Source organism: Pelodiscus sinensis, chromosome 3 (genome assembly GCF_049634645.1).
Source record: "Pelodiscus sinensis isolate JC-2024 chromosome 3, ASM4963464v1, whole genome shotgun sequence".
NCBI lineage: Eukaryota > Metazoa > Chordata > Testudines > Trionychidae > Pelodiscus > Pelodiscus sinensis.
The window spans coordinates 56,899,767-57,021,662 of record NC_134713.1 but is presented as its reverse complement, the minus strand read 5'-3'; the positions used below and the strand labels follow the sequence as shown (position 1 = coordinate 57,021,662).

The 121,896-nt window shown below is 41.9% G+C and overlaps 1 protein-coding gene across 1 annotated transcript; it reads left to right on the top strand.

The window, feature by feature from the left end:
* The first annotated feature begins 640 nt into the window (after positions 1–640).
* MEI4 (meiotic double-stranded break formation protein 4) lies at positions 641–112,033 on the top strand. Its single transcript, XM_075923791.1, has 5 exons — positions 641–1,390; positions 15,717–15,965; positions 28,323–28,885; positions 47,818–47,949; positions 109,374–112,033. Exons 1-5 carry the CDS (start codon positions 1,348–1,350, stop codon positions 109,620–109,622), a joined length of 1,236 nt encoding a protein of 411 aa, XP_075779906.1. The 5' UTR covers positions 641–1,347; the 3' UTR covers positions 109,623–112,033.
* Positions 112,034–121,896: the final 9,863 nt, after the last annotated feature.

Sequence of the window (121,896 nt, the reverse complement as noted above, 5' to 3'; positions counted from 1 at the left end):
AGCACGACGGCAGCAGCTACATTGACGCTCAGAGCCTCAGATGAAAGTTAGTGGCAACACAATGCGGTTGCGTCCTAGGTGACGCTATGGATGAAGCGCTGCGTGCTTGTGAACACGGCATAAAACAGCCTAACTGTGGTGCCTGCTCACGCTGTGTGACTTTGGACAATGTTCCTGTGGACCAATGGATGAGAACGACAGCGCTAGGCAGAACAAAATGATTCCAAAGAGCTTTCAATCTAAACATAAGATAAGGGACAATAGCTGGATAAGGTCAGTAGACACAGCATGGCTACGTCTAGATTGCATCCCTTTTTCGTAAAAGGGATGCAAATTAGACATATCGCAATTGCTAATGAAGCGGGGATTTAAATCTTCCCGCTTCATTAGCATAAAAATGGCTGCCGCTTTTTTCCGGCACTGAGCTTTGCCAGAAAAAAGCACCAGTCTAGACGCGGATCTTTCAGAAAATAAAGCCTTTTCCGAAAGATTCCTTATTTTAAGAGGGATAAGGGATCTTTTGGAAAAGGCTTTATTTTCCTAAAGATCCGCGTCTAGACTGGTGCTTTTTTCCGGCAAAACTCTGTGCCGGAAAAAAGCGGCAGCCATTTTTATGCTAATGAAGCAGGGGAGATTTAAATCCCCGCTTCATTAGCAATTGTGATAAGTCTAATTTGCATCCCTTTTACGAAAAAGGGATGCAATCTAGACGTAGCCCTTAAATTTAAGTGCCTCCTCTCCAAGAGAAGAAAGGTACTGTGGTAATATATTTGTGTCAACACCAAAATATCATGAGCAGGGACATTTCAGGTGATAGATACCGGAGTCTAGCAAGATAAACAAAATGAGGGGAAATTGGGTAGCTGTTTCTCTGCCCACACAGGGCGGTGGAGTTTAGCCTGTATGGAATTTTAAGAAGGGCTGGTGGGCAGTGCATCAGGGCCTGGAAAAGAGAGAGACCCAGGCCATCTAGTGTAATGAGTGGAGCAGCAGTAGACCACTAACAGAGCAGACTCATAAACTAGGGGAGTAGGTGGGGGGTGCAGGAGGTTAGCTGGTTGAGGTTTTACTGATACTGGGCGCGGCTGCCGATTCCCCAGGAATTAAGGGAGGCTTCACCTGTGCAGAGCAGAGCAGGGCCATGCTCCCCCCTCAGTGGGGTGACAGGGACACGTTACCCCCCATTAGCTCTCCCGCCTGAGCGGCCCGCGTAGGGAGCGGACACCACGGGCAGCCACGGCCGGTCCCGCCTGCCCCCTGCCGCGTGGGGGCTGCTCGCGCCAGCACGGGGCGCGGGGCCGAGTGAGGCGGGGAACGCGAGGGCGGCTCCGAGCCCGGAGGCCTTCGATGGAGCCGGCCGGCAGCGCGGGCGGGCCGGGCTCTTCCGCAGGTGGGTGGCTGCCTGCCGGGGCGCAAGCGCCATGCGGCCGCGACGCCCGGCGAGGCTCCGATCGGCGGCCCGAGCGGCGCTGCCCCGACGGGGCCGAGGATGAGGCCGGGCGGGCCCCGAGCGCCGCCGCGTTGGCCCTGCAGATCAGCCGCAGGCCCGGGCGCGCCCTCGGCACGGCTGGCAGCCCCGCGGGCGGGCCGGCTCTCTCGGGGGGGGGGCTGCGCGCAAGGCCGGGGTGGGCCTTGCTCAGAAGGGAGGCCCAGCGGCTGCAGGAGGTGCCACCGGCGCGCCAGATCTGAACCCCTCCACCCCTAGGCGCTAGCACAGGGATCTGGGAGGCTGCCCCTCTTGCCGGAGGGGGCGCGGCCCCGGCTATTTGGGCATTATCGGTAAAGATCACAGGAATTATTTATTTTTTTCATAAGATTAGGCGCCCGCCGTCCTGTGCAAATCCCAGGTCTTCTGCTTGTAGAAATTTTCGGTGCCCTTTCAATTGGTAGATCCCCGTAAATCTCCTGATATTTGTTTACGTCCGCACACCATTTTTATGGCTAGAGGATTGGCCAGAGGTACAGACCTTAGATCCTTCCATGTTTCTATCAGTTGGATACAGTTTTCATGCTATATGCACTGATCTCCTGCTATGAGTTGTCAGCTGATTCTGATCCCAGTAATTGCTCTGAGGTAGGTGACGAATACTACATTCAACCCTCACTGGGCGTCTCTTGGAATTGGGCTCTGACTCCCCCCATAGTCTCTAGGAGACATCTGGGAGACTTTGAATCCCTTAAAGTTCAGCAGTGCAGAGGAGGCTAAGGCAGGAAGGCTTCCCACCTGCTCTGACCCTGTGGCACTCCTGGAAGCAGCTGGTACAGCTCTGTGGGAGCAGGGTATCTCTGCACATTGCCCCACCCCAAGCACTGATTTTACAGCTTCTATTGGAAGGGAAATGTGGCCAGTAGGTATAGCAGCCATGGGGGTGGCAACTACAGGCAGGAGCATCAGGTAGAATCGTTTGCTCCCTCCCCTCCTCCCACACACCCCATTAGGCCCCCCACAGGGATGTGCCAGTAGCTTCCAGGAGCTAGGGCAGGCAAACAGTCTGCCATAACAGTGCTGAAAGGGAGCCACCCAAGTTAAATGCCACTTGAATGGAGCATGCACCACCTCACTCCCCTTCTGTATCCCAGACTTAAACACCCTCTTTCAGCTAACCCCCCCCCCCCCCCCGGAGCGTGCACTCCACCTACACCCCAGCACTTGTTTCCGGGCTCTTCCCAAAGCTCCCTGCCACATCCTAAACCACTTGGCTCCAGCCCAGAGCCCGCACCCCGACCCTTTGCTCCATCCTGGTGACAGTGGAGGAGAGCAAACAGAGGGGAGAGTGGAGATGGAGGGAGAAGGGGCAGAAAGGAGCATGGCTCCTGGGAAAGAGGCTGGGTAGCAGTCAGGGCAAGAGTGTTTGGATTTGTGTGATTAGATGGTTGAAAAAACCCTGTCTGCAGCCAACATCTCACTCTACATCCTCTTATATCAGTTTTAAACCAGAGGAATCTGCATTTATTTCTACATCAATATTCCATCTGCCAAAACATGCACATTTAAAAAAATCTCCAGTACCTCTTCCAGTTATGCTTGTTTTGCCATTGCCACATGACATTTTCAGGACTGAATCTAGCTACTGTACATTAGTCAATTATTACAGTTCCTTATCTCATTTCTAACTTCTTCTACAGCCAGTCTCTCATCTCCAATCAATCCTATGTTACAGTTCTGTAGAGTTAAAATGACAAAAAAATGAGTAAAACAGAGTAGAGAATCTTGGCCTTAAAAATTCTGGCAAACTTATCTCTAATAAGAGGAAACTCATTAACTAACAGGCATAAATATGGTAAATTTGTAATTGGTCAAGATCTCAAAAGATTCTTGTTAAAATTTAAACTTTTATAAGCTTTTCGGTGTTCACTTGGATAATTATGTCTACAGCTACTAATATAGTGATGCATAAATAATGACGGTGTCCACCAGCTTATTTAAAGTTTAAAATGGGAGTTAATGCAACAAAGTTCTGTTCCCTGTAACTTTATTAAAACACTTCTTTTTCTGCACTGAAAATTGGTATGTGTGTTCTATATACAGGCAGTCCCCGACTTACGCGGATCCGACTTATGTCGGATCCGCACTTACGAACGGGGCTTTCTCGCCCCGGAGGTCGAGGTGGCGGATTGCTACCTGCGAGCTCCGGGGCGAGAAAGCCCCGTTCGTAAGCTGCTCCGGTGCCCCTGGTCTGCTGGAGACCATGTCCAGCAGACCAGGGGCACCGGGCGGGTTCCCGCGCTTCTGAGGCTTTGCCAGAGCAAAGCCTCAGAAGCGTGGGGAACCGCCGCTGCTGCCGCTTCAGTCCCGGTGCCTGTGGTCTGCTGGGGACCGTCCCCAGCAGACCACAGGCACCGGGACTGAAGCGGCAGCCGCGGCGGGTCCCGCGCCTCTGAGACTTTGCCAGAGCAAAGCCTCAGAGGCGCGGCACCCCGCTGCCGCTGCGGCTCTGCTCCCCGTGTCCCTGGTCTGCTGGGGGGCGGGGGCGCAGCTAGTGTGCCCCCCCCCCCAGCAGACCAGGCTTTTGTTTTGGACCCTGGGGCAGAGCAGCTGGGGCGCTGCCGATTGGTCCTGCAGCGCCGCTCTGGGCACTACTGGACCAACCCGGCAGCACCCCAGCTGCTCTGCCCCAGGTCCTGATTCAGCCGCTGCTGGTCAGTTTCAGCAGCGGCTGAATCAGGACGCCTGGGGCAGAGCAGATGGGGTGCTGCTGGGTTGGTCCAGTAGCACCGAGGAGCGGCGCTACTGGAGCAACCCAGCAGCACCCCAGCTGCTCTGCCCCAGGCGTCCCCAAGTCAGCTTCTGCTGAAACTGATCAGCGCTGACTACAGGAAGCCCGAGGCAGAGTTGCTCTGCCCTGGGCTTCCTGGAATCAGCTGCTGATCAGTTTCAGCAGCAGCTGACTTGGGGACGCCTGGGGTTCTTAAGTTGATTCTGTATGTAAGTCAGAACTGGCGGTCAGTTTCAGCAGCCGCTGAATCTGGACGCCAGTTCCGACTTACATACAGATTCAACTTAAGAACAAACCTACAGTCCCTATCTTGTACGTAACCCGGGGACTGCCTGTATAGGACTTATATCTTCCATTTCCCGTGGAAAAAATAAATTATAACAGTTTGTTATAAATTAGATTAAAAAAAGCAAAAGTTTGAGATGGAATTTATTTGCATTTTTAGAGTTAAAGTGCAGAAGTTTGTTTAGAAATGAGACACTCTTTGACAGTAATGTGAGTAACACAGAATTTAGTCTATTTAGTCTATTTTTAATGAAGTCAAGTAATGTGTCACATCACAAATCTGGTAACATATTTTAAAGATAAGTCAATATATCTACATTCAATAGACTTGACTCTTTCAGTGCTATAGGGAGGGCTTGTGAGGGGAGAAACACTAACCATTTCTTAAGATTAAGATAAAGATCAAGGCACCTGAAAAATTATTTATTGAGAGGGTAAATGGAAAGTGAAGGAACTTTTTTTTTTTAAATATTGAAATGGGGATTGATTGTACTTCAGGAAATAAATCTGGCATCCTTTTGACACCTTTGCTCTTAAGATAAAAGAACAAACTAATATTTGCTGTATTTTACTGTTTATTTCCATTGCTGTTGTGTTCACAGTGTGCTAGGCATTGTCCAGCTGTACAGTGAGACACATCAAGTCCCAAAGAGCTCACAACCTAAGAAAACAAGCGAAGAGATGGGTTGGGTGAAAAGAGAAAACATACCATCAAGATACGTCTACACTGGCATGATTTTCCGGAAATGCTTTTAACGGAAAAGTTTTCCGTTAAAAGCATTTTCGGAAAAGCGCGTCTAGATTGGCAGGACGCTTTTCCGCAAAAGCACTTTTTGCGGAAAAGCGTCCATGGCCAATCTAGACGCACTTTTCCGCAAAAAAGCCCCGATCGCCATTTTCGCGATCGGGGCTTTTTTGTGGAAAACAAATCTCTACACTGGCCCTTTCGCACAAAAGTTTTTAAGAAAAAGACTTTTGCCCGAATGGGAGCAGCATAGTATTTCTGCAAAAGCACTGCCAATCTTACATGAGATCGTCAGTGCTTTTGCGGAAATTCAAGCGGCCAGTGTAGACAGCTGGCAAGTTTTTCCGGAAAAGCGGCTGATTTTCCGGAAAAACTGGCCAGTCTAGACACAGCCTCAATGTTTTCATTATTAGTTATCCCCATTTGCTGGACTGGTTGATTTCTTATAGGTGTCATGTTAAAAATGAACCTAGTAGGGAAGGGTTGAAGGAGAAGAGATTAGGGGCCTGCTTTGCAGCCAGTTCAGGATAGGGCATTCATTGTGGAACTGTGGCTTCATAGAAGACGAAGGATCAAGGCTGCCATAATGGGTGGGGCAATGAGAAAAGAGAGAGTCAGGTAAGAAAGGAAAAACAGACTGTCAAAAGTTTGAAGATGAAGATGATAAACTTAAACATTATTTGCTTGGAGGAGGGATTCAAACAGGGAGGTAACACTGAGAGAATGACATAAGGAAGAGGTTAATGAGGTTTTCGTCAGTGTATTGATTTGCTATTGGAGATGGAGAAATTCAGAGTGTCTCTCAGTTACAGGATTGTATCCTTTATTTGTGAGAGTAATCCTCAAATTCATCAAAATAAAGAGAAAGATTAAGTAGGAATCATAAAGATCTTCTGTAAGTAGAGTATTTCCTTGAGTATGCGGAGTGTGCTGTATTCTACCATGTTCTAATATGGCACTGTTCAAACAGAAAGGAAAATGCAATTTCCAAAAGCCTCAACAGGTTTTTGTAAACACAGTCCTTTTTCTTCATTTAAGTTCCAAAGAGACACTTTCTGTTGGTAGTCTCTTCTCTTCTGTTTTACTTTTTTTTAGTACTGACTTTCTTTGTTTCTGTGTATTCTTCCCCTTTCTCTGGATCTTGACTTTTAGTCATAATGACTTCTGCTCACTTCTTATTTATCTATCAACAAAAGCCTTTTTAATATGTCAGTCCAGATTCATTTGCAAAGATAATGGTAAAATAACTAAAAAAAAGCAGGTGTGAATCAATTATGTCTATTATATAATGTTGTGTTTTCTTAGAGTGAAGTTATAGTTTATCCAAAGGGAGATTAGAAGCAGGCATGAAATTGGTAAATGATACAGGACTTGTTATAGAAACTGTTTTACAAAGCTATGAAAAGAAATGTAATTGTATGTCTCCAAAGAAGAGGTTTGGGGCCATTTCAATAAAAACTACCATCTTGCTTTTAGAAAGTGAAAATCTAGGGTAGATTAGAAGCCTGCACCATTGAGTCATTCTTTAGTTTCCAAATAGTGAACTTTATGGGACAACATCCCAGTGTGTGTGTGTGTGTGCAGTAGAAATTTGCAGTAATGGTGCATGCCATATTCTGGAGGTATCATTCTAAATGACACACCAAAGAGATCTTGTTGGGGGAGATAAAAGGAAAAAGGGCTGATAGGGAGAATATACATCATTTAAAATTGATCAGAAATCTCAAGCTACATTAGGATTTTGATATTTGGCCTATTCTAATGGGAATAAAACCAAAAAAAATCTTTTATTTCTATAAGGCTCTGGTATTGCACACACGCTCCCTTGCCTCAACACTTTTAAAGTCTGTTCAATTATTGAGGGGCTTGAACTCTTGAGTGACTACATAGTCTTATATGTAAAATTTGCTATGACATTTCTCTAGCGGGCATGTCACTAAACACAATATGTCAGAGGCATTATAGCTAGAAAACCTGTCAGCTGAATCTGATCAAAAAGCAATAGGCCAAATCTGTCCAAACTTCTGGAATTAATTGAAGATATATCATAGACTTACAGTAGCTACATTATTTTTATGGGTGATAAAGCTCTTCCTTTAAGCATGTTAAAATAGGAATAGATAAACTTTTTGAGGAGGAAAAATATAACTTTGTACTAAAATTTTCTCACATTCCTTCAGTCTAAATGAATGTCTCTTGCATGTGAGGCAAACTAAGGTGATCCATGCATCCTTAATTCTGTTTTTTGGGTAACTTTTAAATGCTTGCTTTTGTAAACTTTTTAATAGAGGTGTTCTTTTTATTACAATTTTACATATAATGTTGATGATTGCCTTATGGATTTGATTTTTTTGGTTATTCAATGTGTAAGAAAAAAGGTTCAAAGGGGTGTGATTTTTGGATCCCAAGTCTTATTTTCAAAAGGCGTAAATACTTTGATGTCTAAGCCTTGTTGAAAGTCAGTGGCCTTACTCATTTTTTAATGTAAAATTTGGATTCTTAATTCATGTATCATTTGTGTACACAGCGAGAAAAAATGTATGGCAATGACTTTCAGAGACTATGTCAACTGAGGGTTGTGCATCAGTGCAGCTATGGTGCTTCAGTGCAATCTCTGCCTATATCAACCGAGAGGGCTTCTCCCCTCAGCATAGATAATCCAACTCCTTGGGAAATGGTAACTAAATTGACAGAAGAATTCTTCCATGGACCTAGCGCTGATCTGTACCTGGGATTAGTTTGGTATAGCTGTGTCTCTTGAGTGTGGATTTTTCACACCCCTGAGAGAGATGTCTGTATTGAAATAAAGTTCTAGTGTAGCCTAGTCCTGAGTTTGACTCATGCAAAGATGCTGAAAATAAATGGGGCTTTCTAGATGTTTTTGTTCAGGCTAGAGCATGGGTTCTGACATATGGTGAAGAGTATTTTTTTTTAAATAGCTTTCAAAGTAAGGAAACCATTCTTGTTCTTGTTTAAAATAAATTATTTATTTTAAAAACCTAAAATAACTTTAGGGTTGAAGTGCTCGATGGTATAAGATCACCTTTTGATCAAGATTTGATCTAATATTTTAATCTTTATAATCTTGCAAAACTACTGAACATGCTTACCACGTAAAAAGATGAGTATGTTGGAACTTTCATTTTGGGCTCAAGTTAATAAAACTGATTTAGTTTCTCTTAACAAACATATCCAAAATGCATATCTTAATGATATTGTTTTTAAATAACAATGTATAAATACACATTTATACACAAGAAGCTGCTTAATTGGAACATAAGATGGATTTGAGTCCATCCTGATTTATGCAGCTGTTCCATTATTATTATTCATATAAATAAAACACCAGCATCATGCTAGTTGCACCAATTACACCAAGTTTATTTAAATGTTATTTTAGTGTCCTAATACAGACAACCACAAAAACAGAAAACTCAGTAATAATGAGGGATTTCAGCTATCTCCGTATTGACTGGGTACATGTCAGCACAGGATGAGATGCTGAGATAAAATTTGTAGAGACCATCAGTGACTGCTTGGAGCAGCTAGTCCTTGAATCCACAAGGAGAGAGGCAATTCTACAAACGGTGATACATAATCTATTGCTTAAATCAGCCTCTGTCATGCATGACTAAATGGTAGCTAACATAACACTAATTTTTTTAAAGAAGGCTTCAGAGTAGGGATGTGAAAGGTTAACTGGTTAACCATAAAGCACCACCCTTAACAGGTGATGTTTATTGGTTCCAGATAATCAGTGGTGGCTGGAGCAGCTCCCTGCTTGCTGTGGGTATGGGGTGCTCCAGCCCTTTGGGGTGTCTGTCACAGACATGGGCTGCTCTGGCATTCAGAGTAGGATCTGTCTGTGGTGGGTTTGGGTGCCCTGCAGGCAGGGGCTGCTCCAGCTAGGATAGAGTGGGCACCCCCTTCCACTCACCTTTAATTGGTTAACTAAGATCAAACAGGATTTTACATCCCTACTCCAGAGGTGACCTTTGTGGTTAAAGGCTGGTAAGTCTAACTTTAGTATTAGCAGAGCCGTCCCCGCCCATAGGATGGTTTGGGGCAGCTGCCCTGTTCTTTGGGGGTCCCCACAGCAGCTGCTTCAGTGTCCTATGGATGGAAGTTGCAGAGTCCAGGATGGCCTAGGGAATTAACCTGGGGGTCTTGACATGGGTCAGTAGCAGGGGTCACCACCCCCACCACAGCAGCCTGCTCTGCCCACTGCCATCTCCCAGCCCATGGTGCTTTGCTTCTCCTTGGCAGGAGGAAGCAGAATACCCTGAACCAAGGGAGCTCCACTTCCCGCTGCTGTCGTGAAGTGGAGCACAGCAGTCTGGGAGAAGATGATGGGGTGGAGCAGTGCAGACTACCAGGTCACTCTGGCCCCTGTTGCTATAGTGAGCATGGGAGGGGATTACCCCTGCTTCTGCCCTGGGCCAGACCCCCCATTAAGGGTGATGCTTACCAGTTAACCATTCATATTCCTAGTTAACACACTATGAGGGCAATTTCTCTGCTTTTGGTATTCCCATCTCCATATCACGCTGTGAGTGATACACATCCACCCCGCCTTAATTAGCTTTATTAATACTGGCCCTGACATATAACAACAAAAAGTTACTTATATTCTGGATTCTGTAATTTCCACTCTAACTCATCTGGTGAAGTGGGTTTTACCCACAAAAGCTCATGGCCATCTCTAAGGTGCCACAGGACTGCTCAGTATTTTTACAGTTATAGAGTAACATGGCTACCCCTTTCAGACTGTGAATTTACTGTGTTAGTCTGCAAAACCTTAGTTTAAAATTGGCTTTAAAATATTTCATTTGTGTGTTGCTGAAAATTATAAAGTCACATCTCTATAAAATCATCATCTTCTGCCCCCCCCCTTAAACTGCCATTGGGCATTGGGGCATCAGTTTAATAGTACTGCATAGGGCCCCATAAATCCTGAGGATGTCCCTGAACAAGGCTTCTAGGCTACGTCTACACTGCAGGCTTCTTGCGCAAGAACTGTTTTGCGCAAGAGTTCTTGCGCAAGAGCGTGTCCACACTGCTATGTGCTTTTGCGCAAGAGATGTGCTTTCGCGCACGAGCATCCATGGTGGTGTGGATTCTGTCTTGCGCAAGAAAGCTCTGATGGCCATTTTACCCGTAGTGGTTTCTTACGCAAGAAGCCCCTGTTGCCCATCCGCACTGCCTTCTTGCTCAAGAGCTCTTGTGCAAGAGGGATTATTCCTCGTGGGGAGAGGAATAACTCTTGTGCAAAAAGCCCTTTGTTCCAATGCCTTACTAGCGCAAGAAAGCATGTGCAGTGTAGACACTGTAAGATTTTGTGAAAGAACGGCCGTTCTTGCGCAAAAAGCCTGCAGTGTAGACGTAGCCTTAATCTACTCAGTGTGGTTGTAGTTGCTGGCACCTAGAACTAAAACAAAATTCATCAACAAGGTATATATAAAACCTTCTAATTTCCTAAATTGGACTTCTCAGTTTAACATTAATGTATCTTACACAATTGCAATGAGATTATCTATAAAAATGTTTATATTTTCTTTTTAACCATATCCATCTCTAACCATAACCAAAATATATTTTGAGATCATCGTGTTAGTGAATGGACATAGCCATTATTGCTGGCTCAAAAAAAGATAGAAACTAGAGGCACCAAGGTAAATATACTTTTATATCAGCAAATTTGGAATTCAAGGGCTTGTTAACATGAGATCAGGACACATAGCACATCAAGCAGAGAGCAATTTGTATTTGAAACTTTAATTACATAAAAACAAGAGACTCCAGATGCAGCAGAAGTAAATGTTTTCCAAGTTCAGTCAAGGAAACAAAACACTCAGTCAGTACAATGAAACCAGCACTAACTGCCTCCTCCACCTACTTCCCCTCTCCCTTCAAATATATAGTTTTGCTCTGCAAAATAACTTTCTAAAAATAGATTTTGTGGGATTCCATGTTATTGTCTTCGTAATTTTCATATGAAATGTATTCAGTTTAGAAGATTTTTTTTCCCTACCTGCCAGCCTTGCAAATTCAGCTTTGGATCTGTAGGTCAGTAGTTGTGCTTTCTGTGCGTGTTACCCTAGTAATAAAGATCCTTATTTTGCAAAGTGATTTTCACAGATGGACTCCTGTGTTGGTCCCCATTGACTCCTATCCTATGGAGATCCATTCAGAGCAGCTTTCAGATTTGCGGTAGAAGATTTTGCTATTTTAATTATTGTCGTTTGTTACATCTGTGCACTCTGTAGTTTCAGTGTGGTAACACAAGTGTAATTTAGATCATAAATTTGAAGGCAGTAGAGTTGTGGACACACACAGTCCTCCAGTTGGGGAAGGAAACTCCAAAAATCTTCTGTTTATGTATTAATCAGGAAAAAAATCCAGTTTGCTGTCCCAGAACTATACATAACTTTGTAGGGCTAAACAGAGTAAAGCTTAGAAACATTTTAGTTTTTTCTACTGAAGTTCTCAGATATAACTGAAAACTTGCTGAGAGCAAACTGTTAAAGCTATGCAGAAATGACGACACCTCAAAGTGAAACCATGTTTTAGGGAAATAATTCTGTGCCATGCATAGTTTTTTCTCTGAAGTATTCAGCTTCTAAAAACCAGTTATTTTACTTGTTTCTTTAGCTATGGAAAAGAGTTTTCATTGTGCATAATAGTTAAACTCCAGTACAAAACCAAAAGAAAGTAGTAGGAGAAAATGAAAATATGTACTGTACTGCACTCTCTTCTATGTCTTTTAACCGTTGTAGAGTTAAAACAAGCAAATTTGTTATATTGTTTGTTTTCATTATATTGTCAAGTCTTCCAGAAATGATTGATAAATGTATTTGAGTCCTTAGTGTGCAGTAAAATTGCCCTAAATAATTAGCTGGTAAATTGGATAACATATTTTCTCTCATAATATCATTCATCTTCTACAATGATTGAATTAATTTCAAGAGGTTAACTTATTGTGCATTTGTATGTTCCTACATTTTTTTAAATTACAATTTATCATCTCGGAATCTCTAATGCAATTTGCAAAATATATAAATGCCCAAGAAAGTACATGATCTTGGCTTTGGGTTAACCAATTATAGTAAACATAGCTATCAAAAGGAAGGAATATCAGCAAGAAAATAATGTTAGGAAATGTTAACACTTTCAATTTGTATCCTACCATCAGTGGTTTCTTATACCATAGGTCTATACAATAATTAATTTTTCTCAGGGAGTGGAAGTACAGTGGAGCAACAGAAACGTTTGGACTTCCCTGGACCTGCTTTGCTAATATTGACATGAAAGGTGGCTACTGGACAAATTTTAGCTTCACCGTGCAATGATTTAGCTTCATAGTTCCATTAATATTAAAGGAAGCTGTATAGCTTCAGTGCTCTGAAACTAAAGCTTAGTATTTGTTAATGCCAGCTCAATTTCATCTTCATCTATTTGTATTACTGGCTCTTGAAGTTTTTTTAGCCTTGAGATAATGTAAAACTCTCTTGTATGCTATGTGTTTGGCAATTGGCAAGGAAATGGATAACTGTGGGTCAGTGTTGGCAGTTCACTGACACCAGGCTGCTCCTTTTCTACGGGTAGATTTAAAGCAGGCGATCTCAACCTGTTTAACATTGTGGGATACATATGTAGCTCACTGTTACGTGGGCAGCATCCACATAATATATATCTCCTGATGTTGCAGCGTCTCCAAACCCCTAATCATGATGTTGCCCTTTTCTGAACTTTTTCCAATACCAGTGTATCTTTTTTGAGATGAGGTGAGCACGTCTGCATAGGGATGTGAATGACGAGTCAACTGTCCGATAAGCCAATGCTTTCAGGCAGTTGACACGCTATTTGACTAGTCACTTCCCCCTCTTGAGGCAGCAGTGGTGGGGGAAGGATGCTTAAACTGGCAGCGCTGTCTGGAGCCTGGGGCCAGACCCCGGCCTCCACGTGGTGCTGCTGCTTTGAAATGCCACGTGCAGCCGTGGGCTAGCTGGGAGTCCCCAGCTGGCCAAGGCTGCACATGCTGTTTCAAAGTGGCAGCGCTGCGTGGAGCCCGGGGTCTGCACCTTTGAAACGCCACATGCAGCCCAGGGTCCCCAGCTGACGCAGGCTACATGCGGTGCTGCCACTTTGAAACACTGCTTGCAGCCCGGGTCAGCTGGGGACTCCCCTGCTGACCCTGGGCTCCATGCGGCGCTGCCACTTTGAAACACTGCCTGGAGCCTGGCCCCACCCTCTCAGTGGCATTTCAAAGCGGCAGCGCTGCATGGAGTCTGGGATCAACTGGAGACGCTGAGCCGCCCCTACCTGAGCCCCCACTCGTCCCATGCTCCCTGCAGTGCTTTCGCCTTTCAGGTGTAGCAACACAGCCCTTTGAAGTTGCTTCCAAAGGCGGAGGCGCCACTATCAACTAATTGAATAGTCGAGACGAATTGCATAGACTTTTCGATTAGCCAATTAATTGAAATTTAACATGCCTAATCTGCACACAGTATTCGAGATGTGGCTATTTCATGGATTTATACAGAGGCAATAGGGGTATGTCTACACTACCCTCCTAGTTCGAACTAGGAGGGTAATGTATGCATACCGCACTTGCTAATGAAGCCCGGGATTTGAATTTCCCGGGCTTCATTAGCATAAGCGGGGAGCCGCCATTTTTAAATCCCCGCTGCTTCGAACCCCGTGTAGCGCGGCTACACGGGGCTCGAACTAGGTAGTTCGGACTAGGGTGCCTATTCCGAACTACCGGTACACCTCGTTTCACGAGGAGTAACGGTAGTTCGGAATAGGACCCTAGTCCGAACTACCTAGGTCGAGCCCCGTGTAGCCGCGCTACACGGGGTTCGAAGCAGCGGGGATTTAAAAATGGCGGCTCCCCGCTTATGCTAATGAAGCCCGGGAAATTCAAATCCCGGGCTTCATTAGCAAGTGCGGTATGCATACATTACCCCGCTAGTTCGAACTAGCGGGGTAGTGTAGACATACCCTAAGATATTTTTCTCTTATTCTCTATCACTTTTAAAATGATTCCTAACATTCTGTTTGCTTTTTTGGCTGTTGCTGCACATTGAGTGGATGTTTTCAGAGAACTATCCCCAATGACATCAAAATCTCTTTCTTGAATCGTAATAGGTAATTTAGTTCCCATCATTTTATATGTGTAGTTGGGATTATGCATTCCAATATGCATTACTTAGAATTTATCAGCATTAAAATTTATCTGTCATTTTGTGGCCCAGTCACCTAGTCTTGAGAGATCCGTTAGAAGCTCTTCACTTTGGACTTAACTCTCTGGAGAAGCAATATAGGTTGGACCTCCCTGGCCCGGCACCCTCGGGACCTGACCAGTCCTGGATCAGGTATTTTGTAGGACCAGGGGAAGTCATTTCTGGCTCCCCTGACACGAGCCCCCTCCCACCCTGGCCCAATTGCTGGCCTCCCAGCAGTCTCTCCCTGCCCTGTCAGCCCCTGCTGCAGTGCTCAACAGCCCCGCCACCTCTGCTCGCACTGCGTTCTTGCTACAGTACCCAACTCCTGCTGCCATGCCAGGCAGCCTCGCTGTCTTTGTGTGCCTGGTTCCCGCTATCCTATTGAGCAGCCCCATTATCATGTGTGGGGCTCCCGCTGCCCTGCTGGGAAGCCCCGCTATGACAAGTATGAATTCTTATCCAAAGAATGTTGTAGGTGCTGTTGCCATTTAATAGCACATAATTATTTAAATAATAGATTTGAATAATTTAAAAATTAATATTAACCATCTTTTGCGTTCACACATTTTAGCTACTTTCTTAGAGTGATTGATTCTCATTGATTGGTGCCCATTAAAATATGTTGATTTGTAGCTATTAGGACTGTTAGGGAGCATATCATCTGATAATCATGTAGCCGACAAAAATTTTGTTGGTTACATATTTAACCTCTGTGGCTCTGCATTGAAAGGAGCTTGGAGCACAGTCAAGCTGGCTCAGTCCCAGCTCATGCCAGGTCCCAGTAGCTACTCCTGCTGTGGCTATGCATTTAAAGCATTTTGGGAGCTGGGGGCAGTTGCTGAGAGCCACTGTGAGCCAAGACTGAGCCAGAGTGCCTGCCTGCTGGCTCCCAAAATAATGTATGATCCAATATCCATTCTGCAACCATGAGGTTAGAACTTAGTATTGGGATAAAATGTGCATTTAAAATTAACTAAAATATTTTTCTTCTGAAAATAAGCCATACTTGTTTACACGGTTACTTTAAAACTACCAAAGTGAATTTGATTACTCACATTGTCTGCATGCCACTTTTATGTTTCATTTCATACTGTATGTGATAAGATTTGTGGTATTGTTCACTGATTTAAGGTCACGTGAAAAATAAGATAATTAGCCTCACTGTGGATTATAGCCTATCAGTAAATGAGATACATAACTCACTGAACAAAAACTTACTGTAACTCTCTTGTTATTTGATAGGAATAAAAGACAGAGAAGAACATCAAACCTGGTACTTGAAAATATCGAAGTTGGCACTGGCTTTAGCGATTATTCACTCTAAACCTCTAGAAAAAAGCAGCAAAGAATACACAGAACATCTTGCCAAAATTATTTCTGGACAGGATTTTAATTGGAGATCAAAAGTTGAAGCATTAGAAGCTGAAGTCCTTAGGTTACGTCAGGAACTTCTTTTGAACAAGATCTGTCCAAGATTCTGCTTGGAAAACAGTAAGTCTCTGAAGTAATTTTTAAATAACATCCATATGTACTTTACTAACATTTGAAAAAAATCAGAACATTCTTGCTTAGCAATAGCATCTGGGTAAAGGAATTTTAATTGTGAGGAGTTGTTTTTTTCAAAATATTTACAGGGAGGAAAACTACTTTGTTAAAACAGGTGTGTCAAGTTTTTACATGAATTTACACAGAATTAATAAAAAGAACTTTATTCACAGTACAGATTGAACCTCTCTAGTCTGGCATCCATGGGGCCGAACCAGAGAATTTGCTAGACAATGGGAAGTCAATATTGTCTAGCAGCATTACCAACACGTGCACTGCTTACTGGGATGTTAAAAGACATTTGGGGTAAACTAGAGCTAGATAAAAGCACAGAACACTGAGAACAAAGATTGGTGGCTGTAAACAAATGGTATGGGACCATGGGAAATGATCAGTCTCAATTCTAGCAGTTTCTGGACTATTTTCTTTTTTGTACATCTCTGCTTCCCTTCTTTGTATATTCCCACCTTCCTTTCTCCATCCCATCCCATCCCATCCCATGAACATTATTCTGTTTTAAGCAGTAGAATCATAGAATACTAGAACTGGAAGGGACCTTGAGAGATCATCAAGTCCAGTCCCCTGCCCTCATGGCAGAACCAAACACAGTCTATACCATCCCTAATAGATGTCTGTCTAACCTGCTCTTAAATATCTCCAATGATAGAGATTCTACAGTCTCCCTAGGCAATTTATTCCAATGTTTAACAGTGACAGGAAGTTTTTCCTAATGTCCAACCTAAACCTCCCTTGCTGCAGTTTAAGCCCATTGGTTCTTGTCCTGTCATCAAAGGCCAAGGGAAACAATCCTCTCCTCCCCCGTGACACCTTTTTAGATACCTGAAAACTGCTATCATGTCCCTTTCAGTCTTCTCTTTTCCGTACTAAACAAGCCCAATTCCTTTAGCCTCACCTCATAGCTCATGTTTTCTAGACCTTTAATAATTTTTGTTTCTCTTTGGACTAGGGATGTTAAAATGTGGTTAATTGACTAGTTGAGTAGTCGATGGAATTTCCATTGACTACTCAACTAGTTGATAAGAACTTCCGCGTTCCTCCGTTGAAATGTACAAGAGCCCCCACTGGGGCCAGTGGGAAGTCCCGCTGACTCTGGGCTCAATGCAGTTCCTGCTTTGAAATGTACAAGAGTCTCCAGCATGGTCTCTGTCAGACGATGATCAGGGCAGTGTGTGTGTGTTATACACCCGAGTCTTCAACTGCTAGGTCATGAGGTCCTGTCGCAGCGGGCGGCCTTAGGGGAGGCCGACGGGTTCCCCAAGAAGTTTTACGTCCGTGTGTTTGACCACTAGGACTGGGGTCCCTTCGCGGTGGACAGCCAACAGGCTGAAAGACGCCCCAAAGTTTTCAGGGAGAGCTTATTACATCCGTGTCTTTAGCTGCTAGGACCGAAGTCCCGTCGCAGCAGGCAGCCTAGGGAAGGCTGACGGATGCCCCTACGGATCTGTCCCCTGGAGGCGACACGATCCAAATGCCCAGCTCTGCCTGTGTCTGCTCCCTATGACCGGCTGGAGTTCTTTTAAATCGTGCTTGGTTCTGTTACAGCAACTGAAGGAGTCAGGTTAAAGCTTAAACAGTTACAGGTTTATTAAAGAAGCTTATAAATTATATGGTTACAATGGCTATTGCTCTATTTCTTAACTACTAGCAAATATAGATTTTAAAAAATGGTTACAAAGGAAATAAAGATAGAAAATAGAAATAATGGTACCAAGTGACAGCTTAACCTTTAAAGAGCTCTAAGTCTATGTGTACACTTAAGACAAAGGACACATCCAGGTACAATTTTTACCCCCTTCTGTGCCTCTCAACTCCAGCGTATCAGGCCAGGGCCGGTCCCTCATTTCCTAGGAAAGACGAATACGAGGTGGGCGTCCCCGTGAAACCTCGGGAGGCCAATCACCTAACCTGACCAGCAGATAGATGGTAGATTGACACTCAGAGTAAGTGTGCTGCTGGACCCATCTTTATACCCATAGGGGCCCATATCCTCTTTCTTATCTAAGATGCCAAATTGTGTTGGTCCGTCATTGTGACGCCAGTTCTTACAAGGGAGTTTCAAGTTAATTTACACTTGCAAAAGAGAGAACTAAATTGTGAGTACTGGGCATTCTTTACTGGGCAGGAGATTCCTCCCCCTGCAGACGGCTGTGTGTTCGTCAAGGCAGTTCTTGCAGCCTCGAGATCAACAATTGGCGTATCTCTGTTTACAGCCTTCCAGGGTCACTGTGAGCTAGCATATCTGGGCCTCCTGTCAAGGCTTCAAAGACTATGCTGATTTTGCTGCTCTGTGTATGCCCTGTATGCTCCAGGCAAACAAGATGGATGTTACAGATGGGGGTTCCTGTCTGGCTACAGTCTCTTGTGCATTTCAAAGCCATGGAGCTCAAGATTAGTGGGGGATTCCTCAGCTGACCCTGGTTTCACACGGCATTTCAGTGGAACCCAGGATCAGGTAGGGGAGTCCCTAGCAGAACCTGGGCTCCACAGCCCTTTGGCATTTAAAGGGGCAGCGCTGCTGTGTGGCGGTGTTGGCTGCCCCTTGAAACTCTGCCTTGGGGTTTCAAAGTGGCAGCGCCACACAGCTGGACCCTGGCTCAGCTGTGCAGCGCTGTGCTTTGAAGTACCTCTTCCCCCTATTTTTGCTGCCTCTATATTATATTATATGTTGCCTCTATTATATTATAGAGGCAGCAAGGGGGTAGGGAATCAACTAGTTAACATACTATCTGATAGTCGACTAGTCTTTAACATCCCTACTGTGGAGCTTCTCCAGTTTCTCCACATCTTTCTTGAAATGTGGTGCCCAGAACTGGACACAATACTCCAATTGATGCCTAATCAGCATAGAGTAGAGCGGAAGAATGACAACATTCCTATTAATGCATCCCAGAGTTACATTTGCTTTTTTTGCAAGAGTGTCAAACAGTTGAATCATATTTAGTTTGTGGTCCACTCTGACCCCTATCTCCCTTTCTGCCGTACTCCTTCCTAGACAGTCGCTTCCCATTCTGTAGGTATGAAATGGATTGTTCCTTCCCAAGTGGAGTACTTTGCATTTGTCCTTATTAAACTTCAACCTATTTACCTCAGTATTTCAGTCAAAGGAACGTTCATGCTCTTCTTGTCACTGATGATCAATGGTTAACTTATTATTCTAAAGAGTGAAAGATATGAATACAGGAAGTTCATAATCAGGATAACATGCTCCGTTGTATTGTCTACAAAGGATATTGTACTTGGGATGTGGGGTCTTTAGAAGATGTCAAGCAACTGGAAATGAAACCAGTTCACCTGGAACTTCTGCATCTCAGGCTTTGTATTTTGCATTCTTCTCCTTGACTCTTGGGTCAGTACTGCAGAAGAGTCTTACCTTCTGAATCAACCAGTGGCTGGGAGTGAAGCTTTGCTCAGAGAGACCCTGTTAATCCTGAGGTAGGTAGAAAAGAGCTGGTATGTCCTGGGGAACGGAGTCTCTATGAACAGATACTCAATTTTTCAGTTCTAGTATAGTCACAATGAAAGTTGTTCACGTGCCTTACCTTGATGACAGTAGCCAAGTTAACCCTCATTTTGTCATTACACGGGCAACCTTATATCTGAGGGACTATACTTCTACAGCAGTCTCAGTAGACCAGACATCCAGTTCCAGACATCCAACTCTGATATCAATACACAAACAGAAATATCAAATTGCATCAACTAGTATAGAAGATTCTGGAGTCTCTCTTCAGTGTGTTGTGCAAGTGGAGGGTCCCCTTTTTGTATGCTAGCTATGAATTGTCTGATTTTGTTGAGTTTAGTCAGAAAAGGTAATTTGTCACAGTATCTAAAAAGTCAAATTCTAGCACTTACTGCTACCAGAGGATCTATGGATGGCTTCTCTGTGGGGTTTCATGCCTCATTAAAGTGTTTCTAAAAGCTATCAAACCCTGTATACATTCCATGAAATTGTTTCACTTTGGAAATTCAGTCTAATATTCAAAACACTGTACCACTGTTCAATGGCTACTATTTCTTTAGAATTGCTTTAATTCAAAGTAGCAGTTTTAGTTGTGATTACCTCAGCCAGGCAAGAAATGAGCTAGCTGCCATTGTAATTTTCCCTTCATTACCTTTTATCCTAACAGTGTTGTCCTGAGAACTGTGCCAAGCTTCATTTTGTGGAAAAATTCAGCTTTCATATTAATAGGGTTTTTTTGTCTGTCTTCTGCTCAAACTTGAAATATGATAGACAGGAATTCTGGCAATTTTCCAGGATAAAAAAGACACAAAACATTCAGGTCAGCTGAGGGTCTCTCTTTGGTTTGGAGAAGCACAAAAGATAAAATGGATACATTAAGTTATCCTCTGAGGCAGGTTCCCTTACTTCTCATTAATAAAAGCTCATCAAATCAAGGATCATGTTGCTTCTTGGCAAGAAAGTGAGTCAGTCTCTATAGAAGCGATTTGAAAAGCTCGCACCTGGTATTCGAGCTTAGGAAGGCATTGCTAATCTTGAAATGGACAGAAAATTGCAGATTGGCTCCAATCGTTCCAGCATACATCTGGTGAATGGAGTATTAGAGGATAGATGTTCTTATATTTGCTGATGCAGCTTTAGGTTAATTCATTTGAAGGACTGAAATTTAGTTAGCCAATATGTATTTTTGCAAAAGCCATCCAGGGGTAGATTTCTCTCCACCCACATCTTCTAATTTGGCTCGTCTTACCATTCAGAGTCAATTGATTTGAATTACTAGAAATATTTTCTGTAGCAAAAAGAACTTTTTCCTACTTGTGAAACTAGTTTGTTCTTTTTGTTAAGGATCAGAAATCCATTACAAGTTGTGATGATGCAGTTGGGGTTCCCCCGTTCCTGCACCCACGTAGCAGTAAGAACAGATTCCGCCAGTCGTAGAATAGAGTGGGGTTTATTATTTCTTCAGGATACAGCACAGCACATATGTGATATGGTTACAGGGCCAAGGGCTAGGATGCCTCAGACCCTAGGGTTTGGGGTCCATCGCCTCTAGGCCCCCCCAGCCTTTTCTTTCCATGTTTCCCACACAGCAACTGACCCTTCCTCCCAGCCCTGCCCCCCAGCCAGGTGCTGGTCTCCACTTTCCTTCCTTTGTCTCTCTCCCTGGAAGGCTGAGCCTAGGTGTCTGGGTTAATACACATTTGGGAGAGTCAGTGAGAATCTCACATCACAGTGCACGGGGACCCTGGGTTACAGAGCAGACAGCACCCCCACTACACCACACAAGTCTCTGGTCTGCTTTCAATTTGGGGCCAGAACCAGACCCATCAGTCATTGGCAGTGGCGCAATACCCTGCTTTCTGAACTTCTCTCTAGTTTTCTCTGCCTGCCCCGAGGTGGGTGACTCAGTCAGACCTCTGTGTTGCAACACATTTCTCAGGACAATTCCAAACATCATTTCAAAATGTTAAACAAATTCTTTTTTTCAATGATACATCCGTATGATTCCCAGCCGCATCCCAGGACTGCATTTGATTTGGGGGGAGATTTATCCCTCCAGCTCTACTTCCTATCCTGAGGCATTTGTTCCATCTGGTGTTCCGGCAGGCCTCAGGCAGAGAGCTGGAGTGAGAAAAGCTACAGGCAAAAGTACAGGTCTGTGTCTCCTGATTCCCCATCCTACTGAGCATCTTGTATGGGAGCTCGGACAGGTGTGTGGCCAGGGGGCTGTTTCCCTTCATAGCACAGGCTGGATGAGATTGCCTCTGCCCCGCTTCTCTGAGCAAGAAATGAAACAGGTAGGACTAGGGGAAAAACAGACTTTGGGACAACCAGCCCATGCTCCCCCCATTTCCGTGAGGGGAGTGAAATCAGGTGGACAGGGTTTCAGAGGGAGAGCTTTTTTGTTTTTAAGGTTTATTGCACAATTTTAGATACCCTACATCCCCTGCCTGGTTTCACTCTAGAATTATGGTGGAAGTAATATTGGCTTAAGGGAAGAAAACAACGAGTAGTCCTGTAGCACTTTAGAGACTAAACATAAATATAATCATGAACATTGGTGGGTAAAACCCACTTGATCAGATTAATTGGAGTGGAAATAACAGAAACCAAGAGAAATATGGAACAGCAGAAGGAGTACCTGTCCATTGTAGCACTCATGTTAATGAGGCTAATTAAGTGAGCTGGATGTATCCCATGCATAGATTTTGATGTGTAAATACAGGTGTTAAAGCAGGAGAAATTGGCTTTGTAGTGTGCCAACCAGTTAATGTCTTTGTTCAAGCCCATTGTAACAGTATCAAATGTGTAGATGAATTGCAGGTCTGCAGACCCTCTGTGTAATTGGTTAGTGAAATTTCTTTGTAGAGAATGGCTACTTTAAAATCCATGACTGAGTGACCAAGTAGATTAAAAAGTTCCCCTACAGGTTTATGTGTGTTACTGTTTCTGATGTCTGACTTGTGTCCATTGTGTCTGACAATGTCCGTAACAGCATTGTCAAGCTATAGAAGAATCTGTCCTTTCTCAGGGACTCTCTGTTCAGCCACCACCACAAATATGATTCAGTTCTGTGGAGATCTAGATGCCTATTTTCGCCACCTCTGTCAAAAGGAATATTTCCAACACACCAATAAACAACACACTGGAGCCTCAGGATCTCCCCTGCCAACACTACAAGAAGAAGCCCTCTAGGTGGACCCCTCCTAATGGTTGTAACGAGAGTCTAGACTTCTACATCGATTGCTTCCGCAAACATGCACGTGCTGACATTGTCAACAAATAACATGTTACATATAACCTCACCTATGCAGAATGCAATGCTATACATATCCTCAAAAACAATTCTAACATTATAATCAAAGAGGCTGACAAAGGGGGTGCTGAAGTCCACCATGAACAGAACGGATTATGAACAGGAGGCTGCCAGACAACTCACCACCACCAGATTCTACAGGTTTCTCTCCAGATCTCACTAAATACCAAAAAAACCGAACCTACCTGCCCACGTAACTCCCTACTATAACTCAGGACCAAATCTACATAAACACCCCCCCAAATCCCCGACCAGGAGTTTTCTATCTGCTACTCAAGAGCCACAAACCTGGAAATCCCTGACGTCCCATCATCTTAGGCATTGGCACACTTACAGAAGAATTATCCAGTTATATTGACTCTCTCCTATGCTATCAGCACTTCTAGCTGTCTTCGAGATACCACCAACTTCCTGAGGAAACTACAGAATGTCAGTAATCTTCCTGAAAAGACCATCCTGGCCGCCATGGATGTAGAAGCTCTTGACACCAATGTTCCACACGATGGATTACTGGCTGTCAGGAACACTATCCCTGATTATGCCACTGCACATCTGGTTACTGAGCTCTGTGACTTTGTCCTCACCCACAACTGTTGCCAGTTTGGGGACAATTTATATCTTCATGTCAGCAGCACAGCTAGGCGCACCCGCATGGCCCCACAATATGCCAACATCTTTATGGCTGACTTAAAACAACATTTCCTCAGCTCTTGTCCCTTAGTACTATCACTCTGCTAACACTACATTGTTGACATCTTTATCACAAGGCCGTTCTCCATTGGAAGGAGACCGTTGAAGAATTCCACAGGGATTTCAACAACTTCTACCCCACCTGGGCCAATCTAAACAAAAGAGCCACTTCCATGACACTACAGTACAATTAAATGATGGCCACATTTCCACCACCTTATCCCAGAAACCCACTGACCATTACATTTACCTGCATGCCTCTAGCTTCCATCACAGTGGAGCAGCACTGTCACATGTACACAGGGAATGGAGATAGGGAGTTCAAAATTCAAACCGGAGCAAAATGCCCATAATATTATCTTTTATTTAAAATAAAAACCCACCATCATTTTGTTGGGGCTAAAACTCAAGAATTTAGCTCTGAGTTTTGGTCTCTTGCGGTTGGCAGTGCTTTGAATACTGTTAGGTGCAAAGTCTTATCTCAGAAAAATGTTAACAGATGATGATGGCAATTTTGGAAAATAAGCGGTGTCACAGAAACACAAAGCCAATTCTTATTTAAGCCTATTGGGAATTCTGATCTCATATCCAGCCTTGGTTCAGAAATTCAAAATTCATATGGTGGTTCATTAATTGCAGGATACCTATCCAGTAAAATTAACTATCTCATCTATTGGGGAAGATTTAACTCCACAATTGCTTCCACAGCTGGCAAATGCATGGAATGAGATGTATGTTTGTTGCTTTGTTTGGAAAAGATGTTTGTAATTTAAGAGAGCTCTCTAACTGATCATCTGATGAAGTGGGGTTTGCCTATAAAAGCTCATGATACTATATACTTTTGTTAGTCTCTAAGGTGCCACAGGATTACTAATTGTTTTTAAAGTTACCAATTAACATGGCCACCCCTCTGAGATTTCCTAATTTAGTTCAGGGAATGGGTACCAGAAGGAGACAGCACAGGAACTGTCAGCTGAGACACAAAGATTCACTGAAATTATGATGTGTTGAATCACAGAAATTCCCTTGGGGTTGTCCCCCAGTGTGCTGATGATGCCACTGATGCCCACCTTCGTGCTCTCTGGTGTTCCCCAAAACCCTATCTTACTGGGCCAGAAGCTCTGGACTCTCCCAGCAAAGGTCTTTTGGACCCCAAAAGAGAAGTAAAAAATAGAGCCTATGCAGCTAGTTATTGCAAATTCAGTATTTAATTACCATGTTAAACCAATGACATATGAATTTGAATTTCTCTAGGAGAGCTTTATTGTGAGTACTTAAAAGTATCTGAGCAAAAAGGTCTAGTCTCTGTCATAAAATGATCTCATCGTGTTTATGGAAAGGATTTTTTCTATAAATTCCAGCATTTAAATATTTCCATAGGACGTTGATCTTACTCTAACTTTTCAAGGACAAAGAACATGGATTTAGAACCTCATTCTGCTCTTCTCATCACTACACATATTGGACCTCTGCAGGAGCCATTGTTACATTTGTTCTTCATTAGAGTAGATCTCATGATAGCTACTATCTCTGTTCAGCTGAGGCTTTGTATTTAAATTGGGAAGCTTTCTTTAATGACATGCTGTATAGTAGTTCAATTCAGGCCAATAGCTTTCACAGCTGTCATAACATTCATTCTGTAACTCAGTTAAACACATACAGGTTGAAACTCTCTTAACCAGGATTCTGTAGTCCAGCAACATCTGTGGTCCTGATGTGTGACGGGGAAGCGGGACCAGAAGGCAGGAGCCCCGCTCCCCACACTAGAGCCAGGCTGCGCCCCTGCGTTGCAAAAAGCAGGCGGCTCTGCCAAGCCTGCTCAGCAGCTGTGGGCGCGTCCTGACCCGGGTGCTCCGGGCAGGGGTGAGGGGCGCATGCGCCGACATCCGAGAGAGGGGCGGCTCGGCTGAGCTTGCTAGGGAGCTGTGGGGGGCGCAGGCGCAGTGGATACTGGCTTGGACAACCCAGGCAGGGACCAGGAGCGCATGTGCCGGCGTCCTGAAGAGAGAGCGCCAGATTTAAAAGGAGGACAAACCCCAGTGAGAGGGAGAGGAGTGGAGCTGAGCAGGAGGCAATGGGGGAGAGACTGGAGGAGGAACCTGGACCAGAATAGGGATCACAGAGAGGGAAGAAAGCAGCCCAGGACAGGGCAGGACAGAGCCCGTGGACCGGTGAGTTTTTGGGACGGACTCCCCCACCAGTCAAACAGGCACCATCCGAACCTCCTCTTAGGGTCCTGGGCTGAGACCTGGAGAGAGGGCGGGCCCAGGTCTCCCTTCCCTCTCAGAAACCCGGCCCTTCTTGGGTCCTAGCATAAAAAACCCAGATCCTGGCCGTAACCCAGACCATTAACTAATCCGCAAACTGAGGCACTATCTGTGGACCATAGAGCACTATAACATGACGTTCCAGGACCAAAGAGTCCCAGTGAAGAGCAACCACCTGGGAGCCCTGCAGGCTGACAGGGCAGCAGGAGACCGATGTGTGGCAGTGGGGCTTCCTGACCGGGCAGTGCGAGTCCCACGCATGGTAATGGGGCTGCTCAGTAGGGCAGCGGGAACCAGGTACACAGATGCAGTGAGGCTGCCCAGCATGGCAGCAGGATTTGGGTGTACTGCAGCAGAGGCTGACAGGGTGGGGCGGCCCAGTGAGAGGGGAGAGCTGGCTGGGAGGCCAGTGATTGGGCCAGGGTGGATGGGGGCTGGTGTCAGGGGACCAGAAATGACCTCCCCTGATCTTGCAAAATTTCTGATCCAGGACTGGTCAGGTCCTGAGGGTGCCAGGCTAGGGATGGCCAGCCTGTGCTACTTCTCCAGTTAATCATGAAATTACAGCCATTAGGAGCAGTGACAGTCTCTAGGAAAAGTAGTTATGCTTCTGATATGAAGATCTGTTGGAAGCCCATTAACTCACCAAATTCTGCACATTAGTTATTCAATCTTAGCCAATGTTATTTCCTTTCTTTTGGAAGAATTCTTCTTTATATCTGAATGCCTGTGGGCTCGTCTAGACTACATCCCTCTTTCAAAAGAGGGATGTATATGAGCCCGTTCAAAAGAGCAAATGAAGTAGGGATTTAAATATCCCACACTTCATTTGCATAATCACATCCCAGTGGTCTTTTAAAAAAGAGTATTCCTTTTCGGGTAACAGTCTAGATGCGGTTCTTTTGAAACCCCTTTTTCGAAAGATCCCTGTACTCCTGGGAAAATGAGGAGTACAGGATCTTTTGAAAAAGGGGTTCTGCATGCCTGATTTAGGTTCTTTTCCCTGAGTGTGTTCTAAATGGGGAATCTGTGATATTGCCATTTTTTAAAATCACAGTGCTGTGGGGTTTTTATACTATTTAAAACAGAGATGGGGAACTGTTTTTGGGTTGAGTGCCGTTGACCCATAGAAAAATCAGTTGGGGTTGGCGGGGGCTGCACACAAGCGAGAAGCACCCGACTAAGAAGGTGAAAGACACTCCCCACATTCCCCTTGCATACCAGAGCCTCGGGGGGTCTCTGGTAGTAGATTTTATGTTCCAGCCCTGCAGGGGGAACATCAACATGGGCTCCCCAGTGTTGTAGGGGGAGCTCTGAGCCTTGGGGACCAGATCCAGGCAAGGTGGGGGGGGGGGGTGCATCTGGCTCCTGGGCCTTAGGTTCCCCACCCCTGATTTAAAATATCTGAGAGATAGCTGTTAGTTTGTAACCTTAAAAACAAGAAGCAGACTGATCGTTTTTTATTTAAAACATGTTAATACATTATAGAATGATATGCTAATGTAAATTAGTAGTAATAATGATACATTTTCTAGCAATAGACAAAGCCCAAGAATTTGTTTTTTAATAGCACCCGGCATAGACCCTACTTGTGAGCTGTCTTCCATTGCATAGTGCAGAAGAGCAATCTGCATGTGTTTTCCCATTCAGGAGATATTGTCATCTGCATTTGAGTGACAAAGTAAAGAGAACTCTTTGGGTACGTCTAGACTACACACTTCTTTGTAAACCAGCTTTTTTGAAAAAATCTTTTGAAAAAGTTTGAATCTTTCGAAAAAACTTCTTTCCAAAGAGATTGTCTAGACAGTCACAACTTTTTCGAAAAAGCAATCAGAGGCAATCTGGATGCTCTCTTTCAAAAAAGCCCCGTTTGTGGTCAAGAACACCTTTTTTGAAAGGGCTCTTTTGAAAAAAGGTGTTCTTCCTCGTAAAATGAGGTTTTCCGCTGTTGAAAAACCCGCCGAGTTCTTTTGATTTAATTTAAAAAGAACACAGTGGCAGTCTAGACGCAGGTGAAGTTTTTTCGAAAAAAGGCCACTTTTAAAACAAAACAAAAAAACCCTGTAGTCTAGACGTAGCCTTTTAGGGATATTTTACCAAAAGAAAAAAACATTGAAAAGAGATGACTTAGCAGATACAATTGTGTTAATTAACTCTAAAAATTAGAAAAATACTGTCCTTTCTCTATTCTTTTTCTCAAAGGGCAGTGGGAGATGATTTACAGTTCTTTCCTTTGAAACTGATAGGAGTGCAAGTCCTTTTGGGTAACCAATTAAACTTACCACACGAAGTCCTTTGAACCAAGATTATTGAGGTGTCCAGAGATTCAGGTTGAGCTACGTATTTAAGGCAGACTCTCAATAAGCATTGTTTTCAGAGGCTTTTATTGAAAGGTGTTATAAATTGCATTAGTATTAAAATTGGAAAGCAACCTATACTCTATTATTATTTGTGCACTTAAGGTTTATGTTAAAAACATCAGATTAAATATGGTATGTTCTTTGTGAAATGTCTCAAATGTAAGTGTAACTTTCATGTTTGTATTTCAGGAAACCCAGATGCCTTTACTGAAATTTTGTTGGATCAGGAACCTATAAACTCTATAAATGACTCAAGCCAGCTAGAAGATTCTGGATGTGATGTATCTAGTGACTGTTTATTTGATACTATAGACACATCACATAACTTGGGGCACTCTGAGCATAACTGTAACACTTCATTGTCTACATTTAATTCCGAAATACTTCCCATATTGAATACTCATTGTACTAGCAAGGAAAAAACTTTGGCTTCTCACATGCAGTTCTTGCAACATCTCCTTGAACTAAGAAAACTGACAGAAGCAGGAGGTCAAACAGTCTTTACAAAGCTTGAAAGCGACTCCGGCACAATATCAAATTCTGTCTCTCGATTGCTTGATGGTCTACTTACTTTTTACAAGAATCCTAAATTTCCTGTCTCAAATTTTCTGACACAAGCAGTTTCTGTTTTGATCAATTTAATAACTGATACAGATTTATCTAATCATGTTCTGAAAAAGTGTTTTGAGAAGTTAGAAGAATTTAACAGAAACCTAGTTCAGATTATTTTAAGCAACAGCAATTTCAATAGGGTAAGTGAAATGACTTCCAACTTCACTATCTACTTCAGCATGAAATCCAACTATACAGTTTACAATAAGAAATACAATGATGCATCCATAGAACTTGCAACAAAAACTAAGAAAAAGTAAACATGTAAAAAAGAGAGTATGTTGCTGCACACATCTCTTATAGTTACTGCTTAAGAGTAAGATTTGAAATGCTGTGGAGTATTGATTGAAAATCTTTTATTTGCAAGGCAACCCAAAATTTACAGTTTATCTTCCAACTATCTGGGTGAATTTAGACCAAAGCAAATGTGTGGAAACTAGAATAAATACTGTTGTTCTTTACTGTATGAGGTGATAGAGTAGGTTGGCACAGGCTACTGAATATGTTCACTATTTTTTTTCTTTTGCTTGCATTGAAGATGTGGGATCAGATCTTTAGTGGGTGTAAATATGCATATTTGCATTGAAATCTCAGTGAAAGTCAGATATAGTCTACTGAAGCTTGAAAATAATTCCTGTGTTTTTTTATTTTTAAATATTAAGAAAGGAACATAGATATTGAATGTCTACTGTTACAAGAGTAAATAGAACTGCAAACTTTGCAAAGAATACCATACATAATTTTATATTTGTCAGGCTATTTCTGATTAGTTATCTCTGTTACTACTTGACAGTTTTGCTTTCAATCACTTTGTGTGTTCAACCATTGCCTGCTGAAAAACATTGCATACCTGCAGTTTGCTAACAAAAATAAAACAATAAAAATTACTATAAATCAACCTTAATTTAAAATGTCCCTCACATATTAATGCTAAAATAATGTAAAAAATAAAATTAAAAATATAGCATAATAAAAATTGCTCTAACAAAATCAGTTATATATTTTATTAAAATTAATTATAAAACTTAATTGCAGTTTTGCTCTAAAATCATCCAAAACAGCTTTTCTTCAAGTAAAAAGCTAACATTTAAATTTCCCATTAGTCAAAATGAAGAAAGCCCCTACGTGTGTGTGTGTACACAGAAGGGTTTAACTCTAAATAAGCAATCTGAGCTACATGAATTTGCATGGCACTTATTTTGAAATAGAGCACTCTTCCTCTGACTTCCCTTACTCCACGTAAAATGAGGGTTACAAGAGTCAGAGTAAGAAGTCCTCCAGCTTGACAGTATTTCGACATTATTTTGAAATAACTGCCTGCTGTGTAGACGCGGACCACGTTATTTCAAAGTAATGTTGCTAATAATCTAATAATCACTCAGTACATCCTAAATGATAAATAACTATATCTAAAATATACTAAACCTATTACATTAATTAAAATGAATAAATACTTAAATAAAAGCACATTTGCGTATATCAGATATCAAACAAATAAGCTATGCTTCCTATTAATTTATAGCTAACACTACCTAAAAAGAATTTAATTACACTGCTTTAAATTCTAAAAAAAAAATAAAAGTAACAGTCTCTTCCAAATTAAGTAGTTCCTGTGTCTTTCTCTGTGGAAGTTTTTCCATTACCTTCCTTGAAATTTCTATTTTCATTCTGGTCTCTTTAGTGAAAGCTGGACACAATAGGTAGAATTTATTAAGTATTTTAAGTATATGCAAAAATCCACTTAAATATAAAAGAAAGGGGAAAGGTCCAACTATTGTATAGTATGTTTTATTGAAGGGAAAAGAATTCATTAGGACTACTCATGCAGAAGACTTTCCATGAGCAGAGCCTAAAATGTCTAATTTCAAGACATTTTCATTATTAGAATTTTTCTTCTCTTCTGTTAAGCTAGTAAATAGATGGGATGCTGGTCAGTAGTTTGGAAGTGCTTGAGCATTTAATCTATTTTATACTTCTGGCATAAGGCATAGAGCAGAATAGACCTGACTACACTGCTCCTAAATCATCAGACTCCTCCTTTCTCTGCACCTGGTCTCTCCACTCTTGTTGCAGAGTGAAGTATTCAGAACATTCTTGCTCTGAGTAGAGGAGCCAACAACAAAGTTAATGAGAGTAGTTTCCATAGATGGAAGAGGAACAGACCTTGAGCAGTTTTCAGGGGTTTCTTGGGGATCAATTACATGGAGAGAACAAGTGAACTTTTACCAAAAACAAACAAACAAAAAAACTTTAATAAAAAACCCCCCCAAAAGTGATACACCAAAACATACCGGCACAAAAAACCCTCCCTCCCCCCCAAAAAACCATCAGTGGAAATTAGATGGTGTTCAATGTTCACTCTACAGGAGGTAGCATGGCCCTGTAGCTGCTTAATGAGCCCCGCCCAGATGGGCTCAGGGCTCCACTCATGGTTGGGGGAGGGTCACTTGCCTCCCTTGGAAACCTCCTTGGAAACAATGAAGTGAGCCTGTGTCTGTTGATTTGCAAGACATGCTGTAAGATTATTTATTTAATTAATTCATTGACGCGTGAAGTGTTTGACTGTGCCTGAGGTTTTTATGGAAGCAGAGTTTTGTAGGACTGTTAGAGTTGAGCTATGTAGGCTATATAGTGGAATTTTGTTTATCCTGTTTCTATAATTTGTTGAGCGCACAATCTCAGGTGCCTCCTTAAATTTCCTATAAATTCTCAGCACATGGAAAAATAATTGGTCTTTTCTCTACTTGGTCTAGAGAATGTATTGATTCATCTGGATATTCAGAAATTTTGGAGAGATGGATTGTCATGGGGGGCCTGCTGTCCTTAGGTTTTAAATTAGGGAGCCTTCTATCTTAATGGGTGATTTGGCTTGTAGGCCAAGAGTTTATCTGGAAAGAAAGTCCATAAAACCCAGCATACAATTCAGATCATTTCAGGGTTGCTGTAAATTTTGTTTTTGAATCAACATGACCTATCTTCTAGCTTGCTGCATTTTTGTTAGAGCTCTTCCTCCCTGAAAAGAAAGAATGTAAAAAGTGTTTTTCCTTTTAATACTGTTGTCCTCTCCAGTGCTTTGTTCTACATCTCTTTAAAGCTACAGCCATCTCTCTTCAAACAAAACAAAATCAGACAATGATAGTCATCTCTTTTAACCACTGTTGTTTGAAAATAATTGTTGTTTTCAGGAGTTTTACCTTTTTCTGAGAGACTCACAAATACAGACAGTTGTAAGAGAAGGTTGGACCAATATCCTTTTTATTATTTTGCTAAGTAATTGGTTTTGGGGGAAGTGGAAAACATTTGAAGTTGGGAAGAAGTTTGATTCCCAGTAGCAGAATGGTTTACCTAATGTTTGCAATTGCCTGGCTAAAATTTCAGTATGGTGTCTCAAAGAGCATTTCATGAGACAACAGCAGTTCAGTAAGAGATTCCTTTTTTATATGAGTGTGAATTATGAATCTCAGTTGTAGGCTGTGTTGCTGGTTCAGATACAAGAATTGCATCTTGTATCTGAACCAGCATGGTATTAATGTCTGTATAGGTAAGGGGCTTGACAACCGGGTAGCCTTAATATTTTGGAAAACATCATTATGTTGAAATACAGCATAATGAAAAACATAAAACAGAAATATAGATAACTCATGAACAGGCAATTAAATTATGAATTGTGTGTTTATATATAAAAATACACATAAAGTAGTTAAAAACAGTAGCTGAAAGATCCTGAATCAGTGTGCTATTCAGATATTATGTGCTTCACCAAGAATTAAGCTTTTCAGATAGAAACCCCAATCTTATATTGATAGCTTTATTATATGACAGACTAGCTAAACTAACTATAGGTGACATTAACTTGTGCTATTCAATTGTAGCCTGCTGTCTGTGTTTTCAGCAGTCACGTTGACAATGCTTAACTCATCAATATACAAGAGCCTCCCTATTTAGGGACAAATAATATTTAAAAATGCATTATGGGTTATCATGTCTCTCCAGTTCCTGTTAAGTACAGTTGAATCTCAGAGCTAAGAACTGACCAGTCAACCACAAACATCATTTGAAACAGGAAGTATGTAATCATAGACCTCAAATCAAGCAAGCAAAAAACAAAACAAAACAAAAAAGCCCCAACAATGCAGTACTTTGTTAAACGTAAACTAATAAAAAGATTTTTTTAAAACATTTAAAAAAATAATATTTTACAAGTTAAGGAAAATAATTTCTGTGCTTGTTTCATCTAAATTAAGATGGTTAAAGGCAGCATTTTTCTTCTGCATAGTAAAGTTACAAAGCTGTGTTAAATCAATATTGATTTGTAAATTTTTGAAACAACCATAATGTTTTGTTCAGAAATATGAACATTTCGTTCTTACAATATCCATTTCTAAGGTATTTGTAATTTTGGTTTTCATTGAATCCAAGTCATTAATTCAACCCGAGAACTTAACAGATTCTTTTTTCTGTGTTTTTTTTTTTACTTCATATATTTCTGAGCTTAACATATTTTATATTTTTATAGCTATAAGACGACGTGATATTTTGAACCCTTACATATATTAAGGACAAATTCATTTTGCCATTATTTCCAGGCAGAACTAAAACATGATTCATGAATAGATCACTGAGAGATGAAATTTTATTTATGTTCCCTATAGATAATTTTATTACTTAGTAGTGTTTGCATTGTTGTAGTAACCATGTTGGTTCTGATATTAGAGAGACAAAGTGAATGAGGTAGTAGTATCTTTTTCTGGACCAACTTCTGTTGGTGAAAGATTGCCTTTCTCACTGAAAGAAATTGGTCTGATAGAATATATTACTTCACGCCTCTGGTTTCTCTTACTTAGGCAATGTAAGTTTAGCTTATATGCAATTAATGATGGAGCTGGCTTGTAAATATTCAAATATCCTCCTGCACCAGCTCAGGGGGAAATTGGATTCACTGTGTTCCTATCAGCTCATGTAGACACTAGTAAATATGTAAAATGCTAAGTATTTACAGTTTGCATCATGCACTTATTTCGTAAAACTTAATGCTTTTACTATTGTCTCCAGCAGATGGAGTCAATTCTATATTAGGTAGCTAGTTTTAAATACAGTTCTAGCTTCATGATTAATCCAAGCTTGTGCAATTTTATTATAACTGACATCCTGGAATACAAATTCTATTCCTTTGAGTCTCTTTGAAAGAGGGGAAGGGATTAATTGACACATTTGTATCATCCAGTACAGCAATACAAGTTGGACCTCCCTAGTCCGGCACCCTAGGGATCTGACTAGTCTCAGATGAGGGATTTTGCCAGACCAGAGGAGGTCATTTTTGTACCCCTGACATCAGCCTCCGCCTGCCCACCTGGCCTGGCCACCGGTCTCCCAGCCAACTCCTCAGCGCCTTCTGTTGGCCCAGCTGTCCTGCTATACCTGCTGAGCAACCGTTGCTGCCATAACTCTTCTGGACAGCCCAGTGCCAGGGCTTGCTGGGTAGCTGCGCACACTGGGGCTCGGTGGGCAGCCCACAAACCTGCCGGCTTCACCTGTTGGTCCTCCACCATGACTCTCTGGTCCTGCAACATCCATGCTGGAGCATGGATGTTGCCAGACCAGAGAATCCCGGTAAAAAGGGTTTCAACCTGTATAATGATCAATCTAGTTCAATATTGTTTCTGGGGTGGATTATACTAGATGTTTGAGGATTGGAAAACAAATAAAAAAAAACCTTCCATAATGAATAGGCAGAGTGGTCTGCCTAAAAGAGGTATTTTTCCCCCAGCCACAAGTCTAAAGCAGAGCCTCAAGTATTCATAGAGACTTTATGTGGAAGTCATAGAATGGGCCATTAAAAAGCTTCCAGTACAGTAACAGTTGAGAAATGGATGATGTAGAGGACTTCATATGGGTAATGACTCTCTGTTGCCACTTTATTTAATGGAAGTGGAGCATACACCATTTGTTTCATTTTGGATTAATTTGAAATACGGTTTCTCTTTTGTTGTAAACTTAGCCTCTGAAATTTGATTCCTTCTGGTCTACATGAAGCGACATTGATCTCCACCTCATGTGATAAAAGTCCTTTTGGCTTTTGGCAAAGTTTAGCCTTATTAGATCAGCCACATCCATGTGAACTATACTAAGATCCATAGCAGTCCTGGGGATATTTAAAAATCTACAGTCAGGAAACTCTAGGGTGGGACATATGAGTCAAAATATGGAATTGAGAGAACAGGAAAGAAGACCGCTATCTCTAAGAAGCCAGTTGTGAGTCATGGACCTAAAAGGACTGCAGGATCTGATGGCTTTGCAATGTTCACTTTCCCTTTATAAGTTCTTTAGGCATACTGAGCTTAGGGTAGAGGGGAATCTCAAAGATGTTTGGATATCTGGTTATAGGAGTCCCCGGAATCAGGGAGGTCAGTCAGTCTGTCTCTCAGACTTAGCTATTATGCTGTTTCTAGTGGCTTCTTTCTGCTTGCATTCTGCACGTGAAGTTGGTGCTTACATAAGTCACAGGAATAGGGTTACCAGATGTCCAATTTTGAACCAGACAGTCCAGTATTTGAGCTTTCTGTTCGGGAAACAAAGTGAGAAAATATAAATGAGTAAATATAAATGTCTTGTATTTTCTAAATAAGATGTAATGTAGATTGTGATTTAATGTCAAGCATGTCTGGTATTTTTCTTGAAACCATCTGGCAACCCTACACAGGGACCGTGGTTGTGGGTTTTTTTCTAGCAACCACTATTTTCTCTCTCACCCTTTTTGGAATACAGAAGTTTTTACTATGTGTGGAAAATATCCTCGTATTTTCCTGATGTGGTCATAATAATTATGCAGCCCCGTCATGGTTGAATATGTGCATAAAGCTGGTGCCACTTACAACCCAGTATGAGAGGGATTTATTGCCTGCCTGCCTGACTCCACCATTTTAAATATTATACCATCATACCTTTTTTGGTGAAGTGTTGCAGACTCCTACAGGAGGAGGACAGCAATGTCTGCATTTTCTTGTCTGTTAGAGGATGGACTCTATATTGAAAAAAGACTGGAAGTGAGATAAGTCTTTGTGCTTCAGAAACAGAAGCATGGTGCTAACTGCTGGCACTCTTTCTTATTTTCTCATTTAGTTTTCTTCATGTCTTCATATAAATCTTATAAATTATTATGTTTCTTCCAAGAATTTTGTCATTGTAATGTGGAAGGGGAGTCTCAAACTTTTATTTTTTAGGAGTAACATGTGTATATATATATATACAGGCTTTTAGTCGTAGATGCTGGTTTTGTTGATGTAAGAGATGGATACTGCATAGCTTATTTCTAAGATGGAAATTACAAGTGAATTTTCATTATAGCATCACACTGTTAGCTTGGCAGCCACTCTGTCAAATTCATAATGTTGCAGTTTTGCTTTGTTCTCTGCATACTGTATTTATATAGTCAGTTTATATTTTTAAAACTTTCTATTTCAGTACTCAGCACTTTCAATTTCTTTCTGACATGCCTATTTCCTTGATTATATTTCTCTCTAATGTTATCAGTTTCAGCTACCCAGCGTTTTGTAGGGACTAAATATACCTGTATTTACCTCTGAAAAAATGCTCCAAGTTGTTTCCTATCATATGTGACAATGTTTATTTCTTAATAGATAGATGTTTATTCTCTGCTCATTTGATTGTATGTATCTGATACCCACATTTATTATTAATTCTACAGATCCATGATCCCTAAACACTGTAATATCTATGGGTCATAAAGCAGTTCTTTGCTGTACTAAATGTGACATTATGAAAAATTGTTCCTGAGAAAATAATGTGTAGAGCTGAGTGGAAAGTAAATACTTCCTTTGTTTATAGCTCTTCTAGGCTTGTGAATAGATACCACGACATCAGTGAAGATTATAATGTGAGTTTCATTGTCTTAAGACAGATGATATTTTGGTAATGTTGAAGGCCTTGATCTACCTAAAAGCAGACGGATGATTATATTTGAATTAAGGAAGTTAAGAAACGAGTAATCAGCTAATTGTGTAGTCGATTACTCACGGCCAGCTCCAAGAGCAGCAAAACACACTGGGCAAGCCCGGCAAGGGGGCAGCCCCACGGATGAGTTTCATTTTGGACACAGCTTCCCAGCACTTTTCATTTAACAACTCCTGCCTTCCTATCCAGCCTCTAGTGGCTTGGGGGAACCCTGGGAAGTGTCTGACCACTGCACACATCCTGGAGCTGAGAGAGGAAGCCAAAGGGTCGCAGCAACCCCGGGTGGGCTGGCGGTGCTCTGGGAAGGCAGCGCTGGGTTGGCAGAGGGGTGATTGACCTGCCTAGTCACACCTCCAGCTCCGTGGAGCAAGCTGAAGTAATTTCTGGGCGAGGGCTGCCTGGCACACTGGGTAGTGGCACCCAGACACTGTGTACACTGGGCAGGAGGCAGGCAGATCCCAGCCAGGAATCACGGGAAGGGGAAGAGTGGACAGTGTGAGCCCCGCTTGGTCCTCAGCTGCTTTCCCCACTCTGCCCTTTTGGGTTGCAGCACACCCAGGCCAAGCCACACAACACTCACAAAGACCCAGTGACCGGCACGCTCCAGTCCCTGCCAGTGAGCCCAGTAGTCTGCAGCCGCCAGTGTACAGCGCTCAGCCTGGGCTTGCTCCAGCCGAACAGTGAGCCCAGCCACAGCAGCCTGTGGGGTGCAGCCAGGCTCCCCAAGCGCCCAGCCAGAGGCTCTGCCCCCACTTTCGCAGCTCACAGAGAGCCCCGAGTGCCACCAGCCCAGCCCAGGGCTCTGCACATTGCCACTCGCAGCATTGGCCCAGCTCGCCACAGGAGACCCACCCGCGGAACATTGCCAGCCCAGCCATTGCGGCGAGCCTGCATCTCCCTGAGCCCAGCCTGTGAGCACCAAGCTTGCCTGGCCGCAGTGCTACATCAGCCCAGGCTTCGGTCCTCGGCTACTGGCCCAGCACCAGGCAGCCTTGTCCACTTCCCTGCCTGCCATGCATGAGAGGGGCTCTCAGGAGAGTGGTTCAAACCTGGCGCATAGGATGGGCAGGGAGCGGAGCTGCAGCTGAGTCACCCCCAGAGCAGCTGGTCCTTGCAAGGGGAATGTAAGTCGAGTGCTTTTACATCTTAAATTTGAATATGCCTTTTTGATCATGGCAGCTCATATTATATAATTAGGAACTGATGCAGTTATTAAACACAATCATCTAAATGATCCCTTCAGATGACTATTAGGGATTATCTTCAAGACTAGAGAACCCAGAGGACTGGTGAAGGGCAAGTATCTGTCTTTAAAAAGGGAACAAAGAGCCTCCAGGGAACTGTAGACCTGTTAGGCTAACTTTAAGATTTGGAGAGATACTGAAACAAATTATAAAACAATCTAAGCCCCTAGACATATCAAGGTGATAAATAGTAGCCAATATGAATTTGTTAAGAATAAATCATGCCTGACCAACCTAAATTCCTTCTTTGTCAGAGTTACTAGCTTAGTGGATGAGGAGAAACAGTACATACATCTTGATTTTATTTAGTCTTTTGACACAGTTTCACATGACAGAGTCATGAGCAAACTAGGGAAATGTGGTCCAGATAAAATTACACTCAAGTGTCAACTATGGATTTTCAACCACTTGAGTAATTATCAATGGTTTTCTATCAAAATGGGAGGATATAGCAAGTGTGGTTCTGCTGTTATTCAGTATTTCATTAATTACTTGGATAATTGTGTGGAGACTATGCTTATAAAATTGTGAATGACACCCCTCTGGGAGGTGTTGCACAGTATTATAATTCAAAATGACCTCGAATTGGGGAACTGGAGTGTTGGTTTGAAATCAGGAAGATAAAGTTTGATAACGGTAAGTATAAAGTTCTTCACTCAGAGAGGAAAAATGAAATTGACAAATACTAAATGGAGACTAACTGGCTAGGAGTAGTACTTCTGACAAGAGAGGTGGGGGTCTCCTCCCCATACACACATACACACTTTTTATCACACATTCTCCCCTTGCTCTAGACTTTAGTTGAAAAGCAGCTGTCAAGCTAGGATGCACATGGAACAATGGGATTAGGAAACTTACATCATGTGATGCTGACTGACCCATGTGACTGCAAACTCTTCCCAAAGCATCCTGTAGGCAGTTGTACAGTGGGATAGCTACCACTGCTCTCTGCGGTGTTGCAAGAGCTGCTAATGTGGATATGGTCAAAGTGGAGCAAAGTGTGGACACATAATTGTAGTTTTCCTGCAGCGTTCTGAGAGCAGTGCTGTAAGCACCAGGGCTTTACATCTGCCGTTGTAGACATAGCCTTAGAGTCCTAGCTGGGAATTCACCTCAGAGTGGGGCGTGCCCATTTCCCAGGCTTTTATCCATGTTCATCATGTAGCTGGCCAATGCCCATTAGTGACCCGCCATGAGAGTTGTTTACAGTGTTTGGAGGAGTCCCACAAAGAAAGGATAAGTGCAGGATCTGCAAAAATGTTCACCTTCGAACTCAGAAGGATAGGATATCGACCTGAATGTCCTCCTCATGGAGGCCGCATTTCATCCTACCTTGAAGTTCACTCGCTTGGATTCCTTGCTTGGCACGTCAGTACTCAACGCGCCACCAACACCAGAATCTACTCAGACTGTTCCCCTTCTACAGTGCCTTAGAAGTGGTCAAAGTCAATAGGCCTGCCTGCTCCATAGAAAAAGGAGGCTCTGGGCAAAGAACCTGTGTCAGACCACATTCTCATTCCAGTCCTGCCTAGAAGTACCACTGCTGTCAGGACCCCTAGTCTGTCCAGTGACCTGCCTTCAGCTCCTGGGAGTGCCACTAGATCCCAGCCTGTAATAGGATCATGTGTGTCTAAATTGGTGGTCAAACAGCAAGTAGGTCAAATGGCACTGCAGATGCCAAGTTAGGCTATGGACCTGGCCAATGCCCTGGCATCTGCAAGAAATCCAGTTATGGGACTGCCCCCTAACAGTGGAGCATCCCTGATCACCAGACCATAGGCCTCAGTTCCTGTCACTGTGGCCTCAGATCCCAGGACTGCAGCCTCAATCCCTGGGTAGAAGATATAGATCACTGACATCAAGGTCTCTACCTGCAAGCTTGAGGCTGATTTCCAAACCCATGATAATGTCAGGCCTCCTACCAGAGTTTGCCATGGCACAGATCACCATTGCATGGGTGTTCTCCTGGTGCGTTTAGGAAGAGTTCTTGAAAAGATGGGCAGACACACAGAGACAGAGTCTCTCAAATATATAGTAGATTATCAAACAACTTTATATGCAACTTTTCATTGTAATTTTCTGGCCACGTGTTAGTATTCTGCTCTAAACTTTGCAAGCTGTCAGTCGTTCGGGAGGTCACAGGGGCTTATCAACCATGCACTTCTTTCCTCAACCACAAGAATTTCACCAGGGACTGGGAGAAGGATGGCACAGAAAATTTCCCTAGAGTCTCTTCCCTATATTGTTATTTTGTTTTAAGTGTGTTTTGTATTGGAATACTAACATAAAGCCAACTTAATAAATCAGAGAGGATCCTTGTCAGATTTTAGTTGAAACTTCACTGTGAAAGTGGTCACTTTAGCAAGACATCTGAATATAGCATCGGCAATGACTAATTTAAAGCAAAGTGGCTGGGGATCCTGTATGAGGGCTAGAAATGAAATGCCAGTTAGTAATTGAGGTAGCTATCAACTGTTGTTGGTAAGTTTTTTTATAACATAACATTTATTTTATATTTTTCCATCCTAAGTAATATTTCCTAGGCTGATAGAATATGTTGTGTAAATATTACAGAAAGTGACTTTTTATAGCCATAAATAAATGATATTGGAAATCATGGTGATTTAGTATTCCTGACTGCCAAAGGAAAGTTAGTTCACTAACCTTTTCAAGGTTATACTATGAAAGATGTAGAATTTGAAAAATATGTAACCAGCCTTAATACATAAAAATGAGGAATGAAGTAAGTGAAAATGGCTAAAAATATGAAACATGTTTGTTTGTGGCATTTCCTACACTTCTGTGTGGCAATCTGCAATTTATATAACCTTATCTAAAACTACAGGAACTATACAAGCTGCCTAGAAGTTAGAATGAGCCACATACTGCACATGCTGCTCCAGTTATATATTATTAGTGAATACACTGGAAAATCTTTCAAAACTGTAGTTGTCTAAATTACTCCAGCAAAAAGCAACCATTGCATTGTGAATGATCTCTTGTATAAAAGCCACATTTCACTGTGTCCTGGTGTAAGGTCAGATAAAATCAATGTGCATGTGACCTTAAATTACAATTACATGGATATTTTCATTAATAGATATTTTATTAGCCTTCTGTTGTACTACCAACTTATTGGAGCGTGGAGTGCTCTTTAGCTATTCAACTATTGACGGTATTGTTTATAGTTTTGGATGTATGTGGGATGTTTTTTCAAAAATACTTTCCATGTGTATGCCCCTACATTGTGTCAGTGTCAGCCGACGGTCAGGGCAGTGTGTGTGTGCTATACACCCAAGACTTCAACTGCTGAGACCGGGGTCCCTTGCAGCGGGCAACCTGGAGGAGGTTGACGAGCGCCCCAATAAGTGTACAGGAAGAGCTTATTACACTTCAGATTTCAGCTGCTAGAATTCGTAATTCCTTCGCAGCGGACAGCCTTGGGGAAGGCTGAGAAGTGCCCCAGTGAATTCTGCCACCTGGGTGTGACACAAATCCAAACGCCCAAGCTCTCCCTATATCTGTCCCTTAAGACTGGCTGAAGTTCTTTTAAATTGTGCCTGGTTCTGTTACAGCAACTGAAGGAGTCAGGTTAAAGCTTAAACAGTTACAGGTTTATTGAGGAAGCTTATAAATCATATGGTTACAATGGCTATTGCTCTATTTCTTAACTACTAGCAAAATATAGATCTTAAAAATGGTTACAAAGAAGATAAAGATAGAAAAATAGAAATAATGGTGCCAAGTAACAGCTTACTCTTTCTATGTGTACACTTAAGACAGAGGACCACATCCAGGTACAATTTTTACCCCCTTCTGTGCCTCTCGACTCCAGCATGTCAGGCCAGGGCCGGTCCCTCAATTCCTAGGAAAGATGAAAATACGAGATGGGCGTCCCCATAGAACCTCGGGAGGTCAAACACCTAACCCGACCAGCAGGTAGAGGGTAGAATGACACTCAAAGTGAGTGTGTGCTGGACCCATCTTTTATACCCATTTTGGGTCACATATTTCTCTTTCTTATCTGTGATGCCAAATAGTGCTGGTCTGCCTTTTGTGAGACCAGTTCTTACAAGGGAGTTGTGAACTTAATTTACACTTGTAAGAGAGATAACTAAATTGGAATTACTGGGGATTCTTTTCTCAGTGGGGGATTCCTCTCCCAGGGACTGTGTGTTCGTATCAACATGGGTGCCAGCCGGGTACTTCTCGCAGCCTCAAGGCCAGCCTATTGCCTTAATCGCTCTCTCCTCATATCTATGTTTTCAGCTTCTCAGGAGCAGATGAGCTAGCATAGACTATGCTGATTTTACTGCTCCTTCTCTGCCCTGTATGCTTCAGGAACCTCAGAGAGGCAAATAAGATGGATGATATGGGGGGTTGGTCTGTCTGGCTACAGTCAGTCAAAAAAAAAAAAAGGTTACTTCCTATGTGTTTTCCCCATTTAGTATATATGTATGTTTACTAATATTGTGTGGTGGGGCATGCTAAAACAGTTGTGATACAAGATGTTATTTTATGACAAGTCTATAACTATGAACTACTTGGAATCAACTCCATACATGCTTTATAGATGACAGATATAAAGTGTTAAGATAATATTGCTGTTGGTTTTATATGGTCTATCTCTTAATATTATGATAAAAGTCTGTGTAATTTTAATTGGTAATTTTTCTAGTTTTTCCCTCAAATCATATATATAGTAGCCCAATGTCTGTGACTCTGTAATGCTGAAACACTGGCTGTTCTCTCTGGGCGGCTCTGTTGCCCTGCCGTTGCACTCGACTGTCTTCTGCACTGCTCAGCCAGGTCACCGCACGGGAGCAAGCAGCACAAGCAGCTGTTTGGAGTCTGCTCTCCCCATGAAGACACTAACCTTCCTCCCTCACCCCCACTCTGTTCTAAAATTTGATTTGTCAATTTCACATGCGTTCATTTTTTTGATTGTATCACTTTGGTATAGATGGTTGTGCCAATTTTCTTCCACATATTGATCTGAGGAAGTGGGTCTGGCCCACGAAAGCTCATCACCTAATAAACCATCTTGTTAGTCTTTAAAGTTCTACATAGTTCTGTCTAATGTTTATACTGTTCACTAGAAGCCAAACAGTGTATCAACATCATCATCACAGTCTGAAATATATAGCAAAGTCTTCTAATAGGATTAATTTCCACACTGTGATGATGATGTTGATACATTGTTTCGTTTCTAGTGACTGTAGAAATGACATTAGTGAAGGTTTCTGTGAATGGGTTTTGCATACAGTAGAACCTTAGTTACAAACACCTCAAGAGTAGAGGTTGTTTATACCGCCTGTCTCCAACTTACGAACCGGTTACGGACCAAGTAGTTGGTTGTAACTCGGTTTGTTCATAACCCCATTGAGTTACACGCAACCGCGCTGTTCGTAAGCGCGGATCGTGTTCGTAACTCGGGGTCCGCCATTTACGATACTTGGGGACCGGCAGTACCTTTAAAATGTTTGTAATTCTGGTTGTTCTTTCAGAAATTTACAACTGAAAATTTACTTAAACCTTTGAAACTTTGCTATATAGGAAAAAAAGCTGCTTTTCCCTATTTAAATAGTTTGCCTTTAATGTAGTACTGTACTGTACTTGCTTTTTCTTTTTTTGTTTGTCTGTATTGCTGCCTGATTGAATACTTCCTATTCCAGATGAGGTATGTAGTTTACTGGTCAGTTCTTAACTTGGATGTTCATAACTGTGAGATTCTACTGTACTATGACAACCAGGTTTTCTTGTATCTAGAAATATATAGGTAAGAGTATGTGTATCCCGTCTGAAAATTGCAAATATACATACAACTAATAAAAAACATCACTTGAGCATTACATATATGGCTACCCATCAACGTTCAGGCTACGTCTAGACTGGCCACAAATTCCGGAAAAGGGATGCAAATCAGGTAAGTCAGCACAGGGAAATCCGCGGGGGATTTAAATATCCCCCGCGGGATTTAAATAAACATGTCCGCCGCTTTTTTTCCGGCTTGGGGAAAAGCCGGAAAAAAAGCGTCTAGACTGGCGCGATCCTCCGGAATAAAGCCCTTTTCCGGAGGATCTCTTATTCCTACTTTCCTGAATACTAGGAATAAGATATCCTCTGGAAAAGGGCTTTATTCCGGAGGATCATGCCAGTCTAGACGCTTTTTTTCCGGCTTTTCCCCAAGCCGGAAAAAAAGCGGCAGACATGTTTATTTAAATCCCGCGGGGGATATTTAAATCCCCCGCGGATTTCCCTGTGCTGACTTACCTGATTTGCATCCCTTTTCCGGAATTTGTGGCCAGTCTAGATGTAGCCTCCTTGTTTAGGCTCACAATTGCTGTATGCTTACTTGAGGGAGCAACATGTTGAAAATGTAGTTGTGTATGTAGCTCAAAGCTAGACTTTTTCATGATGTACCTATAATCATGCGAAGTCATATATTAATGCATATACATCGTTAGTGCTATAGATTTTTGTGAATTTTCTTCAGCTCTTCTTACGTTACTAACTATTTTAGACAAGCAGGTATATGTTTACTGGTATGTAATATGCCTGAAAATGGCAAATTAGTGGATTTAGTCCTATACCAATTTTTAGAGTCCTGTTGGGAAGAACAGAATACAGGATAATGCATCTACACGTTTTGTCCAAATCATGTAGGGTAGACCAAGATAGAAAGCAGTATGATAATTTCTTCCAAATTGACTGATTGCTTCATTTCAGCTATGGGTGGGCTAGGTGGCTGGAAAGATACTTAAGTACCAACAACCTTGTAGTTATTCTTAGAACATATATGTAGGAAAGATAACCTTTTCATTAGTTAGAAATTTTCTTTTGTCCATTTCAGTTACAATAATGTATTTATTTTCAACAGATGTTTCATAAAAGATACTGAAGATAAGTCTTGAAAGACCTTGAGTAGACCCATATCATTAGACTTATATCACTGACATGTTTGTTAACTTTTTTCTTTTATGTATATACATATATTAATTTTGTCAAAGGACTTCTTCTGTCAATATACCAGGAAATAAAGAATTTGAGATGTTGCCTTTTATGTTTCATAACCAGTACATGACATCACTTTTTTGCTTGTTTATATAATTGTTACATTAGAAAGTATGAACAAATTGTCACATTTTTATTAGGAACAACTATGTATGACAGAGCAAAATTTATACATGCAGTGTACTTGTAGCCAAGTCAGACCAAGGATATAAGAGAGACTAGGTGGATGAGGTAATATCTTGTATTGAATTGATTTCTGTTGCTCAGAGACACAAGCTCTTCAGCAATTCAGCCTTGTCTGTCAAAAATTGATATAGATATTTATCTTGCATCAAATGTTCTGAAATTTCCTCTGTCTTTTAAGTTTAAAAAGAGAGATGCCTTAGGAATGGCTCAAGGAACAGCAAGAGGGAGAGACTCTGAAAATTCTGTCTATTATCTGTGAATAAATAAACCATCAGTCAAATGCCTTACTGGTACAATTCCATTATAGACAATGGAGTTAAGCCTGGGATAAATTTGGCCCCAATTTGTTTTTCATTTCAAAGACTCCCTTTCTTATACTGTCTTAATGCAGTGACAAAATATGAGTTGTATAAAGCACTAGAATAGTGTAAGGTAGTGCATGGGATTGTAGGACCCATATATCCTTCTACCTCTCTCTGCAGTTATGTGGGTTCAGGAGAGAGAAACTCCTGGCTGAAGCTAGCCATAAAGATGTCAGGCATGAGCAACAGGTCCCCTAGGGTATATCTACACTGAACCGTTATTTTGAGATTGCTAGTGTTATTTCAAAATAACAGTATGAGAGTCTACACAGCAATTCTGCTATTTCGAATTAAATTCGAAATAATGGATGGCTTATTCCAACTTCTGTAAACCTCATTCCACGAGGAATAACACCTATTCTGCAATAGCTATTTCAAAATAAGGCATGTATAGACGCTCCAGTGCTGCTATTTTGAAATAGCCCCTCACCAGGGCCATTCTAAGTTATTCTCCCCCCAGTGCCTCCTGGGGTTCCAAAATCAAGATTGCACATCTCAGACTAATTTTGAGGCATCCCTGCAGTGTAGATGTGCTATTTTGAAATAAACTATTTCGGAATAACTATTCTGGAATAAAAGTTTCAGAGGGGTAGATGAGTTAGTCTGTAACAGGAAAAACTAAGTCTTGTAGCACTTTAGAGACTAACAAAACATGTAGATGGTATCATGAGCTTTCGTGGGCACAGCCCACTTCTTCAGATGACTGGATTGTCCAGAACCAAGAATAAATTAGGGAAGGGGAGGGGAGAATAGCTTATTTCGAAATAACCGTGCAGTGTAGATGAACCCTCAGAAGCACCGATGGTTGTCATCATGCTCTATTTTCCACAATTTTAACTCTGAACACGCTTTTTCCTCTGTTGTCTGGCTGGAGCTGCTATCTATCTCCTGCTCCCTTTTTTCTCTTCACTCCATCCTTGCTTCTTTCCTTTCCTACCACTGGTGCCTACTTCCCCTCACTGTCATTTCTTTATTCCAGTGCTGTTCCCTTTAGTTAATTCCCTTCTTTAATGACCTATGACTTACAATGGGCTGAATGTTATTTAAAGAAAAATAAACAACCTTGAAAATGATATGCAAGTCAAACTATTCTGTCACCCCTATGCTGTTTGTGCACTATCACTCTGTGTAAATTTCTTTCCTTTGCTATGAGTCTGACATGTATTTAGTCTGTGAGTGCTTTTTGTTTAAGATAGGGACTGTGATGTAGTGTTTTGCACAGTGCTAGCACAATGGGACCCCGGCCTTGGTTATGTGTTCTAGATATTCATTCACTGATTTCTGTGAATCTTTTTTTATCTGTTTTATTATAAATGAATGTTCCAGTCTCTTCTATTTACATAAAATTTCTCTTCAATTAAGTAGAGGTTCATTGTTTGCTTCATGACCATCCATTTCTGAAGGTTTTATAAGAAATTATGTTCCTATATTATATTGTCTGGCATAAGGCAGTAAGATTAATGTGATATGGGCAGAGGACACACACAGCCTTTCTGGGTTTAGTGAGGATATGTCCTGCGTGACTTTGTGTTAAGGAACAAGAGGTAAGCTGTGAAGGCTGAGGTTTTTTGTTTGTTTGCTCTGCCATATTTGTTTGTAGGATTTTAAGCGCTATGCTTTTTTGTTTCCTCTTCTTTAAAATGTTAAATAGCTAACTCATAGGGAAGTCAAGGCTAATTTTGATTATGTTTATAATGCTGTTTGAAAGCCTGAGCTGGAAAGTGTGATTTGAAATACAAATTATTTTCTGCACCCAGTGAACTAATTTGTAAAACTTCTTTTTGCCATCACCTAATATTTTATACTGATTTGTCAGCAACCTGTTCTGAAAATTTTGCCATTGATTCTTGTTGGTGACAATGTGTTTGGCACTGTACAATAGACTGAAGACATGACTCTATTCCAAGTAGCTTACAGTTTCCTAACAGACAGCATAAACATCTGATGAGAGAGCCAGAGTGAGATACCAAATGTGAGAAACTTGAGTATACAGTATTGGTGTATTGCTTGGGGGCGGGGGAAGGAGGGGAAATAGCACATGAGCACACTAGCACCCACCAATTTCCAAAAAATCACCAAAGTCTTCACATTTAAAACGTTACTGTGAGAAGGCGGGAGTTGGGAAAGTATTTTAACTAGTGTAGTTTTTAGCTGTCAGAAGTAAGTTTTGACTTATTTTTTTATGTCTTCCCTTTTACATATATGTATTTTTTTTTTTTACTTAAAAGTGTGTTCGTGGTGATTAGGAGTTTGGACAGATGTTGAAAAGATAGAATTTACAATACTTTTATTCAGTTTCAGGTGCAGTATTCCATATCACACACCCTTGTTTTGCTGGGAAGGTGCAACCTGTTAAGAAAGTCTGTAATATCTCTGCTGTTATCTGAAGTAAATCAATTTGCTGATGAGTTGCAGCAAACCCACCAGGTACTGTTCTGTTGAAAACTGTATGTTATCTTGAAACAAAGTAAACCATAATGCCTATTTAAATGGTATTTTAATACTACAGCTCTGTTTCAATTTCTTAATTTAAAATAACAAAAATCCACAGTATTTGTTGACTTTCAGATTTAAGCATTTGTTTTTTACCAAGTTTCTGGATAGTTTTGAAATTTTTAATTCCACAAAAATAGTATGTGAGGTTTTTTTAAATGAAAGATCAGCAAATTGAAATAATTTCCAAACTAGGACCAGGTCTCAAAATACCTTAAGAATTTCAGATATGCACTCAGTAGACCTCTTATCTACTAAGGTCTGATACCTATGTTGGTCTCATCATGCTGTAGAAAATGTGCTGGTAGTGACTGTGGTCGATCTTTTCTTAGTAATCCAGGGGGTTCAGTGATATATTTTAAATTGATCAGCTGTCTCAACTATCTTTTGGTATTGTGGAGCACAAGATATGTATTTATCCATGACTGGATTGTTCTTGAGCAACTTTCTTTCTGGAAGATCTCAAGGGCATTTTTAAAAAAATCTGTGGCTATTGTTCTTGTATGTTACCCCACAGATTCCCATCTTTTTACCCTTTCTGTTAAATTGTACGCGTGGAGCTTATAAGAACTTACTGCAGAAAAATGGGTTGAGAAGCCTTCAGAATGTTAATGCTGAATTCTATCTCTCTTTTCTGTCACTACTGGTGCAGCAGAGCAGTTTTATAATTAGCCATGGACTGTGAGATTTACCTAGCTGTAGAGGAAATAGTTAATGCAGAACTGAGATGATAATTGTAGGGGTTCGGAAGCAACTGAAATACATGGTAAAAAATACATGAAAAACATGGTAAAAAAAGTATCCCTGGACGTTGAAGAATGCATACTTGCAACCTAGGAAATTTTAGAATACCCAGGTAGTTATGGTTCTCAGATGTGCTTCTCAAGATCTGGTACTGACAGGAATGCTACATTCTTTCCTTTCAGAGATGGCTTTTGCTTTTGGTTATCTATCTAAAACAGTGGTCCCCAACCTTTAGAGGCTCCCGGGCACCCGGGGGCGGGGCCACTCACGCGCCGGGCGCCCGGGGGGTGGGGCCACTCATGCGCCGGGCACCTGGGGGCGGGGCTGCACGTCCTGGGGCACGCCAGGGGCGGGGATGCCCTTGCACCCGGTGCCGGCACGTGCCCCAGGGCCGGGGCCGCCTAAGCACCTTGTGCTGTGGACCCGGGGCCGGCGCCGCCGCCCAAGCCGCACGCCTGGGTCCGGCACCAACGCCGCGCGCCCGCATGTGCCCCGGGGCTGGGGCTGCCCGATTGCTGCCCAGATTGCTGCCCAGGTTGTCGGCGGGTGCACACAAATGCCCCGGCCACTGATCTAAAATATTTCTACCAAGCAAATTGCCCTTATCCCTTCCCTTGTTACCTCAGGTTGAACCTTTCTAGTTTGGCACACTCTGGTCTGGCAACATCCATGCTCTGGCATGATCTTAGTTAGGCAGATGCCCACTTATTACGGGTGTGTCCAAGTTTCCCATAGTTCCATAAAGTTTGTTTATAGCCACCGGTCCTGGCTCTCAATGTTCTGTGCTATATTTTAGCTCTAGTTTACCTCAGATGTCTTCTAACATTCCAGTAAGCAGTGTATGTGTTGGTAATGCTGCCAGACAATATTAACCTCCTCTGGTTCGGCAAATTCCCTAATTCAGCACTGGTCAGGTCCCAAAGGCACCAGACTAGAGAGGTTCAATCTGCACATGATTAGATTATTGCAATTAATAAAGTTTGGAGAGTAAACTGGAATGAAAGTTGTGGCTTGTGCAGGGCTCATTTCTTAGGAGATTAATTGAAGATTTCTTGTGCTATCTCTATTTTGAAATATAATGGTTGGATACTTGGGATGTGCACAGTTTTTCAAATACAAAACATGTTTAAAAAAATTACCTCTGAGAAAAAGACATATTCTACTAATATCTGCTGAACACATTTTGTGTAATAAGCAGGGAAGTCCAGTAGATCTCAATGCATTATTGTAGTTGCATGCAGACACTTCACTGTACTACTAATGATCCCTAAACTCCTCTTCGATTACGGCTACCTCATACACTGCTCTGGAAAGTTCTATAGACAAAACACACATAACAAGAACATGATATTTGCAGAAAAGGGAAAGCCTCAGGTATTTAAAGTATCTAAATGACTCCTTAAAATCATATAGATAAATATCTGATAGAATATTATCAATTATTTCTGCTACAAAAATATAAGCACCTCCTATTCAACATTATGTTCCAAAAAACAACCTTACTTGTGGTGTTTTTTTCATTATGCTCTGTTTGAGTGATACATTTGTTGAATTACTTGCATAGTAATTGTGATGCGGACTGTCTTAAGTTTTGTCTTCTCAAAAAAGGCCAGTAATTATATCATGAATTCATGAAGAAATAGCACTTCCAAACTAAACTGCTGAAATTATTGGTAAGGATCAGCAAAAAATGAAGAAAAGGAAAAGAAGGGATGAGATTTTCCTGCATTAAAATAAAGCATTGGTGACATACAGGGTTGGGTTTCTGTAGTCTGAGCTTTCATAGTCCAGCAGCATCTGTAGTCTGGCATCCCCATGGGTGCTCCTGAGTAGGAGCACTCATGGGGAAAAGCTGTACTCCCCAGCACTCAGCAACTACTCCCCTGCCTTCCCAGAGCTTGTGGAGCACAATAGATATCCTATTTGAGGTGCTCAAAGCCAGGAAGGAAGGGGGAGAAGCTTGGGGGGAGGAGGCATGGTGGCTGCGGAGCCCTGCAGATGGGGGCCAGGAGCACAACTGAGTTGCTGGAGGAAGGAGCCTGAAGCCTCTTCCACCAAATATCCCCCTCCCCGCAGTTCCCACTTGGGCAATGCCAACCACTCTGCTGCTGCTGGAGTGGAGCCCTCAGCTGGCAGCACCAGAGGGGCTGGCATTGACCTCCCCTGGCTTGGCAGTTTCCTTCATTTAGAACCTATTCTGCCATTCTTGACAATATCTAAGAAACTGAATAAAATCTTTTCATTTTATTGTAAAATAGAAATATTTTAATTTAAAAAATTAAATAACATTAATATATTATTAATTCCACCCACATAATTTTGGAATATTATGCATTCATTATTTCAACATCTTGCTATTACAGCACATACAAGTGTTATGGTTCTGCGGGGTTATTGGGAAGACTGTGTGCTTAGTTCAAGAATTATGATGGTTCCATTTCATTCCAGAATTTTAGGGTGTTGTTCTTCTGTGTTAATGTAAGGCTTATTTTGAAAGAATCCTATATTTTATGAAATTATGACATGGGACTTTTTATAAATTGTGTATCTTGCAGATGATAAGCATAGGGCTAATTTAATATGCCATGGCTTTTAACTTTAAATATTATTTTAGTTTTATAACATAGGGATGGATTATCCAATGGCAAATACAGTTAGTGGTGTTCTGTAAAGCTGTGATGTAGTTTGAGAATATTGAACTATTGAATTCATTTGTAAATATAGGAGAGTTCATACTTTAATCTATAAACAATTTCTGCATAATAGCTAGTACAAAAATTTTTTAGAAATCCCTGTGCTTGTCTTACTTTTCATTAGAATTACCTTTTAACATCAGTCTTTTTTTTCAACTTACTGCATTTAACTAAAACTAATTTTATTTACTTTGGTATACAAGCTGCTGTTTTCAAAATTAATGTATACATTTTGTATTTTATTTTTATATATAATTGCTGATGTTAAGTGTTTACAAGAATAGCTTTAAGTATGCATAAATAGCAACAAAATGTTCAAGTACTCACTTACATATACAACAATTTATGTTTTCCAACATGCAATAAGTATCATCATTCAGAAAAAGATTAAAATAGCTAATATAAATCCTGTATGCTGTATGACATAAAGTAAAAATATAAAATCATTTTTAAATTTACAAAATTCATGATAAAGATCATCTTCTATCAACATTTAAATTACAGTTTGCAGAAAGATGATATTCTGTACTAAATGTCACTTACTGGCAAATGGACAGATCCCACTTCATTGTCAAAAATGTAATTGACTTTTGAGGACATCTTGCTTAATTGCAGAATCAGGATCCAAAAAGCATATCAGATATCCTGTTTAAATGGAACAGAATTGAGAATCTGTTTGTTTTGTAGCTAAGTTCCATCTAGGCTTATAGTGTGCGACAGGTTTTGACTTAAAATTTCACAGGAATGGAGCTGTGTCCTTTAGGGCTAAACATATGTCTCCACATCTCACATGTTTTTCAAAGCTGTAGGTTGAACTTAAATTTTACCAACCAAAAATAGATTCTGTATAGGAGAATGGATCAAATCAAATGAAACAAGAAAGCAGAAATAATTTTTATCTGAAATTCTTATACTTATCTTTTAGAAACCCCCTGAATTTAAATCCTATGGCCTTACAGGCCACAAATAAAAGAGAAATGTATGCCTAATGAAGCTTTGCCTAACATTTTTTAATACAATCTGTTCATACTCTAATATATTAAATAAAAGCAACTAAGACACTTACATAGCAATAACGAGCTTTTATATTTTTAATGACTTACATCCTCACATTGCCATCTTTTCCCCAGCCTTTGTTCAGTCATTGCTTATTGGATTATTTCTAACTAGAAGATTTTCCTGTTATTGCGAGGGTCCTTAACTCAGTATTAGTTTTTCTTCATTTAAGTCATTCCTCAGGGGTGGGAGTGGGGATAGGGATTCAGTATGCAGGCTGCCTCGGGAGAGAGTTCTACCTCAGCCCTCTCTTACCACAGCAGTGTGGGGCTAGGTGAGAAGCACCTCTCCACTACTACTGCAGCTCCAGGGGGCACAGCTAGGGGGGAGGGGTACATGCCCCCTGGCTGGGGCAGGTCCAGGTTTGTCTGCCCCCAGTGCTCTGCAAGCAGAGTGAGGAGTGCAGCAAAACTGTACACTGACCCTTTGTCAGGGAGCAAAGGGAATCAGCCAGCAATGTCCCTGTACAAATGGGAGAGGAGCTCCAGGCCCCCTGCCCTCCCTAAAGGGTGCCAGGAGGGGGAAGCTTAGACTAGGGCGAATCACCCCCAGTCAGCCCCTTTCATCTGTTTGATGATTATGTATTTTTTCTGTTTGGCTTTATAAAAAGCGATCCTGTTCCAGTCGTATCCCATTTTCCTGACACATCCAAATCCTTATGCTGCTTTAAGTTATGATACAAGGATGCTGTGTATACTGAATTTGGTGATCCTAGTTCTTACAATTTAGGGAGAGTTCTTGAAAAGACAGACAGACTCTCTCGGATATATAATAGATTAAAGGCCCAGTGCTGCAAACTCTGAAGCATACTGAATAACTTTACTCACATTGGCCCTGATTCTATAATATTCTTAATTATACACTTACAGTTAAGCACATAATTTAATGTTTTGTTGAATATGGCTTTAATAGGGCCTTTGGTGGGCTGGGAGGCCTACTGGATAGGGTCCATTCAGTTATGGGGCAGTGGTAGAAGAGCCCGGGCCCACCTGCTCCAGCAGACTCAGATACAGGGCCCTAGAAGGGTCAACAGTGTTAGATATGTTGGGGGAGGTACCCTCTGAGTTATCTTCCTAGGGCTGCTTCCTATCACTCCAGATCCCACAGAGGGAAAAGGAAACAAAATCATCACTCTCAGTCAGGCTCAGCATCAGTGTTTCATCTAATTTTTTCCATCCATGTTTGGAAGAGATTTTTTATTATATGCACCAAGGCATGTACGGATGTGCACCATCAGTAGAAACACATGCTGCCAGCTGTGGATGCTCTGTTAATCAACTGGGTGGGAACTGAATCTTACAGGGAACATGCTCAGCATACAGTCCAGTTACTACTTTGGCAAGTGCCTTCAAGGTAGGTTTGTATTTTTGAAATTAATTCGAAATAGCGGAGCACTTATTTCGAATTTGGTAAAACTGATTCCATGAGGAATAATGCCAAATTCAAAATAGCTATTTCGAAATAAGTGCTGTGTAGACACTTATATCAAAATAGGGGGCCTCCAGCCTTCCCAGGGTGCTCTGGTGGCCACTCCAGCCTCAACCAAGAACACTCCTCTCCCTCCCCGGAGCCCTGAAAGGGGTTGACTCTGGCCACAGTGCCTGTGCCAGCTCCAAGCCTGCCATCCCAGAGCTAGCAGTCACTGCCCCTGACACAGTGGCCCCAAAACATGAGCCAGCAAGCCACTGGCAGCCAGCCCTCCACCGCTTCCCAAAAGCAGTCCACCAGCTCCCAGGAGCCTGCCAGGGCCTGAGAAGGCGAGTGGGTCACAGCAATGGGTTGCCAAGACTGGTGCACACTTTCTGGGGCCTGGCACTGAAGTCCAAGCTCCACTGCCTGGGGCAGAAGCTGAAACCTGAGCGCAACAAGGCTGAGGTTATAGGCCCCCTGCCTGGGGATGAAGCCCTTTGGCTTTTGTGCTCCTACCCTCCCCTTCCATCTGCAGCAGTGAGGCTCGGGTGGACTCAGGTTTCAATCCACTTCTCCTGTAGTCATGCAGTAATTTTTTTGTCAGAAGGGGGTTGCAGTGCAATGAATTTTGAGAAGCACTGCTCTTTGTGATGGTAGTTGAATGAAACCAGACTGAATTCTCTCTATTGTACATTGATATTGTACACCCATGAAACTAGACATTCTCTTATTGCTTACTGTATATGTTATGGATCACTATAATACCCCTTTTAGCCTTTTATGTTCACTGGATATTCATGCCTCTTTACCAAAAGAAATGCCGTAGAGCAGTGATGAGCAACCTAGGCTAGTTAGTGGGCCGCATGAGTGGCTCTTCATCTCAGTGGCCCTCAAGATTGAAAGTGGGCACGTGCACTAACCCTGACCCAAGAATAAGATTAAATACATTGCACTTGATTCTCCTTTATTATGCCTTTTCCAACACTGTGATCCATTATTAGGGGCAAATTAAATTGCCAGCAAAAGTACAATGAAGTGGAGGGAGCGCACAGCTGTCACAATGTTGTGTGTACTCAGAATGCACTTCACATGTGCCCTTGCTTTAAATATGTGTCACTTCTCACTTTGCCAGAGGCTGTCCTCTCTCTGCTACAGGTCCCACTCTCAGTCCACCCCTTTCCTCAAACCCCCACCCAGCCTCTTCCCTGCCTCCTTTTCTGAGCGCGCCCTGTCTCTCCTATTCCACCGCCTCATTCCCAGAACTTGAATGCTGCAGATCAGCTGATTCAATTGTCCCATTCCTCACGGATGAAGTACTTGAATACATGGCTGCTCTATTGCCATTTTCTTTTGCATATGTCAAAACAGATAATTTAAAATTGGATGTATATGATTTGTGCTTAGGCATCCTTACAAATATTTTGTTATAAACTGAAGAGGTTTTAAAATGGTGTGGTTTGTAAGGCTTATATACCGGAATAGGGTAGTACTTATTGCTCAGCGGCCTCAGCTGCGGTTCATTACCGGTTCATTACCCGCGGCTTATGTACATCTGTGGGTAAGCTAAGAAAAACCGGGGTAATACACGAGTGTGTGTTATACATGGACGCGGGTTAGATTTGCTAATTTACGGTAGTTTCTGCTGCTGCTTGATCATGTACCTCCAGTTCCAAATGAGGTGTATGGTTGAATGGACAGATTGTAACTCTGTTGTTTGAAAGTCTGAGGTTCTACCATAGTATAAAAATAAATAAATAAAATAATGTTAATTTAAATGCAGGGAGTAGCCATACATCTGAATCTATACAAAGTGTTCCAGTCAGATCTTCCTTTTACTAACAATGGAGTTTGTCTTTCTGATACACTATGGAAAATCCAGACAAACTGGAGAAATTTAATACATACAAAGCACCGTCAAAGGCACAAATTAAACAAATTAGAGAAAAATAAAGGATATTTTTTCTAATTATTTCATATATAGTAAACATGGGTGATACTTTATAAAACAGTATGTAAATAATGCCCAGGCAACCATTTCTTTTACTTTCAAAGGAAAGTATGTTCCTGGTACATACCGTAATTTCCTGCATATAAGACGACATTTTATGCTAAAAAACATCCCCCAAAAATCGGGGGTCGTCTTATACGCCGGGTATACAGGCAGTCCCCGACTTGCAGGTATGAATGGGGCTTTTCTCGCCCCGGAGGACACGGACTGTGGGACCTCGCGGTCCCGCCGCCCGTGTACTCGGGGTCGAGAAAAGCTGCTCCGCGTCTCCCTGGTCTGCAGACCAGGAAGACGCAGAGCAAAGCCACGGAGGGGCTCCGGGAGCGGGGCAGCCCAGACGCGCTGTCCCGCTGCTGGCGTCCTCAGAGGCTTTGCTCCCGGTGTCCCTGGTCTGCTGGAGACGGTCCCCAGCAGACCAGAGGCACCGGGAGCAAAGCTGGGGAGGCGGAGGGGTCCCGCTCCTCTGAGGCTTTGCTCTGGCAAAGCCTCAGAGGCGTGGGACCCCGCCGGTGCTGCGGCTTTACTCCCGGTGCCTCTGGTCCGCTGGGGATCGTCTCCAGCAGACCAGGGACACCAGGAGCAAAGCCGCATCGGCGGCGGGGTCCCGCGCCTCTGAGGCTTTGCCAGAGCAAAGCCTCAGAAGCGCGGCACCCCGCCGCCGCTTCGGCTTTGCTCCCGGTGCCCCTGGTCTGCTGGGGACCGTCTCCAGCAGACCAGGGACACCGGGAGCAAAGCCGGGGAGGCAGAGGGGCGCTGGGGCGCTGCCGGTTGGCCTCTTAAGGGGGGGTAGTCTTATACGGCGAGTATAAGATGAAAACCTATGTTTTAACTAGAAAATTAGGGGGTCGTCTTATACGCCCAGTCGCCTTATACGCCAGAAAATACGGTACTTAAAGAGCACTGTCGGAAAATTTAATTTATGTGTGTTATAGTTTCTGACATCTGCTACTCTTTAAACTGAGCTGGTCAAAAATCCTATTATATCATGTTTTGAAATAAGATTTGTTTTGCTCAGAACAATTTTCAAAAGTAATTCCTTTAATGAAAGTTACTTTTACTTTCTTTGGGCTTTCAGGGTGTAGGGTTTTATAGCTTAAGTTCCGATTGCAAAGAACTATTCCTGATTACTGATACCCTTATTTATTTATAATTTTGAATTACAAATTACAAATGTATATAGAAATTTATCTCAAAGTAACAATAGGAGGTTAATTGCAGAACATTAGATAAAGCTATTTTAGATTTCCTAAAGTGAGTTCCAAAATTAACTAGAAATAAACCCATAGTAAATCTGTATAAATCATTAAGATCTGAGCAGAGGGAGAGCTTAAGCTCATACTGATGTATAATGTTCTAAGAAGGTAAGAAGGCTTTTGTCCTAGGTTTGGCCTTCACAATGAGCCTTGAAAGTCAAAGCATGCCAAAAAAATTATTCTAACTCCATTTGGGGGAATGAAATCCAAGATGTATATTTGCAATCAAATTTGCTGTAGGTATAAATGAAGCATGTATCAAAAATAAATTGCCCCTATGTTTATAGAATGGCTTCTGGTGTGTACAAGAGAGAACAGTACATTGAACACGGAAAATACAAAGGATTATGATTGGTTATGTTTTGGCTTTAACGTCCTCTAGTAATTCAGAAATTATTCCTGCAAGCCGGGGGAAAATGGGTATAATATAAGATAAAGTGATAGAAATGTAGCCGTATTAGTCTGGTATAGCTAAAACAAAATACAGGACTATGTAGCACTTTAAAGACTAACAAGATGGTTTATTAGATGATGAGCTTTAATGGGCCAGACCCACTTCCTCAGATCAAATAGTGGAAGAAAATAGTCACAACCATATATACCAAAGGATACGGTTAAAAAAATGAACACATATGAAAAGGACAAATCAAATTTCAGAACAGAAGGCGGATGCGGGGAGGAAGGGGGAAAGTAAATGTCTGTGATCTAATGGTATTAGAGGTGATAATTAGGGAGGCTATCTTTGTAATGGGTAAGGTAGCCAGAGTCTTTGTTGACCCTCCCCCCCCCCCCCGCGTAGAGGGTCAAATTTTAGCATGAATGACAGTTCAGAGGATTCCCTTTCAAGTGCAGATTTAAAAGGCTTCTGAAGCAGGATGCAGGCAATTAAGTCGTTGAGACAGTGTCCTTTCTGGTTGAAATGGCAAGAAACTGTTTTTTCTTTGTGATCCTGTCTAATATCTGTTTTGTGGGCATTGATCCTTTGGCAAAGTGTCTGAGACGTTTGTCCAATGTTTCATATGTGTTCATTTTTTTTAACTGTATCCTTTGGTATATATGGTTGTGACTATTTTCTTCCACTATTTGATCTGAGGAAGTGGGTCTGGCCCACTAAAGCTCATCATCTAATAAACCATCTTGTTAGTCTTTAAAGTGCTACATAGTCCTGCATTTTATATAAGATAAAGGCATTCTTTAGTGTCAGAACCCTCAGTTCAACTTGTCTGAATTAGGTACAGTAAACTTCCAATAATCCGACACCTTTAGGACCCAGGGGGTGCCAGATTATCAGAGATGCCGGACTATTGGAAGGGGGGGCTATGAGGGGTCTGGGGTGGAGTGGGGGAGATGCGCCTCTCGGCGCTGCGGGACCAACCTGGCAGCACCCCAGCTGCTCGGCCCCAGACTTCCCCAAGTCAGCCGCTGCTGAAACTGACCAGTGGCTGAATTGGGGAAGCTGGGGGCAGAGCAGCTCCAATTGTCCGGCTGCCTGGAGCGCTTCCGGGTTCCAGATAGTGCCAGACCATCAGGAGTGCCGGACCACTGGATGCTGGACCACTGGAGTTTTACTGTACCTGATTCGGTTTATAATTACTATATAATCTATTAGCCTGACCTTCACGTGCAGCCAGTATTTGGGAAGCAAAATTCACACATCATATCTGTAAGCAGCTCCTCTTGTCATTAGTCATCCAGGCCAACTGCAGCCTTTTTTAGAGTCAACACAAAAGTTATTTCTTTGCAAAATATGTAGGTGCTGGACCAGGACTGGGCAAAATACAGCCCATGGGCTGAATTTGGCCAACTAAGTTCCTGGATCTGATCTCCAGGAGCCTTAACCAGGTTCTTTGCCTGCCCTGCCTCAACTTGGCGTGCAGAAACACCATGTGCTTCTATGAATGCTGCGAGCCCAGGGAGAGGGGGAGAGGCCACGCTATCCCTGCCCTCAGCACAGTCTCGTAGCTCCCATTGACTGTTTTTTGGCTGCCTATGTGCAGGACAGGTAGCATGTGAAGTACCCCTGCTTCTGGGCATGTAGCGTTCAAGAACAACACACATGGCACCTGTAGCTGGCTGCTCTGAGAATGAAGCTTGGCTAAGGAACCTCCTGGCCTGCTGGATAGGAATCGCCCAGATAATTATTCCTAGACAGAGTCTGCCTCTGGCACCTCAACCCCTCCCTCCCCAAACCTCTTCCCCCTTCCTGCACCCTTATATCATGTAACCCAAACCCTCTGCATACCCTCTGCACCTCTACCCCTTCCCAGACCCTGCACTTCTGCTATATCTCTCCTACACAGCTTGTACCCCAAGCCCATATTCCCAGTCATAACCCAAATCCCTGCACCTCCTCCTCCAGGTTTGAATCCTCTTCTGCACCCATACTCCTTCTGGACCCTGCACCTTCTCCTATACCCCAGTCCCCTGTTACAGAGCACAATCCTTTCCTTCAACCAAACTCCCTCCCACATTCCACACCCCTGCCTGCACCCAATTCCTTGACGTAAGCTGTCTTTTGTACCCAACCTCCATCCCAGACTCTGTACCTCTTCCACTAATATATTGAAAGAGTGCAGCCCTTGGCCACTTAACCAAATTCTTTGAGTGACTCCCCATCAAAAATTATTGTCCACTCCAATGTTAGACGTTCCAGCTCATGTGGCCATCCCACCCAAGCTAACTTACACAGAGGGCTTTAAATGATATGGAGTGGTTTGAGCAGCTCTGAGTCAGTTACACCCATGCTGAACAGCCATCAGGCTTTTAATTGGTTTTGAGGTTTACTTTTCTGACTGCTAGGTGTTTGTGCCACTGAGAACTGAAACAGCGTTAGTAATTGTATACTTCTTATTGATCTAGCTATTTAGCAGAAATTTCAATGGGAATATTATAGACCCCAGCAGTGATGCAATCATACCCAGATTGTACTGGAGTTATAGAGATAAAGGTAACTACTGCCAGAATTAAGTTTCAAGACAAATGTTGCTTGTATTTTCTTTTTACTCCATGATTTCAGTTTAATGTACATTTTTAACATATTGGCCTCAAACTCCTCATTTTGGGGTGAACTCAGACATGATTACCCCTAGCAGATAATTCCTTTTCCTTCTTCAGTGATCTGCCTATGTGTTCTTCCAAGTACAAGGATATACTTTGGGAGTAGGCCAGACTCCTCCGAATGGACACGGTTCTCCTTGTCATCAAAATCCAGATCACCCTTCAGAACATGTTTAACTCAGCATTTGAATTTTCTTAGGGACAATTACGTCCTTGATACCAGCTAGAGATGTAATAGTGTAGTCAATCAACAGGAAAGCAAAAGCTATAGGTTGTAGGTTAATGCTATAGACTACACACATTCCTCCCTCCCCCAGTACATTTTTTAGCAGGCTGGCGAGCAGCCCGGCTTAGTCCTGGCTCACGCTGAGTCTGGGACCTACTCTTGCTGTAGCACTGCATTTAAAGTGTATTAGGAGCCAGGTGGGCAGGCAGCCAGCTCAGTTCCGGCTCATGCTGGGTCCACTGGACAGCAGCTGCTACCATTCTGTGCTACTGCCTCTGTATCAGAGGCAGCAGCACAGGGCGACATGCAGCCGGGCTGTGAGGGGAGCTGTTTTTTTAAACTGGCTCCCCTTACAGATCAGCTCCCGTCTGGCTCCCCCATTCTGCTGCCTCTAATACAGAGGCAGCAATATCGAGTGGCAGAGAGCTCCTCAGCATTGGGGCTGGAACACACTGGCTGCCCGCCCCACCCCTGGGTACTATAAAATAGTCGAGTAACCAATAAGAATTCACGAGGTTACTTGACTATTCAGTTAACTGATATTTAACATCTCGAATATCAGCTTTATGTAACAGCTTTCAGCTAAAGGGAGACCCAAAAGTACCCGTATATGGTGGTGAATTTTTCCTATTGTTGTAGTAAAGAGTGGTTCCAAATGTGTAGATCAAAAGGAAATGAGAGATGACAATCATTCCCAGGAGATATTGTTTTGTTGAGAATTAACCTTGCAATATAACAATTACAGCAAAAGCCATACGTGTATATTATGCTAGTATTGGTAAAACTGGCAATGATTCTTCTAGAAAGGGACAAAAGAACTAAACTTCTGGAATGGAATTTATGATAAGGAAATCTCCCCAAAGTCTTCCATGCACATAGTTCTTGATTCCATCTTTCTGAAGAAAGTTATAGTTCAAATGGTGTATGTGATGGACCACAGGAAATTCTTTATGCACCCTAACCTGCAAGAAACTGAAATGAAGTTAGATATCCCTGGAACTTCTAATAATTTTTTCCTTTCAGGCAGTCTGCCTGTGGAGTCAAGAAACTTAAATGTCTGTCAAACAGAGTAATGAGTTGTCTGAGTTAATAGGTGTGAGACAGCACTTTCATCATGCATCTAATGCATTTAACTTGCAAAGTTGATTGGAGAGTGTTCTGGCCTAGGAAGTGTTTTGAAAAACCATCATGCCCAAACCTCTGTCACTTTGCAACAGCTAGAGAGTCAGGATACCTGAACTGAAGCCAAGTAGAGCAGCAGCTGCCCACTTCTATGCTGGGAATGATTCTGACAGAGAATTAGTCTTTCAACCGTGATACTCGCTGAGATTATTCATGTAGAACATGCAAAAAAGTTAATTTATTCCACTGAATTTGCCTTCCAAAAATCTTTGAAATACATAAAGCACAAATAATAGAGTGGAAAATTGCCTTTAGGTATCGTCGTGATGTTTTTCAGTTGCTACAGTTTGTGTCTCTGTTCTGGCACCCTCGGGATCTGACTCTGGCTGAACTAGAGAATTTGCCAGACCACAGGAGGTCAGTATTTTTTAGCAGCATTACCAACACTTCCAATGCTTACTGGACTCTTAGGCTTTGTCTACACTGCAGGGTTTTTATGCAAGAAGTCTTTTGTGGAAGAGTTCTTGCACAAAAACGTCTTGCACAGAAGCATGTCCAGACCTCAAAGCGCCTCGCAAAAGCGATGTGCTTTTGTGCAAGAGAGTGTACACACTGCATGGACACTCTTGCGCAAGAAAGCTCTGATGGCCATTCACAGAATGGCCATCAGAGCACTTGTGCTTTTTCCGATAGGGGTTTCTTCCGCAAAAAACCCTCCAGAGCAGCCACACCTGCCTTTTTGTGCAAGAGCTGTAGTGCAAAAAGGAGTTATTCCTCATAGGAAGAGGAATAACTCTACTGGCAAAAGCCCTCTGTTCTGTTGATTTTCTTGCACAAAAACACGTTTGAGGTATGGACTCTCTGCCACTTTTTGTGCAAAAACCTTGTAGTGTAGACATAACCTTAGAAGATACTTTAGGGTAAATTGGAGCTAAATAACAGCACAGAATGCCGAGAGCCAGTACTGATGGCCATAAACAAATTTTTTGGGATCTCAAGAAATGTGGCCACACCCATAATAAATGGACAGCTGGCTAACTAAAATCATGTGGGACATGGATGTTGTCAGACCAGAGAGTGCCACATTAGAGAGGTTCAAACTGAACACACAAGTTCTGGGAAGACTTGAAAGATATAGAAACTCTGCTTTCTCCTACCAAAGAACGAGGGGCGATTCAAATTTTCTGAGATCATTGGCCTATGGTTCTTTATGGTATTTCCATAAGCACTTTTAGCTAATTCGGGATAGTGTGTTGCATTTGTTTCGGATAAATGCTTTATTGTGAGAGGCTGATTATGTGCTGACTGCTAAAAACAAAATAAGGTAATGGGTATGACTGATGCTTCTCCCACTTTGTTCAGCTTGCTGAAGGAAACAGATATGGCGCTGGAGCTTTGAAGCTCAGATACTGATACCTAACTATATTATTAAAGTTGTCTGACTCTTTCTCATTATGAAGCCCTATATTCAGATGTTTACAGTTTAGCAATGTTATAAACATTCTGACTGAAACTTTCCATGCCAGATTGCTCCCTGCAATAAGTAGTAAACCTCACTATTATTTTTTTCCCTAAGCTTATCTGTTTTCCATGCAGAAAATGTTAGTAAATATTCAGAACTTCTGTCAAGATATTGCTAAGGAGGAACAAAGAAACAAAATCTCGATGTTCAGTGTTATAACATCGACTTACCAAATAAAGTCTTTTTACTGTGTTATAGTATTGTCCTGTACAGGCAGTCCCCGGGTTACATGGATCCGACTTACAAACGGGGTGAGGCAACCCCGCACTAGCTGCTTCCCCCCAGCAGACCAGGGAGACGCGAAGCTAGCGTATCTTTCCCCCCCCCCCAGCAGACCAGGGAGACGCGGAGCGGCTTTTCTCAGCAGACATCTCAGCTTGAGAATAAAGGACTGAGGGAAGTGAGGTGAGGGAGAATAAAACTGAGCTCTGGAGAAATGTTTGGCTAGAGTTTCCCCTACAATATGTACCAGTTCCAACTTACATACAAATTCAACTTAAGAACAAACCTACAGTCCCTATCTTGTACGTAACCCGGGGACTGCCTGTACATACCTAGATGTTATACATGGATGACAGTTGTGTGTGTCAGCCATTAGTAGAGATGTTGGGTGAACTTTTGCTCTAAGATTTATAGACCTGGAAGGTTGGCTTAAGGTAAACAACTCTAGTTACTTATAATACATAGATGGAGTCAGCTTATCTTAAGTTGAGGTTGGCCAATGGAATTGGGATCCTCAGCGGAAGGCCGATGGGAGCAAACAATCCTATTGGCTTCCCTTACTTGCCAGAAGTACAGGTACCAGCTGGAGCTGCCCTCAACATTCGATTTATGGATCTTAATGGAACCTGCTAAAATGGATGCCAGAACGTCGAACTCCAGCATGGTGAGTGTAAATGTGCCATAAGAATCTGATCCAGAATCCACTGAATTCAACAGAAAGGCACCAGTAACCCAAATAAGGCCCCCAGTGGAGTTATGCCACTGTTACCAATTTCAGGAAAGTTTCAGGGCCGTAACTTGGGTTACAATTGGTTGGCTTTATCTCTGAAGTTAATAGCTTACCACAATACACAAATGGACACTTTTAATACTTTGAAAGTAACGATTTTAATGAGGTTAGTCATAGTAATGATTTGAATCAAGTTATAAACATAAAACATTTCCAATCCACTAGTGCTCTACCTTAGGTGGAGCCTAGAGTATTAGACTAGTAAAACCCAATTTCAGGACTTTTTTTATGATAGCATTTTTTTTTCATGGTGCTGAGCATTCTGACATAAAGCTAAAGTAAGATATTTTTATATGTCCATGACAATGGAGAAAGATGCAGCAAAAATGAACATTTTCAAATGCAAGTTACAAAAGGATTGGGAAGCCTATAAATCAGGAATTTTGAGACAAAGGCGACTCAAACTCCCTACTCAAACAATTGCCTAATTCAGCTATGAAATAGATCAGCTTGAAAGGAACATCGGAGGTGGGAGATCTTGCATCTGACATTAAATTCTGCTGCAGAGCAAACATCTCTCAGCTTGCAGGATTTCTGTGATTTGCAGTCCTGTGAATGCTGTTCTGAAGGTGCTTATCTGTGCTAATCACCTATACTTTCAGATCCCTGTTAACTTTGGCTGTCATATAATTATTAATATCAATAACTTTGAGATGTAATATAATATAATATACATACAAGAGCATTATGTATTAAATGTGATAAAATATACCCCTGAAAAACTGGCAGAAATATGAACTGAGAATTAATGGAGTACAGTAATGATATGTGGTAATGGCTGTCAATATACAAATCTTTATAAATATTAATTAATAGCAACTGAGTATAATTAAGTAGTATTTTAAGTTATATGGTGAACTTTTTGCTAATCACAAAATTTACAATTTTAAAATTCTTCTGTTTTGCTATGTATAATACACTATAAATCTTAACTTTAAATATTTTGTTTGATCATAACCATGTTCTTCTAAATATACATTAAACATAAAAGTAAATGAAGATTTACTTTCAATGTGTTCTGTCTGAAATGTTTGAAATATATTAGTGTACAACAATTTTAGAACATACGATATGCGTTTGCATAAAGTTTTAAACATATTTGAAAACAAAATAAGGTATCTAATTTATTGATTCTTTCCATTTGTTTATAATTATTTTCCTCCCAACCTAATAGCAGCTCACAATGTTTGACTTTCTAGCTCTGAAATGTATTCATTTTATTTCTTTCAATTTAGGTAATAAAAAGAAAGATTTCTATACAAATGCTCTCGGATACCCCGACAATGACTTAAATATTACAACCATGAAAGAGACCGAGAAATGTTCTTTTCAAAATGTGAACAGGGACAAAATAATTCTGCCAGCCAGTGAGTTGGTCACAAAATAGCTTCTTTTGTACTCTTGCTTCGTCTCCCAGAAATATACCATTACCCTTCTCTAACAACCCTTTCAAATTATACATCATTTGTTCTTTTGTGACAAGAATATGATTTAACATTCTGCCTATGGATCACTGACATCTTAAAGTCTTAAGTTTAGCCTATGGATTCATTACTTTGGCTGACATTATTCAGTTGAAATGTTAGAAAATATGGTTTGAAAGGGTGAAAAAAACAAAACGAATGAAGCCTATGAAACAACATATAAAGCAGCTAAAATTGTATAGAGGAATTTGATTCTATAACATTAACCCAAGCATAGGGAGCTTTTTGTTCAGAGAGAATATTTTCTTCTTAATAAACCTTTGCTTTATGAAGATTGGCTGGTCACTGTTTAAATCTGTTATTGTCCCTAAGGGTATGTCTACACTTGCTCCCTAGTCCGAACTAGGGATGCAAATGTAGCATACCGAAGTTGCTAATGAAGCGTGGGATTTAAATATCCCACACTTGATTAGCATATTGGCGTTTGGTTGCCATTTTAAAAATTCACTAGTCCGAATTAACTCTCCACGTATAGACATGGTATTCCGAAAGAAATCCCTTCCCTCGGATTAATTGTTATTCCTCATGCAATTATATTTAAATCCCGTGCTTCATTAGCAACTTCAGTATGCTACATTTGCATCCCTAGTTCAGACTAGGGAGCAAGTGTAGACATACCCTAATAGTTAGAGGTGCAGTTACATCTGTCCACAAGCTCACTCTGCTCAGTTTTATGGCACTTATTTTAGTTCCGGAAAATCAACTTTTCAGAAATACCTTACTAAGAACTTTTAAAAATGAAATACTTATATTCAGCAGGAATTGTCAAGCATTAGGTAACTATTTCTCTTGAGAATAATGTGCACTTTTCCAGCCTTTAGTGAATCTTCTGCTCTGCATTTAAATGAAAGATGTGACATTTATTAAAGGTGACAATTATTTTTGTATTTCAGAGTGCATCTAAGAACATTATTTATTTGTGCCCAGAGCTGTCTTTTCAGTTTATTTGTCAAGAGAATCTCTTTTTCTCTGTTCCACGTACATACAAATAATTATTATTGACTATATTCCTTACTGTTCTTTGTGGGTTTAAAATAAAAAAGTTTAGTGAAAACTATCAAAAAGTATTCTTATCTGGTATGGTATTGCTTCTGCTCCATCAATGATGTCATGTATTTGTTTAATCAGTTCATAGCTCCATGCTTTCTGCCATGTGTCCTCTCATGCATAGCATGTTCTCCTTGAACTAAGATGCAAGGCCTTATTCTTCTTCAACCCCTTTCTTAACATCCAGCACTGTTGTGATTCCTGCAAGGGATTGACTAGCTAATAGTCTTTGTGTTGAATGGAATGTGGGCATATTTAATGGTATTTAATTGTGTATATAAAAACAAATGATTAGTGTTTGTATAGCTAGCCCATGTAACTTTGTGATCATGTTAACATTATCCTTGTACTCTCTTCCTCCTCATCTATTGTTTGTTATACATTCTGAGCTTTGTTTTAAATTAGAACGTAAGTTCTGCAGAGTGGAGACTGTCTCTAAGACTTTTTTTTTCTTTTTTTGGCTGATCCTAACTGGATACCTTTGGGCTCTTCTGTAATACAAATAATAAAGACAGTTCAGGTTGCTGTATCAGCTTAGTCTTTGCCCTTTTTAAATGGTGCTAGGGTGGGGGAGGTTTGTTTATAGCTCTTTAGATCAAGTCCTAAATAATATGACCCACCCCAACTTAATGATAACAAGTAAGTGGTAACCTCCCTTTCTCAAACAGGTTCTCCTACCAACCTTTAAATTATTGAACTATAGTGTAGCATATAGCACTCACGATTCCTTTCATTCTACACATGGTAGGGAATGGTTTCAGTAGTCCTTCTTTAGAGGCACAGTAAATCTAATTGCTGAGTTACCTACCCCAGTAGGTCTATCAGTGGGGAACTTGACTGTTGGGAATATCAAGTCTTAATTTGCTCAGGTCTCACAACTAATGAACAGGTTATGTCTGTTTGTCTTCCCATCTTCTCTCTTTTTCCCAAGATACTGACCATGTCTACAGTATACAAGAAAGCCCTAGAATAGAGGTGAGGAACCTAAGGCCTGGGGACTCAGGCCTGGAGCACACAAAATCTATTAGCCTCGGCCCCCATATGCTCTGATGTATGAGGGAAATATGGGGAGTCTTTCTCCTTCTCAGTTTGGGACCACAGCAGTGAGGGTTTTTTGTGGGGGTGTTGCTTCTCACTTGTGTTCAGCTCCCAACTGATTTTTCAATGGGTCAGTGGCCCTCAACCCAAAAATGGTTCCCCACCCCTGCACTAGAAGGTTGGTCTAGTAAGTAATGTCAGTCCCCCTCCCCCTGTCTTGAGGTACTGTCCAGCTCAATCTGCGGAAATGCTTGTTTCAAATATTTAAATCAATATATGTCTATTTTTATTTTGGCATAAGAAGAGTATATGAAATCTGTGTCTTGGTTTTCTAAATTTTTTTGCTGTTGGTAAATAATTTAGAAGTTATTTGTTAAAGTCTTTCATGGAAGCAAAGTATAAAAGATTGCACCTTTATTGTTCTGTTCTAGTTGACTTATTTCTAATAAAACCTTCAGGCCTGCTTTCTTACTATAGTGAAATACTAACCGTTAATGTGACACCTAATAAATGCATTTCTACCAATTTAATAAATAAAACATACACTTGGATGAATACCATAGTTTTATTAGCTGCCATTTGCAACCAGAAACATGAGCAGTGAACTGTGGCACTTAAAATAAATTGGAATGTTATAAATACTATTTGAGAAATAATTACAGTACGAGCAATGATAATCCATTAATAGTATATGACTTCTTCATATCATTTTAACTTCATTAACTTTATAAGTGTAAAATAAGATTTCCATATTTAATTATGTCTGTTAGTTGGAAGATACTGCTAGGTCAAAAGAACTGCTGCCCTTAGATGCAGCCCTAACTATAAACATTCTCTTTGCATTGATCCCAGCATTTTATTTATTTATTGGTTGTTGGTTGGTTGCAAAGTGAACTTCCTATTTTCATCCTATTCCTGGTATCAATATAGGGTGGGATGTGTGCTCCATTTCCGTCATAGCAAAGTGACTCTATTAGCATACAGGCAGTCCCCGGGTTACATACAAGATAGGGACTGTAGGTTTGTTAAGTTGAATCTGTATGTAAGTCGGAACTGGCATCCAGATTCAGCCGCTGCTGAAACTGACCAGCAGGCTTCCTGGAATCAGCCTCTGATCAGTTTCAACAGGCTGAATCGGACGCCTTACATACAGATTCAACTTAAGAACCCCAGGCGTCCCCAAGTCAGCTGCTGCTGAAACTGATCAGCGGCTGATTCCAGGAAGCCCGGGGCAGAGCAACTCTGCCTCAGGCTTCCTGTAGTCAGCGCTGGTCAGTTTCAGCAGCGGCTGACTTGGGGACGCCTGGGGCAGAGCAGCTGGGGTGCTGCTGGGTTGCTCCAGTAGCACCGCTCCTCGGCGCTACTGAACCAATCCATCAGCACCCCAGTTGCTCTGCCCCAGGCGTCCTGATTCAGCCGCTGCTGAAACTGACCAGCAGCGGCTGAATCAGGACACCTGGGGCAGAGCAGCTGGGGTGCTGCCGGGTTGGTCCAGTAGCACCCAGAGCGGCGCTGCGGGACCAACCGGCAGTGCCCCAGCTGCTCTACCACGGGCATCTGGAGAAAAGCCTGGACTGCAGGGGGGGAGGGTACTAGCTGCGCCCCCCCCCACCTCAGCAGACCAGGGAGACGCGGGCGGGGGACCGAGATGCACCGCGGTCCCGCCACCCGGGTCCTCCGCGGCTTTGCTCCGCGTCTCGCTGGTCTGCTGGAGACCAGCAGACCAGGGAGACGGGGAGCAAAGCGGAGCAAAGCCGCAGAGCACGCTGGCAGTGGGACAGCTGTGGCGTGTCTGGGCTGTCCGCTGCCTGCGTGCTCTGCAGCTTTGCTCCACTTTGCTCCCCGTCTCCCTGGTCTGTTGGTCTCTAGCAGACCAGGGAGACGGGGAGCAAAGCCGCAGAGCATGCTGGCAGCGGGACAGCCGCGGCGCGTCTGGGCTGTCCGCTGCCCGCGTGCTCCCCGGCTTTGCTCCCCGTCTCCCTGGTCTGGGGAGACGTGGAGCAAAGCCGGGGAGCACGCGGGCAGCGGACAGCCCAGATGCGCCGCTGCTGTCCCACTGCCGGCGTCCTCTGAGGCTTTGCTTCCCGTCTCCCTGGTCTGCTGGTCTCCAGCAGACCAAGAAGACGGGCAGCAAACCCCGTTCGTAACTGCGGATCCGACCTAAGTCGGATCCGCGTAACTCGGGGACTGCCTGTATTAAGGAGATCAACAAAGTAGAAGGGCTTCCTTGCCTTCTAGGTGAAGGGCCTTGTCATTGCTTTAGAAGCGTATACAGAAAGAATTGGTTTCTGCAGAGTGATCTGAGAGTCAGTCCATACCTTTGTTTGACATTTTTAGAAACCGTCATGAACATACAATTCTAGGAGCATTGATCTAAGAGAAATCACATGGTCTCCATACCTCCTGTTCCCAGCATCCCTGCATACTCCTAAACCTGCCTGAGGTTCACCTGGAATTCTGTTAATCCAAGTGTAGATTCCAGGTTGGAATGCTCCTCATGGATAGAAAGATCTTAGTCCAGCCTTATATAATATTTATCTTTTGGATAAATTAGCACTCTGGAAGCTCCACCAGGGTATTAATAACTATACCCGCAGTTGATGTATTTACAGGTATGTTTCAAGGTTTTTTTTAATTTTTTGAGGTAATGTTTGAGGTTATGTAACTTTGATCAGAGGTTGGGTCAAAAAGAGGCTGCCAGGAGAAGGGGTTTTGCTGAGTGTTAAAACTTGGAAATCAGGGAATGGTGCTACCTGCAACAATATAATGAGGAACCGCTAGATTCTAGTACATCAAAAGATTGCTGTTCTCTTGTGTGACATTGCTTTTTTCAGATTGCCAGTGGTATAAAGACCCCTCAGTGAGAGCAAGAATAGTTCCTTATTGAAGTGCTAGTGATGCATCTGTGACAAGAACACTCTAGTGTTAGGGAATGGCATGCTGAACATAAACAGCTACTAAATTTTCTAAGGCTGAGACAGTGCTCTCCAAGTACATTTAAAAAAAAAGACTTATTTCAAGTACACTTTTGAATGTACCTGCTGCAAAAGAATGATCTTTTACATTAACTTTTCGGTATCTCAGTTATATTAATTTGTTTGGGAACGCAATGAAACAACTCTGTTCAGCTGTACTGCATAATATTTCCACCCCACCACCAACTGGTAGAAAATGCCAGTCAAAGTATCTTGCAGGTCACTTCACCAGTGATCTGATATCAGAGATGTGGATTCTGGGTATATTTTTATTGCAGCTTGCTGATTTTTTTTTTTATGCTATTGGAAGTCCTTGAATAAAAGTGGTGAGAAGTGGCACACAGTTTCCTGTTTCAGGAACTACAGTGAAAATATCAATGCCTGTTTTCCAGGGAGCAATTCTCCCCTGTGACTGAAGAACTTCTCTTGCCTCTTACAACAGTTCACTGCATAAGATGTATCAGAAAACTCACACCACTTCAAACAATTCTTCAGAGACCGAACAGTTATCAGTGCTAAAAAAACAACTTCATAAGTTTATATCAGCACCACTTGTGACTTCTGCTCTAATGGTGTTATATTTTCACACACAAACCTTTATCTTAGGCTTGAAGTATCCATAACCTGCTCAATAAAACCCATAGGAATGAGATCAAAAGCCAATTGCTGAATATGCTGTTAATGTTTATATTCTCGTTGCCCTTTAGAGTGCCAATACAGAGAGAGTTTCCATGTGTGAGAGGTTTACATTCTTTGCAAGATGAAGCAGATTGAATAACTATAAATGTAAGATGGCAGAGAAAGGAACACTAGTCCAGTTGCTATGGCAGTCTCTGCACCAATCTAATAATGACTGTATGTGGTAATATTAATGGGTTAGAAGTGTAAATTATAACAATTTGGCATTATTAGGTGTGTAAGCTCATGTGCCAAAGGACACAAAGGAGCCAACAGGAGGGTCATAGTCATAAACAGAGAATTTAAGGCCAGAAGGGATGACTAGATCATCTAGTATGTTGTATGCAACATCACCAAGGACCTCACACTAAATCCAGTAACTGAAATGAGATCAAAATATTATAACCATCATGTGCTAGAGACAGCGAATAGGAAAAACCAAGGGGCTCAGTGTTCAAGGCCCCTAGAATCTCAGTGAATTGAGGAAATTAGATATACCCAGAGTATCCTGATAAGTGATCTATACCCGCACACTGCAGAGTAAGGTAAAGAAAATACCCCAAGGTTTCCGCCAGTCTGAAATGGGAGAAAATTCCTTCTGTACTGACTATTCGGGAAACTGACTGTTAGAATGTGAATCAGTCAACCAAGCACGTGAGCAAGAGAGAGAAAACTCAGTGCTAGGGCTTTGGCCCCTTTCCATTCTGCAGACCTGGCTATCCCTGATGCTTTAAAAGAAGGAAGTTTTAAAAAAGAGAGAGAATACTTTTGGGAGCAGTGTCTGCATGATCCATGCAGATGGCTAGTTGAAGTCCTGAAGCATGAACTTCTGTGAATATAAGATAAATTGGAAGAGCATGTGAGGGCTCTTGTGTCGTGCCTGCTACCATCACAAATAATCCCATCATATTTGCCCAGCTCTTCTTCCACATTAATTAACTTATTTGTACCCCTCACTCCTGTTGGGATATGGTTCCAGAACCGTACCCCTCTGATAATTAGAAACCATTTAATTTCCAGGCTGAATTTGTTCATGGTCCGTTTGCTGATCTACCATCATTGTCCTTTAGATAACATAGCTCTTCATTCTCTTGATATTTACCTTTCATCATCATCATCATCATCAACAATCATAGGCTCAATGCCTGTTGGTGTCCGATGCCTCCCTCACTATTTGCTTCCATCTTTCCCTGTCCAGTGCGGAGTGTCTTAGTTTCTGTAGACTAGCTCTGCACCAATCTACTATATCATCTACCCATTCTCTGTGGGGGCTGCCTCTTCTATTTGGACTACCATTACGCCAAATACTATTCTACATTTATGCCCAAATAGCTGTAACTTATATTTATAGAGAACAATGATATGCCCTCACAGCCTTTTTTGCTAGATGAAACAAGCTAAGTTCTCCCAGTTTCCTCTTGTAAGACAGGGCCTCATTCCCTCTAATTATTCCAGTATTTCTTCTTTGTGCCTGTTCCAGATTAAATTACGCTCTCTTGAACTTGGGTACCCAGAATTGTACACAGTATTTCAAACAGGGTCTTACTAGTGCATTGTGCAATGGCATTACTACTACTTTATACAGTATCTATTGGAAATACCTTGCCTGATACATTTGCCATTTTTCACGGCTCCATCACATTGGTGGCACATTGTCATCCGGTTATTGACCCACAATGTAGGTCTCCCTGTTCCTCCATTGTTTCCAACTGATGAGCCCCCAGCTTGTAACAGAATTTCTAATTAGTCCATAAGCTAATGACCTCGCTCCTTACACTGTTAAATTTCCTTCCATTTCTGTCAGTTCATTCTTCAAGATCATCCAGTTCTTCCTATAGAATATTCTGATCCTCCTCTGAATTGACGGTTCCTTTCAGCTTTGTGTCATCTGCTAATGACATTAGCATACTCCTACTTTTTCTGCCAAGGTTATTAATAAAAATATTAAATAAATTTGGACCAAAGACCAATCCTTGTGGAACGCCACTAGTAACTTCCCTCCCATCTTATAATTTGCCTTTTAGAATTACCTTTAATTTCTTTCCATCCAACTGTACAGAGGCCAACCACATCCTTCCTTATCTTATTTATATAACTAAAAAATTCTCTTATTTATATTTTAGCTTCCTTGGCAAGAGGTAATATAGCATAGCTTTTAGCAGTTCTGACTTTACTCCTATAACTTCTAACCTACACAGTGTAGCTTTCTTTGCTGATCAACCCCTTTTTCCATTCCCTAAGAGCACTCTGCTTACTCCTAATAATATTATTGAGGTAGTTATTCATTCTGCTCAGTCTGGAGCCTTTCCCTACAATTTACCTCCCTTTTCTTGCGATGCAATTTCCGATAGTTTTGTGTCCACTAGTCACTGACTTTTAAATGTATACAAACTAGGTCAACACCACCCCTTACAAAGGGATAACATCAAGCGCTGAATCAGGCCATACACCTGGAACAAATCACACACACAAAAAAAATCCCCTACTGCTGCAGAACAGAACACAAAATCACTTTCTTCTCAGGTCAACTTCCCATAGAAACTCCACTGTTAGCTTTTGTCTGTCAGAGTGTTAGCTGTTCACTAGAAAAGTTTAAGAAAGCAAGTCTCTCTAGAACTCTTTCTAGAACTTTTCCAATTATATCTCCTTTTGCCCCAAGCATGCACTACAAGTTACCTTAGTTAATTAGAGGAACTAAAGAGATACATCTTAGCTTGCACTGTAGGAGGAAACCACACAGGTTCTCTGGAGAGAGGAAATACATGAAATTCTTATTCTTCTAGCCCCACTCACAAATTCTATCCTGAGGTTTCACCCTCATGTTCATAAGGCTAACCAGAATAAAAGTTATTTGAGGTTTATCCAGAAAGCTCTGTAAATTTTTTTACTGAACATGGATCATTAGTAGTAGGTCCAGGTGGACAAAGCTATCGAAAAGACATTAAAAGTAGACTATATCTGAAACTGTTAGCCATTGCTGAATTCTTAAATGAGTGTTGCTTATCTAGAATGAACACAGACATTGAAAGATAACCAAGAACTTCAGTAAACTTTTATGCTGAAATGGTATAAAAATACCATTGAATTGCTTGCATGTTTCATCGAGAAACTTCAATCAAAATGTTTGTTCTGAAAAATGTATATGGGTTTAATGTATGTGTTTAGTTTATTTTTTTCACACTTCTTCTATACAACTGTATCTCCCTTGAAGAATGATTAAAGTAGCTACCATTAAATAAATAGTGGTTTTGACCCACTACAAATGGAAATAGTGCACAAATTAGGAAAGGTAAAATAATTCTTTAGATCACAAGATATATGAGAAACTTCAGAATGGATTTAGGACTAAGCACGGAAAGTGCAAACAAGAGTACTGTTTTTGTGTTATACATTACAGGGAATTATAAACTTAGTTACTATGCCTTGTATGATGAAAATATATTTCATTCTAATTAAAAAATACAAGTGCATCTATTCCATCACCAACTTAAAGAGATACCATTTTACAAGCATTGTTTAGTGGATATTCTTCTGGTCACTTTGGAATATATATTTTACTAGGTTTCTAAACTCAAACTACTGTGTTCATGAATCCATATTACACATCCTGTGCTCCTGTCTGATAGCTGCCATCTAAGGGTACATCTACAGTGCAAGCTTATTTGAGAAAAGCTATTCAGGAAGATATCTTCTGGAATAATTTATTTTGAAATAAAGCGTTCACTCTACAGGAAAATCTCAAAATTAGTCCAAGTCAGGCTTTCCTAATGTGGATGTGCTATCTCAATTTAGAGCCCCAGGAGGGAGGAGTAATTTAGAATAGCCCCAGTGAGAAGCTATTTTGACATAGCATCAGTGGAGCATCCACACGCACCTTCTTCTGAAAGAGCTTTTTCAGAGGAGGAATGATTCCTCATGGAATGAGGTTTACCAACATCGGAAAAAACCCTCAGTTATTTTGATTTTCTTTCGAAATAATGCAGTTGCTGTGTGGATGCTAATATTGTTTTTCTGGAATAGCGGTCGTTATTCTGGAATAACAGTGCAGAGTAGACATACCCTAAGACTGAGACAAAGATAGAATTTTTTAAGTAGAATAAACTCTCAGATGGAAAGGGTTAATCAGAGTCCTTTATCAATGGCCCTGTACCATGTGCAAGTATCTTTAATATTATTTGACTTGTTTTACTCCCTTCCCTACTATTCCTTTGCAATTTTCTTTTTTAACTGGGAATTGTTAACTGTGTTAACTGATGGTCTGGCTTGCCTAAAGTCTGTTACGTTCTCTTGTCCTAGATCCGTTGGTTTGGTTTATGTTTATGCTGATTTGTTCATCTGGATTTTTAAGATATTTTGTATTGTTCTTACTGTATGATTCTTAAATGACTATCAGTAGGTGGCCTATCATCTATAGGGCCCTACATAATTCACAGATCATTTTGATCAATTTCACAGACATAGGATTTTAAAAATCCTAAATTTCATGATTTCATCTATTTAAATCTGAAAATTCACAATGTTATAATTCTAGAGCTCCTGTAGAGGTGCAGTTGGGGCAGGGATGCAAGGTCTTGTAGGGAGTTTTCTGTACTACTTGTAGCTGCTCTGCCTTCAGGTTTGGGCAGCTGGAGAGCAAAGGCTGCTGGTCAGAAGCCCAACTCTGAAAGCACAGCTGCTGCCACCAGCACACAGAAATAAGGAGGACATGCTATGGTATAGACACCCTTACTATTGTGCTGCTTCCCACTGAGCCGGGTTCTCAGGCAGCAGCTGCCACTTGTTAACCTCTCAGATCTGAAAGCAGAAGTGCAGAAATAATGATGAAATGGTATGGGATTGCTTCCCTTACTTCTGTTCTGCTGCTTATAGGGCACTGCCTTCGGAGTCAGCCCTGAAAGCAGTGCAGAAGTAAGGGTGTCAATAGTGACCCCCCCACACACACCCTGCTAAAGTAACCTTGTGACCCTTGCAACTCCCTTTTGGATGATGACCCCCAATTTGATAAATGCTGGTTCTCTCCCCTTCTCCCTACAAAATCTCTATAAAAGCACACAAAAGACCAGATTTCATGGGGGAGACAAAATTTCACAATCCCTGGGGTCTTTTTTGTGGCTGTGAATTTGGCACAGCTCTAATCATATATTTAATAGAATAAAGCTAAATTACGGACAGATTCAGGTAGTTAGTTCTGAGAGTAAGTGTGAAGCTGGCAGTAAAGAGGATGTTCAGTTCATTCATTGTGGTCATCTTAGCATTTGTGTAAATTCCAGCTTTTTTAAGGGTTTCGGAAAGAGCTGTCACTCCTTTTACCTAATTATATTGTACTTGTATCATTTAACTTTATAAAAATAATGCCATACCTGAACTTAAATGGAGTTAACTTTGTTGCTGCAGAACGATCGCTGTCATTTAATGACTAATTTCTCAGAGTGTAACTGAGACACGCAGTGGGAACATTCAGAAAGACTAGATAATTGACTGAGATTCTAAACTGCTTACAAACATAAATATTATACAGCCAGCATAACAGCAATTACATTATGTATAGAATTGTAATAGGCTATTTTACATAAGATAGGTCTTTATTATAAACTCATTTTTATAGATAAACTATTGTAATTTGTTTTCAGTATGAATCATGACATAACTTTGCATTAATAAACTTGTGTCACTTACAGCCTTGGCTTTTCTTGATATGCAGTTAAGTACATTCCTGAAATAGCTAAAATAAATTGTACTTCAGTGCAACTGTATTAAATTAAAAATCACTGTAAGCATAGTACAATTTTGTGCTTTTAGCCTTTCATCAATTAGTGTAGCAAGTTTATGTAAGCTCTTGTAAATTTAAATCAGAAGTTATTAGTTGTTGTAATTTTATTTGTAATGGTGGTATATCATTATTTTGCTTGACACTTGAGAACAACCTAAACTTGTTCCTGAAGATAAATGTATTATCACTTAACAAGTACCAATAACAGATCCTGCACTATGTTATTTAAATGCAAAGCAACTGTATTAATATATCATTAAGATTATGAGCTATACCCATAAAGTAAGACATTCTGAGTTAGAGACTTTTGGCCTATTGTGATGATCTCATCTCAGAAAAAAGTAATAGAAATATGAAGGTGGGTTCAGCTATGTTTAAGAAAATAATTAGAGTAATCAGTAAGCTTCCTTATTATCTGAGATTGAAATGACTGGAACTGTTCATTTAAAGAGGAGGCAGATGGGAGGGATATTGATATAACAACACAAACAGCAAATGATGTAGGGAAAGTAAATTGGGCGCTAACTCCTATTAGCCCTTTTTCATGATGGAAGAGATATGAGGTACTCATTGAAGTAGAGAGACAGCAATTTTGACCTGATAAAAGGATGTTTTTTCTGAAGATACCACTTGGCAGAATCCCAGTTTCATCTCACACACATGAGACTGGTAGAACTCACTAGGCCAACAATAGCAGGAGGCAGCATTTGCCAGGTCCCCTACTGGAAAGAGCACTCAAGCTGCTGGACTTCAAAACTGCATCTGAGACTTTCTACTACAGTGGTGGCCAATCAGTTAGGGTATGTCTACACTACCCTCCTAGTTCGAACTAGGAGGGTAATGTAGGCATACCGCACTTGCAAATGAAGCCCGGGATTTGAATTTCCTGGGCTTCATTTGCATAAGCGGGGAGCCGCCATTTTTAAAACCCCGCTGGTTCGAACCCCGTGCAGCGCGGCTACACGGGGCTCGAACTAGGTAGTTCGAACTAGGATTCCTATTCCGAACTACCGGTACACCTCGTTCCACCTCGTTATGCAAATGAAGCCCGGGAAATTCAAATCCTGGGCTTCATTTGCAAGTGCAGTATGCCTACATTACCCCGCTAGTTCGAACTAGCGGGGTAGTGTAGACATACCCTCAGAGACAAAGAGCCAAAGTAGCAGTGGATAGAGTGTGAAGAGCCACATATTTTATTTTTATTTTTATTTTTATATATCAATAGATAGATAGATATAGTACCTAAAATGTAGTGATAAAAATAACATTATAGGACATTTTGGACAAAAACCAATAAAAAGATCTCTGATCGCTTAAAAAATTCATGGCCAGTCCATAGATCTTCAGAGAACTTGAAAAGGAACAAACATCAAATTAAAAAAAAATTAAAAATACAGTAAAAAAAAAAAAAAAAAAAAAAGCATCCCCACCATGTATTTTAAATTTAACACTACTGCCCTATAATGTCCTGTGAATTTTTTAAAATTAAACTGAACTGAGAAGTAAATTAGCACAATTTGAAGTGCCTGTTTCACTCTAGCTTGTTGATCTCTGGTATGGTTTCCTCATTTTTTTTGCTTATGAAGATTATGGCTTTTTTTATAATTCTAAAAATTCAGGTCTGTCCCAGATTGCAAATATGAGAGGTTCAAAAACAAAAAGTGAGAGACTCATATCTCAGAATAATTGCTTCAGCCTGGCAAACAATAGCCTTTGAATTTTCTTTAAAGAATCACAGTGTAAACCAGGTACATGCTGATTCTTTTTTTTTTTTTTTTGCCCTGGAATTTAAATATGATATATATTTTTTTTCTGCCTTATTCTGCATCCATGAAGACTTTGAGTTTAAGATGCTTTGGCCCCTCATCCCCTCGCCCCTCCCCCCCCGGCTCTAACCCAGTCCTTCTTCTCTCCCCCAGAGCCCTGAGGCATCCCCAGCCCCTCCACTCTTAACCCACTGTCCTCCCTTTCCCCGAGAGCCAGGCATTCCCAGCCCCCCTCCCCCCCCCCCACGCTCTAACCCAATGCCCTCCCCCTGCCCCAGAGCCAGACACTCTCTCCCCCCTCTCCGTTTCCCTTCCACAGAGCCTGGCCCCCCGGCCCTCTCGCTCTAACCCAATGCCTGGGTCCCAGAACTGCCGCAACCATGCACTTCTCCCTCCAGGTGCTGGGGTGCGTGTGCAGGGCGGCTGGCCGTGAGCAGTCCAGGCACGTGGTTCAGAACTACCAAGAGCCACATTTCTTTAAGCAAAGAGCTGCATGCAGCTCAGCCACGCCCTTTTCTAGTAAATCTCTCCAAAATGACAGTGAAGATGCTCTATGAAAGGAGCTAACCCTCTACAGTCCCTGTTCTTTTCTGTTTCATCTTTTTTCCCTGGATTACTCAAGTCAAAACGGGTATATTTTTAGGTAAATGTCTCTTCCCTCCAGTTGGATCCAAGTATGTTTTACTTCATTTTTTTGGTGAGATCTTTAGCCTTGGGTAATTTGGCTGGTTCTCAGATGTCTATTTTTCTCTATGGTCCGCTTGTTCAGATTTTTGTTAATGCTTCAGTGCCTTACCTCAGTGGTTCAGATGCCACTTCATTGCTTTTTGTTAATTGAGGAACCTGCTTTGGAATTTCATTGCCTCTATTTGCAGTTCTTCTATTGCTGCCCTAGTGTGTGTATTTTTGATTATTTTATGCCTATATTAGCACCAGTGCTTTTTGGAATATATATCAGCACTCCAACACCAATGCTGGCAATACTGTGTTCTGTGACATTCCTGCAGTTTCGGAGCCTTTTCTTCATTGAATCGTGAGCATCTGCCCTGAAACTTCAGCACCACTGTTTGAGGCACTCATTCACTGTGCGTCCCTTGATTTAGTTCACTATACTAGAACTGCACTGGTTCTGCCGCCAGAGGACCTTAAAAAGCCATAGATGCAGGACAGAATTTCCTTCTAGTAAAATAGCTTGTAGACCAAGAGAACAAATTGTCACTCTTGACTTTTTTTATACTGCTTCTGATACCATGCACTATATTGTATTGACTGCTCTGATTATTATTCCTTATGGGTGTTATAACCTTCTTACAACCAGTAATTTATTAGGTGTCAACTGGAATCTAGCAAGGCAACTTTGTGTTTCTTAATTTTGATGAGGTTTGACTTTATTTAATCCCTATCTGTTTAATGATTTAATTTATGGTGATTTCCTGTCACATTTTTCTTAACATTTAGAAGACTAGTAGTCATTCTCTGCAGTTCTTAAAAGATTTTTTCTAACCTTATTATGCAAAATAATCATCATCTGTATATTCTAAATCTAACTAACATTTCCATTTTGTCATCACACAGTAAATCCATTACAAGCTATTACTTTTTAGCCTGTGTCCAGCTAATATAATTTGAAGAGGGTTGCATTGTTGCTTATGCAAAAAGGAACAAACCTTTTGTGATCAGCCATTCTTTATACCGAATACCCGTAACGCTCTACTTTCATGCTATGCTATTTTATTTATCTTACTGTAGTGAGATGAAGTGTCCTTCTTCAAAACTTGAAAATGAGGGACCCCTCCATTCTTGCTCCCACCCTACCCCCCCCCCCCCCCCCGCCAGAAGTTCTAGAGTGGGACAAGAAGTATAAATGGAGGATTCTGCAGATCAGTTGATCAAGACAGGGACAGAGATAGATGTCTCCTGCCTACTGCAAAACTCCAGAGTTGAGCCTGTGCTGTGCAGCATTCCTTCCCCCCTCTCCCACACAGGAGACTGACTCTGGAGAGGAGTTGTTAGGACTACTGTCTGCTGCATACACCAAGGACAGAGGATACTTGAACTATCCAACCTCCCACCCCCATCCAGACTGTGGTTGGAAGTACTCCTGAGAGTACTTCCCATAACATAAGAACTAGTGGTCACCAAATGAAATTAATAGGTAGCAGCTTTAAAACAAAAGGAAGCTTTTCTTCATGCAGTGGACAGTCAATCTGCAGAACCCCTTGCCAGAGGATGTTGTGGAGACCAGGATTTTAACAGGGTTCAAAAAAGATCAAGATAAACTCAAGAAGGTTACGTCCATCAATACTTATTAGCCAGGATGTCCCTAGCCTCTCTTTGCCAGAGGCTGAAATGGATGATAGAGAAGGATCACTTAATGTTCTTTTCGCTCCCTTTGGGGCATCTGACTTTGGCCACTATCCAAAAACGGTATACTGGGCTAGATGAACCTTTGGTCTGATCCAATATGGCTGTTCTTATGTAGACCAAACTTCAGTCCAGTATTGTTTCCAGAGCACAGGTCAGTGTGTTTCAGAAGGATCTCCACTGATTCAGTAGCAGAAACTTTTGTCGCTGTTAGGGCTCTGGACTGGGCTTTGATGAATAGGGTGGGCATGGGGTCTCTTTATCATTTGTTGTCAACCCTAGTTTTGGGGTGGTGGCCTGTTCACTCCAAGTCAGAAGGCCCGTGTGTTGCTTTGGACTGCCCCAGTCATGAGATGGTGGGCCCCAGACCAGGGATGTAAGCAAGTAGTCAACTAGTTGACTAACCGATAAGCCTAGGTTAATCTAGTCAACTACTTGCATTCTCCCCCGTGTTGCCTCTGTATCAGAGGCAGCAATGGGGGGAGCAGGAACCAGTGTTGGTGGAGTACTTAAAAGCCAGATCCCACTCCCTCTATAGGAGGCAGCAGCATCATGGGGGGGGGGGGGTAGGGGACGCTATTGCAAAGCAGCCCCTGCCCACAGTAAGCCTGGGCTCGCCACAGGCAGAAGCTGCTCCGGCAGCACCCTGTGTCCCCGGGACCTACCCTCACTGCAACTCTGCAGTTTAAATGTACTAAACACCGGGCATACCAGCTCAGTTGTGGCTTGCACCAGGTCCAAGACCTACCCCCCGCTGTGTCTTTTTATATATGTCTAGGTATACCACGTCCACCGCATCTCCCTTATCCACAAGACTTATTATCCTGTCAAAGCTATCAGGTTAGTTTTACATTATTTATTCTTTACAAATCTATGCTCGCTGTTACCTATCACCTTATTATCTTCTAGTTGTTTGCAGACGAATTCCTTAATTGCTTGCTCCATTATCTTTCCTGGCACAGAAGTTAAGCTTTCTGGTCTGTAGTGTCCTGGTTTGTTCTTATTTCCCTTTTCATAGATGAGCACTATATTTGCCCATTTCCAGTCTTCAGGAATCTCTCCCGACTTCCATGACTTTTCAAATATGATAGCTAACGGCTCAGATACCTCCTCTATCAGCTCCTTGAGTATTTTAGGATGCATTTCACCCGGCTCTGGTGACTTGAAGACATTTAACTTTTCTAAATAATTTTTATTTTAACTTCTAAACCTATCTCATTTCCACTAGCATTCACTATTTTAGGTATTGTATCACCATCAGTCTGCTTGGTGAAAGCCGAACACATAAGTCATTAAGCACCTCTGCCATTTCTAAGTTCCTGTTATTGTTTCTTCCTCTTCACCGAGTAATGGACCTACCCCATCCTTGGTCTTCCTCCTGCTTCTAATGTATTTGTAAAATGTTGTTTTTTACCCTGTCTCTAGCTAGATTGAGCTCGTTTTGTGCTGTTGCCTTTCTAATCTTGCTCCTGCATACTTGCGTTTGCTTTATATTCATTCTTTGTAATTTGACCTAGTTTCCACTTTTTAGTTTAAGATCTCCTGGTTAAGCCAAGGTAGTCTCTTGCCATACTTTCTATCTTTCCTAAATGTGGAGGAATTCTAAATATCTAATTTATCTAATTTTCACATTTCTCTCATGTTGGATAATTAAAAAAAGTTCTAGTTTTAGTCCCTGGTCAAGTTAATTTTGCTTTCTCTGGCACGAGCGTAGTGCTCCAGAAGCATGGTTGCCATGGTTGCTAGCTCTGGCAACCAGGTTTGTGCATTTTTCGCTCCTAAAGAGTGACAGGGGAGTTGTGCTCTGCAGGAACTGGGAATGCCTTATGGACTTGCAAGAGGGGGGTAGTATCTGGATGTGTATTGCTGGCTGTGTCTGTCAGTGTATGTTGTTCAGAAACACTACTATAAAACTCATTTAGCCCTGTTTCCATCATTGTGTTGATATGAAAAAAGTGAGACCATCTGTAACCAAGTCTCTATTCGGGGTTCACAGGGAGTCCCCAGTTCGTGGGTCCTTGCCCTGGGGTGTCCCTGCGCCTCCCATTCCCGGCCTCTAGCCCTTTGTCTCCCCAGACTCGGGCTCCGCTACTGGTCCCCTCTGTGCCGGCTGCCTCACGGTCCTTGGCTCGGCTCCCGGGGCTGGGGCCCTGCACGGGCCGTCCCCCGACCGGTCCCTCTCCGGAATGGGCTGGTTCCGTCCTGCTCCCCGCCACTCCGTTGTCCCCGCCGGGCGTTCGAGCTCAGCGGATCGGCACCGTCCGGTCTGCGATGGGGTCCTCTTTGTGCCCTGCAGAGGAGGCTCGGAGCAGACTCCTACCTGTCCTCCCCCTGGCCTCCCCACTCCGTCCTTTTGAGTTCCCCGCTCGGCGTCCGCTCGGCCCCTGCCCTCCCCCAGGCCGCCCCGGGGCTCCTGGGTCCTAGCGCTGGCCGGGTTCTGGCCGAGCCATCCTGCGCCTGCGCACTGGCTGTGCCAGGTTCCCCTCGCTCTCCCGCCGGATCGAGCGCGCTGCGCCGGCCCCCAGTCCCCAGCTGACCCTCTATGCCGGGCCTGGGGCCGCAGTTCCCGAGGCCGGGAGTGCGGGGGGGGGGGGTCCCCCCGTCACACCATCCATAGATTTATCTTTGAGATATACAAGATCTATAATGAAATGATTAATGGCAAAGTAAAGTTGTGGACTCTGTTCTGTCATAGTCAGACCATTTTAGTTTATTAAAAGCCTGGCTGGAAAAGACATTAGAAACCAATCTATTGACATTTCCGTCAATGTCATGTTGTAGTAAAAAGAGTAATTGCATCCAAAATTAAGCTTTATAGCATGTTTTAATCTTTCAGATGAAATATTACATACTATTTTATGGTATTCCATGCCTCATAGTATTAGCAATCAAATATTCTGTTCTTACAATTTTTCATAGATTTGAGCTAAACTAAGTCATTTTAATTCTGTTAAATCCTAAAACTCTATCAGAATTTCATTTTTCACACATTCAGGCTTTTATTATTCAGAGAGAAATACCTTACATAGCTTTTGCATAATCTAAACAAGAAAAGCAGCACAGACTTTTTTTCCTTCTAATTTATATTAAATTAGATATTTCTATCATGCCTCTTCAGATATCCCAATGGAATCAATGATTGGTATTAGTGTTAGAAATTAATGGCTGTTTGGTGGACTATTTGAAATACATTTAATGGTGCAGTGTTCTCTTTCATCTTTTTCAGAAATCCATGTGTGGATTTTTCTATCTGTGTACGGAATAAATGTATGTACTCCAAGACATGCGAGAAAGTGTGCAACCAATAGAAACAAAAAAACCCACCTCTGGGCGCTCTGCTAGTCATCTTGGTGGTGTTTTAATCTTTCCTAAGTGGCCATACAGGCACACAGTACAGGGAACACTAAACGGATGTTGTCCAGCAGACAGATGTTCACATCACAAAAGCCATCACCTTTTTCACCCTTCTTTGCAATCTTAGCTGAGAGACCAAGAACTGAATTGACAAAGAGAATTAACTGCTTTCTACCTTCTGAATGTGTTCCCTCCAAGTCAGGTCTGAAGCATATTGGTTAGCCATTTTGGGGATGCTTGTATTTACACTGCCCATATTTTGCTTGTATTTACACTGCCCATATTTTCTCTTTTCTGTGGATAAATAGGGAACTTGATTCTCCTGGTAGTCTTTCCAGCACTTTACAGGAGTGTTAAATTCATATTAAATGCTTAGCCATATTTGGAAGGGCTTTTTTTTTTGGCTGTGGAGTGGAATAAATATAAGTGGATATGTTACAAATAATATTTCCTTCCTGAACTAAGGATGAAAGATGACAGCAGCATTAGTGATTTGGTTGAATATTTTGCCCTTTGGTCGATATGTGGGGGCTTACTGGGTTGTTTTCTTTAGGAGGAGGAACTGATTATAATCTTTTGTGCAATTCTGTTTATTTACCAAAAATGTATACAAGAGTTCTGTTTCCCTGAATGCAGCAAGAACAAATAGTAGACATCTTCACTGCTCAGAAATCCAAACTTGCATTTTCAGTCAGTCCTGTGCCAAGGAGCATTGTCGCTGCTGTCTCTCAGGAGGTTTGGATTGCTTCTCTTGCTGTCTGTGGGCTCTCTTGTCTTTCTGGTTGCTTTTTGTTCCTCACTTGCACAGAGGCACACATGCAACTCCAACCATTCAGTGTCCCAGACCCTCCATTTGCAGTTTGTCCCTAGAGAACCTCTCTTAGGGTACGTCTAGACTACATGCCTCTGTCGCCAGAGGCATGTAGATTAGGCTACCAGACATAGTAAAATGAAGCGGCGATTTAAATAATCGCCGCTTCATTTAAATTTACATGGCTACCGCGCTGAGCTGACAAACAGCTGATCAGCTGTTTGTCAGCTCAGCACAATAGTCTGGACGCACGGGTGGCAACATCAAAGGTATTTGTCGACCACCCAGGTAAACCTCATCCCAGGAGGCTTACCTGGGTAGTCGACAAATACTTTTGATGTCGACACCCGCGTGTACAGACTATCGCGCTGAGCCAACAAACAGCTGATCAGCTGTTTGTTGGCTCAGCGCGGCAGCCATGTAAATTTAAATGAAGCGGCGATTATTTAAATCGCCGCTTCATTTTACTATGTCTGGTAGCCTAATCTACATGCCTCTGGCGACAGAGGCATGTAGTCTAGACGTACCCTTTCTCTCTCTGTTAGAGCTTGCTCAGATCCTCCTATGTGGCCCAGAGCCTTGGGTAATGGTTTTTATTGTTTCAGGCTCAATGAAAGGTGGATGGCATGCCTGTCGGTTTTAAAGAAGTTTGTAATTTTCTGCTTCATGAAAGTCAGCCATTAATATCTTCGAGAGTAATAAGCAATTTAGGAAGTCTCAGAATGGTTGCCATGCTAGTCTGAAACTTTGAAAACAAGGAGTAGTCTTGTGGCACCTGAGAGACTAACAAAAATATATAGAATCAAGGGCTTTTGTGGGTAAAACCCACTTCATCAGATGAGATGAGATGAGTGGAAATAACAAAAGTGTGTGTGTATCTGTCTGTCTGTGGTAGGACCTGTGTTAATGAGGCTAATTAAGTGGGCTGGATGTGTCCCGTTCATAGTTTTTTATGTGAAAATGTGCACGTTATAGGCAGGAGAAATTGGTTTTGTAATTTCCATCCCTAGAGGTTTTTAAGTCCCAGCTTAACAAAGCTCTGGAGGGGATATTTTAATTGGAATTGGTCCCGCTGTTAGCAGGGGGTTGGACCCAATCACCTCTTGAGGTCTCTTCCAACCCTATGAGTCTCTGATTCTATTATTTTAATGTGCCAACCAGTTTAATGTCTTTATTCAAGCCCAGATTAACAGTGTCAAATTTGAAGATGAATTCCAGTTCTGCAGACCCTCTCTATAATTGGTTAGTGAAATTCCTTTTTAGAAGACTAGTACTTTTAAATCCATAATTGACTGACCAGGCAGGTTAGAATGTTCTTCTACAGATTTATGTTGCCATTTCTGATGTCTGATTTGTCCATTTATTCTTTGTCATAGAGACTGTCCAGTTTGGCCAATATACATGGTAGAGGAACATTGCTGGCACTCAATGACATTTATCATGAGAGTATGTGCAGTTCTATGAGCCTCTGATGTTGTGGCTTATGTCGTTAAGTTTTATGTAGTTAGGTCCTGTGATGGTGTGGGCTGTGTAGCTATGTGGACAGAATTGGTACTGAGGTTTGTTGCAAGGATAGGTTCCTGGGTGAGCATATTTGGGTTGTGATCAGGTTAGGGGGTTGTCTGTAGGCAAGGATTGGCCTGTCTCCCAAGGCCTATGAGAGTGAAGGATCATTTTCCAGGATAGGGTGTAGATTGTCAATGATGCACTGGAGGGGTTTAAGATAGGAGCAGTACGTGACGACCAGTGGTGTTTGATTATTTTCCTTGTTGGTCCTATCTTGAAATAGTTGACTTCTGAGTACTTCTTTGGCTCTGTCAATCTGTTTCCTCGCTTCCGCAAGTGGGTATTTTAGTTTTAAGAATGCCTGGTAAAGATCTTGTAGGTGTGACTCTGCACAATTGGAACAAATCTGGTTGTATCTTAGGGCTTGGCTGTAGACCAGGGGTTTTCAAACTTGGGTCACACACCTGTCAGGGAAAGCCCCTAGCAGGCCTGCAGTGCCTTGTTTATTCTCTCACTCTGCAGCTACGGAGCCTCGCAGCTCCCATTGGCTGCAGTTTGCTGTTTCCAGCCATGAGGAGTTGCTGCTTTGTGCAGCTGCTTCCTACAGCTCCCCTGGGCTTTCCTTGGTGGGTTCACGACCCAAGTTTGAAATCCCCTACTGTAGATAATTGATCGTGTAATATGCCCTGGCTAGATGCTAAAGACATAGCAGTCAGTAGGTTTCCGGCATAGGGTGGTGTTTTTTACTCTGGTATCAAAGAAGTGGGTCTCTTGTGTGGACTGGTCCAGGCAATGTTGATAGAGGGTGGAAATTGTTGAAATCCCTGTGGAATTTAGGAGCCTGTTTAATAGGCAAATGCTCAAAGGAAATGGAGCACAAATACATTACAATTAGATAGCATTATCTTATATGAAATGTGCTATCCACGCTTGGCCAATAAATGGTTCTTTCAGTTTCTTAAAACATATTGGAAAAAATAAAATCCTGTGTTTCGAATTATGGTACCACATAGATTTAGTGACGTTTCATTAAGTTTGATTGACGGTAGAATTTGACTCAGAGTAACCTTTGGAAGGAGGGGAAGAATATTTCATGAAAAAAGCATTGAAAGAAAACTCCTTGGAGAAATCTCAGCATGTGAATGGGAAGATAGAATCTGGGGAAAAACACTGAGGCAGCAGACTGGGGTACTTGCAGGGTCCCTGAGAAAAGAACAAAGTACCCTTTGCTTTGCCTCTATGGGAGTAGGCAGAGCACAGCATCCGGGTATGATAAAACATTCAGCACCCATTCAAAACAGATTATATTAATGGTAAGTTCTCTCTTGCTACAGCACAGAGATAACACTATAGCTTATGGTTCTGGTTGCCCTGAGGAGACCATACCCTGTTAAATTGTAAAGGTCAAGGATTTGCAGGTGGAATCAGTGATGAGCTATAATTCCTGATCATTGCAAAATTATCTTCATCTAGCAGCTGGTTACCAGAGATTCTGAGCCCACTGAGAAGATAGATGGAAGAAAACAATTTGTAGGGGTTCTGTTCAAAAGGTATGAGAAGTGTGAGGTTAATTATGCTGAACTACTAATGAGAAGATTCTTTATTTTAGGCACTTTTCCCCTCTTAATCAAGGAACTTTGTTAGAACCACTGAAGCAAAAGTATTGTTGTTTATTTTTAATACACTGTTTATTTGTAAAGGTAAACAAACATTCCTGACCAAACCTGATGAAACAATGCTGTAGTGTTTATCTCAGACACCCGGTATTGTCTAAAATGATCTATTTTAATAAGGAGAGGACTTTTACTAATAATTTTAGTTAAGGCTTAATTTATAGTTTCCCTCAGTAGTCACTGCTTACCAAAAAAAATTAAGGCATGTATAATTCAGTTGGACTGTTTTCACTTGTGTAAATCATAACTCCAATATCTAAGGTCATTTCTAAACTTAAAGCAGTGTACTGGCACAGCTGTCCTGCTGCAGCAGTTCCACTATAGTGCTTCAGTATTGACACTGATTCATACAGATGAGATCTTCAGCATAAGTAATCCAATAGTCATACACAGAGGCTGTGTTTACACTGGCATGAATTTCCGGAAATGCTTAAAACAGAATAGTTTTCGTTATAAGTATTTCCGGAAAAAGAGCGTCTACATTGGCAGGATACTTTTCCGGAAAAGCCCTTTTTCCGGAAAAGCATCTGTGGCCAATGTAGACGCGCTTTTCCGGAAAAGAGCCCCGATAGTCATTTTCGCGATCAAGGCTTTTTTCCGGAATAGACTACTGGGCTGTCTACACTGGCCCCTTTCCGGAACAGTGTTCCGGAATAAGGACTTATGCCCGAGCGGGAGCAGCGTACCTTTTCCGGAATAGCGGCTGATTTTGTACAGTAGAGCGTTGTTGCTTTTCCGGAAATTCAAGGGCCAGTGTAGACCACTCGCAGCTTATTCCGGAAAAGCGGTTGATTTTCCAGAATAAGTGGCCCTGTGTAGACACAGCCAGATAGTCATGCCTAGTGGTGAGATCAGTAGCCAAAACCATACATAGGTTTGGGACTGGGCCAACAACAGCATTAGAGCCAGGATCCCAAGTACAGGCCAGTGTCAAAACAGACCTCAGAGTCTCTAGACAAGCCAAAATCAGTACTGTTGCCAAAGTCCAGATACAGGCTAAAGATCAAAATGAAGTGGGGTGTCCAAAGTCCAAGAGGTCAGGATGTGAAGGTAGGGCTGGAGCATGGTCAGAGTAGGGCATTGACAAAACTGGAACAGACTGGAACCAGGCTCAGGCAAGGCTGGGCCAGGAACAAGAACTGTATCAAGAGCAGGAGTGGGAGTCTGGAGGGTCTGTTCAACTGCAAGGTAAAAGGAGGATTCCTGGTAGGGTCATGCTGTTACACAGACTGATTTGCAGTTCTGCTGAAATTGGGGAAATTCCAGAGGATAGGTGACATCTTGTTTGAGCCCACTTCAGGGATTGGCTGCTGCATTTCTGAAGGCTGAGTTACTGCAGGCTCTGTGGAAAGGATAGGTCAGTGCAGCCAAGTGCCTGCCACATGCCTGGGTGATGTAACTCACCATGGCTCTGTTGGATGCAGCTTAGCGAGCATCTCTGGCTAGTCTGAGGGTTTGCCTCACACTGAGAGGTGATATGTAGGCTGATGGAAGAATTCTTTTAGGGTATGTCTACACTACCACCCTAGTTCGAACTAGGGTGGTTAATGTAGGCAACAGAAGTTGCAAATGAAGCCCGGGATTTGAATTTCCTGGGCTTCATTTGCATCTTGCCGGGCGCCGCCATTTTTAAAGCCCCGCTAGTTTGGACTCCGTGCCCGCTGCTACACGCGGCACGGAGTAGGTAGTTCGGATTAGGCTTCCTATTCCGAACTACCGTTACTCCTCGTGCATAGAAGGAGTTCCACCTGCATAGAAGGGGGACTAATGTTCCCCAAAGCAAAACTCTATGGCATTTACCTCGCCAGCATTTCACTTTGAGATTCTTTGGTCTTCCTACACTTGTGCGATAGGAAGGATCTCAGAAAAGATTGGTCTTTCTTATTTAACATGCTTCCAAGTCATTTGAAATAATCTTCTATCTGCAAGATATCCTGCAACATGGTGTCATTTGTGCCACTATGAACCATCAGTGGATCATTTTCCAACAACTTCAGAAGCCCATTCAATCTTTGATTGAGGCCTTCTGTCCAAAGGCAATGCAACATCCTGTTGTCCACCAGTCTCTTGCAGAGTGTTCTTTTGGTTCTTCTGAGTACTAAATTTCCAACAAGAAGTGCTGTGTGCAGGACTCAGAGCTCCTCAGTTCCCTTTGTACTGTCCCTAGCCAGAGATGGAGTGCTGCAGTCATGCTGTCAAAGTGCTCCTTTCAAGCCTTCTGTCACCGACTCCTTGTAATTTACCGTATTTTCTCCCTCTTAGTTAGGTATTTAAAAAAAACCAGACCTTTGATACTTCCCAGTCAGAAACCCAGCACTAATTGATAGACATTCTGCAGTCACACTCTTCAGCTAAGATAGGTGTGCCAGTCAATGGGGGGATTCTAGATCTTGCAAAATAAGTGCAGCAACCTCGAATTGACATCTCTCAAGGAAGCAGTATCAGTAACAGTAACATTACTTTTGAAATGAGTGTTCCCAGTACCTGCCCTCTTCCTCTTCCAGTACCTGTTGCAGTTACTTGGCACCGCAGTAGAAAGAGACCTGAAGAATCCAGGTCTCACATGCAGCACTTTAAACAAAGGGGGTATGTCTACACTACCCCGCTAGTTCGAACTAGCGGGGTAATGTATGCATACCGCACTTGCTAATGAAGCCCGGGATTTGAATTTCCCGGGCTTCATTAGCATAAGCGGGGAGCCGCCATTTTTAAATCCCCGCTGCTTCTAACCCCGTGCAGCGCGGCTACACGGGGCTCAAACTAGGTAATTCGGACTAGGTTCCTATTCCGAACTACCGTTACTCCTCGTTCCACGAGGTGTACCGGTAGTTCGGAATAGGCACCCTAGTCCGAATTACCTCGTTCGAGCCCCGTGTAGCCGTGCTGCACGGGGTTCGAAGAAGCGGGGATTTAAAAATGGCGGCTCCCCGCTTATGCTAATGAAGCCCGGGAAATTCAAATCCCGGGCTTCATTAGCAAGTGCGGTATGCATACATTACCCTCCTAGTTCGAACTAGGAGGGTAGTGTAGACATACCCAGGGGGATTATGAGATGGTCCCCACACAAGCACAGTCTGGAGGAACACTGCTACAGAAATCTCCATGCAAAGGTGTTGGGATGCACCAACGCCTAGAATAGAGCTCCCACGATGACATTCATTTCAAAGATCCTTAGTTACTGCACAGATGAGTAATCTTTACATCTTGAGAGGTTTCTTCCAAAATTTCCACATTGAGGTCCTGGTATTGATTTGAAATTCTATCTTTATGGATTTCTCCTTGTTTTGTCTCATCTTTGGTGTCCTCAGTCTGTCCATTCTCATTTAACTTCAGCCATATAGATCTCCATGATCTTCTGTCTCCAGTGGTAACATACCAATAGGCTGCCTCTTGAACTTCTTTTTGCTGTGATTCCTTGATGGCTAGCTCCATTATTGCTTGGTCTTGGAGTATTGGTGTTTCCTGAACCTAAGCTTCTCTGATTCTCAGTATCCTCTTTGTTTGCCCCTCCAATACAAGAAACTATTCCTCCAGTGAAGACACCAGCTTATAATTCATGTATATAGAATCCTTTCTGTCTTCAGGCAGGAAAGAGAACATGCCACATCCATTATAGGTCACGTCCATTGTTCTGTTGCTGCCATCTTGATATCATATATAGTGCTAAACCCGAAAGGAAAGCCTTTCTCATTTTCTCCAAAACCCTCCTATTTGCTGTTTCTGTTCATATCTCTAGAGAGTGTTTAGCGAATGACTTTTTATACCAAGTCTTTTTTGCTTAGCTCAGCTCTGCCTCCTCACTACTAGGGCATTTCACACAGATGTGCCAATCAAAGCTCCAAAGGTAGAGCCTCACAATCTTTAGCAAGGTAGGGGCCCTCAGTCCCACTACACAGTCCATACACAGAGAACAAACAAGTCAACCGAATAACCCACAGAGGAGCCAAATGCACCATTCACTAAGTCTCATCTCCAAGCAAAGAGCTCCCTCCAAGCTTCCATTACAGTCTCTGTTCACTGCAAGATTAAAAAAAAAAAAGTTTCCAAGGACACTTGTCATGAGGCAAAACAGCAGCGCCCTCCTCCCCTTCCCCTTCTTTCTCCACTCAGAACCATCACCTGGGGAGGGGAGGAGTAGAAAGTCACAAAGACTCCTCTGTCTACAGGCCTGCCTTTCTTTTCTGAGAAATGTAAGGGTTATATTCTTAGACTTCTCATTTAAAAACCTCTGATATTAAAACTACATTTTTACCCATTGTTAAAAAGAGCTTGTAGAAACTTATACAGATGCATTTATGTAGGCAGAGCCACATCTTAAGCATCATCAATCCTGCTTATGTTGACTGTATAAAAGCTCCTTCATTGAAATTTTGTAAAGTCAAAGACCCAGAGGTCTATGAGGAGTTGGGTGGAAGAGCATCCTGTGGTACCCTCTCCCTTGCTTCCCCCATACTCTTGTGTATCCAGTGGTGCTTTTGAAGTAGCACTAATGCACTCCGGAGGGAATTGTTTTGCTGCAGCGGGAAAGGTGAGACCAACAGAAATGTCTTGATGATCCAGTCTTCTGCAGACCTCTTTTTTTTCTCTCTATATTTGAAGGATTACAGTTTCTATCCTCTGTGGGCTTTCAGGAGTATGAGGCTGGTCTCCTCTCCCCTCACCTAAACCCCATTGTCCAATCTGAGCACACAGTAATTGAGAATTTCCATGAAATCAACCATAGAGTTTCCTGGTCTCTTTGCTTCTTCCCCTGAGATCTCCATTGGATTGAATAAACCAGCCCTAAATAAATTAACCTTGTCAACTAGGAATATTCCTCAGTGGTTCCTCTAGTATGGAGAGAGAGTATTTTAGCAGACAATTTTTATCCTATTTCAGCTTTTCAGTTATAAAATGTATTTCAAGCATTCTCTGTGAAGAATTATATTGATTTTTTGGTATACATCATACAAATAACATAATGGAATGTCAGATCTGACAGCTGAGGTTTTTGCATCATAAAGTGGAGGGAGATTGGTTTATAAATTCTTAGCCCTATTACCACAGGAACATAAATGTGGACTCATACATTCACTTTAAATATGCTTCTCTCTAAATGAGATTTCTTAGTGACTCATATTTCAGCTGTCTGTTAAAAGGATAATGTGGATTTGAATTTGTATTGTTAATTGTTTGCTTTCTAGTCACAGTGCTCCAAAGGTGATTACTATTCCACAATGAAAGTCTTAATGTGTTATTACTAGTATATTTAATGTCTCACAATATATCCAAGAAAACATATTACAAATAAGAGTAATACTGCTTAAGAAAGTTTTGGCATTTCATATAATTCACATTGGATCTTAGTAAGAGATGATTCTGCTTAATGACCTGGGGAAAATACAGTCTACAGACATGCTCTTTATCTGTCTGTAGAAAGCACCTTTGGTTACATGGGGTAGGATTGTAAAAATGCCTGTTCCCTTTGCTACTGAAAGTGTCTGCCAGTGTTTGTCAAAAAATAGTTATATATGTTATTAGAACAGTAGTCTTACTCTTGGGTCCTTAAACCTCCAAAGTCAGGCTGGTTGGAACAGTCTGAAATTTTACTGCCAAAATTTCATTTAGATTTGTGATTGTGAAACATTCTGTTGCTACACATTCATGACTTGTATAACTTTTTTCCTGGAGTGGACTGAAACTATCATTGATATTAATTCCGAATATGATTCCACCATCCTTATGCTATATAAGTTTTACCTGACCCTGCTGTTCCTGTGAGTAGATAATGCTATTCATTATAGGTAAGGATGGCAGAATCAGAATCGAGGTACCCATTGAGTCACATACAAATATTTTACAGGATTTCTGCACATTTTTTTTACAAAAAGGATGCTTAGGGGAGTGACATTTGACTAAACACTGAAATGCAGGACTGATCACTTCAAACTTTCCTGGCAGGTGAATGTTAGTACTGCTAATGAGGATTAGTGGTGAAGATGTCAGACTAGATAGAGAAATCTGAATTGAGAAAAAAAAAAGCCATAAAATAAAAATGCATTCTGTGGTTTTGCTCTGAAAAGAAATGCTAATTAGTAAAGTAATAAATCCTGAAGCATGATAATTTATAGGGTAATTACCTTTTAACTGAAGACAATGGCATTACAGTTAGAACAAGCAGAGATCTTGTATATTCTTTCATGACTGCCTGTCTTCACTATTTCTGAGATGCTTATCATTATCTGCCCAGGACAACAGTGAGAACAGTGAGCATACTAAACAGGATGCATTATATGCCCTTCCTCCCCATTTCATGTATTTTTGTTTGTTTTTGTAAGTTTTAATTATCCAGATAAATAGTCACGTGCCTTTGGAACATTCAATTAGAAATTGTTCCCTGTTGTTTTTAAAAGAAGTTACCTGTACTTCTCTGCAGCACTGTGAATTGCAATGTCTTTAAAATGGCCACATATCAATGAGGAGGCTGAAATCATTTCTGGGGGAAAAACAGATACTGGGCTAAAAGTCCCCTGGATGAAAATATATATTTTAGCCATATGAGATGTAGAAAAAAATGACTACTGTCTGAAAAAATAAATTGGTCAGTCTCAGATCATTTCCAGTATCCTCTGAATTAGATTTGGGGGGGAAAAGGGGAGAATCTAATATTCTTACTTAGATGTGCATTGCTGAAGAAGGGAGGAAAAGAATAACTTCCTGTCTATTCTGTTAAACAGTTTACACCTGAAATAAGAGGTTATCTTATCATTAGCATGAGTGACTTCCTAACTGCTATCCATTATGGTTGATAGTTTCCAAGCAGTTACTTCTGTAGTTGGCAATAGATAATGACATTTTTGTTCACTTGGGTTGGGGAGCTCTTGCCATAAAATTATGATCCTGACAAGTAATTTTGGTTTCATCAAATTAATTTTTATAGGGCCCTACATCTTCAGTAATAGCTATTTGAATAATTATAGCAAGCTAACAATGGAAATCTAATTTAAAAGGAAGATGCTTACAGTCAGAAAATCTGACTACAGAATACCTCAAATACAGTATTTTTTGTTACCAGGGAAGTTCGTGGATGCATTACTCTTTTGGCCACTGTTGATTTATTTTCAGAGTTGCATTAGCTTCAAGTGGAGCATTTGAAATTATAGATAACAAATTATGGGGGACAATGAATCGCAGTACTGGGCGTCCCTGCTATAAGTCACTTCAGTATATATCAATTACACACTCAAGTCTTTGAGACTTGTAGGAACTGATGTGTTATAAGTCATCCTATTCCCCTCTCTTAAGTCTCACCAAAAAAAAAACCAATTTGTGCAAATTGAAGTCATCCATGGGGAAAAAATCCTGCTTTAAGTTGTTTCTCTGTAAGTCCATGGTTTTGGGACATATATTGGACTTATAGCAAGGACTGCCTGTTGACAAAGAAGAAAGGGAGGACAAAATGGTGATTTTGAATTTTCTTCATAGTGTGACATTTCTTTGCCCTCATAAAACTTATTTTGCATTTCTTCCCTTTATATCTGTAACACTACACAATAATTTCCAAGACACCCTCAGCATTTATGTTTGTTTAGGATTGTTTGTAATAAGTTTAGCTTAAAGTATTGTTATATGCCAGGTTGTCTCTTGCACATATTTAACAAAATGGATTAATTTATCCCAGTGGTAGTTTCCAAATAAATTAAACTCATCATTGCAAGTTTTAGCAGTAAAGAAAAGGAACCAAAGTTGGACAAACTAATTTATTTAGGATAAAGAATTTCTGATAAATCACCAGTGAAAGATAGACATATTGGCTATTATTAAAAGTGAATTTACGATCTGAATTTAGACAACTATCAAAACACATGGAAATGTCAAGCTGTGTTCATTGACTCCTGCTGATCTTTCTATTTGCTGTTTGTACAGACAGCATTTCATGCTTCTTTTGGCAAATTTATCTAAGCCATGGCTGAGCACCCTTTAACACTGCTCTGGGCAATTTTTATTTGCCTCTGGCTTTTGTGTGACGGGGCAGTCACTGATGCTGCTCCAGAAAAATTGTATCTAGTCGGGTTTTTGCCTTCCTGGGCAGATTTTGATTCTGTCTTTGGTAATCTTTGAATAGAAGTCTTATAAGAGCTGCTCTTGCTGATTTCACTTCACTGAATATTTGGAAATGTATTTCCTTTTATTAATTGGCCTCTTGTAGATTCTTATGTTTTGAATTTAAGATTTTCAGTGTTTTTAACTTATTTGGGTTTGTTTCTCCAATTTCAAGCCTGAATCACTGTTAATAAACCACTTAATTATTTACAGTGAACCCTCGTTTATCGCGGTAGATAGGTTCCAAACCCTACCGCGATAGATGAAAATCCGCGAAGTAGAAGTAGGATCCTCAAAGCCTCGGGGGAAGCCGGCGGGGGGGGGGGGGGGGGGGGGGGCATCCCAGGCGCGCCTGGGCTGCTCCCCCGCCGGCTTCCCCCGAGGCTTTGAAAGCCGCGGAGGGGCTCCGGCGGGGGAGCAGCCCAGGCGCGCCTGGGATGCCCCCCCGCCGGCTTCCCCCGAGGCTTTGAAAGCCGCGGAGGGGCTCCGGCGGGGGAGCAGCCCAGGCGCGCCTGGGATGCCCCCCCGCCGGCTTCCCCGGAGGCTTTGAAAGCCGCGGAGGGGCTCCGGCGGGGGAGCAGCCCAGGCGCGCCTGGGATGCCCCCCCGCCGGCTTCCCCCGAGGCTTTGAAAGCCGCGGAGGGGCTCCGGCGGGGGAGCAGCCCAGGCGCGCCTGGGATGCCCCCCCGCCGGCTTCCCCCGAGGCTTTGAAAGCCGCGGAGGGGCTCCGGCGGGGGAGCAGCCCAGGCGCGCCTGGGATGCCCCCCCGCCGGCTTCCCCGGAGGCTTTGAAAGCCGCGGAGGGGCTCCGGCGGGGGAGCAGCCCAGGCGCGCCTGGGATGCCCCCCCGCCGGCTTCCCCCGAGGCTTTGAAAGCCGCGGAGGGGCTCCGGCGGGGGAGCAGCCCAGGCGCGCCTGGGATGCCCCCCCGCCGGCTTCCCCGGAGGCTTTTTAAAGTTTTGGTAACCGCTACTTCGCGGTTCGACCATCGCGGATTCATAATGTAATGAAAAAAGTCCGCGAAGTCGTGAATCCGCGATAGTCGAACCGCGAAGTAGCGAGGGTTCACTGTAAGCTTATGACATAAGACTGTAACACAATGTACTCAGGGAAAAATAATCTAGTGACCAGCACTGATCAATAGGAGCTGAGAAATTGTGTTGGGGACAGAGGCAGTATGCGAAATCTCCCCCTTCTCCTGGTACCCTGAGCAGAGAGCCACAGGGAGCAGCCACCTGTTTTGAGTAGGCTAGGGCAGCAGCAGGCAGTGAGCCTGCCTCAGGGTCCTGCAGGTCTGCTGGCTGAGAGCCTCCTAGGTAAGTGCCTCCTGCCCAGAGCCGGTCTCTGACACCCCACCCTTCCTGCCCCAGATCACCACCAAATCCCTTTGCACTCCCTCTCCCCCAGGTCACAACTCCCTCCCAGACCCCTCCTACTGCCCTCCCCCAGACCTTACACCTGTCCCAGATCACAATCCCCTTTCACCCAAACTCTCTAATGGACCCCATGCCCTCTCCTGCATCTCAGTCTCCTACCCCAAGCTCCCTTCTGCACCCAACCTCTGTCTCAGACACCACATCACTTGCATAGAAAAGTGTGGCCCTTGACCACTTACCAATTTCTTAGAGCGGACCCCCATCAAAAATTATTGATCGCTCCTGGTCAAGACCAAGAACTTCACAGAGAAAGGCCAACTGATAGCCAATTTAGTCAAAGTTTTGATAAATGCAAAGAAATATACATTGTAGAGGAAAAAAATATTTTTGCACACCTATAGGTTTCTAAATAAACCATTGGAGCTTTTGAATGGAATCTGAGTAACACTGTGTACAGCTCACATATTAAGCTTAGCTCCATATGCAGCTACAATAACAAAAAAAAAAAGCAAATAAGATGTTAGCCTGCAAAAGGAATACCATGAAGAAAAATTTTGAAAATACACCATTGTTCTTCAAGTGCTGTCCCCGTGGGTGCTCCACTTTAGGTGCTGGTGCGTCCCCCGCCAGTGATCAGAGATATTTCCTAGCAGTGCCGCACATCCACAGTAACGTTCCCTCATGCCAGTAGTGTCTGTTGTTTGCACGCAAGGTGCCACAGTTCCTTCTCCCTTGTCCTCGGCAGCAGACAAAGCTCCTCACAATTGCCCTCCTTTGGCCTAAAACAACAAAACAATTCAAAAAGTTACTTCAGGTTTTATCCTTATCCAAGTATTAGGACACTTTCTTCCCTTTTCACTTCAAAAATGTTTTTAAAAAATTCACTTTCCACCATTTTTCCCCCCTCGTTCAACATTCCAAGTTCCCCAGGTTTTAAGAGGTGTGACTCCTGCAGGGACCTTATGCCCGTCTCTGAACTGAGGCAGGAGTCCTAGGCACTGGCACCACTGATACCTGACAGCACCTAAGACCGCACCAAAACCAGCACCAAAGATGTCACCAAAGCCACCCCATGCTGACATACCACCTCCGAGGGCACTGATGCACACATTGTCCCCAGCACTGAGGCCCCTACCAATGACATGTACCAGAATGGCATCATATAAGAGTGCACTGAGACATACCTCAGCACTGCCAAAACAAGTGGAAACTGGCACACTTTCAGTGCCACATTTACCATCCTCACTATCACATTCAGTCTACTCCCCTGGATCCCCGGCACTGTCTATATCATTTAGCAAACCAGATATGGGTCTTCACAGTGGATTTTCTTTCCAGCACTCCTCTCCAACTCAAAGACATTCTCCCTGACAATCGCTCTCAGTGAGATCCTCTCGTGTTGCATTCCCTGCACTGGTATGGGCACCATTGGCCATACCCACCAACACCATACCCAGCTCAATGGCTTCCATGGGAGGCATGATCAGCATACAGAAGTCACCATACAACGCCCTCAGCTCCTACAAAAAGAACTGCCAGGTCTCCTCCACAGCAGAGTTGTGACACTATACTGGACTCCCCAGAATAACCACAGTCAGATGAAGAGGAGCCTATGTCCTGAGGAGGATGAGAAACCACCCCCTCACAACTCTTCTTCATCCCCAGATGAAGCTGTCATTCCCATGACTCCAACTCCTATAGACAATTTACAGCAGTTTCAGGAACTATTCAAATGTGTGGCCAATGCCCAAGAAATAGATCTTCAGGAGGTGCAGGAGAAATAACATAGATTTGTCCGTATATTAAAGCCATCCACATCTTCCAAGATAACACTCCCCATGGATGAAGCCATACTTGACCCTGCCAACACCATCTGGGAAATGCCTGCGTCAACTGTACCCACAAACGAAAGGGCAAATGGAAAATATTTTATCCCAGCCAAGAATATAGTCTTTTTGTTTACACATCCACCTCCCAATTCCTTGGTGGTAGATGCAGCATACCATAGAGCTAAATACCCACAATTCCAGTCCATACCACAGGATAAGAAACATAAATGACTTGACATACTTGGTGGGAAAGTTTATTCCTCGGCAACTCTACAACTTTGTGTGGCTAACTACACAGCACTCCTAGCCAACTATGATCATACAAACTATTTGAAACTCCAGGACCTCATGCAGTTCCTCCCGGACCAGAAATGTCCTCATTTCCAGGCACTCTAGGCAGCTCTAGACATGGCAGACTCTGCGGCCAATAGCACTACTACGGCAATTGTAATATGTAGAGGAGCCTCATGTATTCAAGCCTCAGGTATACCGAGGGAACTTCAACTGAAAGTAGAAGATCTACTCTTTGATAGGTCATACCTTCTTTCCAGTAAAACTGATGAAGTTTTACACACCATGAAAGATTCATGTACAACTCTCAGTGCCTTAGGGATGTATACCCTGCCAATCAAGCTCCAGATGTACATCCCACATCCAAGGCCACATGAACCATATGGACAAACTCATTGGCCCTGTGAGTACAGACAGAGACAGTTACAGCAAAAGCACACACCACAATGGCAGCACCAGTCTTCCACGAACCAACCTTCTATGTCTAAACAGCAAATTTGAAGGCGTGGAGGAACAGCTCCACGATATCACCATCTATGCCAGGGCTACTCAACATGCGGACCATGGGGTGGTTCAGGTTTACACAGGGCTTAACATGCGGCCTGCGAGTGGGATCTTTTGAACATGGCCTTCACTGGGAACATGTTCCACAATGGCAAGGCGTTTCCCAGGCAGGGTGAGCATTGAAAGACACAAACGGACGGGCTGGCTAGAACAGATGGGTACAGGGTGTCAGCATTCCTAACCCCCAGGGAAGAGGTTCTGGGAGCGCTGGGGTATTGTGAATAATGCTTTGTATTCATGTATTTGAGATTGAATGAAGCTATTTGCATATATATTTGCATGTATATGCAGCCACACTTAAGTTGGGGCCCTCACTATGTGCTGTGAGTATCATTGTGGCCCCCGGGGCTTCCAAGGTTGAGTAGCCCTGATCTGTCATGCAGCTTTCATTTTACCCACTGACTATGGTCCTTTTGGCAACACTGGACTGAAATAACAGCTGAGAAAGTATTACTTCTAGAGATCGTTCGTTTGGACTATTCCATCCCCCTTATCCACCCTCTTTCTCTGTCCCTCAGGGACCCCTCTCATGAGAACTTATTACACCTGGAAATTCAACATCTGTTACAAATTGGGACCATAGAATCAGTTCCTTTGCCGTACCAGGGAAGAGGGTTCTATTCAAAGTACTTTCTCAATCAGAAGTCAGGAGAGTGGAGACCCATATTAGGTCTCTGAAAACTCAACAAATACTTAACAAATCAAAGGTTCAAAATGGTCACTTTAGCAACCATCATACTGGCATCAGACAGCAGAGATTGTTTCTTAGACCTCGACCTCTAATACACCTTCTTTCATGTAACTATCCATACAGCACACAGACAAATGCTAGGTTTCACAGTAGGCACCAATCATGGAGCTTGGGGTCAGTAAGGGAATCCCCAGCTTATCCCAGGCTCCCCAGGGCACTGCCACTTTGAAACGACCTGGGGAGCCTGATGCCGGGTTCCCCACAGAGTTTCAAAGTGGCAGCCCCACATGGAGCCTGGGATCAGTGGGGGAGTCCCCAACTGATCCCAGGCTCCACAGGGTGCTGTCGCTTGGAAATGCTGAGAGGAGCCTGATGCTGGGCTCTTCACAGCGTTTCAAAGTGGCAGCACCGCATGGATCCCAGGGTCAGCGGGGGAGCCCCCAGCTGACACCAGACTCTATAGGTGCTTTCACTTTTCGCCCTAGGGCTGTTGCTATACTTCAATGACAGAGGCACCCTACTGACTAATTGAAGAGTTGATGCAAGCTGGAACTTAGCAGGGCTGCCTGCCCACCTACCACCTAATGCACTTTAAATGCAGAGCTGCAGCGGGGGCTGGTCCCAGACCCAGCACGAGCCAGGACTGAGCCGGGCTGCTGGCCAGTCTGCTAAAAAAATTTCCTGGTGGGTGGAGGAAATGCATCTACTCAATAGCATTAACCTATAAGCTTGTGCTTATTGGTTAATCAGCTACACTTTTACAACCCTAGTCCATGCCCCTTATACCATGCAGTGGCGGCACCACTCCAATGGTTGCCAGAGCTGCTGCCTGATGGATGCCGCTAAAGGAAAACTTGCAGCACCGATGCAGGTGGCAAGCACACACCTAACGTGGAATGAATTTGAGCAACACATCTCAAGAAACACCATTTATGAAACAAATAACTGTGTAATTGTTGTTTAGGAAATGCCTTGCTGCATGTTGCTGGAACTTTATGCCACTTTTACACATTTGGTGGCAGCAGTTCCTGTTCATCTCTCCTTTCTGCCAGAATATATGAGACACATGGGAGCAGGTCCATGAAGTCTTTCTGCTGCAGCTCCCAGGATTAATATTCATGAAATTCAGTACTAGATACTGGATGGAATCAGTCCAAAAAAGCTATCAGATGGCAAAGATGGCTGACCTAGAGGGGGAATGAAAATCCACTCTGATCTCATGGAACATATGTTTTGAATGCTGGGATTGCAACAGTACATACACCCATGGATCACCAGTTCTTGTCCTGGGGAACCATCATTCTGTGGTGGCACCACATTGTTTCTACCTTGGTTGGTGACAAATAGCTGCAGAATCTGACAGCGGAAGTAGACTTTCATTGAGTTGCATGAAAAGCTTGCACCAGCCTTCCAGCACCAAACCATTTGATTTTGGAAACCTATAGCAGAGAAAAGTTGGGTGGCCATTGTTCTTTGAAATTTGGCAACACCTGACAACTACCATTTGGTTACCAACCAGTTTGTGGTGCAAGGTCAGCTGTCGGTGTGGTGGTTGTATCTGTTTGCTAGTGTACCAATTCTGTATTCTACCTACAGACGGTTGCTATTAGGAGTCAAGTCTCTGAAATGATAGTGAGATTTCAGTGGATGGGGTTTCCAAATTGTGTGGGAACCATCAATGGAATACCCGTTCTTAGAGTTTGCCTAGAGAAATGTGAACTTTGACTATGTGAATTTCTATGAATTAGTTTTCCAGGGCATAGTAAACTTCAGGGATCAGCTCATGAGCATGAACTTTGGACATGCAGGAAAGATCCAGGTGCTAAAGAGCATTTGCATGGCACCAGATTTTTACAGCAGTTAACACTCAAATGCTGTGACTCTTGCCACGTCATCCCAAACTTTTGGAAATATTCATTGATTATACTTGGAAAACATTGTGTACATACAAACCTAAATGGATGGTAATATTTGTTTACATGCATGAAAAGCAGAGCTAGAACACTTTGTAACACGAGCAAATGAATAACAAAAGACCAGGTTCCCCCAGAAGTGACAAACTTTTTTCTTAGGAGATATCTCCTCATTATTCCTCTCCCTCTGGCTCTGAGAAGGGAGCAATAACTATGAAATATTGTGGGGGTGGGGTAATAAAGTGGGATGTCTTCTTCAGAGGGTCTGAGCAAAGTCTGGTCTACAGAACAGGATGAGGCTCTTAATTTCCCTACTCCAGGTGCAGAATCACATGCTCCACTTCCATAGGGTCACCTGGGCTTCCTCTGGGGCATTATTAGAGGTCCTTGGTACGTCTTTGCCCTGCCACTCCTTGGCATCTTGCTGTATGATGCAGCTGCTGATGTTATTGGCATCATGAGTCACCTCAGATTCTGAGACCAAGCACTGACTAGCATTTGTGTGTACTCCAGAGGCTGCTCTCAAACCATGATTGCTTGACCTGAAGCAGAGTTTGCTACTATTTGCAGCATGGTGACTCCTCCTTATTCCATACAAGTCTGTAGAATGGGTATGAGGCCAAGCCACTGGGGAGGCTGGTACTTTCCCACACCCCTCATTCATGCTACCTTTTTTCACTGAAGATTACCCTTCAGGATAATGCTTCAGATATGAACTTAGGGAATTCTGGCACAGGGATGCTCATGTATCCATGTACAGTTGAAAGTGTAGACCTATCCTAAAGGTAAATGGTCTTCTTTTTCCACCTCCGCCATCCAGTTACCCAAAATTTTGTATAATGTAGACCCTGCTAAAATATATTGTTCCAAGCCACTTTGGGTCATTTGGAAAAGGCTTAGCCATGAACCCCCAAGTACTAGTAATTGGAGTGGGGAGGGAGGAATTTTATCAAAATAATTGGAAGTATTTGCCTTGATGTGGAGGAAAAATTGTGGGGGGAGGGGAATTACTCAGGAATTCCTGGTCAAGAAATTTAATCACCATTGAATGCAGGTACTTGATAATTTATACTGGATGTCAGGATTGTGGATGTTGGAATATAACTGTACATTTGTGAAATTCTAATTTAATATTTTAGGTACTTTGCCATGCTCTGTGACTTCATTTTGTATTTGGTAACATTCTAATTTCCTCCTTCAGTGATCTCTGGCTTTTGTAGTATGTAAAAAAAGTGTTTGAAGTTGTATTTAGTACTTTTTGCTACATTGTACATATTTGAAAATGTCTTGTTGCATTTCAAATGTTCTTTTTCTGTTTCTGAATTCTTGTTAGTGTTCTTTGTTTCTTGTTTTCGTATATGTTTTAAGGCGATTAGTTATCACAACAAAATCTTCCTATTAGTTACCATGCCAAGAAGATCACAACATTAAGTCACACCCTCATGGTAACATCTCTCTCTCTCCCATTTTGCTGTGGAGAGTCATGAAGGGATGTTTGTCCAATTCATCGAGGTTTGAAAAGGTAGTCAATGAGGTGAGAAATTTAAATTGGAAGAGAGTGATTGCAATAAAAGGTATATTCTGTGAATGTAGCCAAATTATATTTTTAATTGCGTTTTTTGGATGGGAGCAGCAAGCAAGGATAGGGCCATAAACCACTGTTTAATTACAGAAGAGCTGAGAGTGCCATCAGTAGGAGTTTGTCACAAAGAACTTAAATAAACTGTTGTCTTTATGTAGTAAATAAACTTTTAGGTCACAATTTTCATAAAATTGAGACCTAATGTTAAGACCCTAAATCACATTTGGGCACTTGCCTGGTTTTTCAAAAGTGATGAGTGACCAACAGTTCTCATTGAAGTATTATTTTGCATGATTTTATTGCTATGCAATCTGTGCCATAATAAATTTGGTTCAACATTTTAGGTGCAGTGGACCAGACAGAAACTAGAGGTTGAGGTCTGTTTGTAGTAATATGCATATGAACACGTGACTAGCCAGAGATACAAACCGTTTTTTCATTCCTTACCAAACATATTTTTATACTTTCTCATTTATGAGGTTTGTTTCCTACTAGCTGGTTTTTAGGTAGAGGAATCAGCTAGCTAGGAACTTTATTCATCTAACCACCATAATTATCTTCTCCTTAAGGGCAAGATAGTACTGAGACAAACAGTAGTGTGAGCAGTTTGGGCACAGACATCCCTTTCAGATTGTCACCTTATGGGTTGATCACACCAACTGAGTCTGCCTACCAAAAATCTGGGGCTCCTCACCACACTGTCCAGCTCAACCAGCTCTAGTCTCCCCCAGAAAAGGCAGAATTGGGATAACAGCCTCCCAACAGAGTGAGACAGAGACTGAGAGCAGCTCAGCTCTGGAATGGCTCAGACATGGGGACATGACACAGCACTCAGGTGCACAGCTCCAACAAGATCAAAACCCCAGATAAATCCATCTTACTCTGCATAAAAATTTTACAGAAAGCAAGCTCATATTTTCCCGCCTTTATCAGTGAAAGAGATATGCACTGCTGCTGCAGTCCTCCGCTCCCCCGGTTAACAACAAATGTTAATAAACAAATGTCATTATATTAAGTATAAAAATAGAATTTAAGTGGTTGCAAGTGATAACAGACACAGATCAAAGTAAGTTACTCAGCTAAAGTGAAACAAAACATGTCAGCTAAGCTTAATATGCTAAGAAACTTGTTACATGCAATTCTTTAATCTAACAGTAGTTTTAATTATCTTTTATCACAAGCTTGTCAGCCGCATAGCTTGGGCTCAGTTTCTCCCCCTGCTCAGTCTTAGATATTTCCAGCTGTTATGTTGGTAGTAGCAGGGGAAGTTTTGGTGTCTCCTAACTACCAACTGGCCTATTGTCTATGAATAGTCAAGAATCCTTTTGTGTTCAGCTTCATCGCTTTTCCCACCACCTTCATGGAAATGTACTATATTCAAAATCGGTTCAATAATCAAGTGCCTTAGGCTACGTCTACACTATGAGTTTTTTTGACAGAAAATATACTAATGAAGGACTCATTAGCACGAGTCACGACATCATTAGCATATTTACTGCCGTTTCTTTTTGCATAAGGGTTTTTTGTGCAAAAAGAAGCAGTGTGGACATTTCCTTTTTGCACAAATCCAGGACAGGAATAAGGATCTTTCATAAAACACGGTTTTGGCACAAAAAGAAAACGTCCACACTGCTTCTTTTTGCACAAAAAACCCTTATGCAAAAAGAAACGGCAGAAAATATGCTAATGATGTCACAACTCATGCTAATGAGTCCCTCGTTAGCATATTTTCTGCCAAAAAAACTCGAAGTGTAGACATAGACTTATTGTTTCTTTTTGTTCATGAAGCCAGATACCACACAGAAAGGTAATTCTACATGCTAGTCATAAGAAGGGTTTAAAATTTTACTTTAATAAACCCAGTGGCTTTATTAAAGATACTCTAATATATAATGATCTGAAGAAGAACCTCAGTGAATTCAAAACTGCAATTTGAGGACAGAGATAAATCACAATCTTAGCATATTACCTCATTCAACAAATATGGCTTTCCTCTCTGTTTTAGTAATGGCAAAAAATAGAGTAAAAGAATTGGGATTTTTTTCATTTAAGAATATATTGATGATTATTATTATCCCTTTTTCCGCCCCCCAAGAAGCATTTTGTCTTTCTGCTTTTTCTAGCATTGTCATCCAAACTGGTGATTGTCATTGTATAAGAGAGAGAAAATATTTCTTTCTAATAATTTTGGTTTCTGATAATAGAGAAATCCACAATTTTGGATTAAGCAACAACATAAAAGTGAAGCAAAGCCTTTGGTTTATTAAGTAAACAGTAATTATTTTTCAGTAGCTTGAAGGCTTGTATTATGCAGAAGACCAGTCTAGATGATCACAGTGGTTCCTTCTGTCCTTAAATTCTACAAATCTGTAAAGAAGTGTCATTTTATAGTTAGAAGTTTTAATTAGTTAAGTTTTGGCCAATTTCTGGTTATAGGCAATTAACAGCAATAGTTTGCTAAACAAATTTGGAGTGTTTTTCCCCAGAGTCTGTAGAGTACCATAGGGAGAGGTTACCTAGTTACTTCTCTGTTTGAGTGGGCCAAATCTTGAAAATTATACAAACTGTCTCAAAAATATCAGTTTTTCCTGGTATGGAATTTTAGTGTACAACATGAACATATTTTTACCATATTCAGTAAACTTCCGATAATCTGGCACCTTTAGGACCCAGGGGGTGCCGGATTATCAGATATGCCGGACTATCAGAAGGGGGGGCTATGAGGAGTCTAGGGTGGGGTGGGGGGGATGCCACTCCAGAACCCTCATAGCCCCCCCTTCCGATAGTCCGGCTCTGCCCCAGGCGTCCCTGATTCAGCCGCTGCTGGTCAGTTTCAGCAGTAGCTGAATCGCGACGCCTGCAGCAGAGCAGCTGGAGTGCTGCTGGGTTGGTCCATTAGCGCCGACCCTCGGCGCTACTGGACCAACCCTGCAGCACCCCAGCTTCTCTGCCCCAGGTGTCCCCAAGTCAGCCGCTTCTGATACTGATCAGCGGCTGACTCCAGGAAGCCCGAGGCAGAGCTGCTCTGCCCCTGGCTTCCTGGAGTCAGCCGCTGGTCAGTTTCAGCAGCAGCTGAATCAGGACGCCTGGGGCAGAGCAGCTGGGGGGCTGCTGGGTTGGTCCCACAGCGCCGAGGAGTGGTGCTACTGGACCAACCCGGCAGCACTCCAGCTGCTCTACCCCAGGTGTCCCCAAGTCAGCTGCTTCTGATACTGATCAGCGGCTGACTCCAGGAAGCCTGGGGCAGAGCAGCTCTGCCTCGGGCTTCCTGGAATCAACCGCTGATCAGTTTCAGCAGCGGCTGAATCGAAGAAGCTGGGGACAGAGCAGCTCCAATGGTCCAGCTGCCCGGAGCACTTCTGGGAGCACTTCCGGGTTCTTGATGGTGCCGGACCATCAGGAGTGCCGGACCATCAGATGCCGGACCATCGGAGTTTTACAATATTATATTGTTAAAGGTGCTTTTGGAAACACTATTAGTATCAAACAAACTTTATATGAATAGCAAGTACCTGATCTCTTTCCACAACAGAGGAAAACAGTTGTAAATATTATTTGTCATAAAGAATACCTTACTATCAGAGTGGTCCTGCAAGAAAGAAAGCATTCTGTGGTTATTAAGGTTACAACATTTTACCTACTATGCTTCTTATCTATATTGTCATTCTGTTTATATAAGAATCTCCTACTTCATAGCTTTTTAAAGGTAAAATTCAAGGAAATGGTGTCTTGAAGAGACTTGTTGCCATATCTGTTTGTTGCATTGCATACAACGTAGGAGGTCATGCTAAAGAATGAAAGACAAAAACTCCTTTAAATAAAAATGATTAAACCACTTTCCATTTTGTTTAATCCGTGAACTCCTATTGCAGTATTCTGTCTAGTTGGTTACATGGATTCCATCATCATAGTATTTAAGTACCTCACCAACATTATTGAATGTATCTTCAGAAAACCTCTGTGACACACCTTCCCTGTGGGAAATATTCTTTCCATTTTACTAATGGAGAACTGTGGCTTGAGACATTAAGAACAGGATTTTCTAAAAGTCAAGGTGATTTTAGAATAACAGTCTATTTTAAAGTCTAATTGAACTGGTGACTTTTATTCATTTATATGCTTTTGAAAATTCCATTCTAAGTAATCTAAGGTCACACAGAAAGTATTTGGAAGACCTGGAGTTGAATAAGACCCTCCGTTACTTTAACTACAAATTTTATTTTCCTATGCAAGCTGGGAAGCTTTGGTTTTTAAAATATATTCAATTGCTTGGAATGTGGCTTGTATAATGAACAAATTATTTTTGTGGGGAAACATCACTAATTATACAGTCATACTCAATTATGTCTAAGTAAACATTGCTAAGAATTTTAACAAAATTCTCAAGTTATTTTCTGCGTTGATAGGCTGACTGTAAAAGCAGTTTCAGTTTATGCTTATGCACTGGTTTTTCTTTATTTCCAGATTGAGGCCAAGTATAATGTTACCCAGTATGAGAATATTTTTTCTCTCTGCATGATTTTGGAACAACTTCTTCAGAGTGAGACAGAAGGTAACATTTCGAGCTTGGACTATGATGGAGAAGAAAAAAACAAATTTCTGCATAACCTTGATCAAATTATTCTCCATCTTGCAGATGATTTCCCATTGTTTTCTGTATATATATGGAGATTGGGTGCTCTTTTGAACTCATCTCAAATGCAAATTGTTTAAAACAGCCAGGCTGCTTTCAAGCTCTATATTCATTATAGTTATGGACAACTAGAGCATAAAAATGGTTACTATTGAAAGACATTTATTTTTAATGATTATACTAAACACCAGTATCTAAGATAATGTGATTGTTTTCCCATTCTTCGTGTAGAAAAGAGTGATATCTTAAATGTCACTGGTTGTTGTAACCGTAGATAAATATTGGCTTTTACTACGTAAAATATTATATACTATATTATCTACATCAATAGAATTTGAACAACAAAGCCATTTTATGTGATGTTTAGAATAAGTAAGTAAAATTAACTTTTAGATTAAGTCCAAGATTTTTTTTTGAAATTGTTCCTCCAGTTAGCCTTGTGAATCCATATTAGGCACATACATAAGTGGCAATGACTTTTAAAAGTGCTGCTCATTCAGCATTTCGTATATGCTTCCATGATAATCGGGCTATATTTAGACTCCAGTCCTCTCTCAAAAGAGGAATGCAAATGAAACAGATTGAAAATTCAAATGAAGCGCGGCTTTACAAATCTCACTCTTCATTTGCATAATCGCGTCCGAGCGCTTTTTTGTAAAAGGGTTTTTCGAAATACCCCCTGCAGTCTAGATGGGGTTCTCTCGGAAAAAAAACAACCTTTTTTTCGAAAGAACCTGTACTCCTGAAAAATGAGGTATACGCGATTATGCAAATGAAGCGCGAGATTTATGAATCTGCGCCTCATTTGAATTTTCAGTCTGCTTTATTTGCATTACTCTTTTGAGAGAGCAATGAAGTCTAGATGAGCCCTCAGTGAACACTCAGCACTTTTGATAATCAGACTACATAAGTGCCTAAAAATGGACTCTCAAGCCCAACTGTAGGTATCCATGTTTTTATTTTATTACTATGCTTAAATCTTGGCCAGGATGTTAATGTTAAATTGTGTATAGCGAAGATTTCTATTCTGTGATGGAGATACAAATATAGTCAATTTTCAGAAGCTTTGTTAGTTTCAGAAAAAATTATTTTAGTTAAGTACAGACGTACTGTACACAATACCTACTACCATTCTCCTTTCATGGGCCAGTTGTAGTTTCCAACTTAACCAAAATATTTGTTTTTTGTCGGATTTAACCACCATTTGATTTGTCTGTTGTTATCCCTCTCATTTGCACTGAACATTGCATATTTACTAACTGTACACGCATAAACATAGAGCCGATTTACTCTGAGGTAACTCGACTAAAGTGAATGAAGTTATGCTTGCATTAATTTATCTTAATTTGTAATTGCTTGAACGTAAAAATTCTAAGATAGACAGATAAAATACCCATTTAAATATTCATTCATTATGTTTAATTTTTAAATTTTCATTTCTTTATTGGGGTTAATATAAATCTTCACATATTTGAATACAAATCTTCTTAAACATTAAAGAACTTTAAAATATGGGCCCAGCAGTTGTTTCACTGATCTACAGTTTTTGATATATTTGGAGAGCAATTACTACAGTGTATTACAATGTTCCTAAGTAGGTCAAATAATATTAATGACATTATGTATTCTATTAGCACGATTCACTTATAAATTAATTATTTTAAATATTTGTATAGATTCTTCCCATCACAAAGTTTGCTTCGTATCAATTTTAATCTCTTTAATCTGTTACTAAAATTCATTGAGACACATTTTCTGTAATATTGGAAATATTTTTGTATTAAACATGAAAACGTATTCTAATGAACAAAGTGTATTTTCTGTATTGCTGATATATTGTATAGATGCAATCATAAGCATAATTTTTTTGGTAACAAAAAATTATGCAGTAAAAAGCAGGGGTCGGCTTATGAATGGGTCATTGTGTTTACCAATTTTTTTTTAATTTGATCAGAGGCAGCAAACTTCAGTTCCCAGCCCAGCAGGGCAAACCACTTTCATGCTAGGATGTTTCATGTAGCTGGAGAGTGTGCATGCACAGAGCCTCTCAGCTCCCAATGGCTGCTGTTCCCCATCCCGTGTCAACAGGAGTGATAGGAAGTGGCTGCTAGAACATCCCTTGGCCCATGTTGCTTCCTGCAGCTTCCATTGGCTGGGAACAGCGAATAGCAGCCAATGGGAGCTTAGAGATTCCCTGCCTACAGATGCTCCAGGAAAACAAAATATCCCAGTGTGCCAGCAGCTTATGCTGATGAGCTGGGACTGGAAGTTTGCAAACTGCTTATAAACGGGTCAATGTAATTTTCAAAATTTTTTAACTGGGAGAGAGAGGATCAGCTTATGAAAAAATAAGCTCATGAACGAGTATATATGGTATATTAACATTTATATTGCAACAGAACACTAGTTATATAGACAAAGCTGAGGTCACTAAAGAAATTGTCTTGTAATTTCTGTTTTATCCCTGTCTATCATTATGTTCTAGTTATTAAACTTGAGTTTTGGTTATACCATGAGCTATATTTTTTATGTTTAATATTAATTCATTTTTAAAAAGCCATTTGATGTATAAAACAGATTTAACTACTGTTCATGAATATTCACATCAGAAAATCGGATAATTCCACCCAAAGGGACAAGTTAACATTAAATTTCATAAGTATCTATTTAAGCTTATCATCCACTCATCCACTAGGTTAGTTTTTGTTCGGTTTGCATTTGTTTCTCTTTTTTCCCTCTCTTATCAGGTACAAGTGCCACTGACATATAGTATAGTGGAAAAAGAGGAGAAATAGAGATAGCAAACAAAAATCATAAAGCAAAAGGGAGCGGGTATAAACTTCTTTAAAATCTCCAGTCCTTCCATGGGCAGAAAAGAGAAAATTAATTGGATGTTGTTTTTTAACAATAGTTGATCAGTTTTCCCCAAAGTACTTTTGCTTTAGTGGAAAAAATAGAAGAGAGTTAATTGTAAAATGGCAAATTGGAAATCCCCTAATACTTCAAGCTATTATTTTTAAAAAGAATGGATTCAGCAGTTGATCAGCTACCAATTCAAGAGGCCATCTTTCACTGTTTTTTTTTTTTTTAAATGTCAGGAGCTGCATCTTGTCTCACAAAGGATAAAAAACAAAAGAAAGTATTTCTTCAAACAATGCATAGTCAACCTGTGGAACTGTTTGGTTAGAGGATATTGTGAAGGCCAAGATTATAACACTGTTAAAAAATAAGTACGTTCACAGAGAGTAAGTCCATCAATGGCTATTAGCCTCTCTTCTGCCAGAAGCTGGGAATGGGTAACAAGGGATGGATCACTTGATCATTACTTGTTCTGTTCATTGCCTCTGGGACACCTGGAATTGGTCACTGTCAGAAGACAGGATATTGAGTTAGATTGACCTTTGGTCTGACCCAATATGGCAGATCTTACGTTCTAAAATACGGGATACCAATTTTCTCCTGTACTGATCAAAAATGTGTCTAGCCAGTAATAGACAGATAGGAATTATGAGTGTGTCTTTGATAAACTTAGAAAATAGTTTACACTAACTTGATGTCTGAATCACCTTAGAGTTTTCCTAAAAATATCTGGGGTGGTACCTTTCTGGGCAGGGAGAGAGTTAACTCTGTCACCCAGGTTCCAAAAGAATAGAATATCAACAAGTCATTGTTATGTAACTTTCAGAGTATGGGGCATAGTTCCAATAAAAGTACCTTGTTGTGGGTTTATCTTCATGTGGGTACCTTTTAGAGAATATTAATCTTCTCAATGGAAGAGAGACTTCCAGTACCTCTGGGGTCACAAATTCTATAGTGGGGAAGCAAAGTATGACAGGTATAGTATATTACAGCATCCAGAAGATGGAGAGGGGAAGAGATCCTCACAATGGATCCTGCAAAGAGTAATGCTACCTATTAAAGTTTTGTGGTGCTTATTTATGTGAAGAAGCCATCCATTCAAACACATACATGCTGCTTTCCAAATCTTTAGGATGGTATTAGAGGGCTTATCCCTTTAACCTCCCACTTTCTTGGTCTTACTCACATGAATAGAGAACAGCAGTACCAAAAGTCCAGAGATGCAAACAATTCAATGTTTATTGGGGTCAGCCTCCAGAAACCATGAATCCAGTTTCCTTTCCTTTCTTCTCCCGTTCCCTTGTGTTTTTCACACTTACTTCCTGTTTGTCCCTAATATATATAGCAGTATTTTCAGGTTTACCTTAACCAATCATTCTACTGAAATTTAACCAATCTTAGCATATTGTAATATGATTATATAACCAGTTACACCCCGCCATCTTAATTTATTTACATCCAGCAACATTAATTATACAGGAGACAGAAATAATCAAAGAACAGACAGAACCTTACAAATAAACAATAGAAATGAGGAGTGGGTCTTTGCCAGACAGAAGGCTAGACAGAAAGTTACCAACTTAAGTTTCAGTGACTGGTTTGGAATATGCCTTCCTTACTGGTTTATCTTTGCTCTTATATAGAACTTTACAGGCAGACCTGAACATACATGTCCTTGATACCATCTACATATTTTGTTAGTCTTTAAGGTGCTGCTAGATTATTCATTTTTTTAAGTATCAGAGGGGTTTTTTTTAAGTTTTTCCATTTACAGATTAACACGGGTACCTCTTCAAAACGTATGTCCTTGACAAACAGCTTTGTCTATGATGGTGTGGTCATAGTGGATGAGGATCATATTTATGTGTTTTTAAGTGCCAGCCAAAAGTGCTAGCTCAGCAAGTCAACATTTTTGTTCTTTTCTGAAGCTGCAACCAAGTCAGCCTATATATACCCATGCCAGTTGCTATAACAGATGCTCTCTCCATCAGAGTAAAGAAATCTTGCATCTTCCTTCACTGATTATTCCAGTGGTATACAAGATTGAGGTGATTAAAACAATTTTCTACTGTTGCCCTGAGTAGCCACAGACGTGTTCTATCTGCTGTTGCAGCATGCCCACCCAGCCAAGAGACTAAAGATTTTATACTGGGAAGGAGCATTGATCCCTGTTTTTTAGGAAATAATCCCACACATCTGCCATGGTAAAACCTTTCCCCATCCATTAGTTAGGGGACTTCACCAGCCAGGTTACACCCACCTAGCTCATAAATCAAAATGGACTCATTCCCCAAACAGCAGTGTCTACCTGCATCCACTTCCGATTTAGAGTCTGGAGAGCATAATTATGAATAGATTGAGTGTGAATTGATGTTTTGTGGGGAATGAGAATGAATTTGAAATTGATGCATTTAACAGAAGTAGGAGTGTTGAGTTGATGTATATTTGGGAGTAGGGAAAAGTTATTTCACCCATGGACTGCAACAGGTGTCACCAACTGAGACAGACTGTTTGTTTTGTTAGGGAGCCTTTGTTACAAGCATCATTGATCTCTAGCTGTATCTTTACTATTAGCTGTGGCCTTTGGAGGGGAAGGGGCATTTCTTCTCTTTTGATAAATTTTCTTCTATTTAAAAAAAGTACGTGGGTGTCTGTGATGGGGCATAAACATCACAGTAATCAGGAACCTTAAGGGATAATTAACCCGCAACCTGACAGCATTGATCTGAGGGTATTAAGCAGGTCACTGTGGAAATGAGTCAGGTATCCTTAAAAGGACTGAAAGAGCTCACATAAGGAAAGAGGAGATTGAGAGTTTCTAACTTCTGAGAGTGGCCTGATAAAAGTGCATAATTAGCTTTTGTACTGGGTCTCAAAATAGGAGTAAGACTCAAGGGAGGTAGCCCTCAGATGTCAGTATTAAGCTGAGGATACATGTATTAGGGAAGGCTTGTGAAGAATTGAAGTTTAAGTGTGGGGTAGATGGAAGTGGTTTACATTTGTACTTTTGATTTGGGATTTCTTGGAGAACTCCACTGGGCAATCCAATGAGCTCCTGCCCTGAAGGAAAGAGCTGAGAGGAACTCAGGTGTGCAGTGAGCCCAGGAAGAGGCTAGTGGGAAAAGGCCTGCAGACAGACTGAGGTAGTAGAAAGCCCTGAAAGGAAGCAGAGGGCTTGAATGGACATATCTTGCCTCCTTCTTACAGGGTCCATGAGCTCTGGACCCAGAGAAGAGGGTGAGTCTGGATTCTGTTACTGTCCACTGAAAAAGTTAGTGTGAAGATTACAGAGGTTCATGGACTGTGTTGAGTTGGGCATTGTGCCAAATACTCTGACTGAGCCCATAAAAATATTGTTTGATACCTCAGAAAGGTGAGACTTTAAAGTGAGCTGTCTGAAGGGCTGTCATGAAAAGAGGCAGGCCAGATAGCTGTCAAAAGAGGTAGTAGATGAGGAGGACCCACTATGCCACATCCAGCCATGAAGAAGTACGCTGGTGGAGAGTCCACTCCTCTACTATACCAATCTGACTATATGGGAAGATTTTATTATAAATAGTTTGCAGCTTGGTAAATTGTTTTTGTAACCATTCAGTACATTCAGAGTTCTTTTATATCATAGAGTTAAGCAGGGGCAGCATAAAAGCCACTGTTTAATGTGCAACTGTTTAGAGATTTGAAAGTGTGGTTCTACAGAATTCATGGAGATTGTGATCCATCTAGTAGCCACCTAGCTGTCTGACAGTTTTGTGTATCTTTCTATCTGTCAAGGAAGAAGATACTCCAGTATTAAAATTATTGTCTGTGTTCTGTTTTAGAGGAGAAATTATTGCTTAAGAGAAATGTCCTTTTTTCAGTGTTGCTGAAACAGCATCTGCTGCTTCTCCAAAGACACTTTCATTCACCAGAAAATTTTACCTACGATGCCTATTATGGTAATTGGTGTTTCTTGTCATTATCAGTCTTGTCATTGTTGTATATTGGTATATTTTTTTTTGCATTTTTCACATGATGTACTAGACTTGTTTTTCTTGTACTACAGCTAATGCTCCAATCTATTTTATGTCCTGGCAACAGTGAAGGGGAAATGCTACTTCACCAATTATTTGATTAGTAAACAATCTCTGTCCCTTTCAGCGGCTAATGAAATACCGCTTATTATCAAAATGAAAATAATACTTTATAATTTGCTCCCATACAGTACCAGACGCCCGGAATGGGAGAAAGGGATAGATCACTCCATGATTGCCCTGTTCCATATGCTCTCCCTGAAGCTTGGGTATACACCACTGTCTGAGACAGAATGCTGGGCAAGAATGGCCCTGTTCTGACCCATTCGGGCAGCTCTTATGTTCTTATGATGAGACTAGATCAAGGAAGGACAAAATACTGCCTGTGGTCTATATCTGGCCTGCCAAGCCACTGGATCTGGCCCACAGGAAAGCCTCAGCCAGGCTCCCTGCCTGCCCTGCCTCCACGCATTGATCAGAGCAGATCTCTGAACGCTGTGAGTGTAGGGGAGGGAGGGAGAGGCTTTGCTCATTGCCGCCACCCTTGGCACAATCTTGGAGCTCTCATTGGCTGGAAACTGACAAGACAGGTAGCGTACAAAGTAGCCCTGCCCCTCCAGGCTCTCAGTGTTCAGAGCGCACATGGCCCTTGCAGCTGGCACAGGACCCTGGCTGAGGAACTTGCTGGGCTTCTGGTCAGGAGCTACCCAGGTAAGCACCTCCCAGCCAGAGCCTGCCTCTAACACCCCAGCCCTTCCTTCCTCCCAATCTTCTACTCACCTCCTGCACTCCTATCCCCTCTCAGACCCTGCATCCCAATCCCCTGCTCCCCTGCCCTAGGTCACAACTCACTTCCAGACCTTTCACCCATCCCCTACTTCTGGTCACAACCCAGATCCCTGCACCCCTTCCTGCACTCCTGCCCAGGTCACAGTGCCCTCGCAGACCCTGCATTCCTCTTGCAACCCTCCTTCAGATCAGAGTCCTCTCCTTAACCCATACCCCTCCCAGACTATGCACCTCGTTCTTTAAATGTCTTCTGCCCATGTCACAATCCCCTCCTTTACCCACACTCCCTCCCAGATTCCACACCCCTCTAACACCACAGTCCCTTATGTAGCTCCCTTCTGTACCCAACCTCCATGACAGACCCCTGCACCTCTTCCATTAATATCATGGAAGAGGGTGGCCGTTGACCATTAACCAAATTCTTCGAATGGTTCCTGTGACGGGGCGTCACCACCCTGCACTGAAACCCCACACACGAATACTGAGGCAGGGAGGCGGGGGTTTGCGGAGCAGGGACGGAGAGCCGCGGGGAACCCCGTTCGTGGAGCAGTGGGATCCCAGGCGAGCAGCAGAGTGGGAGAGGCACCCCGTCAGGTCCCGGGGACGCACGGGGATGACGTCAGCGGGGACGTCATCCCCAAGAGCCAGGTAGAGACACAGAGGGAGGACGCCATCAAGGACGTCATCCCAAGGAGCCATGAGGGGGCGCCTGGTGATGACATCGTTAGGGATGTCATCACAAAGAGCCGTGAGGGGAATTTAAAAAGGAGTTCTGTGGGCCAGGAAAGGGGGGGAAGACATGGGAGAAAGGCACAGGCGGCTGGAGACTGTAGTTGACATGAGCAGAAGCAGGGACACCGGAGATACCCTGGGTGAGCCTTAACTTGAGTTCTCTGGGTAGTCGTAGACATGACGCAGGGGAAGAAGTGTCCCAGGGCGGGGACGTGGACCCCGAGAATGGGAGAGTTTAGGTGTTACAACCCCCTCCGCTAGGTATGGACTTGGGTCCTTGCCTTAGGGCCCTGGGTCGGGGTTCGGAGCGAAGGCGGGCCCGAACCCCCTTCCCCGGCCGCCCGCGACCTAAAACTGGCCTTGTAAGGGCGAATCTTCTCTCAGAGTGGCCCGTAAACCACAAAATTAAATACACTATGTAGCTGTTACTAAGTAAGAAAAGGATAAATCAGGGTTTGGACGTGAGCCCCGCGGGGGAATACATAACAGTTCCTCATAAGAAATTATTCCCTACCCCTCAACTTCACCCTTAAAATATTTCTCACTTAAAAGACATTCATGAATAATTGTGATCTAGTTTGGGGCCCTACCAGTCATGAACTGATTCAAGATTCTTTATTGTTTCAAAGTAATTAGGTTTGCAAATTCAATAGTATCACATATCTGTAAAAAAGATTACTGTATTTAATCCAAAATCCAGTTTGCTAGTTTTAAAAAGCCACAGTATCTGAAGTGGGTAATTCTTTTTTTTAAATCTCATGCAAAGAATAAATAAATAAAAATAGGCTTTTAGATTCTTTTATCTGAAGTGGGAATTGTTGATGATTTTACTTCTGCTTTATAAGGAAAAATTAACTGCTGGGATTCTTATTTACTCATAACTTATCAGTTCATTCAAGACCATATGTAATTATTCTCAGCTCAGTAAGCAGCCAACTTGGGACATAAATAAGAAAAGAATTACAGTAGGGTAAATAATCAAAGGTCTGATTTGATATCAAGAAATTTTATCTTGGTTGAAACTGTTTTAATAATGAAGCAACAGAAAGAGTTTGACATTATTTTCAATTCATATTGTACTAAAAAGAGGCTTGTGATAAGCTGTTCTAAAAAAGAAAAGATTCTAAAATCTTTATATCTGTATTATTTCAAATTACCCTGCTTGTGGTTTGAATTCTATTCCAATACGTTTCTTCTCCTCCCATACATGCACTGGGGACTTGCCAAATGTAACCTTGTTTAACATTAATGGTTGATTCTACTGTAAATCCTTCATTAAAATAATGAGAAAAATCATCCTTAATTATGTATATGGTAAATGCCTATAAAAGATTATAATTTAGGGTAAAGCTGAGTAGGCTGTTATGAACAACTTCATTGAACTTGTTAACTTTTAAGAAATCTTCATCTGACCATGCTTTTCTGTGGATTAAAATACCATGAAATTACCTATTTAAAAGATTATACAGTTAACATACTGAGCTGTATTGGTGGCAGTACAAAGCCTCCCTTATTTTAGGATCTTTCAAGATTTCCGGGGTTACCTTCACAAAGAACTCAAAAGACATTAAAGATTGCTTTCATTATGTATACTCTGCTTCTTTAGACCTATCATAGTGTTTGAGTGTTTTAACAATAAAAAATTATCTAAATGTTGGGGACCAAAAAGAAAAAAAAATCCAACAGCTAGAATCAGTGTGCAAATTGAAAGTTTGGCACCCCCATCTAGAGAGTCTAATGTTACTATCAGCATGTAGAGTGTGTCTAGACTACATCCCTTTTCTCGAAAAAGGGATGTAAATTAGACACTTCAAAATGGCAAATGAAGCTCGGATTTAAATTACCCATGGTTCATTTGCATAATGGCGGCCATAGTTTTTTTTGACATGGGGTTTTTCGATAGAAAAACAGCAGTTTAGATGGGAATCTTTTGAAAATAAAAGCCTTTTTTGAAAGATCCAGTACTCCTCAAAAAATAAGGTTTACAGGATCTTTTGAAAAAGGATTTTATTTTCGAACGATCCCTGTCTAAACTGCTGTTTTTCTATCGAAAAGCCCCGTGTCAAAAAAAAGTGTCTGCCATTATGCAAATGAAGCATGGGAAATTTAAATCCCGCTTCATTTGCAATTTCGTAGTGTCTAATTTACATCCCTTTTTCGAGAGAGGAATGTAGTCTAGACACAGCCATCTTGTGCACAAATTTAAAACATTGATTCTACTCTTTCTACAAGTCTAGCGATTATCTGAATAAATCCCAGAACATGGCCACCCAAGCAGTCAAGCTATGCAAGTTACTGTGCTAACTTGGTCCATTGGCTGATTTTATACTTACAGGACCCTTTCTTATGTTTTGCACTCTTGGAGCAACATTTTTTACATCAAGCACTGATATTTTCTCTGGCTCTGTCACCAACCGTTTTTATTTCATATCTGCACAACTATTTGCTCTCACACCCCTGCAAACTAATTATATTTATTGTTAAAGTGTGAAATAATTTATCTTTTCATTTTCAGTCATAATAAAGGAGAGGTCCATGCAAACACTTGGAAGGTAATAAAGTGATAGGGAATAGCCAGCATGGGTTTGTGAAGAACAAGTCATGCCAAACTAATCTGATTGCTTTCTTTGATAGGATAACGAGCCTTGTGGATAAGGGAGAAGCGGTGGATGTCATATACCTAGACTTTAGTAAGACATTTGATACGGTCTCGCATGATATTCTTATTGATAAACTAGGCAAATATAACTTAGATAGGGCCACGATAAGGTGGGTGCATAATTGGCTGGATAACTGTAGTCAGAGAGTTGTTGTTAACGGTTCTAAATCCTGCTGGAAAGGGATAACAAGTGGAGTTCCTCAAGGATCTGTTTTGAGACCCATACTGTTCAATATCTTCATCAATGACGTAGATATTGGGATAGAGAGTACACTTATTAAGTTTGCAGATGATACTAAACTGGGTGGGGTTGCAACTTCTTTGGAGGATAGGGACATCATTCAAAATGACCTTAGCAAGTTAGAGAAATGGTCAGAGGTAAACAGGATGAGGTTTAATAAAGAGAAATGCAAAGTGCTCCACTTAGGAAGGAACAATCAGTTCCATACATACAAGATGGGAAGCGACTGTCTAGGAAGGAGCATGGCGGAAAGGGATCTAGGGGTCATAGTGGACCACAAGTTGAATATGAGTCAACAGTGTGATGCTGTTTCAAAAAAAGCAAATATGATTCTAGGTTGTATCAACAGGTGTGTTGTAAGCAAAACTCGTGAAGTCATTCTGCCGCTCTACTCTGCACTAGTTAGGCCTCAGCTGGAGTACTGTGTCCAGTTCTGGGCGCCACATTTCAAGAAAGATGTGGAGAAATTGGAAAGGGTACAGAGAAGAGCGACAAGAATGATTAAAGGTTTAGAGAACATGACCTATGAAGCCAGGCTTCATGAACTGGGCTTGTTTAGTTTGGAAAAAAGAAGATTAAGGGGGGACATGATAGCGGTTTTCAAATATCTAAAAGGGTGTCACAAGGAGGAAGGAGAAAATTTGTTCCTCTTGGTTTCTGAGGACAGGACAAGGAGTAATGGGCTTAAAGTGCAGCAGGGGAGGTTTAGATTGGACATTAGGAAAAAATTCCTAACTGTCAGGGTGGTCAAATATTGGAATAAATTGCCAAGGGAGGTGGTGGAATCTCCCTCTCTGGAGATATTTAAGAACAGGTTAGATAGACATCTGTCAGGGATGGTATAGACGGAGCTTGGTCCTGCCTTGAGGGCGGGGGGCTGGACTCGATGACCTCTTGAGGTCCCTTCCAGTCCTATTATTCTATGATTCTATGATTCTATTCTATGATTTTGTGCATGGTCTGGTAAATTTTCATGACAATATTTCAAAGTATCCATTTTTCAGGTATCAGTAATTTAGAACACCCAAGAGGTGGGGGTGTTAGTATAGAACAAATGGTTAGTC

Coding starts and splice junctions, on each gene's coding strand:
- MEI4 (XM_075923791.1), top strand. CDS start 1,348: ATGGAGCCGGCCGGCAGCGCGGGCGGGCCGGGCTCTTCCGCAG. Junction 28,886..47,817: donor GCAACAGCAATTTCAATAGG/GTAAGTGAAATG, acceptor ACTTTTATTCAG/TTTCAGGTGCAGTATTCCAT. Junction 47,950..109,373: donor AGTTGCAGCAAACCCACCAG/GTACTGTTCTGT, acceptor CTTTATTTCCAG/ATTGAGGCCAAGTATAATGT.